We start from the raw sequence: 120,225 nt of genomic DNA, 5'->3' as shown, positions 1-120,225 counted from the left end.
AGAGAAAGAAAAAAGAAGTAGCCAACCTTTCCTCTGGAGTCTACAGACCTTCGATCTATTTAGGTTTTGGCACAGAGCCACAAGTGAATCATGGGCTATAGTAGTCGATGTTGTGAGTGCCTCCTGTTTTCGTTAATAGAAAACACCCTGTTCAGTTGTAATGCGAAAGAAAACCCCATTCAGAAAAGTCTTTCCTATAGACAAGTGTGCAGGCATGGGAGAGATTATGCAGTGTGACTGAAGGATATGGAGAAAAGTGTGGTTTGTTGCATTAGGAGTCCCTCTAAAATATGGAAATGAACATTTACCACAGACCTTTAATGTTAGATAAGCGCATATTTAATTTTGTGCACTTCTAAAGACTTACATCATGCTGACCACTTTTGTATTCTCTCTGTTATTTCCTTTTGTGCTCTACTGTAGTCACTTTTTTAGTTTTAGTACCCAAATTGCTGCTCCCTAGCAATCTTGTGTGTCTTGCTCTTTGTCCTCTATAGCTCATAGCCAACATGCTGCCCTCCAGATATTGTTCATAGAATCATAGAGTTGGATGGGACCACAAGGATTATCTAGTCCGACACCCTGCAGGGAAGGAATCTCTTTGTCCTACATGGGGCTCAAATCCATGCCCCTGGGATTAAGAGTCTCGTGCTCTACCAACTGAGCTAACTTCCATCAGCTCCAGCTAGTTGGCCACAATGATGGGAGCTGCACTCTTAACAGCATCTGGAAGGTACCACATTAGCTAGCCCTGCTTCGATCAATAGCTTTAACCGATTCTGGTGCTTGGTAACTGCTCTTTCCTTCCTCCTTCGCACTATCAAAGTGCTTGTATCCATTCAAATAAAGCAACATAAGCAAGCAAGCACAGGCTTCTGCCCTCGGGAACTCGCAGTCTGAAGCAAAGGCTTTTTGTCCTTGCTTCCCCAGCCTCATGTGAAGATCCTCATATCCCATGGCTTAGTAAAAGGTAAAAGTAAAGTATCCCTGACAGTTAAGTCCAGTTGTGAACAACTCTGGGGCATAGCTGTCAACTTTTCCCTTTTCTTGCGAGGAATCCTATTCGGAATAAGGGAATATCCCTTAAAACGGGGGGGGGGGGGAGTTGACAGCTATGCTCTGGGGTTGCAGCGCTCATCTCGCTTTACTGGCCGAGGGAGCTGACATTTGTCCGCAGACAGTTTTTCCGGGTCATGTGGCCAGCATGACTAAGCCGCTTCTGGCGCAACCAGAGCTGCACATGGAAATGCCATTTACCTTCCCGCTGGAGCAGTACCTATTTATCTACTTGCACTTTGACGTGCTTTTGAACTGCTAGGTTAGCAGGAGCTGGGACCGAGCAACAGGAGCTCACCCAGTCGTGGGGATTTGAACTGCCGAACTTCTGATCAGCAAGCCCTAGGCTCAGTGGGTTAGACCACAGCACCACCCGCGTCCCATGGCTTAGTATATGGTGTAATTTCATCCATCTTACCTAAAGATGAACCAGAGTCAAATGAGTGACAGCACTCGAATTCTGGCTCACCTCTCCACACAAGGGATATTATATAAGAAGGACAAATCCAGCCACTTTATAAGAAGGTAGGAGAACATTGGGATTCTTCAGCAGTGAACAAGACATAGAGATGGCTGTGAGTTAACTCTAAGATGCCATAGGAATAGATAAAATATTCTGGATCCAGGCCATTTGTTGGCAAGCAGACACCCGAGAATCTCATCAGATGGGACTTCACTTTGGCAGCTACTATTAAAAGACCATTGTGAATGAGTCACCAAATGTTGAAAGTGTCAAGTGACCAGTCAGGATATTGGGCGATGGCTGAAAGTGTCTATGAATAACCTGGTTGTTTGAATTCACCCACTGATTCTGTCTTAAGGATGAACTCTACTGCTTGCATTCTTCTCCACAGCCTTTTGAAACCACCCTTCACCCAGTTTTAAAGCTGACCAACCCTAGCAGTTCATCGTTATGCTAGAATTATAACACAGACTGCATTCGGATGAATTCTGTTCTACTGTGCTTTTGTACAGAATTGGTGAGCCACTTTGGAGACAATGCAAGCTTGAGAAATAGAACAACAAACTTTGGAAAGATTTATTGTTCTCTACTTGCTTAGTTCCCCCCCCCCCATCTAATTTGCCCCCAAAGCAATATATGGAGCATAATTGCATGGCATGTTGTTCCAGGATGTTAGATATCTGACTCCTCAAGTATCCAGTGTTATATTTAGACTACCCTGAAGCTGAAACCCAGCTGCAGGCTCCTTTTTTGAACCTTGTTGCATATGTCTGTTTAGTGCTCCTCTGCTTTATGAATTAACCCAGTATACGGAATGCCAGCTGGTACTGCAGTATAACAGAATAACTGCAAGTGATAATCAGCTAGCTGCTGTGCCGTATCATTTGACCTGGGCAGGAGGGATACTCATGCCTGTAGTGCATTTTCATCATTTGATGTGTGAATGTGCCATCAGTTAGAATACAATGTTATTTTGAGTCTTAGTAACTGGTAATTGGGCAGAGAGGGAGGTCTGAATGGGAGGGGTTGGGGAGGAACACCCAGATCTCCCATTCACCCTAATGTCCTATTACACTGCCTGTGCAAATATCCATGCCTGCACATAAGCAAGAAGGGAGCAAACAGGGATTTATTAAGGACCCTCCATGTATGGGTGTAACTTGCTCAGTGTTTTTCAGTTGGGTCAGTTTGCACACACGGTAGTCAATATTATCAGGGGTTGAATCAGCTGTTCTCTCAGTATGCTTGCGTAACCTAATCCTATAATAATTAATGCTTGAAGGTTGACAAAATATAGTTGAGGTGCTCAGTCTTTTGGGGCCTGGGGGTATATTTTGAAAGCTAAGGAATTCTATGGGCCACCAAAAAAATACCAATTTCACAGAAGAAACACTGGCCCCTATCTGTGCTACATTGGGCAGCCCGTATGTCCTCCCATCTTTCTTTAGACTGAGATCTGTTTTACTCAGGTTTTGCAACAATGACATCTATGGAACCACAGAGCTGGAAGGCCTTCCCTGTGATAGGGCCCACTATTTGGAATGGATTCCCATAGGAAACCCTCCTTCCATACTGTGGGCACTGGGCAAAACCCGCCTGATTTACTCTTGATTTAAGATTATTGTTTATGCTGGCATTTCTTAAGGATTTAACATCATTTTGAAAATCTTACTAATTTTTGTTGTTGTTCATGTGTTAAAATAATGTTGATAAATAGATAAACATGTTGGCACATTTTTATCTATTTTCCCATTTTATTTTAATTGCTTTAAACTTTTTTGTTGATAATTTTCATATTTATGGTAAATTGCTTGGAGGTTTTACTGCAATCAAGGGATATGCACATTTTGTTAAAGAAATTGTTTTTTTTAAATAATATTGTGATTATCATATGCCTCCTTCTGGCAACTCCTGCAGCAAAGCTGGTGCCAAACACGTTGCTCTGCTTTCCTTTGGTCCACCTAAGTGAGGCCAAGAGGGGGTCTTGTTGTCTGGGCAGCCCAGGACCACCCTACACACTGCCCAGGCTTGCACCCCAAGGAGGTCACTTCAGTGCTGCTGGTGCAGTGGTTTGACTTCACCCCCCGGAAGTCTCTCGAGACAGACAATGCCAACATTTCCCCCCTCTGAACTGCTTCGGTGGTGGAGCAGCTGTACAGAAAACAAACTACAGTTTAAAGTACAAGTTAAATGCTAGGATATCATGTTTATGTTGTGCAGGGGTGAAGTATTTTTGTTTCTTCATTTTTAATGGATGGGCCACTTTTAATGTGCTGTTCTTGATTTTAAAACTTAGCAACAAAATCCATACCGATATTAACTGCTTTGTTCTGGGGAAAGCGACCAATAAACAGCATCTTTTAGGAAAGGGATAAAACTAAAACAGAAATTATGAATGGCATTATAGAAATCTAGGCTGTGCTCCCATTCAGGTCGCATTCCAAAACAGACTCGAGCATACTTCATTCTTGTGTTGGATTCTGGCCAAATAGTGTTACATACAATTCTGATTCTGTGTGGGTGGTGGTGGTAGTGGGGAAATGAACATTTATCAAGTTAAAACTATAAAGAGAGTGGATGGAATTTTCTCAAAACCATGTCTGATCGTTTAGCGAAATTCCTTGGCAGACAAATGGAAGTACATCTGCACACAGTTGCACAGTTTGTATATATGCCATTTACCATTACAATATGTAGTGACTTTCGTTAGCTTTGATGGGACCTGAAAAAGGATTTGTCAGAGCCCTGGATAAATAGCTTTATTTGGAGCTATAACCTGTGAAGTCTATGCAGAACTGTTTATTTGAAGGCAGTATATACCCTCTGAATACCAGAGGAGGAGGAGGAGGAGGAGGAGGAGGAGGAGGAGGAGGAGGAGGAGAGCAGGAGCAACAAAGGGGATGGCTACTGCAAGATGCCTTGACCCTCTCAGAGGCACCAGTGTTTCCACAGTTGAAAATAGAATGCTGGGTGAGTAGAAAATAGGTGATCTACTGGCACATTTCTGGGTGATGTCTAGTGAATTGGCCAGGGTTTCCGATTTCCAGATACTTGATAGGAATTACAAAATTAGGCTTCTGAAACCAAGAGAGCTAACCCAGAGTGGTCTTTTTGTGTGTGTAAAAGGACTGCAAACTCTGTTTGGTGCTGGTACTGAAAACAAGTTCTTAGGTTTAGAACATGTTCAGAGGTATCCTGCTCTTTAACTCTAGCTGTATGTTGTTTGCATTTGGATCTGGCTGGTTGATCCCGGGATTTTAGTAAAAAACAAAGTTGACCCAAGAAGCCTGAAATCTGCCCATCATCGGATTACATGAACCATTGGTATGATGCTTCAGGTCAATTCATGTTAGTTTTCCATTACACTTGCTATTTAGATTGCTTTCTTTCTAAGTCTTGCCACTGTCTGCTCTTTTTGCTGTCTCAGCACACTGATCTGACACTTTAAGTAAACAGGAAATTTAGAATCTATCAGTGTATAAGTGTAGCGAGATTGTTGGTCCCAATGTCCCTTAGGTACCCTTTCCCATCTGTTGATTGTCTGGCTGTCTGATTTTCCCTTTGTACAGAATGCAGAGGCATGAGCCATTAGTTCCTTGATTCATCTATCTTTTGGAACACCTCATACGCTAAGGGGGAGTGGGGGACGAGCAATGTCTGATCCAGACTCTTAAATATGCCTGTCTAGACATTTATGATATACTCATTATAAGGCAATGAGAGCACCAGGTCATGGCAGGTCACATCTTTCAAAAACAGCACTTCGGTAATGAAATTGATATGAGAGGCAGTGTAGTACAATGGATAAAGACTTGCGGTCTTATTTTGTACTAAGGGGTAGAAGAGAGAAGTATGGGTGTGAGAGAAAAACAATGACAATAAACACTTAAATCTAACCATTCCTTGGATGCAAATCTCCATTTCCATGTACCTTCCTTCCCTTTGAGATATATAAGTGACAAATTCCACACTCAGTCCTAATGCACCTTATTTTATAAATCTGCTGCTGAAGAATTGTGCAGACATTTCCAATAAAAGATAAATGCACCATTTCTATTAATATTTCAACTAGAAAACTAATTAATAGGGAGCAAAAATGGGTTTTGCATGTAAAATTTAGTATTCCGTGTGCTACATTTTTGGAACAAACATACTAAATGCAGCCTTTGTAGTCTGGCTGATCTCCATTCCTTGCTACATCAAAGGCTACTTTGTTATGGGATCTTGAGTTATAATAATTATGGCATGTCTGAACCATCCCGTCCCATTTACAATGTTTCTCTTACAGTTTGAATGCCATATACAGCATTCTTAGACAACAGTTGAAGGGTGGGTGTGTTTGTGTGTGTAGGGGGGACTAAACGTTTTTCAAAGGAAACATGTTGACTTCTTTATTATTAAAAAAAACAAGCGCTTTGGGACTTCCCCATCTCCCTGTTTATAATGGCCTGGACCCAATGAGTGAGGCTAGGCCAAGAACATGTGCTGATCCAACAGGGGTTTTTTGTTGTTGTTTTTTGGTTCCTTTGAACAATTGATCCCTGTCATGTGGCAAACTGCATGTACCCCTCCCTTCATTGTCAATCTTTTAAATGTAGCCTGCAGAGGTGCTACTCAAGAAACACAACTCCCATTTGCCGTGCATGAAACTAGTTTCACAGATTCATGTCTTACATCTCTACAGTCTTGCAGCACTAGAAGATGAAGTCTCTCTGCAACTAAGAACAAATCATGCAGTCAAGGCGCTGATACTAAAAAGCAAGAGAAATTAACCAGTAGACTAAAATACTTGTCCACTCTTGAAAAATGAGTGCTTTGTTACGTCCCCACTTGCAAGTATGAGAAGGCAATTGTCTTGTAATGTCACCAGAAAGAAGAAAATATTTAAGGCCAGCATACTGCAGCAAACTTCTTGTTGCATGCAATAATTGCTATAATTTCCAAGTATAACAATGTTCGCAGCATATCTGGAATTACTTCAGTTTGATGACACAGCTTGTCTCTTATTTTTCTCTTCCAAGTATCCTTAAGTCTTCGCACATGAACAATGTTGCCATGACTGTGGCGTGTTTCTGATAGAGTTTGGCATTTTGTTGTCATCTGAGTATGGCTAGATGTCAGGCTGTATGAAGCGGCAGCTTTGCAGTTGAGCAATGCTGAAATACTTTCTCAAATTATTTGCATATGGAGCTTAGTGACTTGTTTCAGATTAAAGTTTCCTTGAAGTACATTTTAGAAAGCTGATGTCAGTTGTAAACTATGACCAATAATTTTATTAAGGCAAGATGTGGATAGAGTTAAGTCACAGAGAATCAACCAGACCGGCACCAAAAAAGAAGAAGCTAAAATTCCAGGTGAACTAAGATATTGTGATTCCTTTGAAAGATTTCATGAGTGTTATAACAGGTAGACATGTACACACTCCACAAGCAAACCAGGATGAATGCTCATTATGATATAACCACCTTGTAAACAAATCAGACTGAATGTTCAATAAAGACTGGGCATAGTCTAACCGCAGCCTAAGCTTTATGCAAGCAAGTAAGGATGAAGGCTGTTGTCCAGGTTCTCTAGAACACCCCTACATTTGTAATTGGATAGAAATAATCCTGTCTTCTGGGAAGTTACCAGGTCACCACAATTCTTGCTGAGAAATTACACACAGAAGCTGCAGTGGTACATCGCCATGGCCCCAAGTAAATTCCCACTTTAGCATAGCATCAAAGAATCACAGAATTGGAGTGTTGGAAGGGACCCCCCAGGGCAATCTATTTGAACCCCCTGCAATTCAGGAATCTCAACTAAGGCATCCATGTCAGATGGCCATCCAACCTCTGCTTTAAAACATCCAAGGAAGGAGAGCCCACAACCTCCCAAGGCAGTCTGTCACACTGTCAAACAGCTCTTACTGTCAGAAAGTTCTTCCTGATGTTTAGTTGGAATCTCCTTTCATGTAACTTGAATCCATTGGTTCGGGTGCTATCCTCCAGAGCAGGAGAAAACAAGCTTGCTACAGTCCCCATGTGACAGCCCTTGAGGCTAAACATACCCAAGTCCCTCAACTGTTCCTCATCAAGTGTGGTTTCCAGACCCTTGATCATCTTGGTTACCCTCCTCTGCACACAAACCAGCTTGTCAATATCCTCCTTAAATTGTGGTGCCTAGAACTGAACACAGTATTCCAGGTGTAGTTTCACCAAGGCAGAATAGAGCAGGACTATTACTTCCCCCAGAGTACGACAAGGCTGTTTATTGTCTCCCTGCTTATTTAACTTATATGCAGAATTCATCATGCGAAAGGCTGGACTAGATGAATCCCAAGCCGGAATTAAGATTGCAGGAAGAAATACCAACAACCTCAGATATGCTGATGACACAACCTTGATGGCAGAAAGTGAGGAGAGTTAAAGAACCTTTTAATGAGTGTGAAAGAGGAGAGCGCAAAATATTGTCTGAAGCTCAACATAAAAAAAAAAACTAAGATCATGGCCACTGGTCCCATCACCTCCTGGCAAATAGAAGGGGAAGAAATGGAGGCAGTGGGTTCCATGATCACTGCAGATGGCGACAGCAGTCACGAAATTAAAAGACGCCTGCTTCTTGGAAGAAAAGCAATGACAAACCTAGTCAGCATCTTAAAAAGCAGAGACATCACCTTGCCGACAAAGGTCTGTATAGTTAAAGCTATGGTTTTCCCAGTAGTAATGTATGGAAGTGAGAGCTGGACCATAAAGAAGACTGAAGAATTGATGCTTTTGAATTATGGTGCTGGAGGAGACTTTTGAGAGTCCCATGAACTGCAAGAAGATCAAACCTATCCATTCTTAAGGAAATCAGTCCTGAGTGCTCACTGGAAGGACAGATCCTGAAGCTGAGGCTCCAATACTTGGGCCACCTCATGAGAAGAGAAGACTCCCTGGAAAAGACCCTGATGCTGGGAAAGATGGAGGGCACAAGGAGAAGTGGACGACAGAGGACAAGATGGTTGGACACTGTTCTTGAAGCTACCAACATGAGTCTGACCAAACTGCGGGAGGCAGTGGAAGACAGGAGTGCCTGGCGTGCTCTGGCCCATGGGGTCATGAAGAGTCGGACACGACTAAACAACAACAACAATTACTTCCCCCAATACTTCTGTTGATGCAGGCTAGGATAATACTAGCGTTTTTTGCTGCTGCATCACACTGTTGAGTCATGCTAAGCTTGTGGTCTACTAAGACCCTGTTTCTTTTCACATGTATTACTAGCAAGCCAGGTGCCCCCCCCCCCCATCTTATATTGGTGCAGCTGGTTCTTCCTGATGTACAGCCTTACATTTGTCCCTATTGGAATTCATTTTGCTACTTCTAGGGTCAGATTTTGTTTTTGTGCCAGGGTGTACTCTGACTTCCCAAGTTGCTGGGCACAAAAATGTTGCCATGGAAACAGTAATGTCATCCGTAGTAAGCAAGTAAGCAAGCAATAATACCGGTACTACCAGATGAAAGGCTCAATGAAGCTTGTTCAACGTAGTAGGCTATATTCACTGCTCTGACTGACACATACAATCCAAAAAACGTGTTTTCATGTGCACCTATTTCTGATGCTTTATTTCCAGGATTATTTTTGAAATGTCTGTGTTGACTTCAAGGTCGACACAGAGCACATCATAAATGCAGAAATGGAGATAGGATAGAGGAACTTCCCATCTAATTGATGGGGCGGGGGCTTCTTATTCCTCTTCTCTCGCCCGGAGCAAGTTACGCTGAAAACTGCTGCAAATGACTGGAGTGTTTGCGAGGTGGAGTCAGAGGAAAGAGAAAGAAGTGTGTGTGTGTGTGTGTGTGTGTGTGTGTGTGCGCGTGTGTGTGCGGGGGGCGTTATAAAACCGGCTGCAATGCAGCGCTGACCCTCCTACCCGGAGGGGTCACGGCAGCTCCAGGCTCCCTTTCCCAACCTGGCTCTCTCCTTCAGCTGAGGTACCTCCTGCCTCTCCCCCCTCCCCTTTTCTACCTGCTGAGGATGTGATGTCAGGGCCTCATTATCCTAATGTATGCTGATCTCATGTGCGCCGCGGCCAATGGGGCCACGCGGCTCTCCCCACCTGCTAGGAAGAGAATTCCATCATTCTTGGAATTCTTCCCTGGGCCAGCGCACGGCGGCGCGGGCTTCCTCGCGCGGCTGCTGACTCTGCAAAGGCGCGCATTGTTTGGGGAGCAGCCGCTCGCTCGCTCGCTCGCCCGCCTGCCCGCTCGCCCAATCAGCAAGCAGGGAGCTCTCTCCGGCCGGAGCCCGCGCAGCCCAGCTTGGCTGCCGGGAGTAGCAAGTGGCGCTTGGAGCAGCCGCCGCCGCCGCCGCCGCCGGGAGCACGCTGGTCTCCGCCCCCCTCCCGGCCCGGCTCAGCTCGGCTCTGCACTGCAGGGGGGAAGCGACCCAGCAGCGCGGAGCTCGTGCAAACTGGTGAGTGAGGCGACGAAACTGCGGCTGCTGCAGCAGCTCGCGGAGCCCGCTTCGCCCGGCACGCTTGGTGGCGGCGCGGGGCTGCGGGGGGGGGGGGAGCTTTGCTGGAGGGAGATGCGCGGGCAGGCAGGCAAGCAAGCAAGCAAGCAGGCGAGGTACGCGAGAGCCTCTTGGCGGCCCCCTGGAGGAGGAGGCGTCGGTGTGGAGCTGGTGGCCGGAGCCACTCCATGCTTCCCTCAAGCAGGCCGGGTGCTTTTGCAGAGAGTTGTGTCTAGACTTGCCACATGCCCTGCACACTCTGTGTGCCCGCGTGACTGGCTGCTTTTTGTTTGTTTGTTTGTCTGTTTGGTGGGATAACGCGCTAGCGCTGAACCTAAACCCCGAGTAGAAGGTGCGAGGAGGCTCTCTTTAGCTCTCGTGTTTTCCTCTCAGAATGCGCCCAGAATGTTTGCAGTGTTAAAAATGCATGTGCAAAAGAGCGCGGGGGTGGGCCCGGTGGGGTGGGGGAAGTCGAGTGGGACTATCCAGATTTGCACGCTGCATTAAAAAGAAAACAAACCCCCGCTTCTTTTTGTTTCTTTTTTTAAAGCCGGCGCTAACTTGCCCCTAACAGCACTAGTCCAAATGCAGCCCAATTCTTTGCTCCACAGAAGAAACCCTGCAGGCGACTCTTCCTTTTGCCTGATCCGGGGCACCGCTCCTTGCTACGTTTGTAGAGAGGAGATCCTGCCGCGTGCGGCGAGCTCTTCCTCGCCAAGGCTCTTGCAAGATGCCTCACCCAGCTCTGTTCCTGGTGTCTCCCAGTACTTGTTTCGCGTGAGCACGTTGAACCCAACAGACGTTTTAGGACCAGCAACATGCTGGATCACAGAAGTAGGTAATCCCCAGTCAACTGACTGAGGGGTTGGTCAAAGAGTCCCAGGAAGGAGACAGAAGCAAGGAGGGGCAAGAAAAGTATGATTTGCCAAATCTTGCAGTGGCTTTGATTTTGTCCTCCTTGAGTTGTTTTGTAGGCTTGTTACCATTACCCCTGATGGCACATCGACCTGGTTGCTCTTTGTGGGCTTGTTTGGACTATCCAGCTCCATTCTGGCTTCTGTTGCTTCATGGGCTCTTTGATATGCAGTTTGGCTGCTTCCTTTTCTTATTTGTTCCATGTATATGGCCATATGCTGAGGAGAATCAGCCAAATTGCATTGCAGTAGTAGGCATATCCTAGAAGTTTCATGTCCTCTTTGCAATGCATGAAGGAAGAGGCATCTGGTTCTCGTCCCATGAGAATAGGACTGTCAGTTCTACCGGTACCTCCACCCCAGTGAGTGCCTTCTGTATTGTTGGTAAACACGCCTTCTTCTCTGACAGTTGTGATGCAACTTTGATTTGGTCTCCAGCTTGTGGCATTGGGAGCTTCTTAAAGCAAAAGATCACCTGAGTTCAGAGTCTGTGAGAGACAGCACCCAACGGTGCATATGAAGGAATGTAAGGATGGTAAAAAAAAAAAAAAACTCACGGAGCAGTTTAAAAAGAAAAGCAAGGAAATGTTATTTAATTTGTCTTATCTTCTAGAAATCTTACAGTTTGATGGGAGGAGCATGTGGTGATTCTAGTGCCATATCAAAAACTTTCTCTGTGTGTTTTCTCACACAAAGCAGGACTCCTCCAACAGGGTGAACTGGCACTATGATGGTATGCTATGTCCTAAGGAAAGAAAACCGAACTAACTGGCCTGGTTTCGAAACTGAATCGGTGTAGGATTTATTTTTTTTCCAGGGCAGTTTACAATTGCAGTTTAGTTTACAATTATGAGGTAGGAGTGGAAGAGCCTCAAGATTCTGCCTTCCAGCTCTTTGCACTGACACACATTCTGCTGTAACCAATATTTCTGGCAGGTGAGCTCATTTTAACAGAAGAATGGAAGCAGAGCAATGGCTCCCACCACAAATACAGTTCTTTTTTCCTGTGGTAGTATTGAAGAATGACAATTCTGGTCCAAAAGCATGCTTTTCATGTTGAAATAATCATAAAGCCTTAAAATCCACTTTGGTGCCCTGAAGGTAGAATCTTTCATGGTCAAACATCATTCATTTATATCCAAATTATAGTCTGGGACAGTTGGAGAGTAGGTGAGACCAAGACACAGCATTCTGGAAGCTCTTGCAAGATGAGCCTTACAGTACTTTTGTGGAGGTTTCTGTATGCATTTTGTGGAACATCTTCTGTAATATTAAATTCATGCTCCTGAATTTCTTTTATTCTTAGCATTATTATGTGTAAAGTATTTGTTGAAGTGGCTTAAACCTATCCTGTTTCTAGTTTCTAAATAACTGCCTTTCCAAGGAGTTCAAAGCAGCAGATATGGTTCTCCTGCTTCCAGTCTTATTCTCACAACAACCCTGAGAATCAGTAACCGGTCCAAGGCCACCTCTCCTCATAGCTGATTTGAATTTGAGTCTCCTTACTTCTAGTTGGATACCTTAACTCAGGCTTCCCTAATCGTGTCCCCTCCAGATGTTTTGAATTACAATTCCCATCATCTCTGACCATTTGACATTGTTGAGAATTGTAGTCCAGAGCATCTGAAGGATGCTAGGCTTGGAAGTCTGCTTCTTAATCACTGCAGCACACTGGCCTCATGTAAAATTATTTGCAAGCAGTCATGACATATGAGCAATGCTTTTTATTTTATTTTTAGCTTTTGAGCACATGTAGACTCGTGACATTTCATTTGGGATAAAGGAGTAGAATGATGTGGGGTTATGCTTTTAAAAACAGAAGGGGTATTCCCTTAATGCCTTATAGGAAATTGCAAGAGATACGTGTCAAATTGATGTGGCAGAAAGATGAAGGAGAGCCTCGTAAAATGCTCTTTCAGGCATTTTAAACTGTGTAGAATCAATATGTGGAGGAAGGATTGGTTTCACAGAGGCAGTCCTCACCCTTGACCTCAACCCAGTGATTGTCTGTGTTGTGCAGAGCTGATCAACACATCTGCATGTTGTGTGTGCATGGCACATCTGTGCTTCGAGCCTGCTGAAGCTGATCCACATGTGGAGATTGACCCTAAAGCCATGTACAGATCGGTTGAAGCAGCAGTAGTCTAGGTACTCATGGTCTATATTAGAAAGCTGTTGCTGACCACAAATGAGTCAGCTCATCGTCCATCTCTGCAGGTTGCCAGGTTTATAGGTCCGAAGGTCTGTAGCAGGGCCAACAAGACCATGAATGAGAGCCAATGTGTTGCATTTGGTTACATTTGCCTAGGTGAGGTTAAGTTGCTAGAACAGAGCCAAATCTGTTTGCTCCATGGAGCTATACTGCTGTGTACCATATTTGGTACTTCTGCCATCTTTGTTACAATAGTTGTCTTTATAATTTTGTGAAACTTTTGAGACAGGGATTTTTGTGTGTTCCTGGCAGCGCTGGGAATTCCTAGTACCAGCCTAGAAAATTGGGTTACCTGGGACATCCAGCACTATTGTTTGGATTGTTAAATGTGCTTTATTTGTTTGCTGCATACCAGCAGTGATTTGTTTGGCTACGCATGCAGTGCTTCTGGAACTGAGTTGGTTTATTAAAAGATCAAACAAAGGGTTCCCATGATCTTCTTATCCATTCCATTTAATGAAAACAATCATTAGGTGTGCACAGTAGTTCCTACAACCTGAACACTGAAGCGTCTCCTCCCCGTGCCTGTTTTAGGGAGGGGTGTAAAGACACCTGCACTGCAGTTCGGAAGCTGTGACTCCAAAATGAATTTTCCAACAGAGCCGTTTTCGGCAACCAGCAAGGCATGTGGTGGGTCAGTGGTTCAATTTCCACCCTTGAAGGTAGTTGCCAGGAAGTAATATTTCCACAGTTACATCTCTCTTTTTACAGTCTTGTTTGGGCATGTTTAAGTCTTAGGGGCCTATGGTTGCTGGCTCTGTTCTAGATCAGAACTTGGAAGTTGAAGAATTGCATTGCTCATAGCTTGTAGATGAGAATGACTCTAGATTGCACAGTTATCTCTTCAGTTACTTGGTGAGGAGGCTTAGTCATTCAAGCACAAGCCATGATAAATGGCATTGTGATCACCTGAAAGAAACTGCTACACATTGCACTATGATGTGGTTGCAGAGGACTAATTAAAAACAGAGGTTTGAAATACATGCACATATTTCGTCTTAATGAATTCTTGCTCTCGGCTTGTCAAAGAAGTCCCTGCTTTACTATTTTCTGTAGCAATGAGGTGTTTTTCTCATTTTATTTTTCATGTTTCAGAAAGTTACAAAATATATTCTCTTTTTATTCAGGATCCTGCCAGGAATGGAGACTCCACTGGATGTTTTGTCAAGAGCAGCATCCCTCGTGCATGCTGATGATGAAAAACGTAAGCCTAAAGTTCAACTTTTGTCTTCGTCTTGAGGTTTGGTACGGTAGTCATTGTGCATCCTTGCTGTTGACTTACATGGCTGTAAAGGTAAAGGACCCCTGACATTTAAGTCCAGTCACAAACGACTATGGGGTTGTGGCGCTCATCTCGCTTTACTGGCCCAAGGGAGCCGACGTTTGTCCACAGACAGCTTCTGGGTCATGTGGTCAGCATGACTAAGTCGCTTCTGGCAAAACCAGAGCAGCACATGAAATACATGACTGTAAAGGTAAAGGTAAAGGTTAAGGTAAAGGTTAGGTCCATTCGCGGACGACTCTGGGGTTGCGGTGCTCATCTCGCTTTACTGGCTGAGGAAGCCGACGTACAGCTTCTGGGTCATGTGGCTAGCATGACTAAGCCGCTTCTGGCGAACTAGAGCAGTGCATGGAAACAGCTGAGCACGGAAACTTGCTGAGCAGGGACCAAGCAACCAGAGCTCACCCCGTCATGGGGATTCGAACTGCCAACCTTCTGATCGGCAAGCCCTAGGCTCTGTAGTTTAACCCACAGTGCCACCTGCGTCCCTCTACGTGACTGTAGTTCATGTATATAATGCACAGATCGAAAGATGATGTTAAAGAAATTATTTTGGTGTGAATGAAACAAAATATCCTAGATGGTTTCTAAATTGATTATCTCTTTGCTCATTGTGTTGCCTTTCTTGTGTGTAAAACAAAACCCTTTGTGGACATTTCAATGATTAAAAAAAAGACTTGAAAGATAGAGGGGAAAATTTCCTTCTCCTAAATGTAGATTGGGGAGATAATTTTAAATGAAATAAGAGTACATGGGTTATATTGTCTGGATGAAGCAACAGGCTTTGGTCTACTCTTGCAATCCCACATTAAGACTTGCTTGGCCTGCCCATAATTGGTTAAGATTAAGTTTCATAGAGTCATGGTGTTGGAAGGGACCATGAGGGTCATCTAGTCCAACCCTCCGCAATGCAGGAATATTTTCCCTAACATGGGGCTTAAACCCACAACCCTGAGATTAGGAGTCTTGTGCTCTACCAAGTGAGCTATCAGTCAGAGTAAAACCAATTTGTTTACTAAGGAAATTCCCGAAAGATGTTATGTGATCTTACATTGAGGCAAATGCTGACTATTACATAATCTGAGTGACGCATTGAGTCACTTAAAGCAAGCAGGCAAATGGCTCACTTCCCATTGGTGGGCAGTGAGTTGCTCAGTGCGGAGATCTTAATCTGTTCTAGGAGGCATTCACCCTGAAAAACTGTATTATTACAAAATAAAAAAATCCTTCCAATAGCACCTTAGAGACCAACTAAGTTTGTTCTTGGTATGAGCTTTCGTGTGCATGCACACTTCTTCAGATACACTCTAAGGTGCTACTGGAAGGATTTTTTTATTTTTTATTTTTTATTTTGTTTTGACTATGGCAGACCAACACGGCTACCTACCTGTAACTGTATTATTACAGGTTTCCTTAAAGGTTGGTGAGAAAGAAAGTACTGTAGGTGTAAAATTCCACATTTAAATTACTGCAAACATTGCTGTTGACATTGGCCTGTGTCCGTTTGCTTCTACTGTGTTCTGAGTATTCTACAAATAGTTATCAAACAATGGAGGTTGGCAGTTTGCCTGTTACATCTGCTTGGATTAGTATTGATTTCTCCAAACCTATTTGGAAATTGTTCCATGCTTGGCTTTGCCTTGTATTCAACCTTTTTTTTAACATGGATAGTCTCTATTATTAATTTCAGAAACCATATATGTGCAGTTTGCCAATACTGTGTTTTCTCTCTTTCATTTCCATGCCCCTCCCCACCCTTTTGGGCCATTTATATATATATTATTTCTATATTGTTGTTGTTGTTGTTATTTATTTTATTTTATTTATACTCCTGCCTCATAACATAAGGCTCTCCGGGAAGCTTGCAGTGAATAAGTAAGAAAACAATTTGGATACAGATAAGACATAAAACAATGAATAAGAAGGACAACATAAATTTCACCCCACCCTACCAAAAAACCTTCTCATTAAATCACCAAAGTCAAAGCACAGATTTAAAAAACTGTGAGGCCCTGATTTATTTAATGCCAGCATGCATTGTGTGCAGGTTCATGCCAATGTTTCTTTTGGTTAATGACAGAATCTTAATTCGTTAGCTTGCATGTTTACTGTTCTGTTGTGTGTTGTTCCCCATTCCTTTAAAGATGTGGACGTTTCTTAACCCACCCCCCAAAAAGTGTATATGTCTTTTTTCCTTTCAATAAATAAATAAATAATACTGGTCTGGGAATGTTTGGGAAGGGTTTTATGCCTCGCTTAAATCCCTGCCCAACTTGCTAGCATCTGTCTGATTCCTCATTATATGTGACATTGTGGCTGCAGCCATTTTTCTTCAGGGCAAGAACATAAGAGTAGAGGCCTTAGTGTGTGGGGGGGGAATCATATATACATACTTTGTACCCCATATGAAACAAATGTAGAGTTACTGTGTAAAACGGGCTTCCTCAACCTCGGCCCTCCAGATGTTTTTTGCCTACAACTCCCATGATCCCTAGCTAGCAGGACCAGTGGTCAGGGATGATGGGAATTGTAGTCTCAAAACATCTGGAGGGCTGAGGTTGAGGAAGCCTGGTGTAAAAGGAACACCCTTGTCGCGGGCCCTTCGCCCTGTACAGCCCACCCCCGGACGTTTTACGGTCTATGGGTGCTGCACCAACGACAAACAGTCCCCAACTGCAGCCCTTCAGACTACTAGCTGGATCCTGCTTACTTCATTCACCACAGACGAGGATATTGTGAACTAAAAAGATGTTTATTGCGTACAAAGCTTGTGGTTGCTGATAAATAAAAGGTTGTTCGATAAGCTTAAAACAGTTGTCCTATACCGGCCTAATACCTCTAAATATTACCGGCCTAATACCTCTAATAGTAAACTAAATATCAATAACAACGCGTTTCACAATCTCATTATCCTCTCTGCTAACATCCACCTAAGACTCTAAACTCCCAGCTCTATCTCTTGACTCACACTGCTCAACTCCAACTCTAACTCCCCGCACTTAACTCTAACTCCTCCTGCCCATACTTCAACTCTCCGCACTTCAACTAACTAACTGACTGCCCACTGGGAGGGGTGTTTTATACCCAGGCTAAGCCCGCCCCTGAGGGTTCTAACTGTCAGAACATTTAACCCCTACCTGGCATGAGGCTAGTTCTCCACAACCCTCACATCAGGAAAGCAGATATTAGTGTATAGAACCATAACATCTGGCTTGTAGATGCTGAACAATTACTGCTGCAGCTTGATGGGGGAGAGCACATAAGCAATCCTAATGCAATAACTTCTATTTCCCATGAATTCATATAGATGTATTAAAAAGCAACAATAGTATGTTGCTATTGTTAAGACAATAAAGGGAGTGTGGGAGGGAAGGTATGAGCTAATAACAAAAATCCACATTGCTGGACTGACTGAAAGTTGAGACCAGTGGGTTTGTTTGTTTTTAAACCCTTCTTTACAAACTGCAAAAATGTTCATGTGTAGTCTTGTTTTGTGTCCAGTTGTGTATGTTTTATCACAAGCAATGTTAAAACAGTTCACAGTTTAGAGCGCAATTGTGCCACATCAAAGCAGATTAATTTCTAGGACTGTTCTTCAAGCTCCAGATTTACAGCACGATCCTAAACGTATCTGCTCAGAAGTATGTCCTGTTTAATTCAATGGGCTTTACTTCCAGGTAGTTGATACTAGGATTGCCTTGAAGAATAGAGCTGAGGTTTATTATACCCAAATTTGTACATGGATTATTATTTATTGTTGCATTTTCACACCAGTAGTAGTACATTGTGTTGTTAACCAGAATACCAACAGCGTAATACAAAGAAAATGAAATAAAGCCATTGTTTTCCATGAATTACAGTGGGAAAGGTTGCTGAATTTCTGTGGATAGGATATAACAGAAGCACTCACTACAGTCGTACCTTGGTTATGTACGCTCCGGGTTACGTACTTTTCGGGTTACAAACTCCAGTAAACTGGAAGCGCAACCCGGAGTGCGTGTGACGCGTGGATACGCAGAAGCATTCTGCGCAGTTCGCACATGCACAGACGCATTCGTGCATGCGCAAACTGCTACTTCCGGGTTTTTTGCGTGCTTGTTCAGGTTGTGTACTTTTCAGGTTACGAACTGTAACCCAGAACCAGTTACGTATGTACCACTGTATTTGAAAAGTGCAATATCTTTAGAATCAGTTGAACCTTTTATAACTGTATTTCAAAATGAATGTGAAAAATATTTCACCATTTCTCTCCCTTAGTGGGGAATTATACTCAGTGATTATGCTAATGAGCACTAAGCTACATTATATGTCTTTTTTTTTTTTAAGCTCAAGGCAGCAAAACAGACAATTGCCCCATTTTCCAGTCTATTTAACAACTTGAAAATGTAACTGTTTCTGTAATGTGTGTCTCAGCCAAATTAAGCCATACTCTCAGCATGCCAACTTCCCTCAGTTTCTGGTGAAAGACTAACAGCTGAATAAGAGTTTAGGTAACTCACCAAATTTAATGAAACTTCTGGGCAACAGTGTTAGTTTTTTGGCTTACTGTTTTTGATATAAATTATGATAGTGGAAATAATTCTTTTGTCTAATCAACAAAAATTAGATCTTGGGAGTATATATATAAAAAAGTGGTCACAATAATAATACAGTCGTACTCCCGCTTACGTAAAGTATATTTCTGGGTTTTCGTCACATGCGCAGAAGCACTCTACCACCACGTGCGCAGAAGCAGCCCCTCCGGTTGCGGAAACCTTGGGATCTGACCGGAGCTCTGGGACGGATCCTGCCAGCGACCGGAGGTACCACTGTACTAAAAACTAGTAAAACCTGCAACAAAATGTTGTAGTATGGAGTATGGAGTGCTTGCTGAGGATACATGTTCTGTTCTTCCCTCCCTAGTCAGTCAGCATTCAGTATCTGCTGAGCATGCTCATTAGGCTTCTTTTTGGGGGTAGGTGTATGTGGAAGGTTCCTCCTTTGGAAGCATGTTCCTAAATATTTTTTGTACTTTTGCAAGTCATTAGGTCCACCCCAGTTTGCTGAATCCCTTATGGGTGGGTGCTGCTGTTTTGGTTACATAAGGACCAGAGTTGAGATTTGCAGTGAGCATGCCGCCCCGTTGAGTCACCTCGTTAAAGTTGCCCCATCCTCCTTCCTACTGTCTCTGGCACGAACTGTTGTGCTATGGCCAAATCTGGGACACATGTCTTTCATCCACTTCCTACAAATGCCCCCAAGCCTATGGGATTCTTTGATTCTATGGGGTTTAATATCATTGGAGTGTGAATCTGATGAAACACCATTATCTTTGTTGATGTGGAACTGGCCTGGGAATCGGAATGTTTCTTGACTATTGAAAATCTAACCAAAACTATATATTTTCTTTATGAGTTGAAAGTAGAGTGCTGCCAGGAGTAGCTGGGAAGAGCTATAGTATTAGGAATATTGGGTAGATTCTCTTACCGTTGATTTCTCATTTCCTCCCCTGCAACTCTGTTGTTTCTGTTCCAGCTGTTCCAGCTATTTCCAGTTGCAGTAAACCGCAGGAAGGGAGAGTGTTCTTGTGCTCAGATGCTGCTTGTGGGTTTTCCACGGGCATATGGTTAACCACTATGAGATCAGGATGCTGAACTAGCTGGACCATTGACCTGGTCCGGTAGGGGTTTCCCAGTCCCCTAAAATGCTTTTGGGGTATAGCTGTTCGCTCCAAACTTATAGGATATAGTGGATTAAAAATACAAATACTGAACCTCTTCCACATACTGAAATTAAAAACAAAACATGGATTCTGTTGTAACACCCGATAGTTGCTGAAGTAGCTTCATCTGCATAGCACGTAGCACTTGGCGTTGCATTGCGCAAGATGCAAATTGTAAAACCTGTTATGGTGGAATTACTTCACAAAGACGTTACATTTTACTTCTAGTAAATGTTGAATTTGTATGTTGACCTTCTCCAGTGAGATTTTTTTTTAAAAAAAGTTAAACATCTAAAATGTAGTAGAAATGATTTTGCTGTAATGTAGTGATTAAATTCTGTTAGACATCACAAAAATACAGAACCCAGGGTCCTCCCACTGGTTTCCCCAACTGAAAACAGTCGAAACCTGTGCCAATTATTTGGCGAATATCACTGATCCCACCCTTCGGAGAGCTTTCACCATGGCCCGTTTTCAAACTATCCCTATCTGTCAGGCAGATTTGCAAAAATCCCGGTAGAGCACCGTATATGTCCTTGTCATATGAGAACCAAAGAGGATCTCACACATTACATGTTGTATTGTCCCATCTATTCGGCCTTCAGGGATGTGATGTTACAAACTATTCCCAAATCAATAGTCAACTCTGAGGACCAAGTAAAGTTTTCCGACGTGGTAGCGGTCTTTGTGGTGAAGGCTATGAAAACTAGGGTATGGTTCCTGGATGAAGTGGTGAGGTCCCTCCCATTGCTCTCCTAACCTGTTGCTGTATCTTCTTTCCTGTATGGTGGGGGGTTTTGGGTAGTCTCCTTTGCTGGGACAGCGCGGCATGAATTTTAACTTATTTTAATAATTTTATTGTTTATCTTTTTAATAATGTTTTATGGTATTTTGTGTAAAGGCATGGACCTCACAAATTTAATAAACTTTGTGATTGAGAACAAAGGCAATAATACCAGTGCACAATAAAAAACCTCATTAATAGATGAGTGTTGACCCCCCTCTCCACATAGTTGCTGCTACATTTAGAAGAGAGCTCTGCTTAGAATAGAACAGTCATTTGATTTAGCAACCAGTATCTTATTTTATTCCTTAGAAGCAATATCTACCTTAAAATAGATCCAAATTGTTAACACTTGCTTAGCACAGCCTCAGCATGATCAAATGCAGAGGTCCTGTTCAGTTCATTTTCTTACTTCATTATTGCCCTGACCTGTCTGTTAAGTAAATTTGCATGGTAGGCTCATTCGTTTTATTTTTATGCTGCCTTTCCAAAGTTAAAAACCATGCTCAAGGCAGCTTACAACATCCTAAAAATTATATAACCGCAAACGTAACAAAAAGTAGTCAGAAACAAAATAGCAAAAAGCACACAAGCAAATTGAATAATTTCCACATAAATCATAAGATCCAAGAATTTGATAGAAAAAAATTAACAGCAACAACCCCCGTACAGCAAAACCGTTAAAAAACACCACAGATTCATGTAGTGTTTTCCTTATCATAGTTTAAACTAGGAGCTGTTAAACCAACTGCCATCATATCTGATGTAATCATGAAAGGGTGTTCCTTTGTAACAGGAATACAAACAAAGCATAATGCAAACATGTCACTGCAAAGTTCAAGTTGATTAACAAAGCTTCATCTTAGATGTAGTGTTTGTGCTGGCAAATGGAAAACAACTTTGTTTAGGTAGATGAGGGATTTTAGGTAGCTTGGTCCTAAGGGTGCCTAGGACTGTGTATGTCAGTACCAGCACTTTGGACCTGACCTGGTAGCTGATGGGCAGCCAGATCTAGTTTCCTGTTCCTGATCTGGAATGTTGAAGGTTAGCTAGCTATCCCTGGTTTAAATATATAGACCAGGGTCTCCAGCTGTTTTTGGACTACAATTCCTATCATCTCTGGCCACTGCTCCTGCTAGCTAGGGATGATGGGAGTTGTAGTCTAACAGCAGCTGCAGACTCAAGTTTGGGAAACCCTGAACTAGATCTCGGCTTGTAGTCTGTTTTGCAAGGGTTATATACATTGTTTGTACCCTAGCCTTAACCTCCTTCCCATCTCAAAGAAACTATACCAAATCAATTTCTACAGTCATGAGATAAGTATGCATTAATGAAAAACGTTTTTTAGAAATTGGGAATAGATATTTTTAATGTATATTTGGTTTGGGTATAGTACTTCTGTGTTCCTCTGTCTAGGAGGAAACTGTGGCCACCAGCAATTGCTAAATTCATTTGAACGTAATTTCGGGATCCTGTGACTGCTACATTATTACCATCCTCATTAAGAAGCTTCATAAAATAAATTATCTAGGCATTGCACCAAAAAATAATACAATGCTACAATAAAAAAATCCACAGTAATCTTAAAAATCCATTCAGCATAAAAGCCAAGTACAAACAACTTTCATGGGTTTCTAGCACGGAGCAACACTTAATTTGTCAGCAGCAAGTAGATTCTTAATCAGGTCTCTATAAATGAGAAAGCCACATCCCATTAAGGAAAATCCATTGTAGGCTGTACAAGATATGCTTGTGGCAGTGGTATCTGCTGTTGTTTTGGTGCTGGAGCTGTGCTCAGACTCTAGATGCATCACTAAGTAGAAGTGTGAACCTACTTGCCTTTTTCAAGGCTGTTTTTGAAGTTCTGTGCTCTTGGAATTGTGAGCAGCTGCCTTGTTCTAGGAAGTAGTACAGTACTATTTTGAGCTTGCATGAGCTGAGTTGTCTGACAGCAACAATGAGATTTAAACATCAGATAAGCCTCCATAATTCCCTTTGTTTGTGCATTAGTCTGCATCCTGCTCAAGTTGCAAGTGGAATGGAATTTCTCTGCACTGTGTTTACCATTTTCCTCCACTAACCCTTCTCTAGTCCTGCTTCTTCCTGTCAGCTGGAAATGTAGCATTGGTGCAAAAACAAGGAAGGCATGTGACCATAAGAAAAATAAGGTATAGCTACTGTTGTAATTTAATGGATGGGATCCGAAAATCTGATACAAGAATTTTCACATGTGTACAACAACCTTTAAAAAACAACAATCTTCAAGTTGATGTGTGGCAACTAGGAAATGCCCCCAGTATTTCCCAATAGTGTTCATATTCTGACATTAAGCAAACCATCTTGCAAACTTGAGGCTTGTTCTAGCATGTACCAGTACCCAGGCCCGTCTTATCCATTGGTCCTACTGTCACGGGGAGCCAGGGCGCTGGCCTCCCCAGGGGCGCCCCAGCGAGTGCAGCCCCGCCAGTGGCCTCCCCTCTCCTTGCATGCTGCCAGATGGCCGGTGGGGTGCAACAAGCCACCAGGCCCCACAGCTCCGCTGCCACCCCTCCGCGCTGATTGGTGCACACCCCCTCCCCAACCCTCCTCAACCCGCCCCCACGGGCAGCCAGATTTGTACTGTTTATGAGTAAATAAACACTGCCGAAGCTATGGTTTTGTAGAATAATACTGATCAAGCGATATTTACACACATACAGAAGATCAGACTAAAATATGTTAATCTGGTAGGATTACTTGACAACAGACTTTTCCCCATAACCGACATATCATATTATCATGATCTGCTCTACTGACCTAAATGCAAACAGGTTGACATTTGGTCACATCTGTTGCTTTCTCACAGGCCAGATTTTAGCCTTTGTGGTCTACTTTGCTATTTGATTTTGTTGTTGTTGTTGAGGTGGGCAGCTACCATGTTCCATAGGCAACATTTTTGGTCTTGTGACCACTTTTCAAGCCAGAGATATGGCAAATCTCACTTTTTGAACTATATTAGAATGAGCTGGACCATAAAGAAGGCTGATCGCTGAAGAATTGATGCTTTTGAATTATGGTGCTGGAGGAGACTCTTGAGAGTTCCATGGACTGCAAGAAGATCAAACCTATCCATTCTTAAAGAAATCAGCCCTGAGTGCTCACTAGAAAGACAGATCCTGAAGTTGAGGCTCCAGTACTTTGGCCACCTCATAAGAAGGGAAGACTCCCTGAAAAAGACCCTGATGTTGGGAAAGATGGAGGGCACAAGGAGAAGGGGACGACAGAAGATGAGATGGTTGGACAGTGTTCTCGAAGCTACTAACATGAGTTTGGCCAAACTGCGAGAGGCAGTGAAGGATAGGCGTGCCTGGCGTGGTCTGGTCCATGGGGTCATGAAGAGTCGGACACGACTGAACAACAACAACAGAATGTTTCTTTCAGCCTAATCCCAGCAGCCTGGGGCCAATATTGTGTACCCTGCTAGAGATCCATGTTCTATAGCAACAATGAAACCATCAAAGCGATATGTGTTGTTAATACTAGTTGTACTACTTAGAATCCAGAATGCTTTAGAAGAAACCATAAGATTGTCAAATTGAACCTTTTAGCCAAAGGCAGAAGACTGCATATATCAGTCCCCTTAGAATAACCTAAATGCATTCAAACCCGATGCGTGTGTTTCAGAATGGTAGGCATTAAACATTTTGGCCCCATTTCAGGGAAAGCTGTGTCGTATCTAGGTGCTGTTTGAATTGATATAATTTTCATCATTAGGTCGTCTCAAGCATTTTAAAGAAAATTTGAATCCAGTGTTCTTGCTTGGATCAGTGTGTGTGTAAATGTGGCAGCTCTTCACATCCCAGTAAGGGGAAAGGACTTTAAGGTATTGTGTACACTGCTTATTGCTGTTAACTTTCAGGAAGAGCCTGACCATTCCTTGCAATTTGTTACTCACCAAATGTAGTTCAAAAGACCCATTAAGGGCTGTAAAAATTCCTGTGTTAACTTGGAACTTCAATAAATGAGGGTGGCCATGTAGATTTTTTTTTTGGGGGGGGGACACAAGTTTTATACGGATATGTTGAACTACTGTATCCAAATTGAAAGGTGCTTTCTGTTTACCTTACAGAGTGAAAGAGAAGGTTTCAGTGAACTGTACTATTTTCATCTGCCCAAAAGATATTTGGGTTTGTGTTCGTCAAACATTCCCCCTCCCCTCTTGCTACATGGCATATTGCCTTTTTGAAAACAAGGGGATTTCAAACACACTTTGTAATGCCACGTTCAAAGGAAATCAAGATGCCCTTGGGGAAGCCTAACTCCTTGGCCATGTCTAACAAAATCCTTTGGATCCTGGCCAAGTAATTAAATTGATATTATACTAGTATAGTGTATAAATGGTTCAGGCAAAGTAGTGTAATATTAAGCTTCTAGATAGTTTTGGGTAGCATCTGTTGGAGTTTTAAATGAGAAGAGTGAGTGTTCATTGTTTTACAGACTACAATTGCAGTAGTTAAATTATTTTTAAGGAAAGCATTCTCCATGGAAACTTGCCCTCTGACTTTGGGTTTGTCATGTTTAAATGGACCTGAGCTTGTTTCACTAGAAACCTATTGGTTGATTTAATCTGACGTAGTGACTGCATTCAGATTGATCATATTTCAGCTTCATGACCTGAACTGAAAATGAGCCCTCTGCACTCAGAAGAGGCAACTTTGCTCCTTCTTTCATGTAGGTGGGGAAATGACCCAGAAAGTTGAATTTGACATTAATTTCCAGTGTGGATGTAGAAGGAACCTATGGTTAATGGCTTCCAAGCAAGCCAGGATCAGACAACTTTAAACCATAGCTTGATATCCCGGTTTGTTTGGAAGCTATTAACCATAGTTTCCTAGTGCGGATGAAATGAGGAGCTGTGGATAAATGTGGTTTCCTTCCCTGTGTGTAAAAATGTGAGAACAAAAGTAACTGTGTGCAGGGGGTTTGTTCATATCTCTGCTTATTAAACTGAGGTATGATGATCCAAGCATGACCAGCATGTTGCTTCAGGATGAAAATCAAATGCTGATGATAATTTTTTAATGGGTTTGTGTAACACTTAAGGGATTTTTTTCTAAATTACAAGCATATACTCTTTCTAAATAATAAACTAGGTAATAGAAATGAATATCAGTGTCATTATTTTAATAATAGTAACTGTATGTATAATCCACCCCAGAATCCAAAGGTTCCCAGGGTAGTATGCAATATTTCATCAAATGTAATGCAAAGCATTAAAATGTAGTATACAACAGGTAACATAAAAACCAGGGGTGTTGTGTATGTAGTTTTCACTCAGGTCCACATCAGTTAATTTAGGCGGGAAACCCTGGCCTGTTGTCGTTACAGTGTTGTCAGCCAGCTGACTATAAAAGCAGGCTGGCTGAGCTGTTTGTGTTCAGTTCAGTTCCAGCTTACTATAAAGAACTTCTTGGCGGAATATCTGTGTTGTCTGTTATGTCCCCTCACTACTTACCGGTAATAAAATCAGTAAACAGCTGCAAAGGAATCAGTCTTTAAACCCAGCCACTTCTGTAGACCCGAACAAGGATGAATGTCATAAGTGTGTTTCCTAAAGGTAAAGGGGCCCCTGACCATTAGGTCCAGTCGTGTCCGACTCTGGGGTTGCGGCGCTCATCTCGCGTTACTGGCTGAGGGAGCCGGTGTACAGCTTCCGGGTCATGGGGCCAGCATGACTAAGCTGCTTCTGGTGAACCAGAGCAGTGCACGGAAACGCTGTTTACCTTCCCGCTGGAGCGGTACCTATTTATCTACTTGCACTTTGACGTGCTTTCAAACTGCTAGGTGGGCAGGAGCTGGGACCGAGCAACGGGAGCTCACCCCATCGCAGGGATTCGAACCGCTGACCTTCTGATCGGCAAGCCCTAGGCACCTTATGACACCAACCTGCGTTGGTGTCATAAATGTGTATCCTACAGATCTCTATTTAGATTTTAATGGGTTGTTGAAACAGAGAACTGAGGCTAAGCACTATCTCTTCTCAGTTGCTTGTTTGTAGTGACCTGCTTGCCTCTTGCCATGCACTAAGATTAAAAGAAGTTTGGATCAGAAATTGATGTTATTTATTAAATTGCATAGTTGCTTGCACTATTCCAAACAAAAAGGAACACTGTGATCTCAGAATCATAAAGAAGCCTTTCCTAGCGTCTAAATGTATACATATGCCTGTTTGCACTGCTAAAAATTCACATCCATTCTGCTTTGATACCTTAGTTATTTTAGATCCAATGCAAGTTTTTTGGTGAGAATTATAGGAACAATAAAGATACAAAAGTTATATACAGCTTCTGAATGTTGGACGCACTTTATGTACATTATAGTGGAAATGATTGCAAAAAGTACTAGCTTTATTTTCCTTTGGTTAAAATCTACTAAGTTTTACTTTCAGTAGACACAATGAAATAAATGGACAAAAGTTATTTGTTTGTTTGTTAAAGATTTGTATTCAGCAAAACGCTAAGGAGATTATTTTTTAATAATAACAATAACAATTTTTATTAGCTTTCAACAGTGTATAAACAAAACAAGAAATTTTTCCCTTTCCCATCCTCCTCCCTCAGGAAACAAAGAATAATGTATAAGATTTTGTCATAATTCCATAGGCATGGTCGGTGGTTCTACTCATCAGGATGTTCATTTCAGCATTTTGTGAAGGGGTACCAAACTTTTTTAAAATAAATAAATAAATCAGATGTGTTGTTTAAGGCATGTACCCTCTTTAGTTTTAGTTTAGTTGTTAGTTTTTTGGTTAGGGAAATTACCGGTAGCCATGCATCCTGTCTCCATTATGAGATATTCCTTTCCAATTCCGTGCTTATAAGCAGTCATGTTAAGGAGATTGTTCTGTCTTTTCTGCTTGCCCAGTAGAACAGTCTTACCTCTCCTTTCCTTGTGTGTTGTTCTGGGGATTTCTCCCAACCCTCCTGCAGATTTGGGGAGCAAATGAGGGGGAGGTCCCACTGATCTACTGGGAATCATTGTGCTGGCTTCCACTAGTAGAATATGGCACACTATATTTCTATCCTACCCTTCCTCCCAAAGGAGCCCAGGGCAGCAAACACCAAAGGAATACAGGGGAAAACACTTGCCTTTGGGAGCCCCACTGGGAGCCCTAGAGTGGATCCAGCTGCTGCTTAAAGTGGGGATTGCAGTCAGCACTGAATTTAAATTTGAGCTGTGGCTGCAAAGCAGAGGATAGGCCAGAACTGGATCTACCTCATCAGCCTGATCCAGTTCCCCACTCCTTTGGAATAAGCAGTGTGCTTTTTGTCATTTTAAATAAGCTTTAACCAGTAAGTCTGGAACCACCTTTCATTTTATATAAATACGATGCTCTCATAAATAGCCCCTTTGCTTTGTTCCTTTCCATCATGAATCACTCTTTGAAAATCAACAAGTGTAAGTGAAAATAGTCACACACCTATGTTTATTTAAGAATAAATGCCAATATAACAAATGGGGATTTGTTATCCAGTGACCTAATAGCAACCAGACCATTCATGTTTGCATAACATTCGAGCAAACGTTCGCAAATATATTCACACTTCAATACCTTTCTCTGCCCATCTTCAAATGGAAGAGAGGTGGTGATTTTCTTCCCTTGTGCAGAAGTGAAAAGTCTTTTTTTAAAAAAAATTCATGAGTTGCAGTTATGATTTCTTAATGGAGACCTCTCCATCTCCCTCTTCTCCAGCCACAAGTGCACAGAATGCACTTCAGTCCCTGACCTCAAAATGAATCTGCATCAGTCTCTTTTTTGGTGGTTCCTCCACAGTTCCCTTCTTATTGCAACATAGTGGTTTTGAGCCTCCCATAACTTGAGGCCAAATAGATAGCAAATAGATGCGTTGATGATAGCAGCATATTTTCCCCTCCTGCGTGCCTTGACCCATTCTCTTTATCATCAAATGGAGTATGGGAAGTGATGAGTGCTGAATCTTCCCTTTCTTCCTCCTGCAGCTTACCTATCCTCACTCATTTGGTTCAGGCACTTTGCTGCCTTTCCTGCTCACTTCTGGGTATTAGAGCAATGAAAGAAGACAAGTGCCCAGAACAGCTGACTAAAAGAAGATAGTATATGTGTTCATTTCAATGTTAAAGTAGCTGTGCCTTCTGCTTTGCATTGTGATGTCATGTCAGAAATTGGTACTGAGGTACTTTACCCCATCACTGTGACTCTAGGGTAAAAAGAGAAATACTAATTTACAACTCAATTGGTTTTTAAGAAAGATACATCGGTGCAATTCAAGCCAGCAGGAAGACGTGTATCTGTTAACTGCATATTATTTCTACATAACACCTATTATTAACTGTGTATTAGAACTGCCTGTTATTTCTACAAAATGTTTTTCAAATTCTTCACAAAATGTGTGATGCAATAAATAGAAGAATATTTGGCGTTCATCTGTGCCACTCTGCCTGTGCTAGAGCATTAAGCTGAAGTTGCTTCCCAGTTCTTTATTTTAAGATTGTGGTTCCTTCTTTGATCTGAAGGTACAGATATAGTTTACCGGTAAATAAGGAACTGGGATTTGAATATCTCTGCACCCTCAAATACATTCTGGGCTATTCTTAATGATACGTATCACCAATGCCCTATAAGGTTTCATAAGCCCTATAAGCTACAGCAGCATATATATTTTTGAACACGCACTATCCAACAGAAGGCATAGAACATAGATAAAGAACTGGATTCTTTTAGGTTACAGCTTGTTAATTAGATGGATGTATCGGTACAAGTGGCCCAAAGTTTTGGGGTATAGAGATGTAGGATTTGGAAGGAGGTATTTGAAATGGAGAAACTGAAGGCAGTGAGAGGGTATGGATCCCCCTCCCCTGCCACTTTGTGCTCAGAACTGCAGTCTCCTAAAGTTAATTTTCATAGTGAAAAATGTACAATGATATGTCCTAATGGGCAGGTACATAACCTATTGTTTACACTGTTGGGCTGCATAAAGCATTGGTCTGAGTCACATGTAACACTAAGCTATACTGTACTGTATTATAGCTCGCTGTCAACATGCAAGCATACTGTCGTCTAGGATGAAAACTGTTGCCACTTCACTCTTCTCCTGCTACACTACCTACAGATAAGCCTTAGCTTGACTCAGCATGATGTCCAATCCCAGAATCAAGATTTGTCTCAAGCAGCTGTGGTTTTCTTCCTGGGTGCCATCATGCATACTTGTTCATGGTAAGTCATAGTTTGACTTAGTGGCCATGTTCACATGCAACACTGTGACCCTTCTGCCAAGGAGAGACATTGTGACCATGTTTAGGCATCTCTGTTTGAAACACCATCTATGCTTCCTGTTCATACACACCACTAGTGAGAGTGGTATGGCAATAAGCAACAAATAGGTATTCAAACGTTTGCCACTACAATAGTTCGACATTTTGGTTCATCCTAATTAAATTATTGCATAACTGTGGGGTTTGAACAAATAGCTAGGTGACTTTTCTTGCTGTTTCACTGTTCATGTTGCAGTTTGTAATTACATTCTTATGAATAAATACATGTAGCTTTGTAAACTACCATTTTTAGTTCAACACAAATGTCCAATTCCGTCCATCCAAGAGGGCCACACTTGTGGAGAACTAAGATAAATAAACAAGAAAAGAGAATTGCCCTTGAACACTGCAGGTGCACACACGTTTGGTCTCATTTGTTTTGAAATGCAAATAGCAAAAAAAACCTAATATGGTAACTTAAATGTGGGAGATGTCTGAATGCTTTCTTTTTCAAAGCATACTTGAATTTTAATAATAGGGTGAGAAGTAAAATGTAAAAACATAATCTGTCATCACAAAGAAGGTCTCTTTGCTGAAATACAGATATTCTGTTCAATTCTGTTCTCCATGACTCAAAAGTTTCTACTCAGAACTTTTAATGGTAGGAGTCATGTGTGCTGCAGATGGCTTTTCTAACAATTACCCCTGTAATATGAAGTGTAATTCATGTGTTCCGCTATGCTGAAGTCACCTTGATTACTCATGAGGAAACTATGCAAAAAGTGAGCAGTAGGAGCTACTACTACTCATGAACATGACAGAAGTACAGAGGCTTACAAAGATTTGTGTAGCAATTACCCTTCCCTTTTTGAATTACTTCAGTTGACATATGGACAACAGAGAGGCAATTATGAAGCAAAGGTTAAGGGGCTGGCCTTTATCAGCCGCGTGTGCTTGCCTTATGGTAATGCTCAGCGTGGAAGATAGCCCCATTTACAACTTGTGTAAAGGCATCATAGTCCTTTTGCTACATCAGGAGAAGGACTGCAACCAAAGTAGTGTCGTCATTGCCTTGCTGTTCATAGTTTCATACAGGCCCAATGCTAGCAGTGACGGAGGGGCTCAGAAGGGCGTTCCACCATTCTGATCTGACTGTGTTGCCTAGCATAATGCATGACCCAGAGATCTGCCCTGGGTGATGGACTCACAGGAGAATTGAGACTTTGGCTCTGTTCCTAGGGAAAGAACTAGCAGGACCATAGATCTGTAGGCTCGGGGCATTGCATTTTGGATAAGTTAAGGCGGCAGGTGACTACCCATGGACATGAACCAAGCTTGGCTCTATCCAAAACTGGCACTACTGTCCACCTATGGGGCAAGGGAGAATGGTCAGTGCTGCTGCTGTGGCAGAAGAGAGGACAAAATACTCCACAACTGCATTGTGGGGGGGGGAGTGTATTTTGGGAGGGGGTGGAGGAGTTGGCAGCACCATACCAAGGGCCTCCAGAAGTCTGGGCCTGGTTTTATGTGATGCAGATAAATACACACAACATACAAAATAGATGCTTCAGTTGAGGCTTAATAGTTCAACCCTCTACATGTCTGCTCAGGAATAAATCCCAATGGGTTTGTTCGTATTTGATGGCTGCCTAAATCTCTCACTGGTATGCCTCTAAATACCAGCTCCTGGGAATCACACATGGGAAGAGTACTGTTGTGCTCATGTCCTGCTTGTGGGCTTCCCATGGGCACCTGGTTGGCCATTGTGAGAAAAGGATGCTGGACTAGATGAGCCTTTGATCTGATCCAGCAGGGCTCTTCAGTTAAGTACCGGTAGGACTTTCATTTGTGCTCTAATTTAATTAGGGTTCCTAATCCTATTTGTTTGCATGCCAGTGGAATTTACGGGAAGGAGAAGAAGGGGTCTTAATCCTAAATTCAGAAGCTTGCAGATGACCCATTACTCTGGCAAAAACATGATTTCAACAGAATCAATCCCCATAGAGTCTTCTAAAGGAGAGAGTTGTAGTTCCTTAGGCTACACTGAGTAGGGTGTGCGGTATTGTGGAACCATTGTGTTCTGAGCTCCTTGTTAAAGTATACATAGACTGGTCATAGACTGAAGTCAAGAATGTCTCTGCTCTGCTGACTTGTGAAGGCAGTGCATTCGTTTAACATTGGCTACAAACTTGTCAGAGCAGTTTTCTTTCTGTCTCTGTGTTCTAGTTAGCCCCAGGAGGAATTCTGACTCAGCTTCCTTATGGGTGCTGTTGCTGCAGTACAGCCTCTACCTACAACTGCCAAAGTGCCTTAGGCTGCAGAATCAGTAATTCACCTCCAATCTTTCATTACTGCTTTACTTGGTATTTCCCCCCCCCCCCTCCCTTGACTTTGGCAAGCTGCATTTTTAAAAGCCATGGGTGGAATTCAAAGGTGTGCTGTTATTACCAGCATTCCATCTGTGCAAGCATATCACCTTGCCCAGATATTGCCTCCCCCCCCCCTTCTGGATGTACTCTTGATACCCCAACCCTATTTCAGGGGGCATAGGGAGGAGGAGGAAAGTCGTGTTTGTTACCTGAATGTTACCTGTTTTCAAATTCTGACATATTTCGGATGCTACACTTTCTCTGAAAGTTTATGGAGTTAGTCCAGCTTTGCTTTCCAGCTGGATGCTGAAGACAGGGGTGGCACCAAAAGCTGCAGATAGTGGAAGCACTAAGCAACAACATTGGAATGAGAAGAACAAAGAAGGGGCAATGTAGGTTTTGAAAAGGTGTGAGCTGTCTTTCATTTCGTAAACTCATAGAATCTGTATGATACAGTACTAGGGAAAGGAGAGGGACTGCTCATCCCTATTGCTCTCCCTATGACTGCACAGACAGGCATGTACGAACATCACTGTAAAGAGGAGGTGCTCTGTTCAGTGTCTCTTGGCTTTCCAGTGCACTGTAGTTCCAGCAGGTCAGACAAGTTCTGCATGAAAAGACTCATGAATTACTAAACTGTTTTAAATGGAGAGGGTGTGGTATTGAGCAAAAGATAGTAGTGAGCCAGGAAATTGATTCCTTAGGCAATTCTCATCATTTATGTATTTCATTAATTATATTTCCTTACTTTGCCCTTTGCAAAATAGGTGGTGTTGCAGATGATACTGGTATGCTGGATGATTTTTTAACCCATTTTCTAAGTAGGATTCTATTTTTGCATAACAATGTTGGTTCCTTGAGAGTAGATAATCTATCACTACAAGATATGTCTTCTGTATACAGGTTTTCTTTGGTGAGACTACCGAGGGGTAAGAATCCATGGTATTCCTGAATTCCTTTCTAGTGCATGGACTATAAATCCGACACACAGTGCTCCTTTCTTATGCTTTTGGTTGCCACTTGGCTAGGAACTCCCCTTCCTGGCCTAAGCTGATCCTGGCAAACTGAATAGAACCATTAGCCCAGAGTGTTTGAGTTGTATGTAATACAAGTCCTGCTCAGAACAGAGCAATTGAAATTAATGGACAGAACTAACGGGTCCATTATTTCACTTGGTCTAGTCTGAGTAGGATTCACATTGGATAAAGCTTGTGGAATGCTCTCCCCAGGGAAGTTTGCCTGACTCCTTCATTATACACCTTTAGGCAAAAACATTCCTTTTTTAACCAGGCCTTTGGTTGATTTGATTGACATGCTATGCCCTTTTAAAATGTGTGTGTGTGGTGTTATTAAAGGTGAAGATAGAAATCAGTGTCCAGGCAATGCTGCAATATTTTGTGTTTGGGCTCTGCTTCAGCCATCAAAATGCCTTGGACCGGCACCAATACCCTGACTTCATTTAGCAAAAGCAGTGTTTCCTAATGAAGTTGAATGGAGAAAAAGACATGGCTAGAGGAGACAATCTTGAAATATACCACTGGGTTTGGAAAAAGTGTATTTGCAAAAAACAACAACTAGGAGACATGTAACAAATATTTAGTAGATGTCAACATCACTCTTATTATACTGAATTTTTGAATATTATAGGATAAAGGGTTTTTAGTTTTGCTTGTGCTTGCCGCTGCAGGCAGAATTACTCTTTTGTGAGGGTTAGCTTATTTTTAAAATAATCTTAATCTTCTTAATCTTAATGTTTGTGAGCAAGATCTAATTCCTTGCTCCCATAATGTGCTTAACAAAACTTCTTAATAAGAGTAGGGGAAAAGTTAATGAAAATACACCTAATTGCTGTAATAGGCATTGCCTTTTGCCTCAGATAACTACAATTTCTTATATATATATATACACTTTTATAGGTAATAGTTCAATTACATGTTCTGTTGACATGAAGTGTCAGGGTGTCCTTGTTTCAAATGTAACCTTAGCCATAAATCTGTTAACAACCCAGACCTTATCAGTGTGTGTATCTCTATATCTATATAACAAAATATGTATTTGCATGTGGACACACATATCAAGGATTCCTATCAAGTCAGCATGCTTAAGGTCCCAAAATGTGACTCTACTTTTTTTTTTTAGTCTCAGTGAGCTTTTGTATGTATGTGTGTGTTTAAAAACAGGATAATTTTTCTTATTTTAAAAAGAGAACAATACATATTCAGATATATTATTCAGATATTATTAATATTCAGATATATTAGGGCACAGAGAAGACTCATCTAGAAGGGCTTATGGATGAACTTTTTTAGAAATATGAGGGTACAGAGTCTGAGGCCTGTGCCTGAAGGCGCCAGTGAAGCTTTTGCAGGTGTATCATGATACCTGTGGGTGCTAGGGCTGGGCGATATCAGCTTTTCAACATGGTGATATATCTCCAGCCCAAACATCACAATATAGTGATACATCATGATGTTGAAAAGCGGAGGGAGGAACAAGCAGCATCTGCCCCGGCTCTATAAGGTGGCAGGCTGAAACCACTGCCGCTTCCACTGCCACCACCACCTAGTGCAGAGAGGAAGGAAGCTGGAGAAGATAACACACAGGTAAACACACCCTACAATATAATGCTGGGTGAAGGTGCCATCACACTCTGGTCCTCAAACCAGTCCTGGGTGATGTGTCGATATATCGCCCAGGACTAATGGATGCTGGGTTGGTGACCCCTGCTTTTGGATCAGACAGGATAGACATACTACCTGGCTTGCATGTCTTCATTGTTTGTGATATTGCTGGTTTTGCTTGTCAAGGCAATCTCTCTTGTTGCCTTCCCAGCTTAGGTTGGGTGCAGCACTGTTGGATGCCAATTATCAGGATAGCGTAGTGGCTAGTTTGAATGCTTCCACTGCAGTACATGTGGGCATGGCAACATGTGGATGTCCTACCCCAATATTGTATCACAATTTCCCCATGGAAAATCGCCTGTCAGAGGCTGACTGCAGCTGGGACTTGTCAGAGGGTTGATGCTACTTAAGCTTGTCTCCGCGGATCCTCACAGATGTTGTGGGGTTGTGCATTCTTTCCTGAGAGGGAAAAGCCATGACCTAATCCTGTTCCACACGTTCCCCACAAAACCCACATACATAACAGAGTGCTCCTGGACAAAGATTAGTTCTCAAAAACCAAGGAAGCAATTGCAGTTTTTTCCAGTTGCCTGTAGGGGACAGTGGTGTATTAAATATATATCTGGAAATTGATGTCTGTATGTGTCCTAGAATTCCCATAACAATTCCTTTGTTACAGTGAGGAGAGGCTGAAGAGTTTTCTGGAACCTCAAAGACTTGTGGCATAAGTTTTCTTATGAACTAGGCACCACTTTATGTATCTGATAATGTATAATGTTCAGGTGGCAGTTACATAGTGGTTACAGAGAGAGAGAGAGAGAGAGTAAACAAAGGACCCAAAAGGGCATAAAATGCAAGAGATAGTAGTAGGTCTGTAGTATTACTAATCAGAGCTGAAATGTATGCAAGATAAGGACAGAGTAGCCCATTCACAGCAGCAGTTACTGCTAATTATCTTTTTAGCTATGCTGGCCTTGTATAATGCCTGTAGTGGGAAAGAAACCCACATTCTTAAGTCTGAATTGAATGGAGTGTGTGTGTGTGAGAGAGAGAGAGAAAGAGAGAGAGAGATAATACATACATACATACATACATACATACATACACACATAGGCATTAGCATTCATCTCCCCCCCTTCAATGTGTCACGCACAATTGGCCAACAGTTAAAAAAAAATTAGACAAAAGAATGCAAGTCCACTGAATCTAACATATCATAGCTTTTAAGGTGCCATGAGACTTTTTGTGTTTGCTGTTGAAAATATTTATAGTATTTCTAAATGCTAGAGTAGTGCAAAGCAACAACCAACATCCTGAAATGAAAGACTTGGTGGTTTCTGGCTAACGTGAATAAGTATTATCAATAAATGTAGATTATGAAAGACGCTGGTATTTGTCTTTCTCATGTCCAGAACGCATTGCGCAATGACACGTGCTTAGTGCTGATTGTATTTCAGTCTGTGCTTCATGCATACTGGTTACATTCTTACTGAATTATTTTATAAGGCCTGTGGGAATCATTTCTTTGGAATAACAGACAAAGCACATTTTTTAAAATGTTAAAGGTGCTTTTTAGAGGGAATTTACAACTTCTTTGCAATAACGTTTATTAGCGTGTGTATGGGGATGAGTACTTTGGGTACACTGGATTTCATATAGTGTGGCTTAAGGGTAGGTAGTGAGGGAAGCAATTTTCCTGCTGCTTGCAGCCTTGCCCCTGCCCCCTGCAACATATCACTGACAATTGCTGCCCAAAGTAGGGGGAGAAATTTCCATTTATGGTCTGTAGCAACCTTATGCCAAATTTGCTCCAGAACGTTGGCAGATGAGTGATTGGATGAGGTGAATCGTACTGAGAGAATTGGCAGCATCTTGGAGGGTGACATCAATTACCTGGGTAAGGTTGTTGGGTATATGTGTCAGTCACTGTGATTCAATATCTCACTGCCCTGTCTCAGATAAATAGATGTGCAGCTCTCCCCACCCCACAGCCTATTCTGGAAGCTCATAGCCTGTTACACTGAGCTATGCCTCCAAGATGGTGCCTTTCAGGACTGCATGATAGGAATTCTTTATTCGGAGCTGGGGCGGGAAACAAAACAGGACATGTAATAGGTGTTGATAAACTGCTAATGCACCGTTTTTGTGAATGTATCTGTTGCCTCTTGCCTGTGAGACTAGACATTGTCCGCTTGCAGTGTCCCTGCATCTAGTGCTGCTCCTGGATGTCTGGGTGCTGGCAGTGCCCAAGAATGTGCCACCCCAGCCCCCCCCTAAGATTATTATGCCACCTATGCGCTGCTGTTCAAGAGTGTTCAGAAATGCAGCTGCTGGATTACTAACTGACCCTTGGAATGCATCAAGGGGTTGGAAAATGCTTCTGATTGTAACCCCCCCCCCTGTACTGCAGCCCCCTGTGCCATATCCTGTACTCCAAATCTCAGTTTGCAGTGGGTAGTGTGGATTAGTGAAAATCAGGTGCCATTTCTGTGCAAGGCCACCACTGAATCCAGTCTATAATTCCCCTCCTTAGGTGGCAGGCTGACACCAAGAGAATAACCAGAGTGAGCAATACATTTAGGTGGCTGAGTGGAATCTTAAAAGGTGCAGTGCTTCAGACCATTTAGGAGTCGACAGTGTCAACACAGCACTTTGAATTGGGCTCAGAAGCAGCCTGGAGGACAAGGACCATTATACTTTTTGGTAGTAATGCTCCCTCCTGTGAAAAGGCTCTTACTCTTGAACGTTGCTTCACTTTGGATACACTTTGAAAATGGGGCTTTCCCCCCCAAACAGCATTTGTATTGTTTTCTGTTGGTTTAGTTTTAATTTGCTTCTGTTGATCTTGTTGTTTGCTACCTTGTGGGTCCTTGAAGTGCAGAAGGGTGAGGTATGTGCCCATTGCAATGTGTTGCTTGCTTTGTGGAGTGGGGAGCCACAGTTCAAATCTTGCTGTCTCCCCCCCCATTGGAATGTATGGTAGGCATTGCCCTTGTGGGGGCCATACAGTGGTACCTCGGGTTAAGAACTTAATTCATTCTGGAGGTCTGTTCTTAACCTGAAATTGTTCTTAACCTGAGGTACCACTTTAGCTAATGGGGCCTCCCGCTGCCGTCGCGCCATCGCTGCACGATTTCTGTTCTTATCCTGAAGCAAAGTTCTTAACCCGAGGTACTATTTCTGGGTTAGCGGAGTCTGCAACCCAAGGTACCACTGTAATTAAATCTGTCAAAGATTTACATGGTTGTGTGCCAGCATCCAGCTTGCCACGCTGTCACTAGACCTGCTTTCATAGTGTGCATTCTTCCTTGTCCTATTGGCTCTCTTCCCTCTCACTTGCAAATTGCTTTTTCCTCCTGTGCAGACACCAGTTACAGCATTGTCTGTGTGGAATGCCTATACCACAGCAAGCCTTGAGCCTTTCTCTGGGGTGGGCGTAGCATTTGCTTATTGGACAAATGTCCTATATACTGGCATATGGACAGGGCTGGTTGCTGTTTCTGGAACAATTCCTGCCTTTCTTTTCTTACCCATAGGATTGTTCCTGGCAAAATGCTTGTCCGAGTGCTGTGGCTTTCTTTGTTTTTGTCATCAGGGGATTATCTGAGCACCCCAAAGAAGCTTGTGGCAACAGGTGTCAGTTTGCTGTTCCTCGAGTCATTGGAGCATGGAGGCATCATAAAGAAGGGGAGATGCTGAGGGGTGGGGTGAGGGTGTTGATCTCATTCATGTTATTATCATGGTGTGTCTGACATTGCTGGTATTTGGTGCCTTCCCAACCTGGGTACTGTAGAGATGTGTTCCATGCCTGGTGTGATGATTCTTGGGTCCCAGTTGCCAGGCATGTTGTAGAAGTAGCCATCAGTCAGTGTTGCTGCAATTGTTTGTTTCTACTGATAAGAGTTTTGCTTTCTACTTAATTGCTGAGAGTACAGAAGATGCATTTATACTGGTGGGGCACTGGTGTAGTCCCAAAGTAAATGAAAACTTAATAGGAGACCAAATGAAAACAGGCTATTATCTTTTTTATTAAAGATTTTCTTGATTTACAAAGGTATGTGCAATGTCTCTCTCGTATTTTTTCCATGTAACATTTTTACAAATCAGTTTCGTTTGTTGAGACTGTTAGGAAGAAAAGGGGGGGGGGGAAGAGGTGGGAGGGATGGGGAGATGGGTGGGGTGGGGTGACGATGTTTCTATTTTACTTAATATATGTAGGGTTTGGTGTCAGTGTTGTTTTTGCAGGTTCTCTGTTGTTCGGTTGTACCCCTTTGGTGGTGAGAGAGGCGTAGGGTGTGATTGTTCATTTGTGGTTGGCTGTGGCGGTCTTTGGTTTCCTGTGTGAGTAGGGTGGGTGAGTAAAACAGGCTATTATCAAAGTCCACAAAGAAATAGCACGAGTGCATAAAAAAGGTTAGCTAAAATTTATAGAGATACTAGTTTGGAAGATGCTCTGCAATTTTAGAAATAAAAAGAATATGAAAGAAACTTAGGATTGTTGATTTTATGAAGGTAAATTTTAAACTGAAAATGCAAATTCAGACAACCCAATAAGAGAACTATGACCGAATAACCAACCAATCAAGAGACCCTCAAAATAAATGACCTTTTTGAAAAAGTTAGTTGCCTTTATGAAGAAGTCAACCTTCTAGTGTGAACCCATGTTTCTAGAGCCTAATGATTTAGTATACCCTCATATGCTCCCAGAGCTACTTACAATATAAAATAATAATATTAATAATAATAATAATAATAATAAGAAGAAGAAGAAGAAGAAGAAGTCAGACAAGACAAATCTAATTTCTTTAGATTGGTTGGTAAGGGAGTTTGGATGAAGAACGGATTGAACAAGGTTTTTTGATACTTTTCTACAGACACAATCATAAGTAAAATGAGTGCATGAGGAACAGAAGATAGCATTGAAAGGTTGGATAGACATGTTATTTGAAAACTAGGAAGTAAGCAGTAGTCTGCAAGTTTCATTTTCTTATTATTTCTTTTTTGATACCTTAATTGCAGTCTTGTATTTTAAGGAGTGCAGAACTGAGTTTGTTCACCAGAAGCACATCCCCTTTGAAAGATTTTTAAAAAAAATCTTAAATCCTCATATTGCCATATTTTTTAAAAAAACAAGCTTTGAGAATTTTAAAAGCTACAGGGATAGGGGATTCTTGGAATACCTTCTGGTAGGAATATAAAAAAATCCATGTGCTGGTCATATTTCTGCACACCTCCTTTGGAAGACTATAAATATTGGTTGATTCTGGTTTAAGACTTTTAAATCTAGGATCAAAGCATTACAATGAATTTTAGTTTGCACTCCTAGACACAATACTGCCTGCAATAGCTTCTCATGCCATGTCCTTTAAAAAAGTTTCAAGGCCAGAAGATCTCATTTATCTAGAAACTTGTTTTATTGCTGAATTGTTTCATGCAATTAGAAAGCATTCCTTGATATCCAGACTAAATTTGTCTTGTTTCAACTTTAACATTACTACTTGTTTTTCCTTCAAGGACTCTGATAACTGGCTGTTTCTACCCCTTCCACTGCTTTTTAGCAGCCTTTTGAAAAGTGCCTTAATGTTCCTCCTTAATCTCTTTTCTAAGTCTCTGATTCTCAAATAATGGCATGGTTTGCACCACTACCCTAAAATCTGCTACATAGCACATCCAGAACTATGCAGTGCCCTCAATGTAGCTGGAGCAATGCTGCCAGGTTCTTGCAGTGAATTTCCGTCTCCAGTGCAAGCAGACATGGTCAGAGACCACATTTAGAAACTGGGAACTGAGCAAGGAAGTAAACAGCAATACCCCTTTTCCTAAGCCAATCAAAGGGTGCACACAAAATGTGGGCCAGGGAAGCACTCTCCCAGAATAGACTTCCTGCATCCTTTCTGGCTGGAGTCCTGTGACTGAAGCTTTCCATGCTTTCTGTAACGTGAAAAATAGACCATATTTAGACAATCTTCTTTATACAATAAACATCACAATGTGGTATCAAGCCTCGTGATGAAGTAGAATCCAGCACCTTCTGTGGCATTATGTTCCACTGGTGAACACTCGTATTTCCCCCTCACCCCCACCCCAGGAAGCTCTTCCTATTGTTTGGTCGAAACATTGTGTTTTAAGAAGTTTACACTTGGGAGAGGCATTTAAATTGCTTTTGGGTTACAGTGACATTCTCTTTGAACGTGTATCAAATGAAGAAATTTGACTTGTAAAATGTAGGCTTAAGCATGATAAGTGGCAGCCTCAGTAGAAGCTTGGTATTTAATTCTCTTTCACCTAAGCAATACAGTACAGTGGTACCCCGGGTAACGTCCTTAATTCGTTCCGGGTTACAGTACGTAACCCGACAAGGACATAACCCAAAGCGTACGTAACCCGAGGTACAACTGTACTTGCTTCAAAATGCCCCATTAAATCCCAGCAAATATGCTTAGGATTTCAACCTTCAGCTCCTTAAAATAATTTTAAATTGTACCTGACGAAGAAGTACATAAAATACAGAGGAAATTATTGTCAAAGCATTGGATATCTCACTGCCTGGCTCCACCCTGCCCTCCGACCCCAATTTTAGTTTTAAGGCATTGATCTGTTATGGAGGAAGCAACGGATTGAATTTTATTGGCTCAGGATTTATATAATGACTGGTTATAGATGCTCTACCTCGTGGGATGATGCACTTGCATCTGTATAAACAACTAGGAAAGTTTAGGTTCAAGGTTTGGAGTGTAGCAAAACAAACCACATCCTGAAATAAGAGCAGTGGAGAGAGAAATCCCTTTTGTTTCTTTCAAGGCAGAGAACGATCAAATAGTAAAACCCTTAGATACTAAAATATCCCCTTTATAACTATAAAAAAAACAAGTTTCTATGACTATTTCAAATGTACCAATTTACTGAATACACAATAGAAAGACAGTAAATATTTCTCTTGATGTGTTTCTTGCTCAAGTGCAGGTGGCAGCTTATCTAATGGTAACAAAGACAACATTTTTTTAAAAAAACAAACAGCGCATTGTCACAGTTGAAGGGAGATTAATTTGGAGTTGCAAAAAGCTTATAAGCACAATTAAATTGAAACAGTGAGAAAATTAAAAGAGGAATTTGGCTTCTGCTCCAGCCATTTCAAAACTCTTTTCAGGGGAAAAAAAAGTTGCGTGTGTATCTTGCTAGCGCTCTAAGCAAGAGCTGCTGTTTATTTCTTTTTCAATTGTGCAGCGGCAACTCTGCTTCCAGTAAGGGCAGAATCTGACATGGCCACTTCTGTGCAGTCTTCAGCTCCTCCTCCTTTCCTGTCTTGCCTTCAGACACTCAATACATTTAGAGACTGATCTTGTGCAGAAAATATCCCTGACATTTGAAGAGCTCCAGGGATTCACTGAGCATGCTCAGTCATCTCCGTCTGCTAGAAAGAGGAAGCTAGTTTACATAGGAGTCATACCAAGCATAGCCTGCATGTCAGTGCAGTTAACTTGCAGCGGGCTGTGAGGAGAATTAGCATGTCTTTGTCCTAGGAAGTCTTTGCCATTCCAGTTTCCCCCTCCCCCGCCCGAAATTTGGCGTCAGATCTGTAAGCAATTTTTAATTGCAATTGGACACAATACATTTCAAACTCTGTCTTCGCTTCTGAAGCCTTTGAGGGGGATTTCCCCCCTTTGCCTTCCTTTTTTTAAAAAACTCGGTTGCTTTTTTTTTTTTTTAAATATACTTTGTTTTGATTAGTCGGAGGCTGGGCCTTGAGCTTGTGGAACTCGGGAAAGAGCCAGGAGCTACTCGCAGCAGCATTTCCCCCGTGTTCTTGTCGCTGATTTTTTTGGGGGGGTTCAGGGCGGAAGCAAGCAAGCTGGTCTTCTTTGCTAGCCCACTAAATGCTATTTATGAAGATGGACCTGTTGAACTACCAGTACTTGGACAAGATGAACAACAATATTGGCATTCTCCGCCAATATGAAGGTAACGTAAGATTCAAGCCACGCTCCGGTGTTATGTCTTTGTAAGTTTGTGCTGATATGTTTTGCTTGCTTGATTTGGGCAGTGCCCTGCTTTTTCTGCGTGGAAATGCTGATTTCTCCCCCCCCCCCCCGCACCATTTTAAAGCCAGGCGTTTTGTGTTTTGTCCGGGAGACATTGATCACTTGGAAGTAGTTTGCTTGAGGGAACTATTGTTTAACGCCTGTCTCGCCGTTTTGAAAGCTTTCCTGTGTGCAGAAGTCCCCCCCCCCGCCCGAAAATAAATGTTGTTCGTGCGCTCTTTTCCTTCCACACAGGAGTATAAAGGGGGTAGTAGCGTGACAATGACTGGATGACAGGGTGGTATGTTGTGTGCGTGTTTTCTCTCTCTCTCTCTTTCTCTTTCTCTCGGGTCGCCTACTGTCTTTAGGGCACAATGGAAGAGTTTTTACTACTCTGCTCCGGGGACGGAAGGGTGCCTGTAGTACAGAATACAGAGTGCCCCTTTGTTTGACTTCTCATTTCCTGTACAGCTCTGAGAAAGCTCTGACACAGAGGGCTGCCTCCCCTTCCCTTCCCCTCCGCAATCCCACATCTCCTCCCTCAAGAACCACCTCAAGCAAGCCTGCTTGTAGCAGAAAGAAATGCACACAGCCACTAGGAAACACAACTTCATGGCCGTCATCTTCTGGGTGGATTTTCTCTCTCTCTCTCTCCCCCCCCCCACTCCCCACCCTCATGTTTCCTCGTTTCCTGACAGAGAATTGTTTGTTACCAAGTTTTGCAGTAATGTCTGCCCCCCCCCCCCCCAATATGGATCCTGGCCACAGGAGTGGTAGAATTTCGCTGCTTTTTTTTTTTTTTAACTAGCTGAGTTTTTAAACTATGTGCAGTTTGAACAGGCTGTAATGGCTTAGTTTTTAAGCGAGGAAAGAAAGGCACCACTGAGCTAATTGTACTTGGCAGGAGGGCTATTTTTCTGTTGCCACACACACAAACATTGCACAAATCACTTCCCCCCCCCTCCTACTCCTTCCAAATTTTCAGTTGGAAAAATTTCCATGCTTGTTAAAGAGAGTGGCTTTTATTATGCTGGCCAGTAAATGATACCTAAATGCAAACCTGTTAAGTTTGGGGATGGGGGGGGGGTAAACAAACAAGGCCTTGTCAGTCTGTTCATGTTGGAAGCAGGTCAGCTGAAACTGAGTTACTGAGGAGGGTAATGATTACTACAAGGGGTGTGTCTGCTACTTCATGATTTTAAATGTGAAAACATTAAATTTCAATGTTTATTATACATTTGGAATGGCTCAGTCCCTTATCTTCAGTATTTTCAGAGGTCCCTTATTTTCTCAAGTGTTTCTGAACTTCCTCCCTCCAGACTTTTTTTGCTGGTAGTTGTTGAGCTGTTTTAAAGAGGCCCTTTGTTGACATGAGTCTAATATGCTGTTATGTTTAATATTTGCTGCTTTCCTCTTTTTCATTATCTTTAACACTAAAGTTAAAACGTGTATGGGAAAAATAAAATGGAGAACAAAACTTGGAAAGATTTTATAACTGGGCATTCATATTCTTGTGTTTTAAAATTTATGAACATGATCTCATGTCAAATGTATGGTGAATATTTAAAAATCTTCCAGGTAACTACCATAATCTTGCTATTGTAGTATAAGCAGTGATGGTTGTCTTGGGCACAATCTAGGCACTTATGAATCCCACTGATTTTAGTAAATGTGTGAGTAACTATGTCTCTTTGGGGTGGAGGGGATTATTGGTTTGGACTGAGTGTATTCAATTATAACAAGCTCATTTCTGCTTACAGAGCATGCATTAGAGATAAATGCATTTCATTTTGTGTTGTTATCTCCATTTTGGATTTTTTTAGAATTCTAACAGAACTTAAACATTCCTTGAGGAAAGCACTTTGCAGCTGCAAGTTTTACATGACAATAGAATTGGGGAAATTCCTGAAGCAAATGTGTTAACTTCGGTGATGTTCTCATGGACTTTGCATGCAAACAACACCCCCCCATGCTATGTAATGCTTTTACTGTCCTTTTTGAGAGAGGTTAGTGAAGTGTAAACAAAGAGTAGCATTTTCTCTGAGGAGGAATGTAAACCCTTTCTCTTGAATTATTGTTACTATGAAAACATAAACTTATTTTCAGAATAGGGCCTTCTCTGAATCTTTCTAGGATGGTTCCTTCTCCAAGAGAGGATTGCTGTGAGATAAATTGTATCTAGAAAGGGGAGTGATGGAGATCTCAGAATATCACCACATGGCTTCACTGAACATGGTCTTCCTTTCAGGAAATAAATTTCTGTACATAAAGTGCATGAAAGTGTTATGGAAGTGAATCAAATCCATCTGCATAACCCACTTATATGACCATGATCTATAAAATTAGAAGGGGCTTTCAAAATCTGTTTTTTATGCCACAAACGTGCATTTGTTCATTTGAAGTTGTCTCTCCTGAGGTAGCACTTCCTTGTAAGGGATATTGCAGTTTCCCAGCACTTAAGGAAGAATAGATTGTCAGGGAAATGTGATTCTGTTCCCACCCATCCTCTTCATCTACCATTAAATTGCTAATGTTGTTGTTGTTGTTGTTGTTTAGTCTTCGTGACCCCATGGACCAGAGCATGCCAGGCACTCCTGTCTAATGATTGCCAAATGGAAGGTAGTTGTGCACCACTGGATAGTGGTTAAGAGGTGAATGGTGATGATCAGTGATATGAATCTCTGTCGTCCTTGTCCTTCCATTATTCTCTTTTTGGAATTGTTTGCTGGATGACTGCCCCTGTGTTTTCCATCTCAGGTGCTGATTTGCACATCCATTCCTTTGCCTTTACTATGAACTGCTTGTATTGGATAGTCACTTCAACTTCTGCCAGTTAACTGTGTGAAAATCCCTTCCCTTTCGCAGTACACAGACATATTGTTAGACTTTGAAAATGGAGAGCAAACAGCAGCCTGGTTGCCTCCTTGCTGCAAGGCTGTTGCAAGATGAATGAATGGACCACACTTGATGCCATGGGTATTACCGTACATAATAAAATGCAATCAATGGAGAAGGGGGCACACATTAATCTTCTTGGAGTACTTCAGAGCATGTGGTTATAATGTGCATGGTTGCAGGATCAACTCCATGTTTGAGAGGCACCACAACAGTGCTGCACTTGTGGCTGCCACCCTGGTGGGCCCCATGAGCTTAACACGTGGTAGGAGAATGGGTGGCAGTACACATCCAGCAGCAGTGGAGATGAGCAATGGCACACAACCCAGCACTCTGGTAGGAAGCACCTGGTGAGGTTGCTATAGCTCCTAAAATGCCTCTGGCATTTGCCGCCACGTTGCTCAGTGCATCTCTTGAAATTATGGGTCATTAGAAACATTTTTAAAGAGGCCATCTTCAGTAGTGGGCTGTGGCATTTTGCTTTTACAGTACTTTCTCCACACTGAATTTGCATCATTTGCATCTAAAATATTCAGATGACTCAAACGAGTATAATTCATTTATGCTGTTTATGAATTGGCCCCAAATGCAAATTATATTCTATAAAATGTACTGTAAAAAGCAGCGTATTTTCTTCCATATGTATGACTTTGATGTCCCTTTTGGCTTATCTGCAGAGGAATTTTACTGCACAGATTTTCTGCTTAATCATAACCTGGATTCCTCTGTCTGCAGCTTGTGTGGGAATCTGGCTTCAACAACACTGGTGACAAAATAATGCTGATAACCTGGTGGTCTTGTTGATGGGAATGTGTGCTTCCTGTGGGGGGATGTTTTTTACTTAACAGGAAGACACCGCTTCTGCATAGCTGTGATTTGAGTCGGGTGAATGTTGGCAGGTTTGTGTGAAGCAGAAGTTGGAACTGGATTAGAAAATTCATTCAGAAGTGTGCAGTGGTGTTGACAGACAGACAGGGTCACTCTTAGTCTCTTTGCCCATTGTGTCACGCTCTTGTGGCCCAGTGTAGCGAGGAAGTATGAAGCTACACAATCAAAAACAACTGGCAATTTAGAAACTGCTTTCCCATCTAATTAGGCCTCCCTTTCTGAAGATGGTTGAAGTTAAGGAAGTATTTAGATGCATTTCCAAGTTAAGGAAAATATACAAGGCACCGTTTTGTTTCATTGCATTATTGTTATAATGGAGTCCACAAGCTTCAACTGAGAGCTGACCCAGATAATATGTGGAAAAGGGAATACAATGTTTTCATTGCCTCAAAAATTTGCAGTCTGAATAGACAAGATGGACAAATAAAGAAGAGGTAAAGGTAGACAGAGAATAATTTGCCAACAGTGCAGAAGCTTGGGGCAGAGGCAAGAGGAGAATAAATATGATCACTATTATTGGTTAATGTGTGCCATTAAAAAAAAAGGTATTGAAGCTGCAGAGGGGTAAAGTTACAACACATCTTAATTTATTTGACATAGTTCAGATTAAGATAGTAAGAATGAACTCTGGTAACTTCACTGGGGTAACCAATGAGCCATGGGATTGCCCTACAGGAAGTAGAACAAATTTACTAAGTTTGGGCTTGGAGTTGAACTATCTCTGATCTTGAATTGGTGTGGATCAGTGATCAGTCAGTTTTACCTAGTTCATCTTCTGCTTTTTGTAGGTCAGCGTTATATACCAGGATAGTGGTGGAATTGGTAGGTAAATTAAATTGATGATGATAATAGTAGGTATGGATATGGAAATGTAAGGCAAGCTGTGGAGAAAAAAGTGGTGCAATCTTGTTTATGAACAGAAAATAGTATTTTTTTTCTATTCATCTGGGCATCTATAAATTTTATGCCCGATAGTCACATATACGGTATTTAAGAACCAGCAAACTTGTACAGAATTTGACTACTCACTGGGGTAAAGATGCAAATCTTGCTGTGGCATTTCCTAGACTGCATATGGAATGACAGGCACTAAGTGATGTGTTCGTAGTTTCACTCTGGATTTATGCTGCACTGGAAACTTCCTTTTAATTTCTGTGTTACAGTCCCAATAGGGAAGCTACTAGAACTACTTCTGCATGGCCATGCTTTTTGTTGGTGTCTGCCAAGAATGTCTGGTATTGGTGTGTAAATTCCGATGAGCCTGTTGCATACAATAGGGATGCTTACAAATTTTACATCCGGAGTAAGAAGGCCTACTATGAGATGAGATAGCAAGTTTTAGGAGCCTTAACATTTTGTATCAGTACTAGGGTCTCGTTCAAACAAATATAGGCCCCATGTGGGCGTTTTGGGAACATGCGGAGTGCATAGTAAATGATTATTGTGAGAACCAGATTTTCTGTGTGGACGCTGGCCACACCATTGCTGCAATTTGTGTAGTTGTTGTGACATGAAAAATATAGCTTCATGAACAATCAGGTTCTTCCTACCACTTCTTCAGACAGTACCTCAGCTTTAGCCTGGAGGTGATCTCTGCATGCTTCCTAGATTTTGTGCCATAGCCTAAGACAGCCATAGGCAAACTCGGCCCGCCAGATGTTTTGGGACTACAATTCCCATCATCCCTGACCACTGGTCCTGTTAGCTAGGGATGATGGGAGTTGTAGTCCCAAAACATCTGGAGGGCTGAGTTTGCCTATGCCTGGCCTAAGACTTCCTTTATGTGAACCTGTGGAAGAAGAATGAATGTGGTTGAAGCCTCTTCTGTGGCCTGTAGGTGAGGCAAAATTCTCAAAATGTGAGAATGTGCTATTGGGCTGCCCTCATGAAGCATGCAGATGCCTCTGTGTTGAAGGTGGATCCTCTTCCTCTTATTCTGTAATACTTTTGCTTTTTGTTGGTATTGTAGTATTTTTGGGTAAGAAATAACAAAATGCCATCAGTTGCAGAGAATAGTCTTTCTTCTACACCAGGGGTCAGCAAACATTTTCAGCAGGGGGCTGGTCCACTGTCCCTCAGACCTTGTGGGGGGCCAGACTATATTTTGAAAAAAATATATGAACAAATTCCTATGCTCCATAAATAACCCAGAGATGCATTTTAAATAAAAGCACACATTCTACTCATGTAAAAACACCAGGCAGACCCCACAAATAACCCAGAGATGAATTTTAAATAAAAGGACACATTCTAATCATGTAAAAAACACGCTGATTCCCGGACTGTCCGCGGGCTGCATTTAGAAGGTGATTGGGCCGCATCTGGCCCCCAGGCCTCAGTTTGGGGACCCCTGTTCTACATCTTATATGGACAGTAGGGAAGACTGAATGTTAAAGGAAATTAGACCCATATGTGAGGACTAGGACCACTTCTCCCCCTCCCATTTCTACATGACAGCTTACATTATTTTGTTGCATAATTACTTTGCTTACTTCCTGTAACAACAAAGCATGAATTGACTGCAAGTAATGTTGTGGGTGGCACTGTGTTCTAAACCACTGAGCCTCTTGAGCTTGCCAATCGGAAGGCTGGCGGTTAGAATCCCCGCAACGGGGTGAGCTCCTGTTGCTCAGTCCCTGCTCCTGCCAACCCAGCAGTTTGAAAGCACGTCAAAGTGCATGTAGATAAATAGGTACCGCTCCGGCGGGAAGGTAAACGGTGTTTCCGTGTGCTGCGCTGGTTTCACCAGAAGCAGCTTAGTCCTGCTGGCCACATGACCTGGAAGCTGTCTGCGACAAACACCAGCTCCCTCAGCCAGTAAAGCGAGATAAACGTCACAACCCTAGAGTTAATGGTCTTTACCTTTACCTAATGTTTAGCAGTGTGGCAGAAGGCAAACCCATTTTGTCTGTCTCTTCTCAAACTGCCTAGTGTATAGATATGGAATATCAAAAGCTGAGCCTGAGAGTTAACACTGCAAACTTCAGTTTTGCGTTAATGTACAATTTGCTTTCAGACACAATTTGCTTGTGTCCTGCTAAGTTGCAAGTCAAATTTTTTAACAGTGATTAGTTTATTTGTATGCAAATCCAGGAACTTGGGAGACCTTTGACAGAGCTTAAATTCCTCACAAGTTCAAAGGATGTGCTGTATCCTGCAGAACCTACTTTGCATAGCACCTGTAAGCTTACTACATCATATCTAATGTGGCAACTACACTATGAATGCAAAAGCAGTATTGCTTTATTTATTTTTAAGCCTCCTTTGCATGACAATGGTCTTGCGCTGATTCTGTTTTGAAAGATCAAAATAGATAGAGCTTCTTGCTTCTGACTGAGTGGGTGTCAGATGGGAATATGCTTCATGTAGAGAATGTCACAAACAAATGAGCAAACTCTTAGCCCAAACTGTCACCTACAGCCTATGCATAAATATTTACAGATAATGGTTAGGAGCTTATTTTGGGAAAATGAGTTTACAGTAATTGCATCACGTACACTGAGAAGTAAGGGAAGTTCTGTTTATTTAATTTTTAACACCTGCTAGCCTTTGTGTATTGTAATCCTGAATGTTGTTATTGCTTGATAAGAGACCCTTTGTTTTCTTTCCTCTTTCAGTAAAAGCCCAGAAGGTAATTGTTAGTGGTACATGGACATGTTTGGATGCTGTATATAGAGCATCAAGACCGTGGTTGCAGTCAAATGTACACAAAGTGTAACACAGAATGCAATTTCATTTTACTCCTTCATTGATGCTTATATTATGGATTTGATTTTTGCAGGTGAAAGCCATTGTGCATACTTTAAGTCTGGTACTGTACAGAACTCAGATTTGTTAATGCAAGTGAAAGAGAGTAACTAGTTAACTGTGTTGCCTTGAAATGAAGTCTGCTTTCTGACGACTTGTTTTATCAAGCATTCATCTTGATTGGTTTGCACAGTTTGAGGGGACATTATATGACACCCACTGCTTACTCATTCCAATTTGTTTGCAGGGAAGTTATATGATGCTGTGGCAAACAGCTGTTATCTCACACCTTTTCCGTACTGCAAAAAGTCTTACTTTGTTGCACAAAGTGCCATGTCCATTTTAATTAGGAAACGTGAACTTGATTGTATGCAAATAGCCGAAGCAGCTGTAGTTAACCAATTCACTTGGGAAGAGAGCAATGCAGTCTGCTAACCTGATAAGCAGATCCGTGATACCGGCTCCTTATTGAAGAACCTTGAACCTGTGGGCATAATTAGGCCCACCGGACCTCTGCAATTGGTCCATCTACAACATAGGGTGCGGGCCAGGTAAAGATGCAGCTGGGCCAAAGGGGGTTTGGCAGGTACCACCTATCTGCCTGTTGGCTGCATTTGGGGTGTGGATTTAAATCATACTTTGAGCGAGACATTTGTTGTAGCTGAGCAGATACTTCACCGTTATAGGTATCATTAGAATGAATTGGGAATGATTGGCTCAGTACTGTGCGACTTTTATCAAAATAGAAAATTCTTTCCAGTAGCACCTTAGAGACCAACTGAGTTTGTTCTTGGTATGAGCTTTCGTGTGCATGCACACTTCTTCAGATACCTGGTGGTGGTCTCTGAAGAAGTGTGCATGCACACGAAAGCTCATACCAAGAACAAACTCAGTTGGTCTCTAAGGTGCTACTGGAAAGAATTTTCTATTTTGTTTCGACTTTTATCTAGTTCATGTTTTTATCAAGTGTTTCAGTCAGTTGATTTACTCATTGGGCTGCAACTATCAGGGAAGTGGATTGTTGGTGGGATGGAAGCAGGAGGGAGACTCTTCCTCCCCCCCCCCCATTGTTGCTAGAGTTAGGGTAGGAGGAAGTATAGTGGGCTTCTGAAATGGTGAACAAATACTGCTTTATCATGAGGACTAGAGTGACTGGCTAAACGTGATTAATAAGCCACTACTATATTTTGCTAGGTAAATGGTAGGTTTTTGAAAAAAAGAAAATTTGGGCATTTAAATTAGATTGCCAGTGCCTTTCTTCCTTTGTAGATATGGCTTGGTTGCAAAGGAGATTTTTCCTTTGCAGCTGTGGCTTGAACTTGACCATGCCTGATGCCATAGATGATGTCATGAGCGGGAGAGGTAACTGTGGTTTGCCCCAAATGGCCTGGCTAGGGGTTGGGCTAGATGACCCTTGTAGGTTCCTTCCAGCTCTACAATTCTACGATTAGCCCCATGACCCAAAATTTCCCTACCACTGCACTATACCAAAGAGAGCACATGCAGGAAATAAATGTGATTTCTTTGGACCTTTGAAATTTCTTTGCTTGTCCCTGGCCTGGAAATTGAGTTCAGTCAAGTGGGTATAATAATATAAAGTAGGAGGAAGCAAATAATTTCTAGTTGTGCAGGAAAAAAGTCTCATTGAAAAGCAAGAACTCCCATCCAGAATACAGCATCTTGTAACAAAGGGATAAGGAAAAAGAAGTGCAGTATGATTTCTACAAACTGAGTTTAAGCACGCTTGTTTCTTGGATTAAATGCAAATATTTTTAGCATGGAAGGAAGATTCATTCTGGTATGCTAAATCTGGATAAATAATTTTAGATGTTCTGTTCTAACATCTGGTGTGCATTGCTTCTGTTCAGTCCCCCACCCCACCCCCAGCTTGCATGCTGTGGCATCTTAGAAAGCTAGCACAGTCATTCTGTGGTTGGCTTAAATTAAATCACATGGAGCCAGCTAGAAGAATGCTGACATGCACAGTTTTCATGCTGAATACACTGAAACCACAGGCTGGAGTTAGAGAGAACTTCTCACTGTGTTGAGTCTAGACACTAGGCTGCAACATAAAAAAAGAGAGAACAAAAGTGCCATCAGGCAAAGTTCTAACCACTGCTACCCTGTTTTTGAAAAATCTGAAAACTAAAAGAAAAGAAAAGAAAGAAAAATCTGAAACTTTCTGTTGAAACCTACAAACACTTAGGACTCCTGAAAGTAGCTATAACCAAATGCAGTGGTGCCTCGCAAGACGAAATTAATTCGTTCTGCGAGTCGTTTCGTATTGCGAAAAATTCATCTTGCGAAGCACGGTTTCCCATAGGAATGCATTGAAATTTAATTCCCATAGGAATGCATTGAAATTTTCGTCTTGCGAAGCACGACCATATAAAAATTCGTCTTGCGAGTCACCTAAAAAATCGCAAAACCCTTTCGTCTAGCGAGTTTTTCGTTGTGCGAGGCATTTGTCTTGCGAGGTACCACTATACATTATAGGTTTTCACCCCACACTTGTTTGCTACATATTGCCAAATGCTTATAATGGGTGGTGGGACATTCATAATTCTCTAAAAAATCACTTTAATGCAAGTGGGCCAGTCTCAAAATATGAAAAGTAAAATGTGCACAACAGCATTGTGCACCTTTGCATCTTGACCACTGGTATTCTAGTCCACTTTCATTTTTCATTTTTATTAGAAATGTCCTGACATTTTGCTTTTCAGAATGATCTGGGTTTTTTAGTGCTTTGTCTGAGAACAGGAGTTTGTTTTCCATGCTCCAGGTGCATAGTTTTGCTGGTGCAACAGGACTTCCATTTCCCGCTCCTCCCCTCTACAGCACCAAAATATGCTTGGGAGGGTCTCCCAGCCCTTGAGCTGATCTTGAGGCCACATGGGGGACAGGAGAGGAAGTGGGAGCTCTGGTGCGCTTATAGAAGCCTGTTGCTGCATTGCGGAACTGTAGCACTGGATATGGCCCTGGTAATTTGATCATTGGTTCTTCTTGCACAAATGGTAATCAATATGTATAGCACCACATTCCACCAGGGTGGGAAGGGATGTTCTCTCTCTTAGTGATCATGGGAAGTGATTGCTTGAATCCTGGCTATATTTTCTGGTGCCTTGTAACAGATTTCCCCAGTATTGGTTGATGTAAAATCCTAGTAAGAGAACAAGCTTCCTTCAAATTTCCTGTTGGGCTTTACTTTTTGCCAGTAACCATTCTAATTGCTTATGTGGACCATTTAATTCTCCAAAGAGTGCAACATTTGGTTATTAGGCTGGACCACTTTCCTATAGCTTGTTCATACTCATTTGCCGCATAGTTCAGGGGTAGTCAATGTGGTGCCCGCTGGATGTTGTTGAATTTCTACTCCAATCAGACACAGCTAATTGACCAGTGGCCAGAGGTGATTGGAGTGTGAATCCAGCAAATTCTGTAGGGCACCATGCTGGCCACCCTGGAGTAGGAAATGGGTTAAAAAAGGAGAAAAGTTAACCAAAATAGTTGACACAAAATCATTAGCTGGTTTAATGAACCTTAGCCAAAGCATAAACTATTAAAAAGTTTATTTTTTTTATCCCTGATTTTATTTACATGCGTCTTTATATAGTAAGAAGGGAGAGGCTGTATCTTATGCCAGTTCCACTTACATCTTTTCTGTTTCTCTTCTCCCCACACTCCTGTGCAACAATAGCAACACAATTTCATCAGGGATTGTTTCAGCTCGCAGCTGTATCCCTCCACTGCACCTTGAGCTTTATCATTCAATCCCATCTGCTTCACTGGGGTAGTTATGCTAAATCAGTTTTCAATAGCCACAGGAAAACAGCATCATCTGGAACATTAGAGGAGACTTTGCCTAGTTTGTACTGTGAGGCTGGGGCAGGGAAGGGTTTGTTTGCTTAAGGAAGCTTACCCTTTCCTTTCTGCGAACTGCTGCAGCTATACTCGCCCTCTGTCTGCTCCATAATTTGCAGTGGTTCTCTGTTCCAAGAAACTGCTTCCTGTTCCTTGTTCATATGGATCATATTTTGGGGGATTATCTGGTGATGAACAAAGGATGAAAGTTGTCCCATTTGATGACCAAAGCATGTGATAGGATACGGATCATTCCATTTAGTAAGTAACCTGGTGCCAGATAAATTCAGGCACATGCTGTGTAAGGAGCATTTCCAAGTGATGCCTTTGTATAGCACTGCAGATAGGACTAAGTAGTTGGCCATCAGTCAGTCTCCTGCATGAAACTTTTAGGGACTTTCAGAGTGTTTTTGTAGTTTTTCCTCTGCTCTGAGTCACTGTGCCTTTTTGAGTTTTATGTAATGCTTTAAAAAATCCCCAACCATTGTCGTATCTTTTTACCATTCATATTATCCATAGTATTTTGCTTTTTGTCATGTGACATTCTGAGTAGGTTTACCCTGTAGGAGAATCCAATAGGATGTCTTCTTGTGTCTTCAGTTCCGAAACTGAATTTCCACTTATCCTTACAAATTTATCAATTTTTTTCCTGCACCTGCCTTTGTCAGTAAAATGGTGTGATCCTGCCCTCCACATGAACAACAAATGGAACATTTGCTATGATCCACCTCCCTTCATTTTTCATATTAGTTTATTTATTTCATTTTTGTATAGCTTCCCATAAAACAGCCTGAAGCTATTTTTAACAATAATTTTTGTTAAAGGAAAGTCAGCACAGAAAGAAGAATCAGTAACTTGGTTTGAATTGAGGCCCTCAATACAGTACCTTGGTTGTTTATGCTATAACCAGCTGCTGCTTCTAGCAATGTTATTTTCCCTCAACTTTCAAAAGTACTCCCTTGCAGACCGAAAGCTAACATTTTATTTATTTATTTGGCTCTAGGTTTGCATTGTTGTCACTAAAACTAACTTTATGGTCAATAATGTTGGATGTGGCCAACTCTATAAACTCAGAGGAGGCTTTCACCCAGTTTCACACATCCAGCCACAGCTATAAGAGCTACTTGAAACGGCAACTATATGGAAGAACTCCCTATTCCATTCTAGCAACCCACCCTACTGTCTAAACCCTTTTCTTTTCTTTGCAGTTTACTGCAACTATGTGATGAGCTATTGATATCAACAAATGTTTCTCTATGCCAGGCACCCCCAAACTCGGCCCTCCAGCTGTTTTGGGACTACAATTCCCATCATCCCTGACCACTGGTCCTGTAAGCTAGGGATGATGGGAGTTGTAGTCCCCAAACAGCTGGAGGGCTGAGTTTGGGGATGCCTTCTCTATGTGGCTGCATTTCAACTGTCATGCTTTTGATTCCAAGTGTAAATGGAAACTTTCACAAGCACACACTTCTCCCTGAAAATGGTAGTACTGTATATATTTCACTTCCTCTGCAAGGGGTTTTTGAGGTTTCCCTCATTTCAAGCGATTCTTTCCCTCATAATGGAGTTCTGTAACTGAGACGTCATGTCCTGTGGGAACAGATACAACATGGAGTCCAAATCTGCTTTTTAGAAAAGGTCTCTCACACACAGCAGTTTGCCGTCTTGTTCAGAAGCATGTTGAGATGTAACACCACAGTTTGCCTCTTCCTCTGGATAGCCTGAGTGATAATTTGCTTTAGAATTTATTCTCCATTCCTCCCAATTGGCTTCTTCTTTTTTTAAAGCAGTCAGCAGTGAATGAAATGGTTAATTATGAAACCCAGGTTTTAGCATTTCATTTCCACTCTCATGGCAATTTCTTATGACTGGACTATTCCTGGAAAGGAGTAGGTTTGTACTTTCTTCCCCTGAGAGACATTATCATAACAGCACAGAAGAAAGTAAATTCAGCCTGGCCCCTTCCCATAATGCAACAGTCTGTTCTGTTTAGACCACAATCCATTCCTGGTTTCAAGGGTCTAGTCATAGTTTGGGCTTTTCTCAGATACTCTCTGTCTTAATCCAAAGTGTTAGTCTGAACAGTAGTGGTGGTGTTTGTTTGTGTGATATATATATATATATATATATATATATATATATATATATATATATATATATATATATATATATATATAATCTGCAGTGGGACTGAACTGGTTGACTTGGGCTCTAAGAGTTGGAAGAAATCTCTCCAGAGGATGATGAAACTTCTCATCGTTTGATTTGCCTATTGTTAACTATTAAATGGAGGAGACAGATACATGGGGAAAGTAGCCTGCTGTACAATACCAGGTGAAAAGCTGACATGATTATTTGGTTTGCAAGGGACACCAAATGTTAAAAGAGATATTAGTCACTCCAATTGGCAGCTAGCCTTATGAAGCCCTTAATTTTTTTTTTTTTGGACAAGTTTGGCTTAAATATGCAGGCTGTCTTGATTCCAAATTTTAGAGACAGGAATGTCAAGACTCTTGTCCGAGTCATAATTATGATAATGAGGCTAAAAGTTCTAGTGAGTTGTAGGAAAGCATGAATAACAAACGTAACTTCCTGCTCTGTGCTGCTGGGGGGGGGGCGAGGATATGGCAACATGTCTGTCTGCTGGGCTTGTGCCAATAGGGTAACGGGGCTGCTATAGAACCTATTTTCCCCTGCACCTGCTCAGTGTAGTGCAGTAGTAGCAAGCTTAGGATCTGGAAATGGGCAGAGGCAGAGCCGAGCCATAGACTTGCTGGATACAAAGCTGCTCTCCCACTTCTGTTTTGGGCCCCTCTGCTGCGGCAGTGGGAAGCTAGCACAGCCGGGGGGGGGGGATACCCCAGCTTCCATCATGTCCAGTATAATCAACCAGAGTTTGGATGTAGTGGTCCATCTGCTGCTCCACCCCAGTGCTCCCTGCCAGGGTTAGGATTGCTCTGATAACCTTGTGACCCCTTAATGACTAGAGTTCAAATCACAGGAGGGCATCACTAAATTGGTCGCTAAGAGTAGTAAAGGGAGATGGCTTTGCATCTGGTGGGCAGACATAAAGGTTTGCACAAACAACTTACTTATTCAGAATAGAGGGAGTGGGGTAGCCAGTTGTGGTGACTTAACATTTTACTGCAGCATGCCTAATGTCATGGACTTGCTAGTTGCCAAGGAGTGGTGGGAGGCACCAGCTGGGGAACCCCCAAATATAAAGGAGGAAGCAGACTCAGGAGGAGGTGCCAGAAGCTGAAGAGGCAACAGGGTTTATTGAGCAGGAAGAGGCTGGGGGCAGAGAGCAGTTTCAGACTCAGAAGCAGAAGAGGAGGGGACCCAAGAGGCAGCAATGGGGCAGGCAGGTTGCTGAAGAAGCCAGGGAAGTTTCCCCTCCTGCTGTGACCAGCTCTCCTCCCCACTGGTCTCCCAGAATATGTGTAGAAATGAAGAGGGTGGAGCAAATGGAAGCAAGATGAAGGAGCCATAGGCTGTTGGGGAAGGAACTCAGGGGAGGATCCTTAGAGAGTGGAGGGGAGGCAAGGACCTCCAGTCCTTGCAGCTGCCTCATTGGGGCAAGACATACTGGGAAGAGTTGCTGTGATCACTAAGCCTGCACTGTTCTGGTTCCTTTGAATAAAGAATTAACTTCACTGACACTGGGTGTTTTATTGCTGACCTACTCCTGACTCTGGCTCCTGACACTTAAATGCATGCATCACTGTCCATAAGTAAAACCAAGGTTTAATTTAAGCAATATTTCAACCTCTTTTTCATCTTGTTGTAAAACTGGAATTCATGTTTGGCACTAAAAACATGTCAGGATTCCACATTAAGATGTTGCTATAAGCACAAGTTCTAACTCATTTTAATGTTGCAACCATAATCTTGCACAAATTTACTTTTGAAGTGGAAGGGCAGTCATTAAGCTTTGATCATTTTCACCCAATGACAGACAGGCCTTTGATCATTTTCGCTTTCCTGTGTCTTGTGTTTCAAACAAGTTGCTTTCCTGGATAACAGAGAAAAAGAAGACAAGGATTCAGTGATGCTATGACTCTGGGAAAGCAGTAGTAATTTGAACTCCATATCTAATGTATTGCATACTTAGATGAACAGTTTTGTGTGTTCACAGATTTTAATTTTTAGGCTTCTTAAAATTTCAGGCTTTTTCTTAGAGTATTGATGTTTTGATCAGTGTTGAAGACAAAATGGAGAAATCTCATATTCAGTACATGTAATTTTCTGAATGTACTCATCTGTAGAAACTAAAATAGCTTTCCCATGCATCCAAAATACAACATTTCAATGGAATGTTTAATTAAGCATATGTTGCCCAAACCATGCAAGGGAAATCCATGGACATTCACCTAGCTCACAACCCTCACCAGCCTGGCATCTCCAGACATTTTGGACAATAGCTGGGCACCAGGTTGGTAAAGCCTGATAGAGCTAATGAGATGCACATTTGGATATGCATCCCCATCTGGATTGTGATGGATTCTATTGAACTGGCTGAAGAAATCTTTTGATGTTCATCTCCATCTGGGGCAACCAGTTGTACTCTACTAGTTATCTGAGAGGGTTGTATGAATTTTCTTTGTCCTACAGAAAAATGCATAGTCTTGTCCTTGTGTAGTTCTTCACACTGATGTGCACCTAGGCTTTCCATTTGAGCCACAAAGTAGGAAAAATAAACATAGAAAGAGCTTATTATGTTGAAGTAAATCAAAATATATTTTTCAAGCCAACTTTTTTTGAACGTCCACCTTTTCCTACATTTCAGATTTGAAATATTGGATATACTCTGAAGCAAATTCTTGTGATTGTTGTAGTGCTTTCTCCAGCTGCTGTGATTGTGGGAATTGCTGCTAATCAAAACTGAAGTGTGCTTGTGTTTAAGAGTACATACCTGGGAATGGTTGAGATTGTTGATGTGGGATGTGTCAGCTGCCTTGAGTATTGCTTGCATTTGAAGTACTTTAAAGAATTGAATATTTGAATTGTTGGATGTCAACATGCTGCTCTTTATAAGTGAAAGAAAATACAGTCATGTGGCTGTTTCTAACAGAAACTTAGTGACTCCTATGTGTATGTTTATAAGTTTATAGGGTGCACATTCTTGGAGGCTATAATTTGTTGACATCATCCTGTCTGGCAGAAATGAAGTGTAATTTGCAGTCACCTCCAGTACCTCTGCCAACAAATCGTTAAAATGGGCTGCTCAAGTTGAGGATCCATGATTAGAATGGTGATAATTCCACATAGCAAAGTGTTGGTTACCACAAACTTGTGCTGAAATAACTATCACTTACATTCTCTAGTAGCATACATTTGAAAGGAGAATAAATGGAAATATAGTTACCGGTAATTTGGGAAGCCAAGGGGGAAGGTCAAGATGAAAAAAACAACAACAAATTTTCCATTAATTTCTATGCACGATCATTTCTAGCCAAAGACTTTTGCAAAAAGTAAGATACAAGCAGTGTATTTGACCCTAAGGAAGTTATTGGAAAGACGTTTCACATCCCCTGCCTTCTGCAACTCCTGAAAAGCATCTGAGTAATGTGGGATGGGGCACAGGGGCTGCTGTTGAGAAGATGGGACAGAGAACTTTCTTTCTGTGAACTTTCTCAATTTAACTTTTTCTTCTGGGCCAAGCTAATACACCTGTGATTAAAAAACAAACAAACTTAAAATACATATTTTAAAAATTATGTCACTGTCCTTCATTATCACCCTGCTGGATAGAACAAACAGTCTTATCAACTGAAGTCTGCACAGTTAGCCGTGATTCCTGCTAAATACATTTTCATAACTTTCATGGCAGCAATGACAGAGGGCTGCACGCTAGGTCACATGTTTATCTGTCAATTAGCAAATAAAAAAAAATCATATAAATTATATTCTTAAGGATTATACAAGGGGCATCGTAAAACATAATGGATAATGACAACACTTGTTCGTGATTTAATTATGGATGAGAAAGTAAAGTAAGGACTTCTGGCAGCTGCTCCCACATGAGATGACTGTAGAACCCAATCAGCCCCTTCGTACCATAGAGAGCTGTAGATGATGAAGCAGGCCAGGCAAGTACCAGAATATAAATGGTATGAGCCTCGTTCTGAAGCAGATTGCACACTAGCTAGAGGACACAATCATGCCTAAGACTTACTTTGCTAGCTGTTATTATGTCTATAGTAACTGTTCAGCAGCGGTTTGTGGTCTGAAGGTTGATTACTCCTGCTTTGTTGGATGTACAAAGTGCCCTTGGAGATCCTCTATGACTTTGAGGAGAAACTTGCTGTACTCAGGAAGGACCTGAGTTTCTGCAGTCTCTGTTGAGGTGTCCAGTGCCACATCTAATGTGATGTGGTAGGATCAATTTCGGCATATTTGAGCCTTCGTCTTCTTGGTTAATAAAACTATCAGAGATGGTGTGACTGGTTGTGTTCAGCATTTGGTTAACACATCGTTGGGTGAGACAGTGCTCTCCACTGTCCTCAAAGAGGCAGTGATGTTGTCAATCTTCAGGAAGTCTATGATATACCCACTGTACAAAGCAACTACTGACTAGTCACACATACCCTGTTTTAAAGCAGTGTACTGGAGAAAGTTGTGGTGGAGCAGGTATAGGCATTCCTGCAGGATACCAATTATCTAGACCCTTCCCAGCCAGGCCTGGTTATGGGATTCAGTCAGTCTTGGTGACCTTTATCAAAAGGTTGAATGTAGTGCTGGGCTGGATGAGGGCCAATAAACAAGTTGAATCCTGGTAAGACGGATGTGCTGTATATGATGTGCTGGTTTAGTGTCCAGGAGCTAAGCAGATTGCCTATCTGCATGGGATTGCACACAAGGAGCAAATTCAAAGCCTGGGGGTGCCCCTAAATCCAACTTTGTCACGAAAGGGTCAAATGGCCTTTGTGGCTAGGAGTTCTATATATAAACTTTTCAGAAAGCTGTAGGTGTTCTTGGATCGGGATAGCTTTGCGAGTGTGCTTCAGGGGTTGGTGATCTCAACATTTGACTACTGCAATGTGCTCCATATGTGGCTTCCCTTGTACCAGCTGTTGATAGAGGCTTTCTATCAACAGAGCGTAAAATCTCTGCTTGAGGATCTGCATTGGCTAACCTATATGCTAGCTAGCCTTGCTGTTAGTATACAACAGCCTGGGACCAGCTTACTTGTGGGACTATTTTGTCCCATATATTCTGTTCAATCATTGCATTAAACCAGAGAAGCACTATTAAGAATTTACCTTGCTTCTGCAAGACAGGGGACATTTCGTGTGTCTTAAGCCTTGGTTGTGGAATACTTTGCCTGTTGTTGTTGTTGTTGTTGTTGTTGTTGTTGTTGTTGTTGTTAAGCAAGTAAGTACTATTGGTACTTTGTTTCAGATCCTTTCTTAAGAATCTGTTGACAGACCTTTTCTGATGTATATATCTCAATCATAGGTTTTTGTGTATCAGTAACCATATGTTGGCTAGGTATTTTTTTCAGTTTTAAAATAATATCCCAAGGTTCTGGTCAACCTCCAGAATACCTTCATATATGCAATCCTATGCATGTTTACTCAGAAGTAAAGCACAATATGTTTGTTCAAATAAATAAAATATTTAAAAAATTGTCCAGTCGTACCTTTGGAGACCAATTAAGTTTGTTCTGGGTATACCTGTATGCTTTCGTGTGCATGCACACTTCTTCAGTGGGACTTAATCCCTAGTAGGTGTGTTTTGGATTGGAGCCTGCTTTCCACCCTAGTCTTCAGTATTCAGTGTGTTCGAATGTAGCTCTATGAATTCTTATTAAAGGTTAAAATCTGTGAAATAATCTATAAGTTCAGAGTATATGGAACATATGTAGACAAATAAACTAAGTTTCAATCCTCATCCATATGATTTCAAATAATAATTTTCTGCATATCCACTGGCAAACAATTGAGCTTAGTTCATGAAAAGCCTTCCTAAGTTCTATGGTGGGCTCACAATACACTCTGTTATTAATGGGCAATACAGTGTTGAGTTCAATCAAACATTTATTTGGTAAACTGATATAATACAGTCATCATAATTTCAACCAGTGAAATAGCAATTGTTCATGAGCTTTAGTTTCAGCTCTCAATATTTCAGACTCTTAACTTGAATAGGGTAGACAGCATATATTTAGGTAAGAACAACAAAACTTTGGGATGGTTCTAAATCTTCCATCATTAAAATATCCCATACGTTTCTAAATGGATAACTCAGGAGTCTCCAAATACCTGCTTCTTCTTTTGATAGGTGTACATTCCCATTCCTTTATGGTATTTATGTCAAACTTCATAAAAATGTAAGTTGGGGAATAAATTATTTTAAAAAACAAACAAGCAGAGAAGTTCAAATTTGAGACAGTCATTTTCCACATCGGAGAGGGAGAGCAGCAGTCCTGTGAACCTCGTACCCTTTGGGAAGAAATACTATAAATTATAGTCAAAGGCAGCTGTTCTTTCCCTGTTAATTAAAATGCAACCCTGCAAAATGTTCAATAGCTGCATATATGTTTGTCTAATATAAATGCCCTTTGTAGCAGAAAAGTCTGGAGATTGGAATGCAAAACAGGGTTTGTTGCTGTTGGAGTGAGTTGCATTATTGGTGATGCATGAAAGAGCCCAGGGTCTGAATGACAGTGTGGTCAGTCTCTCAGTGAACACCATAAAGCCAACTAAGAATAGTTCACTAAGATTACACATGCACTTTAAATTTAGGTACATATTTATGTAACATGGTAAAAATGGACTCTGGAATAGCATGCACTGGAAGTATTGACTTGTGAAGTATGAAAAATAATCGATTGTCACTGGGGGTTAGCGTGGGGTGCTAAGAGACTTAGTTGAGATTTTTTAATTGTTTCTCTGTAACTTGTGTTAGTCTGGCAACTTCTTCAAGAAACTTGGTCTATGCTTTAATCCTTTTGACCACGTTTGAAGTATCCAATAGCATGTACAATGACCATCGCTTAATAGAGAAATAAAATGTCACCAGAAGTATTGTTTCTTTAAGTTCCCCAGTATCCCAGTAATTGGTGCTAAGTATTAGAAGCCTTGTTTGGGTTCACCTATGAATAAGGCTGCCAACTTCAGAAGTGGCCTCTCTAGCAGCTAGCTGATCCTTTAGCAGCAGTTTGATGTACAGCAGTTAGCAGCTGATAATGTTGAGCTTCAGCTGCTGATTTCTGTGTAATAAACCTCTGTTAAAGGGACAGGAACAGGCCAGGCTAGATTTTGATCCACCTGCATTTAAATATAGGGACATCTTGTGAAATAGCACCTATGTGAAAAAATGAAAGCAGAGGAAAACAGAGGAACTTCTGAATCACGTAAGGTGCAAACTTTTGCAATCCCACAGTCAACATGAGGTACTACGTGGAATTAATCATCTCAAAAATCCTTACGTCTGGACTGTGCTTTTAGATCCCAGATAGGAGTTTGCAAGACTGAATGCTGTTCTGTCTGTGCATGCAGAAAAGTAGCGTGTTAGGGAGCAGGGTAAGCAAGAACTCTTTTTCGTTGCATCTGATATTCTATAATAAAGGGATTAAAAAAAACACACACACCACAAGGTTATTCAAGTTTACTACCCCAGTGAAGAGTATATGTGTTTAGGCGGGTGACAATTTGCTTCTTAGGGGGTAAACCAGGCATGTTGGGAACAGCCATACTTGTTTTCATCTATACCTCCCTCATTCACAACTAAAAAGGGGAATTGGTGTGGTCTACCTTTTGCATCAGCAAGTGCTTGCAGGTGTGTGGAGATGGACCTTCCTGTGTTCTGTCAGCTGAATCACTTTCTGTCCTGCCCCGTCTACCTACTTTAGAACTGGGATGTGGAAGAGAGGTGAGATGCGACTGTTTCAAGTGATGTCATAGGGGAGAAAGTTTTGAAGGCTCTGCTTTCCTCACCAACATGCATGTTTAGTTGTAAAAACTCCCAAGTTCCATTAATATATATATATATGTCCACATCATGCCTGGTTTTGGTCCTTCATCTGGGGTCTAGTGCCCATCTCTCACATATTTAACTAATTTTTTTAAAAGCCTGACTCAGTTATGACAATATCTAAATCATTTTCAGCTATCTTCTTAGGCCATGAGAGTGCTGGCTGGATTTATTGTAAGGCAGGGTGGGAAAATACCTATAGATAACTGGAAGTTATTTAGTGTGTGAAGGAAAAAAAAAAAATCCCGACTCAGTGTATTGTTAACTTCTGGCAGGATAAATATACTTGTATGATCTCATTTCATGGTCATAAGATAGGCCTGCCAGATTTTGGGGGAGTGGGGGGAGGGGATCCCTAAATGTGCTAGTTGGAAATCGTTATACCTAGACGACAAGAGTTTTAGTTTTGTGGATGTTGTACTGTTATGGCACACAGACAATACGTCACATTGTTATCTCTGATTATATTGTTTATATTTCATCATGTTGCCTAACATTCCAGATCTTCGGGGCTGGGGGAGGGGAAGGGAAGCTAATGAATGGAGCTATAAACTGAGCTATTTGAGAGATGCAGATAGGCTGTGCCCCAGCCCAGCTGCTTGCTGAAACAAAGAGGAGCATTGGTGCAATGAATATGCATTGGCTGTGTGTGTGAGATTCTGTTGCAAGCCAGACACAGGCCTATACAATAATGAATCAGGAAGGCTGGCGCAGGCCCTGGGGATTTTTTTTTTTAAAAAAGCACATTTGTTTTATCAGTATGTTACCTTGCCAATGGGATGATGTCAGTCTGGTTACCATAGAATGTGGTCAGACAGAGGAAGACATATGCAGTGTGTGGCAGTATTTTGTTTTGATAGACCGAGCTGCGGTTTTTCTTTCCCATTTGGAAACTTTAATACTGCAGGGAAGAAAAGATTTGAAAATGTATTTGTGAGTGTGTGAGAGAATGGACTTTGGGAGCTTGCAGTGCCATTTTACAAACAAACAAACATGCATATCGACGGGCTCTTTCTTTTTCTTAATCCAGTATGTAAAGGGTACCATCACCTAGAGTGATGGGCAAATAACACATACCTGATATCCACATACATTCAGAACATCTGTTTTGTCAAAATATGCATGCAACATGCCCATTACTTTAAGCCGTAGCTTACATAACCATTAGTGTTTTTTGTGGGGAGGGATAGTGTTACACTCAAACCCGGTGCATTAGCCATGGTTTGTTTACAAAAATAAATCATGGTTTGTTCTTTGCTTACTGACATTAACTGTAACTGAGTTTTATTTGGGAATGTTTGGAATGTTTTATTTTATTTTCCTATGGCTTAGGTGTGGCATGTTTCATTGTGTTGCCCAAATTGCCCAGCGAGGCATCAGGTAAGAGCAGCTTTAAAACTAAGCTGTTCTCAGGTCCTCTTTCTGGCACTTTTTCTTGAAATTGAAGTTACTGCTAACTCACCTGTCTGTCTGGTAATAAGACCCCCCCCCCCCCAAACTCACCTTGTTTCCCCCACATCATAGCTGGAGTTGAAAACATACTGTGGTGGGAGATCTGATTTTATATTTCCTAATGTTGAAGTGCATGGACAATCCCTGTTATTGCTGCACAGTGAGGTTTGATTGATGTACTCTCCTTTCAAAAATAGTAAAGTACAGTATGTTTGAACTTTTATGTATAAATAGCAGTTCTTGAGAGGCTTAGCATGCAAGCTCTTAAAATTCAGAATCGGGTGTTTTTGGGTATATATGGTGGTAGTTGGTAAAAATAATAATTATGCAGTTAATTATTTTGTGTTCTGTGTAATAGGTAGTTGTTAAGAAAGCATTTAATCTACTGATACTTGGTGTAAAGGAATTGTAGACTTAGAAAGTTCTGTTTTCTATGACACTAAACCCTATTTCATTTCTGTTTTTAAAAACTGAAACAGTAGGTTGGATAATGGGCATTCCTACTGCATTTTGTTTTCTTCAAATTTTGGAAGACCTTGAGCACAGAAAAGGCATGATTTTTTTTTTTTAGGATGCATCAAACAGCGACAAGCGCTTGGAGATTTCAGCTTTTGATGTTGGTGCCAGCTTGTCTATCCAAGATTATAAAATGCAAGGAATCTTCTCTTTTGCAGTTTTTCAAGTTCCTGACTTGATGGCCAAAGTGAAATGATTCCTGTCAGGATGTCAACATACTGCATGTGATAAATTTTATGTTGCATGTTCTACAAATGAAGATACCATTTTATTAACCTCTGACTTCTACGTTGGTTTTTTAGTTGAGTTACTGATGGAGTTGTTCTGTTTGACTGTTTGACCTATGCGCTTTTATACAAGTTTGATCTAACAAAAGATATATTTTCCATTTTAAAAAATATTTCCATTGGATGCTAACATAGCTTCAAATGGAAAACTTTAAAGACTGAAAAGAAAAAAATATATAGCTGCAGATTCCACATTAGAATATTTCAGGCTTTTAAATATCTCCCTCCCCAAGGGATGAGATGAAGGTGGGACAGAAGCAGCAAAGTTAGTGATGATTTGTGTATTAACACAGCAGAATGTCTGCGTGGTTAACTCCAGTGCCTGGCCTGCTGTGGAGCATACACTTCTTGCTTTTAACATTCAGGTGGAAAGTTACAGTTTAATTTTGTTGCCAGAGTCTTGAAAAGAAGCCATGACTTGTGGTGTGTTTATAAGCCGCAGTATATTTGCTAGTTTACATCTTGCCTACTAAATTGGCAAAATGTTTATTTTCCCTGGTGAACATAGTGGAGATTACTCCCTAGTGGTTCCTTTCACACCAAAATAGTATTTGTTGAATATATAAAACAGGGCTCCTTTTATATGTCACCTGTGCCTTGCATGGGGTATGAAAATGTGTAGTAGTAGCAAACACATTTCCCTTTTCATATGTGATGTGTTACTGGTGTTGTTTTCTTGTAATTATGCACTTGAGAAAAATGGAACGAACATCTGTAGGGAAAAATATTTACAAGTTCCAGAAACCTTGAATAAAAATATCAGTGTATCCTAAGAGATTGTCAACTTTGTGAAATGTGATAATGTAGTTTCTGTGTGCTATGCGAAAGCCTATACAGTGGCACCTCGGGTTAAGAACTTAATTCGTTCCCGAGGTCCGTTCTTAACCTGAAACTGTTCTTAACCTGAAGCACCACTTTAGCTAAGGGGACTTCCCACTGCCGTTGCGCTGCCAGAGCACAGTTTCTGTTCTTATCCTGAAGCAAAGTTCTTAACCTGAAGCGTTATTTCTGGGTTAGCGGAGTATGTAACCTGAAGCGTATGTAACCCGAGATACTACTGTATATGGCATGCAAAGAAAGAGCATCACTGAGCAGAGCGGGAAAGCATATCGTGCTCACAGAATTGTAGAGTTGGAAGGAACCCTGAGGGTCATCTAGTCCAAGCTCCTGCAATGCAGGAATCACAACTCGGTTTGTTTTACTTAGTTGAAAACTAGCTCAGTAGTGTTACTTTCCTCATGTATGAGCTAGAAGTTGTGTTGTAACACCATTACCTGAATCTGTAGTGTGAAGAAGAACAAGAAGACTATTTCTGGTCATAGCTGTCAACTTTTCCCTTTTCTTGCGAGGAACCCTATTCGGAATAAGGGAATTTCCCTTTTTTAAAGTTGACAGCTATGTTTCTGGTTGCTGCATTTTCATCGTACGCTGCCTTATACCTTTAACTGAAATATACCATTGACCTATCTAGCTCAGTGTTGTTGACACTGACTGGCAGTGTCTGTCTGTTTTAGCTGGAGATGCTAGGAATTTAGTTTAGGACCTCCTCTTCAAAACAGTTAGGAATTAAATTGTATGAAGTTGATTGCTTAAGTTGTAATCTCAAGTGCATGAAACTCAGTGTTGGATTGTTCCGTCTTACAAAAAAAAGGTATGTCTGCCAATAAAAACGCTATAAATATTATGTGTCAGTTTAGACCTTAAGTGCACCTGAGATGAGTCAACTGTATTTCCCCACCTCTCTTCCTCTGCTGTTTTATTCCAATGTTTATGTTTCAGAAACTGAATTTTAACAAGTATTTTGTTTGTAGAAGTCATGTTTTATTTTAAGAAAATGAATATTTAGCTTCTGACCACAGTTTAAAATCTTAAACAAGCCTGACAAGGCAAGCACCCTATTGATTTATCAAACACTTTGCTTTAAGGAGGTACAGACTTTAAAGGATACCCTACCTAATGTTTTTTGTTTCTTTTTATGACATTTTTTTTAAAAAAACCATGGTTTCTTTCCCTGTAGGTGAAGCTGCTCTAAGAGGAGAACCCAGAATGCAGTCCCTCCCAGTATCAGCGGCTGTAACCAACCATAGGACAGGGCCACCCCCGATCAGTCCTTGCAAGAGGAGGTTCAGCATGGACCAAGGAGATGATGACCTAGACTGTGAAAATGAACACGTCTCTAAAATGAGTCGAATGTTCAGTCCCCACCTGTAAGTTTGCTTTACCTTTTCCTTTCTGTGGTCTTTTCTTTAGTCTAAACTAATAAATACTGTTGCTATTCATACGGCTTCCAATGTGTTTTCACCCAGATTTTAATTTTGTTTTGACAAATGACAATCCATATGCAGTGTTAGAAACTCAGATACAAAATGTAATTGTCAAATGGCGCCTTAAACCTAGGTTACAGTTGCCACAATTGAAAGTCTAGGTTCCATTTTCTCTCCCCACCCCCCCAGTGGGATATCATCATCATTCATTTCATTTCCATCCTGTTTTATATTTTATATATCCTGTGCTTTAAGACGCTCTACCCTGGTGTGAGAATAGATGCTTTGCATTTTTAGTGTTCCCCTCCTCCTTCTTCTAAAGGCCAGGAACTTTTGCAACAGCTGCTCAGCAGACTGCACACAGCAACAGCTGCTCAAGCTGCAGTTGTTGCTAAACACTAGTTAACGTGCTTCCATTTTCACATGCCAGCAGCGTATTTCACTGTGCAGGTAAAATGTGGGTTACTGGAAAGGAAGAAAACGGTTTTTCCATCCATTTAGTTTTCTCATTCCTAGGGAAGCAGCTGTAGCTGGCATGAAGTGTAGGCGCTGAGAGAATTCCTTTCATTCCTCACTAGAGGAAGTGATTGGAGTATTCCAGCCAGAGCCAACTTGATAACTGTGTACTGTTCCCTGCTGCCTCAGCTCAAGAAGCGCTCTGCATTCCACACATTCCACTCAGCTTTGGATTGTTGCATTCAGTCATAAGATGTGGACTGAGGCATTTTATCCTCAAATAAATCACAGCAGTGTTAGTCAGAGGCCTGCAGATTGCAGGCTTGGAATTTCTTACAAATAAGAGCTTGAGTACCAAAGCAATAAAAACTCTCACAAACAGTTCTCCAACTCTTTCTTTCTTTCTTTCTTTCTTTCTTTCTTTCTCTCTCTCTCTCTCTTTCTTTCTTGCAGTGATTACTCCCAGTTAAACTACTTAAAATCACTCCTTAAGAGTGAAATTTGTAATCACTGGGAGAAACACCAAGAAATGAGTTACTCTCTTTCAACTGCCACACAACTTTAGATAGGAAAAATGAGGCTATGTTTGAATTATTACATAATTTGGGAGAAGAAGGGAGGGGAACCATGTGACTTCCAAATTCACAAAAATAAAGGAAATGAAATACAACTAGCAGTTGGGTAGATGGTTCCACTTCAGCATTTCAAACTCCAGTCTATCTGCAGAGTCATGCAACACATTTAGAATCACTTTTCTCAAAGCTATAAAGCACAATTTTCATGGTGTTTTCACTCACTATAATCATTTAGATTTTACAGAAATTCACTTTTTAACACTTGACAATCATCAGATCCTGAAAGGGCTTTTATTAGCAGTACTGTAAATGTGAGAAACAAAATATTGTTCAAATATAGAGTTTGGCTTTTACTTTCTTATGTAATCAGGAAAAGCTGCCAACTTGCTGGCAACATTTAATGGCGTTACAAATAAGTTGGAGAACTTAAATTATATTAGGCCCTACTAGGAAAAAAACCCAATGTAAAATATTTTGGCCATAAATTAAAAAATAAATTATTTAAAACTACATGTTAAGGGTTGTTATTGTTTTTTCTTCATTGGTGCCCCACTTATTGGCAATTACAAAAGTCACTGCAGGATTAAATGAATATGTAGTCATCAGAAAGCTGAACTACCCTTTTGTAGCATGTATTGGTTTGTTTACAGCGGGAAATAGGAATTTGCATCCTGTCTGGTATAATAGGTGATAAATCATAAATACATTGGATAAAGAGTTTTTGGCTATCAGCATTTTCACTTAAATTCATTTTTTGTTAGTTCACAAAAGAGACCCCTTGTTTTTGGTTATGGCCGTCCACATCCTGGGTGTATGGCTTTAAACTAAATTCATATTGCATATGTGCATTGCAGTAGGCCTGCATTGTGTTAAATCATGCGTACAACCACAATTATATACTTAAGTGGTATGATACACCTTCTAAGTTGTTGAATGCAGCTTTTAATGAGTTATGTTTACTCATCTTCCCGATAGTCTAGTCTACTGTAGGACTTCTGTCATTGAACATTACATGATAATAAAGCCAGTTTGCAACTCCTTAAAAAGCAAATGGAATAAAAAACATGTTGAAACTTTAAATGTGTGTTTAATATTACTTATTTCCACAAAAAGCACTCTTCCATCAGCTTCAGATGCACATTTTACTATGTACAGAGTTGTGTCTTAGTAAGAAAAATGGAAATTACCTGACAAAGGTGCAAGCCTTGCTTTGGTGCCATGTCCCACGTCAAGATAGGGGCCCAGAAAACTGGTAATATCTCATTCAGCCCAAAGCTGTAGAGCAGGCTTCCGCAGCATGGAGACCGTCTATGTGTTTTAGACTGTAACCCCATCAGCCCAACCCAGGGTGCCATCTATTCCAAAAACCTTTCTGCCTCAGAAAAAGGCAAGTTGGGAAAACTTACACAGCTTCACTAACATATCAGAGCTATTCAACTAAGGAGGAATAATAACACCAGCCTAAAAATAAAATTATATCTTGACTTCTGATTTCCACTAAAAATCATTTAGATTTCTTGGTGCAAGTTCCTATGTATGTGGTTTCAGTGAAGATGCAAAGAGATCTTTTGGTGAGGAGTGGAAGAGAACTCATGCCAACTGTCACCTTTAACCTGTGGGGCCTTTCATAACCTTTAAAGATGCACCTGGTTTATTTTGGAGCAGCTTCTGTTTAGTGTTGAAAGTGTCTGGATGTTGCAGTGCAAGTGTAACGCTAATGCAGTGTTGTCCCTTTAAACAAAGGTCTCAGGCCTGACCTATGTTGTGTGGGTTTCTTGTTTGTCAGGCTGGAGGTATTTTCTCATTTTCACAGTTCAGCTGAAAACAAAGGCCTCCTTATCCTTGCAGGGAGCTCTTAAGAGCTGACATCAGCCTTTTTCCCAGCAGGCATCATTTCTGCCTTAAGAGTCCTTGCACAGAGGCAGAAAGCTTGATAATCTCTCCTTAGGTCATTTCTTTGCTGTGTAACAAATAAAATGAGCAAATTCTGAAAGTATAAAAGAGTTAAGAAAGGAGCGGGGGGGGGGGGGGAGCCACAGCTGTGTGTGCTTTTAAAACTTATCTTAGAGCCTGTAAAAGGAGGCTTTAACCTGTCATTGCAGCAGGAAGAGTGTTGCATAGGAAGCCTTGATGGAATATTGTTAATTAACATTACATTTTTTTCTTACACAACACAACGGTGTCAACGTTGAATATGCTTACGGTTTGGATTCAACCTTAAGTGATTTCAGCATCTCTTTATTGCCAATATTGAAGGTACAGTTTAGTGTATTGAAAATTAAGTGGTGAGCTGCAGAATTTCCCGGAATTCCATTGGTGGTTCATTAGGGAGAGGATTTCTAGTGGTCCAACTTTGATTGGACTCCTGTGCTGTGCCTCTGACTGTGTGGTGCATATGATTGATGTAGCCTTTAGCTTCATGCTGTTCTGCAAAGAACTAATGCAAGTTTGGAAGTAGATATGCTCTAAATGGGCCATGCACTGCACTGTTGTTAGCATGATAAGGACCAAGCCATTGTTTTTAATAAGGTGCCAAAATCTTATTCTTTGTTGTTCACTCCTTGAGCAGCTGCTTTTTAAAATTGGAGATGTGTGTGTGTGTGTGTGTGTGTGTACGGCTGTTCTATGACTTGTCATTTCGGTTTAGTGAGTATTTTTACCAATGTTACCATGTGAGTGAAATGCAAACCTTCAGAAACAGCACTTATGGTTGAATAGCTTGGGTGATGATGGAATGAATGAATCAGTTATTCTTTCCTCATGGACAACCTAAAGAGTGTAAGCTTCTTGGCATAAGGTCATTTCTGTTCTTCCTTTGCCTTCTTATTGCAAATAGTGTTTTCTCTCTGCATATTGAAAGCCATATCATTCTTGTTTCTGTTTAGGTTATATCTAAGTTGCTGCTCGTAGGGTTGCAATTTTTGATATACTGGACTGCATATATTTTGTTAAGAACTTGATCTCATGAGAATGTAATGTAAATTATTTGTTGTTAAATAATAACAAATTATTATTACATGCCTGGTCTTTTGGTTCCAGACAATTTTTTTGGGAAATAGGCATGTAGTATAATTATAAAGAGCAAGATCACCTCCATGTGTGACATTGTTCTTATGCAGAGACTATCTTCACATAGATGTGTGCACATCTCATGAATGAACTGTAGTGCAGGAGTTTTGCTAGTACACAGCTTTGGACAGCATATGAATTCTACTTAGTGAATCTCCCAATCTTTTCCATAGCCCATGGCTTCAAAATAAAGGACCAACTGGGGAAATGCAGGTGGGATGGCACAGAGACTATGGCAGTTAAGTAAGTTTCTGTGCCCCTTACTCTTACTATAAACCAATTGTAAATGATTTGCTCAAACCAAATTGTGCAGTGGTTTGGTTGCTTCAGTCCTAGATGCTGACTTATTTTGTTGCTTTAAAATGAAGGCAATAGTTTTTACCTGTTTATCCATGCATTGTTGCAGCATTTTGCTACTATTGCCTTGTTGTTTGTTTTTGGAGGTAGGTGGTGTAATTTATTTGTTTGTTGTGATATTTTAAAACTTTGTTTTCTGGGCAAGTTTGTCCAAAGCAACTCATGGTATTTGAACCATCTATGAACGATTAATAAACAGGCCTGTTAAAAACAAAACAAAAGAGCACCTGGACAATGCATCAACAAAACCTGCTTGGAAGACGTAATATTTTTATAATACAGTATACGTTTTTAGAGCCTCCCTGCAGTGTATTAACATAACACATATTTGAAGGGAGATAATTCCACAACCATGCTGGGACTACCCACCTCACTGACCCAGGAGAGAAAATGGACACTGAAATAGAGTCTCTGATGCTGATCTCAGTGTGTGGGCAGCAAAGAGCTTGAGCCCAAACCATTTTAACACTTAAAACCTGGACTTTAAATTGGGCCTGGAAACACACTGGCAGTCAGTGAAGCTGGTATTGCAATGATGTCATTGATGCCGGCTGCCTCACCCCTCCTGACCTCCTAGGAGAAGCGATATAAATGTATTAAATGGTTATACAGTGTTTACCACCAGATAGGGACGCGGGTGGCACTGTGGTCTAAACCACTAAGCCTAGGGCTTGCCAATCAGAAGGTACGCGGTTTGAATCCCCTTGATGGGGTGAGCTCCTGTTGCTCGGTCCCAGCTCCTGCCAATCTAGCAGTTTGAAAGCACGTCAAAGTGCAAGTAGATAAATAGGTACCGCTTCGGCAGGAAGGTAAACGGCGTTTCGGTGTGCTGTTATGGTTTCGCCAGAAGTGGCTTAGTCATGCTGGCCACATGACCCGGAAGCTGTCTGTGGACAAATGTCAGCTCCCTCTGCCAGTAGAGTGAGATGAGTGCCGCAACCCCAGAGTCGTTCGTGACTGGACTTAACTATCAGGGGTCCTTAACCATCACATATCTTGTGGTACAAAAAAATGTAAAGTGGAAAAAGCATATGGCATGTGAAATGTGATATTTTTTTAAAAAAAGAATAAAGATGGCCACAGTATGATTATTGCACCTATGCTACTATAATATAGTATACACCATTCTATGAAAAAGTAGTGCACATGTCTCTCTTATTACATTTAATCTTACAAGAACCAAAGTAGGCATACAATAACTTTATAAGTACAGTACCTTCTACATACCATGTTGTATATGGGTGCGAGCAGCTTCCCCTCACACCACTGTAGAGAAAATATCATTAAAACAGTGTGAATGTTTCTTTACACGGGACAACGGTGCCTGCCGTCCTTAAGGAGGCAGTGGTGCAACCCTATGGTTTTAGATAGCTTACATCTACAGTACTTGCTAACATTCCCTTTTTGAGCAAGGTGGCTGAGCATTGTGGTTGCACAACGGCACACATTCATGGAGGGTACTGGTTTAAATAGAATGCTTCCAGTCTGGTTTTCGCTTGGCTTTGGGATTGAATCAACCTTGGTTGCCCTGATGGATGACCCTTGTTGAGAGCAGCATAAGAAAAGTTTAGCAGCCTTGGAAGTAATTGACCAGGTATCTTCCTGGACTTGCTCTGCGTGATAATAATTGGAGGAATTGGGGGCCAGTTTCCTAGAACAGCATTAGGATATTTGCCTGTCACCCCTGTGGCAACTACACTTGGAGCCCATGCTGTTTAACAACTACAGGAAGTTATTGGGACCATCATAAGGAGTATGCTGATTAGACCCAGCTCTGTTTCTCTGTGATATCTGGGTACAGTGGTGGTATAGATGAGAGCCTATAAACTGAAACATGATAAAATTGGCTGGAATATAGGTCATTTTACTGTTCTGGATGGGGTTGCACTCCCTTTGATGGAAGAGATACATAGTCTAGGAGTCTTCCTTGATCCATCTTAGTGACTGGGGGCTTAGTACGCATGGAAGCTTGGATTGCTTTCTACCAGTTTTGGCTGATGCACCAGCTATGGTCATTCCTTAACAGGGACACCTTATTACACTGTGTCATGCATTGGTAACCTCGTGTTGGATTATTGCAATATGTTGTGTGTGGGGTTCCTCTTAAAATAGATTAGGAAGCTGCAACTGTGGCAGCAGAATGGGGCAGCATGACTTTGTGGCTGGGGTTACCTAAACAACTTGGGACAACGATATTTGAGGGATTGCTTTATACCTGTCTGCTCACGGTCATCTACAGAGGACCCTTGTGGTGCTACATGTGCTGGAGGTTCATTCCATGGCAGCTTGGACTAGGTTCTTCAGCACAGTAGCACTTGCCTTGTGGAATATTCTACCCATTGTAGTTATGCAGTTTCTGAAATTTTATAAATTTCATTGGGTGCTGTAAACTTACTATTTTTACAAGCTTTCGCAAAAGGATAAGATTACTTGTAGGCAGTATTGTTTTTTTGTTTTTTTTTAGAACTTGCTTCGGTTTTATTACTGAGTTGCATACTACAATGGTGTTATTGTGATACTGAGCAAACAAATACTCAATGCAAACAAATAAAGGGGGACAATATACTACAGATCTAACAAAACACCGCTGGTTTCCATTTTGTATACATGCTGGTCCCATTCATTGCAGCTGAGTCTATATGCATGCTAACTTCACAGGGTTGCTCTAGATTGTGTGCTGTAAGCTTATAAAGCACAAATTTTAAACTTGCTCCTTTTCGTTCAATCATTTTCCCAGATGTTTCCTGCAGTTTGACAGATGTACCGTTTACTAGAAAGTTGCACTCCTGAGAGTTTGAATGTTATGGACACTGTTGCTATAGACAATGACTGTAAAGTCAGGATTTGGAATAAAACCTTATGTTTTCTTTCAGTTGAATAAGATTTTTTTCCCCCTAGACAAAAAGTGATGGACTTGAGAATATTCTTTTGTTTGGTCTTATACTGCAATCTGCTGCAATATCCCCACCTCCAAACTGGCATTAATTCTGCCTAAAACTGCCAAGTGTTAACACTCACCAAGGAGCAGGATTCTGGAGTGCTAAAAGGTTACACAAGTTGCTTTGGCTCTAATTTTGAATCTTTTAGCCAGTTAAGGTACTTCGGTTCAATATTTGGCAATGATTAAACATTTTATCATTACTACCTCTTTATTACCCCATCTTGAATTAGGGTAACTTGCGGGGGGGGGGGGTTTCCACATACTGTTTGTTCGCTGAGATCATAGTTGAGGCCCTCTTGATAGTGATGCAGCTATCAGAAATCCATCTTGTGGCTACCTGCACGAGGGCCTTGCTGTTGGTGGCACCAACCATGTGGAATAACTTCCTCCCTGGAAATATGGCAAGTGCCAACTTCGTTCTGCTTTTAATGTACGTTTAAAACTCACTTGTTTCCCTCAAGGATTTTTGGGCATTAATACTGAGCTGTTGCAGAAAGCCTGCAGCTGGATGATGTTCTACAGTGGTTATTGGACTACATTAGACTTTGCATTGTTTTGCATTGCTGTATTTTGTTTTTTTTGTATATAAATCAGTGTATAAGTGTTTTAAAAAATAAACAAACATATTTGAAGACCAGAAGCCTGCAGATGTGCTGAAACATTAACAGAATAGCAATTTGTGGGATATCAAAGTGACTCCCCCCCCCCAGTCTATAAAAATAGTTTCTTTAACATATCAAATATAAGGGGCTCCCATTTAATGTACCTTCATGATTTATTTCACCCTGGGCAGTGTTAGAAGATTTTCCTCTATTCTGTTGTTTAATGTGCATATTTAAGAGTGCAATCCTAAATGAGCTGAGTGTGTGTGAAGTGGCCCTTCCACAACTCATTACTGGTTAGGGTGAGAGTTGTGGGATGGGTGTAGGATCCTGTTTTACTTACCGGTAATTTCCTTTTTTAATTCTAATGAGGCAATAATTATGCCAGTTTCACGCTGGCAAAAACGAAATGAACTTGAATTGAATGGAAAAAAGGTTACCCCGCCTGACTGCCAGTGGTAGTTCTGTGCCCCTGGAACCGAGCAGGCAGCTCCACAGAAAGGCGTCTCCATTTCTTCCTAACTTCCTCCAGCTAATGGATCTGCGGGTTAGGACTACACTATTTGGATATTTCCCCCTCGTTTGTGATTTAGTTTTATTATTTGACATTGCCTGGCTCAGAAATCACTATAGGCTCTATCAACATTATTCCCCTGTTTGTGATGCATTAGAAGACTCTAGCTTAATACAAACCAGCATCCTCATTCGGTGGAAGGAGGAAAAAAGGGAAGCAGGAGTGATCAGCCCTGGTGTTTGTTCTGATTAAAGTCCATCAATAAATGCAGTCAGCACTGAGCACTCTTTCACTCAGGGCAGCCTGATTGACAAATCTGCACGTCTGATTTATGGATTGATTCACTGGTTAATTAGAATGATTAGGTTAGCTCTCTCATTTTGCTTTTAGTATTGTGAATATAAATATATTGCCGTGGTCCAGGTTCTTATCTCAGCTTTTGAGATTTGACTGCTTCAGGGGTAGCCAAAGTGGTGCCTTTGGACTCAAGTTCCCACCCACTCTGACCCATTGGCTGTGATCGCAGGGACTGATGGGAACTGACACCACATTGGCTACCCCTGGACTCTTAGCCATCTTGAAAATGTGTGTGGGGACTTGAGTTAGGTTTTTTCTTGAAAGGAATCTCAAGGTGCACACTAACTTCCCTGCTTCAATGGAGATAGTTTACTGCCTTGCATTTTGCAGTTTTCCTTTGAAAATGTGGTGGTCAAGCAAGTATTTGAACTTGAAATAATAATCCATGAAGTGTCAAGTTGTGCCTTTTAACATGCATACCAAAATTTATTCCACTGCACAAATGTTCAAATAGACTAATTGCATTGCATAAGAACATAATAAAAGCCTATTGGATCAGGCCAATGGTCCATTTAGTCCAGCATGCAGATGCAGGTTTTCCACAGGCAAGCAGGATTTGAGCACAAGAACACTCTGCCCTCCTGTGATTCCTAGCAACATGTATTCAGAAGAGTTACTGCTGCCAACTGTAGAGGCAGAGCACACATCCCATGGCTTTTTAAAGCCATCCAAGTTGGTGGCCATCACTGCCTCTTGTGGGAGCGAGTTCCATAGTTTGACTGGGCACTGCTTGAAGAAGTACTTTCTTTTATCTGTCCCGAATCTTCCAACATTCAGCTTCTTCCTTGGGTGAAGGCAGCCAAATGTACCTATGGAGCGCTGAATAGGCCAATGGTTCGATCAAGGGCTGCATTTGGGATGCTTAAACTGTCTTGGCAAGCAACGGAAGCGAACATTTACAAAGCCAAACCTGCCTGGGTTGACCCCCAAAAGGGCCACGTGGAGGTTGTTGTAGGCAGAGTGCCAGCTTGCTGCTTTCGTTGCTGTGCCACGTTGTCTTCCTTCTTTGGCGATCACTTGTAGCTGAGTAAGATTGTCTTCCATAAACACTGTTTTAACAGTGTGTCCGTAAATGACTGTGGAGGCCAATTATGGATCCGCACCTCCTACAATGAGGACATAGGTTTCCGGGTGGCATCTGAATGACCAAGTTGATGTTGAAGAATCATTGCTTCGACACTTTTGAACTTTGCTTCTTCCAGTACACTGACATATGTTCGCCTCCCCCTTCCCAAGTGATATGTACAATTTTCCGGAGGCACCAAGTAAAGTCCTCTAGTTGCACTGATGACTGATGCAGTGGGGAAGTACTAGCTTTATTACATATTTTGTGTCTTTTGTATTTTTATGTTGTGAACTAATAAATGAATGAATGAATGAATGAGGCTTATTCTTCCCAGGTGTTGGTGTTTAGGGGACTTTAAGCCTACTTTGGTTCCCTATGGTTTTGCTTTCTTCTCTCCTCTTCCATCCCCCCCCCTTTTCTTTTGATCTCTTAGCCACCAGCTAACCTGTCTCCATGGGGGAGACCCAAAGCACAGTTTCCCTTTTTGATGAAGACAAGGGGGAGACACTCACTTCTGCAAGCATGACAACCTTGCTCGAGAAGAGAAGAGAAGAGAAGAGAGGTTTCCCCAGAGATGGTGTTCAACAAGTGCAGCAGAAATCCATCCTTGTTGCTTTTGAGTACAGCTTATCCTGGAGGGAAAAGCTCTTATTTTGAAATGACTTCTGCCTGCTGAGCTTTTTGTGCAGGGAAGGGCCTGCCAAGTTTGTGAGGCCCAAGGCTTTCTTGTGGGAGGACGCAGGGCTGTCTTCATGCTCTTTGGCAATGATTAAAGTGAGGTTAGTACAAAAAGGAGGGGGGGGGAGGGAGAGCTTTCATTTTATTCCCTGATCCTTGCTTTTTTCATACCAGATGGCAGTGCCATATTTTCAGCTGTAATTAATTTAAACTAAGTGCTGAACAGAGAAGTAGAAGAGTGGATTAGTAGCTCTCTTTTGGAGAGGGAGCAGTGATTTTCTTCCCAATTATACATCAGATTCATGTTGCTAACACCTATAGTCACCCTCCTTAGCTCTTGAAGAAAAGAGGAGCTCAGTGACTGTAACCATTGCTAAACAGTGAACCTCATGCTGCTAGACTTCAGTGTACGGAAAGGTGTTATTTTTTCTAATTGGGACAAGGCAGGCTCTGGTGGCAATGAAATGTTATTGTCATGTGACAGCCTGCAAAATGGAATTGTGCATTTTTGAAGCCAGGGTGCGAGGAGTTGTGTGGTCTTCTCTTGAGCCATTCACCTTTTCCTACGCACAGGTTAATCTTTATTATGTTTTAAGTGTGGTGGCAAATGTTTTCCTATCCCCTGTTGTGAATATGGATTAAGCATCTATTGCACGCGGTCGTCCAATGCAACATTTCTCTCTTTCCCCCATCCCTGCTCCCAAACCACACATCAAATATTAATGTGCACATGGTTTCCTACATTTGGAGAGGGGATACTGGGGTCAGTTCCTTCAGTGCATGATACAGATTGACAGGATTTCATCCTGTGGCAGGTAGGTTGGTGCAAAGGCAGGTGTAAGCATGTTTTAGTTTAATGTTTTTCATTGAAGAAAATTGCAAGAGATTAAAAAAGTAAGTGAAGTTTCTGGTTTAACCTCTTCCTTTAGTGGGATTTTTGCAGGACAATTCTATTATTAGTCACTTAAGTGCATAAAAAAATACCACAAAACAGATATATAAAGAGCAGCAGAAACAGCTGTCTTTTCAGATTTTCTGCTTTGCTGTCACACTATATGAGTTTTATGTAGCAGAATGTAAAAGAATTAAAGTATAAGCTGCTTTGTAAACAAAAAACGAATGTATGCTTTAAACTTTACATGGTTAGTTATGCTATATATATATTCAAGCATTGCATGCCTCCAGTTACTTTGCCTGTGTGGCTGCGCACCAAATTCTATACAGAGCTGAATTCTATTTACCGTTTTCTTCATCAGTTCAGCAGGCAGCTGACTGATACGGGGAGTTATATGTGATTAATTATAACCTCGGGGAGGTAGGCAACATGTGACCTGAGTTTGACTTTTATGTAGCTTGTGAGCTCTTGCTCAAACTCCTGAGAACTCCAACTTTTTTTTCTTTAAAAAAAAATACAGATTCAGATTGGAATAGAGACCCGTAAATCACAAGTGATTATTGTGGATGGTTCCCAGTGCTTGTTTGTCTCTGTATTTGGGTGGGGAATGGAGAACCACTCACCCAGGTTGCAAACACTTCCAGGGGTGCCACTTGAATAAAATATGGGGGGGGGGAGTTAAGCCCTACCCCACATAATTGATCACAAGACGTCTCTCTCACATGCACCATTTGAATGGCAATACTACTCAACTTTGGGGGCGCCCCCCAAATGTTTTAGGGATGGCAAAGGGACCTTGACCTCTCCAAGTTGGCTCCTGTGAACACTTCACGGAACATCATAGCATCTAGAAGATCTTCCATTTTGTAGCCTTCTGAATTCAAAGTTGACACTTCTTAATTTTTTAAGGGAAGTAAATACTGTGAAACAGCTAACCCAACTATTGGAACCCAACAGAAGTGTCTTAGTCCTGTCTGTGGCTTTTGGTTCCAAATCACCTGGAGTTCAGTTGTTTGTTTATATAGTATCATAAATTGTGCATTATTGATTTTGCTGACTGGCAGCAGCTCTCCAGAGTACTGAGCTGGGTCCCCTCCCAGCCCTACCTGGATGTGCTGAGGTTTGAACCTGGGACCTTTCAGCAATGCAACACATAGGCTCTTCCACTGAGCTGTAGCCCTGTCTCAATCAAGTGATTACTTTTATGCTATAATCTCATTAAGCCCAGTGTGGGAACATTATACTGTTCTGAGAGAGAGCTGCCTTTATTGCATACGGAAATTTACCTCTCAGCTTGCGTATATCTATGTGGATTAGTAGTAGCATTCTCTGGAAAACTGTACGTAATAAAACAATGGAAATCCATGGATATCCTACATGTGTTCTGGGGTTTAGCCTTGACTCAAATAATTTAGCCCTGAATTTGCAAGTATGTCTTTGGCAACTGCTATGAGATAGATTATATTTATTAGATAGATAGATAGATAGATAGACAGATTTGGCTATAGGTTGTATATAGGTGTGTAAGTGACCAAATCACAATTTCACCCTAAATTTGGGTATATGCAAACAGCAAGAGCTTTTCTGCCCTTTGCTAATAAAAGGTGCCTCTTGCTGATATCATTCCCTTCTAATTACCTAGGGCAGAGGTTTTCAACCTTTTTGAGTCCACGGCTCCCTTGACCAACTACATTCTTTCTGTGGCTCCACTGTGGGGCTCAGGAGCCCAGTTAGGTCACCCCTTGCCTGCAGAGCTGGCAGCCTCTCACCGTTTTTTACATACCCTCCCCTCAGCCTCCTCTGCTCTCCCCTCTCCTTGGGAGTTCTCCAGGTAGCCGCTGCACCCACCTCTGGTGTAGTGGTTAAGAGCAGTAGATTCGTAATCTGGTGAACCGGGTTTGCGTCTCCGCTCCTCCAGCTGCTGGGTGACCTTGGGCTAGTCACATTTCTTTGAAGTCTCTCAGCCCCACTCACCTCACAGAGTGTTTGTTGTAGGGGAGGAAGGGAAAGGAGAATGTTAGCTGCTTTGAGACTCCTTAGGGTAGTGATAAAGAGGGATATCAAATTCAAACTCTTCTTCTCTTCTTGTGAGCTGCCTCAGCTCTTGACAACCAGCACCTCATGACCAACCCCAGAAGAACCATTTGCCTGGGGAGTTGTAGACAGGGCTGCTGCAACAAACATCTGTGCAAACCTTTGGGAGGCAGAGACACGGAGAGGGCATAAGAGGAGGGAGGGAAGGAAAGAGGGACAGAGGCCAGTGTTGTCCACGGCACCTCTGATTATCATTCAAGGCACCCCAGTCTGCCACAGCACACTGGTTCAAAACCACTGACCTAGGGATCTATTCTTTACTAATCTATATTGATTTTTCACATCTTTTAGCTCCCTCTGATAAAGATGCAGTGTTGTTGAGGAATGTGTCTTGTGCTACCTTACAGACTAACAATTGTGGCATAATCTTTCGTGGACCAGAGTCCATTTCATAAGGAGCCGAAGATCTCTAGGGAAAGGCACTTTTAGTGAAAACTGGTTTTGTTTTACTACATACATTAATATTTATTGCATTTTCTGCTGCATACATATTTGACATTATGATGAGGAATTACAACCTGAATGGAATACGGCATCAAAGGTAAAGGGACCCCTGACCGTTAGGTCCAGTTGCGGACAACTCTGGGGTTGTGGCACTCATCTCGCTTTATTGGCCAAGGGAGCCAGCGTACAGCTTCCGGGTCATGTGGCCAGCATGACTAAGCCGCTTCTGGCGAACCAGAACAGCGCACGGAAACGCCGTTTACCTTCCTGCCAGAACAGTACCTATTTATCTACTTGCACTTTGACATGCTTTCGAACTGCTAGGTTGGCAGGAGCAGGGACCGAGCAACAGGAGCTCACCCCATTGCGTGGATTCGAACTGCTGACCTGATCGGCAAGCCCTAGGCTCTGTGGTTTAGACCACAGCGCCACCCGCGTTAGAATGGAGTTAATATTTCTTAATGTCACTTTGTTGTACAGTTCTCTGGGGAGGGGAAAGTGGCAACTGTTTTGTTTTGGATCTGTATATTTAAAAAAAGATACAACATATAGAGAAAGAAAGAAAATAAATAGCTCTAGCTAGCTCCATGTTTATATTGTAAGGAAGAAATTGGAACGGTGAAGGGGTGGAACTTCCTAATTTTCATTCACTCATTTTTGCAAAAGGGAAGGGCTTGCTATCTCTTGTTTGTTGTTCTCTTCTTACCGGTACCTTCTGGTATTGAGGTAAAACAGTGATATGTGTATATTTACTAACTTACACATAGCAATTTTCTATTACCTGGATGTGTTCATTATCAGAGTGTTAATTCTTTGGTGTTCTGTTAATATTGATTGTTTATAAATTAATATTTTCAGTCACTATGACACCAAATAATTGTACATGATCCAGTGTGCTGGAAGAATGAGGCAGAAAATACTAACTGAAAGTGGTGCTTGGCATTTCATTTGGATGCAACTTTCCAGAACAACATCTGAAGGACCACTGTTTCTCCAGCCTAGCATATATAGGTCCTTTTTACGTTTATATAGTTTGCAAAAAGGGTTGTTTGTCTTCAATGTAATCTCACATTCAGTGCAATTCGCCACTGTATTGCACGCAGAGTAGTGCCTTAGGCATGAAGAAAACTCCCAAAGCTTTCAATATTTGAGTTCCCTGGTTATTCTAAGCAATTAAAGATGCCCTTTAACCTGTGCAAATAACGCCACAAAAGTGCGTAGCCTGCATGAGTGTCCTGAAAGGGAAGGGGAACCCAGCCAAGTCTCTTAATTTACAAATGCGTATTTTCCTCCTCATTCTTTTTCAGGATAGGATACCAGAAGAGTGGCTATTTACAAGGTGGATTTTAAGCCTTACAGAACATGTTGCTCAACAGGGTGTGTTTTCATTTTACATCAGCTGAACATCAACTGTCAGGATGTGAAGTTAAAGAAACTAAAAAGCAAATACGCATAATATGGTTCCTTATTTCTGGAGATTTTTGGACCTTCATCAATCAATACACACATTAAGTTATGTTTCAAACTGCTAACTGGGTGGCCACTTTCAGATTAATTATGCTTGTACATAAATAATTTATTTCTTTTTTGTTGTTGGTTTGAACTGCATTAAGAATACACAGAAAAAGTTAATATTAATATTTGAGCTTTTGGGATGACAAAATAAATAAACAAATCTCCATCTACACAGGAATGCTCTCTCTCTTCCTCTCCTCCCCCCCCCCCCCAATACTGGGCATTGCTTATTAGTCTGAACTAATAAATGTGTGTATGAGACACAGATATGACTGATTTATGCAAAAAAGAATAATAATGGGCTTTTGTTTACCAAGTTGGTGTGTGTGTGTGTGTGTGTGTGTGTGTGTGCGTGCAGAAAATGTAAATTCATATGTGCTATTTTTGTTGTCACAGTAGTTATTTTTAATTCCATTTTATTTATCTTTGGGCGGTATCTAGCAAAGGTTACCTGTTAGTACAAATACTTCCATCTGTGCAATGGGACTCTTTGCCTGCTAAATCTGCTCTGAAGGGTTGGGGAACACCCAGAACAGATTTAGCAGAGGGATCAAAGAGATTCAAACTTGGTTGCACAGGTGGAAATTCTTCCACTAATGTCTTTATTGGATGCACCACTATTTTTTATTGCATAAGTATGACAAATTAAAAAGGGAACAAAATAACTTAGAGATTTTTAAATAGGCTATTTAGCAGCTTCAGCGCTGAGGGCCTGCTGGCGGTTCGCTCACTGCGAGAAGCCAAGTTACAGGGAACCAGGCAGAGGGCCTTCTCGGTGGTGGCCCCCACCCTGGGAAAGGCCCTCCCATCAGATGTCAAGGACATAAACAACTATCTGACTTTTAGAAGACATCTGAAGGCAGCCCTGTTTAGGGAAGCTTTTAATGTTGGATGTTTTATTGTATTTTTAATATTTTGTTGGAAGCCGCCCAGAGTAGCTGGGGAAACCCAGCCAGGTGGGCGAGGTATAAATAATAGATGATGATGATGATGATTAGTAAAATAGTAAGCAGTTTATAAATGCTTTTAAATTAAACAAACAAATAAAATAGTTTTGCAAGTGGGATACGTTGAGCCCGGATTATCATTGTAAAAATAGTTTAAGACATATAGTGGTTACATATGGAGTTAAATTATCATTGCATTAATTGGTAACAAGATTATTCATTTCCTCATCCAGTGTAGTAGTATAAAAATGGCTGCTTTTGAAACTGTTTAGGGTTCTGGACAAGGTCAGCTAGGAGGTCTTCCGGTTGGCTTTTAAGTGGACAAATGCAACTATTTCTGGCTCCTTTTCTGTATTTTACATATTGATGCTAGTTGGCTTCACTCCTGACTGTTTAAGAATTTTGACCATTAAACTTACACTGGACTGAAACTCAAGCTAGAAAAGCTCATTTTGTCTGGCAGGCTAGGATGTTCAACACTTGACCCTGGGAAACTATCATTTAATTGACTGCTGAATTTAAGTTTCTGGCTGGCATGTGAAAATTCTGGGTGCCTTTATTGAGCAGTATAGTCACCCTGAGGCCAAATATGAAAGCTATCCACCTGCTTCTCTCTTCATAAACATGACTAAACGGGCAAAGAAGCAGACCTTTTCCCAGCCAAAGTACTTGCCAAAAGTTCTTTTTGGCAATGCTTTAAACACATAGTACACTCCTGAAATGGCACATCTTTGTGTGCAAAGTTGGGCGAGAAAGGACAAATAGGATGTATTGTTTTTAATATTGTATGTGGAACAGTTTGGCCTGGTTGGAACAGAATAAAGGTGACTTTCCTTACTAACCCCCCCCCCCCGTCTCAATTTATTAGTTTCCAGAAAACTAAATGACTTGTACAAAGTGCATTGACAATGTATCTTGCAGAGATAGCTGAAAAGAACGATTGGTTTACTTAACAAACCTTTTAAAATTGTTAGCTACTGAATATGAGGAAACAGCGAAGTTGGGATCTGAGGCACAGGGTCTGAAGAATAAGGAAATAGTTGTTGGAAATTTTAAAAGTAAGGGTAATAGATATTTTTAGAGAGTATCTGAAGTGTAAGTCACATGAGCATTTTGAAATTAAGTCTTGACATGCAATGTCAATGACATGGTATACTCCTGAGGGTTGGTAGAATGGACTGCACCACTTTGAGCAGCAACATTTCATACAAAGTCACATGTAACTTGCGCTGGATTGGGCCACGGTTTAACCAGCTTTTATCAGAAAGCACCAGAAATAAGTGCAGATTTGCTGATAGCTGCTCACCTAGGCATGCCTGACGAAGTATTTTTTTTATTCGTTCAAGGGGTTTATATCATGCATGTATCAGAAATAATGCATAACAAACAATGGTAAAACATCAAATTCAAGCAGTATGGAATAGTTGAGATCTACTTTAAAATGTCTGTGAGAATAAAAACATCTCTGCCTGGCACTGAAGGGGTAATGAAGGTGCCAGGTGATTTTCCTGGGAAATAAGTCCAAAGGTGTCTCCACTTGTCACCCTCATCATTTCAAAGGTAGCGAGGACCCTTGGAGGAGAGATTCTGCAGCAGACCTCATTGGGTGGGCGGGTGGTTACGACGCTACCAGACAGTCAGATTTTTTTTTTTTTAAAAAAAGTTCTTTCTTTCTTTCTTTTTGATTCCGGCTATTGGATGGAATTTCGGCTAATCAGCATATACCCTAGGCATGTTTCGTCAGAAGTAAATCCTGCTGCGTTCAGTTAGGCTTTCTCTAGTAAGTGTGTTTAGGAATTTATCCCAAGTCACATAAACACTTCGGAAGAATGAGAAATTATTTTGTCGTTGTTGTTGTCCCCCTCAATATTTGGCAGCCAGTATTGCCAAGTGTAAAATGGCATCGGTTAACCTTCATGAGGTGCATATCTTAAAATCAGGCCAACTTGAACGGACACTTTCTGCTAAAAAGACTCTGTACGATTTTAGATTTTTGTCAGCAATGCTTTTGGCTTCTCCTCTGTTAAGAGCTGTGCACTGGAAATGAGCGTAAGGGAACAGTCCCCCCTTTCTGGGCCTCTCTCTTGCTCTTTCTCCCTTTTTCCTTTAACAGTTGGCAAAGTTAGTCATTTCTCCAGGATGGGTGTGAATTACCCATTTGCACTGTTATAGTAAACTGAGCGAGGGCAGCATTAGCAGTTCTACAACACAAGAATCTTTAAGGACAATATGTGTCACCCATTCCTATAACCCTTTTTTTAATGCATGGACTCCAAACATTGCTTTGAATTAGCAAAGATTAAAAAAAAAAGTGCAGCAGTTTGGTTCTAGCAATCAGGATGTGTGTGGTTTTGGTATGTTGTCCATCTGAGCACATGATGCTTGGGTAAGCGCTAGGAGCCTGGGTTATGATTCACCGGGGGGGGGGGGATCATGGAAAACAATGTCTGCTTTAAAGATAAAAGGGAAGATAAAAGGGGAGAGGAGGGTGTTGTATAGTAACCAAGCACTTCAACATGATCTGTCCATACGTGGAAAACAAACTTAAAGGTATAATTGCTATAGAAAGACTCAAATCAAGTACTATGTTCATACCTCGTTACAGAACTCATACGGTCAATAAAGTTGCATTTTATTAGTAGTAGATGAGCCGAAAAGGTAAATAAATGCATGTATCCAAAGTCAACAGCAACAAAATAAAGTTCAGTATATACTATCTTTATTTGATCAACTAATGGTCACAATTCATTGTGCACTTTTAAGTTACACAGGAACTGTCCTTTAGCTATTTTTTTTTAGATAGATAGATAGATAGATCAGTGTTTTTCAACCTTTTTTGGGCAAAGGCACACTTGTTTCATGAAAAAAATCACGAGGCACACCACCATTAGAAAATGTTAAAAAAATTAACTCTGTGCCTATATTGACTATATATAAAGTAATTTTCCCACGGCACACCAGGCAACATCTCGCGGCACACTAGTGTGCCGCGGAACAGTGGTTGAAAAACACTGAGATAGATAGATAGTGTAACGACGTTCAGTGGCTGTTCATGAGTGAAGCCAAGACACAGGAACTTCTAAGCTAAGTTCTTTATTGTGCTCAAAAAATGTACAGTGAGAGCAAAAGAAACACGTCCATTCCTGACTAGACAGATCCCAGGAATAACTACTTCCTGTTCCTTGCCCAGCAAAACCAGCGTGGGATCCGATGTGGACCCCTCCCTTCCCTGCTTCTGGGCGTGGGAATCTGATCCTCCCCCCAGCCTTCCCCCCGGCCATAAGGCTGCTTCATCGTCTCGCCTCTACCCCTCCTTCCTGCTTCTGCTGGCGTCTCACCACTTGAGGAATGCAGGGGGGAGGAGGAGGAGGAGGAATCTTCGCCTTGAGAACTCTCCCCGCTGGAATATAATTTAGGAGGATCTCGGTAATTATAATGCTCTTTCGCTTTCTCCAGCAGCCCTGGGGGGGGGTTCCTGACATCCACCCCCCCCTCAAAGCCCCCCTCCTCCCCCGAGGCTCTGGGCTTCACCTGCTGTACTCCCCCCTCGTTTCCCTCTGTTAGTTCGCCTCCCTCCCCCCTGAGGGGCGATACCGGAAAACCCCTAAAATCTTCCTCCTCGTCTTCCGTGGAGGCGAAGATGTCTTGGAAACCCATGGGTAACCCGACCTCCACCTCATTACCCTCCGGGACCTCCTCTTCCCACTCTGACTCCCTTTCTGTGTCGTCCCGCTCCCCACCAGACCGGAAACCCCAAAACTCTTCCTCACTGTCATCCGTGGGAGCAAAGACCTCCTCCCACGAGCCCCTCGCCGGCTTGGGCTTATGTGGAAACAAGGCATGGAACTCATGCACTAGATATTCCTCCGAGATGGTGCCTGCTGGTACCCATGTGTTCTCGGACTCTGGCTCCCCTTCCCATGCCACCAGATACTCCAGTTCACTTCCCCTCCACCTGGAATCCAGGATCTCCGTAACCTCATTGTAGGAATCCTCCTTTTCTAACACCGGTGTTGGTACCTCCTCCCTGGCCTCCCTATGAAACCGGCTCCCTTCCCTATACTTGGACAAGAGGGCACGATGAAACACGGGATGAATCCGCATACTTTCCGGCAGCCTCAAGCGAAAGGTGACTGGATTAACCTGTTGGGTTACCTCAAACGGCCCCAACCTTCGGTGCACCAACTTCTTACACCCCCTCCTGATGGGCAATCCCTGTGACGAGAGCCACACCTTGTCTCCTACCTGAATGCTTTCCCCTTCCCTCCTGTGCCTATCCGCATCCCTCTTGTAGGTCTCCTTGGCCCTCTCCAGCGTTTCAACTAGCTGCTGATGCACCCTCACCATTTCCCCAGCCAGCTCCTGCGCCGCCGGTACCTCCAGGACCTCCTCGTCCCTGCCCGGAAAAGCTCGAGGATGCCGCCCGTAGTTGGCCATAAAAGGGCTCATCCCTGTGGTGACATGCTCTGCGTTGTTGTACGCAAACTCTGCTAGTGGCAACTTGTCCACCCAATCGTTCTGTCTCTGGTTCACGTAACAACGCAGATACTGCTGCAACACCCCATTGGCCCTCTCCGCCTGGCCATTGGTCTGAGGATGCCTGGCCGTGGACAGAGCCACCTCCACCTGCAGCAAGTCCATGAGCTTGCGCCAAAACCTAGAGGTGAATTGCCGTCCACGGTCCGAAACAATCCTCGACGGCAGGCCGTGCAGTCGGAACACGTGCTTGAGAAACAGCTTGGCCGTTTCTTCTGCTGACACTGCCCTCGGGCAAGCTATGAAGTGACACATTTTGGTGAACAAGTCCACCACTACCAACACCGCCGTCTGCCCCTGGGACCTTGGCAAGTCGGTGATGAAATCCACCGAAACTACCTCCCAAGGCCCCCTGGGCGTGGGCAGTGGTTCCAACAGCCCCGCTGGTGCAACTCTCTCCCCCTTGGCCCGTTGACACATTTCACACCCCTGCACATACTCCTTTACATCCTCCCTCACCCCTGGCCACCAAAAGTCCCTGGTTACCAGGTCCATCGTCTTTCGCTGACCAAAGTGACCTGCTGTGGGGGTGTCGTGCAGCTGCTTGAGTACCTTGGCCCGCAACCCCCCATCTGGAACGTACACTGCCCCCTTGCGGAAAAGCAGCCCCTCCCCTTCAGCAAAGTCTCCCTCTGGGCTGCCCTCCTTAAGCTCCTGCAGCTGCTTGCGGGCGAACTCATCGTCCTTGGTCAATCTGGCAATTTCCCCCCTAAGGTCCAAGGTCCCCCCGCAGGCCCACTGCTGCTGACTGAAGACATGTCTCGGTTCCGGGGCTCCTTCGTCTGCCAAGTACTCGGGCTTCCTGGACAGGGCATCCGCCCTGACATTCTGCTCTCCCCGGACGTACTGGATCTTAAAATGGAAACCGGCAAAAAACTCTGCCCATCTGATCTGCCGCTGGTTGAGCACCCTAGCCGTGCGCCAGTACTCCAAGTTCTTGTGGTCTGTGCAGACCTGTATCTGGTGCGTGGCCCCTACCAGAAAGTGCCTCCACTGTTTGAAGGCCGCATAAATGGCAAGCAGCTCCTTGTCCCACACTGTGTAATTGCGCTCAGACTTGTTCAACTTTCTCGAGAAGAAAGCGCACGGTCTCCAATCACCGGCCTTGTCTTGCTGCAAAAGCACGGCACCAATTGCGCGGTCAGAGGCATCTGTCTCCACCCTGAGTGGAGCGTGCGTGTTCACGTGCACCAGCTGCTCCTCCGACGCAAACACCCTCTTCAAACGCTCAAACGCCTTTTGGGCCGCCTCCGACCAGACGAACTTCTTCTTGCCACTCAAACAGTCCGTTATGGGCCCCGCCACCTTGGCAAAGTTGGGAATGAACTTGCGGTAGAAATTGCTGAACCCAAGGAACCGCTGCACATCCTTCTTGTTCCTAGGGCTCTTCCACTCCAGCACCGCCTTCACCTTCTCGCCGTCCATGGCCAACCCCTTGTCGGTTAAACGATAACCCAGGAAGTCCACTTCTCTGGTGTGAAACTGGCATTTCTCGAGCTTGACGTACAGCCTATGCTCCCGCAGCTTCTCCAACACCGCCCTGACGTGACGCACGTGCTCCTCCTCGTTCCTCGAGTAGATCAGGACGTCGTCCAAATAGCAAACACAGTTCCTGTAGAGGAGAGGACCCAGCACGTGATGCATGAAGGCCTGGAAGCAGGGGCTTCCCGCTTGCAAACCGAAGGGCATAACTAAATACTCATAGCTGCCCAGGGGGGTAAACATGGTAGTCTTCCACTCGTCCCCCTCTCGCACTCGTATCAGATTATACGCTCCGCGTAAGTCCAACTTAGTGAAAATCTTGCCCTCGCGCACTCTCGTCAACAAGTCGTCGATGCGGGGCATTGGGAATGTGAGGGGTTGCGTCAAGGAATTCAAAAATCTATAATCCACCACCAGTCTCTTATGGGTGGTGTCTTTCTTGTCCACGAAGAACACAGGACTTCCTCCTACTGCCCGGGACTCCCGTATGAACCCTCGTCTCAGGTTCTTGTCAATGAACTCCTTGAGCTCATCCATCTCCTGATCCGACATGGCATAGAGCTTCCCCGTGGGCAACCTTGCTCCCGGCACCAGGTTGATCTGGCAGTCGTAGGGCCTGTGGGGTGGTAGCCGATCGGCCTCCTTCTCACTGAACACCTCCGCGAATTCTGCGTAGATTTCAGGCAGTACTCCACCCCCACACATCTGGACCGCTGCTGCCAACACCTTGCCATTGTAGTCACTCCTTCCACCCAGACAATGCCCCATGCAATGTGCTGATCCGAAAGTTAGTGACCTCTGGTGCCAGGCCACCACCGGGTCATGCTGGTTGAGCCAGCTCATGCCCAGTACAATGGGCGGCCCTGCTAAGGTGGTGACATTAAAAGCGATTACTTCCTCATGCCTCCCTATTTTCATGCGCATTGGAGGGGTTTGATGGGCAATTTCCCCTCCCAACAACTTCCTTCCATCGATGGTCGTCACCTGCAACGGAAAGTCTAATGGAAGCAGATGCAACTGATGCTCCAAGGCAAAGTCTCTGCTGAAAAAATCTGCACTGGCACCTGAGTCAATTAAGGCTTCCACCTCCACGGGGTGACCGTTGGGAAGCTCTAGCGTCACCTTAACCACAATGCTGGGCTTGGGCGCTTCTGGCCGGGGCACCTTCACTTCCGTTCCGCCTGGCTGCTGGCCCCTCCTTTCTCCAGCCAGGCTGCCTCGTTTCCCTGTGGTTCCACCTTCTCCCCCTCAGGCTGAACGGTTCCTGCCATGCCCTGCCACCCCCTCCTCTGCGGGCATGATCTCGCAAAATGCCCCGTTTGGGAGCAGACATAGCATTTGAGACCCGTCCGAGGCGCCTTGCCTTCAGCCTTGCGCCCCGCTCCAGGCCCCTGGGAAGGCTTCACAGGCGCCCCCCCCAATCTCCATCGGCTCTGGCTGCTGTACTCTGGGCGCATGGCCGGAACTGCCTGGAATACGGTTGCTTAAGAAACGCTCCGCCCTGTGCGATCCCTTCAAACGCGCCCTCTCCTCCAGCCTCACGCCCACGGAGAGAGCGCTCCGCATCAGTTCATTCATGTCCTTCGGCTTAGGACAACGTGCCAACTCGTCCTTCACTTCCTCATTGAGCCCCGCTTCAAATAAGGCTTGGCTCTGTTCGGATGATAAGTCCCAATGCAAGGTATGGCAGAGCATTGAGAATTTTGACCAATAAGCTCTCACGGTCATGGCTCCCTGCTTGAGCGCTAGCAGCTCCTGCCTGGCCACATCTTTCTCGACCGAGGATGTGAACATCGCATCCATAGCATCAAAAAACTGTGTAAGGTCCTGCAGAGCAGCATCCTCTGATGCAATTAAAGGCCTGATCCACGCCCTGGCCTCCGCCTCCAGGTGAGAAATCACAAATGCAACTTTCTCCCCGTCATTGGTGAACTCCGCCTCCTGCAGCTTCAGGGCATACTTTATCTCAGTCTTAAAATTCAAGTAATTCCCGGGGTCCCCACCAAACTTGCTCACCAGCGCCCCCAACTTACGGCCAACCGGTGCCTTCTGCCCCCCCTGGCTCAGCTGCCTGTGTTCCTCCAGACGCGCGCTGAGCCTATCGGCATGGGTCTGTAGCTCACCATTCCTCTGCTGGAGCGCTGCCAGCTGGTTCTCCCTCTCTTCCAGTCGGGCGTTAACCTTCACTGCATAGGCTTCCAAATCCCCCACTCGTTTCTGCAATGCTGCAATCTGCTGGGCCGCCTCTGCCATCCCCTGCTCGTCCGTGCTCATCGTCTGCCGGTAGCAGCCAAAAGATAAGAGGCAAAGGGGAAAAGAAAATAAAACCTCTCACAAACAGCCAGCAGGGATTCCTGGGATGCTGTAACGACGTTCAGTGGCTGTTCATGAGTGAAGCCAAGACACAGGAACTTCTAAGCTAAGTTCTTTATTGTGCTCAAAAAATGTACAGTGAGAGCAAAAGAAACACGTCCATTCCTGACTAGACAGATCCCAGGAATAACTACTTCCTGTTCCTTGCCCAGCAAAACCAGCGTGGGATCCGATGTGGACCCCTCCCTTCCCTGCTTCTGGGCGTGGGAATCTGATCCTCCCCCCAGCCTTCCCCCCGGCCATAAGGCTGCTTCATCGTCTCGCCTCTACCCCTCCTTCCTGCTTCTGCTGGCGTCTCACCACTTGAGGAATGCAGGGGGGAGGAGGAGGAGGAGGAATCTTCGCCTTGAGAACTCTCCCCGCTGGAATATAATTTAGGAGGATCTCGGTAATTATAATGCTCTTTCGCTTTCTCCAGCAGCCCTGGGGGGGGGTTCCTGACAGATAGATAGATAGATAGATAGATAGATAGATAGATAGAGTTAGGGAAGAACGGTTTTAAGTTGCTGGCAGTTTTATCTCATTCTTGGTGTGGTAGTGGAAGAAGTTTTTTAATAATTTAATTCAGCACAAACTATGATATTGTGTAAAGATATTAGGTTATGCAGAATGCTGCTGTTGCCAACTAGCAGTGCATGGCAGCAAAATGTTTCTGCTTGGGCTGCTGTACATACAACATGTTCACATTTTCCAATAGGATGCATACAGCTCATTATAAAATCACATACATCCCTAGACTTAAGGAAGGTTGCAAGATATATCTTCCTTTCTTTAAACAAATTACCTCTGGTGGCATAATTGCCTTTGCTTCTTTAACTGCTTTCATTGCAACATCCTGTAGTTGGGGTTTTTGTTTTTACTTCTAATGTACCACGGAATTTAGAGTTGGAAGGGACTCCAAGGGTCATTTTTTAATCCAACCCACTGCAGAACAGGAATCACAGGTAGAGAACAGTTGGGAACAGCTCTGGAGGTGGCAGCCAGTGAGCTGATTGTGCAGGCCTGCATGTACTGGTAAGTCTCCATGCAAAATGCAAGACATCAGTAAGTTAGCCCAAAATGCCCTCACAAAGGACAAAGCTGCCATTTATAAAGGGAATATCTCAAGTGGTGAAGGCTGCTCCAAACCCCTCCACATGATGCACACTCACAATCTCATGGAGATACTTGTTTTCTTTGTACATTTCAGAGAAGAGCAGGAATGAAAGCATGATTTGACATTTTAAATCCTTAACAACAACAACACACAGTAATTTTGATAACTGTTAATTATCGGTCTGTTTTACTCTGTTGAAGTCAGCAAATTATAAGGGACCCTTTTTTGTATAGCTAGCATTTATTTCAAGGAATTGCCTGTGTTTACAAAGATTGTGTGCCAACTGCACTAATATTTTGTAAACAAACCTTTTTTATTTAAGAGCAGTTACAACATGCAATTAGTATCTCACTGAAAAGCTATATATATATATATATATATATATATATATATATATATATATATATATAGTTTGAGCAGAACTGCTGAAATAAATTAACTGCAAAATGACTTCGTAAGACTGGAGAAATAAACACAGTGTGTCCTTCTGTGGAAGTAGCTTTACTATATCCAGGTTTGGCAGCAGTAATATTCCATCATTGTTTTGTGACTGGGGAGTGAAATCCACTGTTCACAGCCCCATGCTGTGTTCTTTAGTTGCACGTTCAATATTTTGCAAGTGTACACCTAAAAGTATGAAAAGCAGGCATTTGAAAATGTGTCTGTTCTCTCTACCTGCATTTGTTGCTGTGGGATGCAGTTCTGTGATGAGTGCTTTTCCCACAAGCACCCCTTTTTGTGCAGCATAATTTGGGCCCCAGAATGGTAACTAGGAATAATCTACTGGATGACAGATTTAGAAGGGAAAATGACAGAATACCATTCATTGTCCCCTGTAGTTCCCAGCCAAGCTACTCAAATATATTATCAGTGAACAACAGCCCATCTTGGACAATAATATTTCTATTCCATAGGACTTCAGTTGTAGGTATCTACTTGCTTTTTGTGGGGTTGCTAAAATGAGTTGCCACCAGTATTCATATTTTGATAACAGTGCTGTGGGTGTCAGCACAAAATGGCTGCCCCGGGCCAATGAGTACCGTCACAAAAAGGCTTTGCCAGCAACAACAGACTACATAACAAAGACACAAACATAGGGACCAAATCCTGCAAAAAAAATAAAAATGAGATGCTAACTTTGTCCCCATATTATAGGACCTCTACAGCATCAGTGGTTCATTCACCTGCTCACCTTTCACTGTGATATAGGACATCATCTGCCAAACAACAACTCTTTGGCATTCTGCAGGACAAACAGGGCAATCTCTATGCAAAACAACAAATATAACATCAGAAATGGCAGTATCCAGAAAGCAGTAGTAAAACATTTCAACTTACCAAGGCACTCTGGAACTGATCTTAAGGTGGATGTTGAACAAATGAACTTCAAAGGGAAACTCTGACATGACCCTACTAAATTGCAGTTTATCAGGCCATTCAATTCTGGATATTTTTATCACACCATATATTAACTAGTTTACCACTGCCCAGATGTCTTTGTTGTCACCACTGTTGGCTTGTTAATTGATCACTGTATTTTTTTTTGCTTTTAAGTAACTGTTGTGAATCATTCTTTTGGCATTTCATTTCCTTTACCTCACTTCCATACATTTAACACCTGCCCCCCCCCCCAAGAAACCACCTTCACCTTCCAGTTTAGGATTACACTTCACTTCATGCATCTGAGGAAGTGGACTGTGATCCATGCAAACTTATGCTAGAATTAATTTGTTAGTCTTTAAGGAGCAACAGGACTATAACACTGTTACTCCCAAGAAATGCACCCAGATCAGCCTGTACTCTGTATTGACACAGACACTGGGACACCAGGGATGGGGCCTGGGAAAGCTGGATCTCCTTTTGCTGGTGGCTGGAAAATGTTGGAGAAGGAAGCCGCTACAGCTCTATTGTGTAGCAATTCCTTGACTTCATTTCCAGCCCTATCTACTGCTCTCTCTGTGTGTGCACACCCATACTTTCTCACTTGCTTTGCTTGCCAGTGTGCATGCTGGATCAGGCTGCCAAGGATTCCAATACTCAGTGAAAAATGCCACTGCTTTTAAGGGGCGATGGAAAACAGTAGGTTTTAACAAAATGTTCTTTGTTATTAACAAAAACGTGAGTGACTAGAATCAAATGAAGCTTGACATTTAATGCGTTTTGATCGCTATTTATCAATAGTAAAACAGAACGTCTGTTCATAAAATGGGGGTGTAAAATGTATGTTATGATGAGGACGTTGACTGAGCAAGGTCAATTGATTATTATTTTTCTCTGCAGCTTGTCCAAACAGCTAACAGTGGTTAACAAGTGATCACCCCCCCTTTTTTTAAAAAGAAACAACAAACAGAAACTATTGTTCATGCCAAGTGTCAGTTCAGCTGTTGAATTGTGTGTGTGTGCTTGCTCACGTGCTTGAGTAAAGACAATGGATAAACAATAGCATGCTAAAAAAATTCTTCTTCTTCTTCATGAGTGAATTAAATGTGTCAGGCTTGAATAATGGCCTTGTCTGTTTTTCTCTTAGAATGAAGGCTGCCAATGGGGATTATCGAAAAGAGCACAGAGACAGGAGTCGCAGTCCAATAGAACGGGCTGCTGCACCAACAATGAGCCTTCATACCAACCACATATATGCCTCAATCCCAAGCTTACCCATGGATCAACCTCTAGCACTGACCAAAAACAGCATGGATGCTACCCGGTCTGTTAGCATCACTCCTACAATGACGTCAGTGGAACGGCAGCAGGTACTTATGCTGTTCTCCATGATTTCTCTCTCTCTCTCTCTCTCTGTGTGTGTGTGTGTGTGTGTGACTGTGTCTATGTATTTAACAACTACTTTTTTTCTCAACTTGGTTGTGTTCTTTTGTCTTTGCCAACATCATTGCCTAGTTCCTCTTCCTGTGAGCACATAAATGCAGATTAAAATGTCACAAATGTTTTAATGATTGTAAGTCACCCTGACCATAAGGTGATTCAAGGGCGATTGAAACAACATCAACATATCAATAAATTTCTGAGCAATCTGATCCAGCATGTCCCAATAAGTAATATAGCTTGAGAGCAAGTAGAAAATCATTCATACATATTTCCTCCTGTCCAACTCTGTTGAAGTCAGAGGGCTGCCTTTGGACAGCCGAAGAGGCTCCCTGTTGCATTCCCTTCAGTCTTGGAGATCAAAAAAGGACCAGGCTAAGTTGTAGCCGCTGCTGCCTCCGGAATCAGCCAGTTCTCAGGAGCTGGCTGAAAGCAACAGATCCTCATTTGCAGGAGATTTGTATCTTTCAAAAGTGATAAGGAGATAAAAACAGATTCTGGATTGCACCACTGCAAGTTTAAGGTGCGGAAATTCCATTATAGAAAGACCTCACATTCAAAAAAGTAAGAAACAACGACTTTCAAACCTCACACGTGTGTGCCTTTCAGCTCATAGAAAAGTCCCAGCATATTTTACTTCAATGAGTTGGAAGATGTGTTTATTGGAAGGAACCCTTTCCTCACATAATTTCAAACAACTTAAGAGCTCCCATCTATGTACAGTATTTGAATTAAAGTTTGCCAGTATTAGTTTCTCATGGATTATTAGGGGGGGGGGGGACTTCAAAGGCTCTTAGATACTTATCTTCTATAGCAAGTTTTTTAAGATCTGGCTATAACGTGAGCCTTGGAAAATATCCATTGTTCTCTGGGAATAAACTGTGAGAGGGATGTGATATGACCTTTTGGGGCAAAAGGTCTGGTGTGACTTGCTGCTCTTTAATATGGAGAGACAGAGATAACTGGAAACCTGACCTTGACCCAGAGCAAAAAGCTTTTGAACAGTGAGCAGTCTCTAGCCTATGTATCAGATGTGTAGAGAGCCCCAGACACTATTTTTCCTTCCTTCTGCTGACTGAGAACTCAGCTTTCCCAGCCTCTACCTGGAGGTTATGATGACTTCCCTCTCTTGGACTTCCTGTGTTAGTGTCAAGTAAGCAGGATATGTGGGGCAAGCACCAGTATTTTCCTCTGAAGGCCTGGACGGCTGTTTGTGCTTTAAAATATATATTTTATATTTTTAAATTTTTAAATTCCTTTAGGAAAATTCCTACCGAATAAAGATAAAACAGTCTTCCTTGTTTATACTTCCTTTCTGTCAACTTAGTTTTGTGCCAAGCTGTTCTTCCCACACTGCTCCCCTCCTGTTTTACTCTTAGATACATGGGAAGAAGCATGATAGTTTATATTTTTTTTATAGAGAATTTATTGGTATTTTCCATAACAAATAATACCATCACCCACCCACATTTATACAAAACAAAAACAGACATAACCACGATTCTTCTTCTTTTTTACACACATACAGAAAAAATTCTAGTTTCGAATCTTTACAGTTGACTTCCCCTGCCTTCTCTCCTTCGGTTCCCAAACCAAATTCTACTTTAATAACTTCATCTCTCAAAAAATTGAATTCATTTCAAAAAGAAATTCAAATCTAAACAATCATCTTAAATGAATAAATCATCTTAATCCATAATACTTAATAACATAACTTTATATCTTAACAAATTATTCTTATATCAGATCTAAGCTATTCTTCTTTCCCTTAAACTGCTGCTAATTACAAAAAAGTTCAAAATATCCCTTTTCTTGTTAAAAATTAAAATAAAACTTAATGTCTTAACCCTCCGATTTCAGATTACCATAACAAAGCATTAATATTCTGCACTTAACACACTTCACCCTATCCCCCCTCTATCCAATGTCCTTCTCCATCTTTCACCGGAACCACTCCTCGAATTGTCCTCTTTTCTTGTAAGTCCACAGAACCAGACACAGTCCCCAACAGTCCTTGCATCGAGCATCCGGATACACTGTTCATCTTCTTTCGGCTTCTCCCATTCAATGCTGCATTCTTCTTCTATTTGTAAATATCTTAATTTCTTGCCCTTCGCTCCCGAGCTCTCACCTCGGGGGCTGGATATAACATTCCTCGCCGTCCCCGGGCTGCCACCACCGAAGGACGTTTCTTTTTCCGGGAGTCGCCATGCCGTCTCTCTCAGTTTTTCAATCATCTCCTTCAGCTCTTTGCCAAGGCTCTCTTCCATAGTATCGAATATCTGAAAGGTCTCCTCTGTGGGAAGTAGATTTTTCTTCATATCCCCACTCAAAACCTTCAATTTCTGATTAAGCAGTTCCAGTTTCAATGTAATAATCCTTTCTTCATCAGTTAGTCCAGAGTTCAAAACAATTTCAAAAACAAAGGCCAACATGGTGAGGACGGGCATAGGTATCAAATTTCAGTTTCTATTTCAATGTTATCCATCTTATAGCAGTAATTTTCCACTTCGGTTCAGAGTTTTCGCAGCCATTTTCTCTGAAACTGGGGCGCAAAGACCAAAACTTTCAAAAGGAATATTCTCCATCCTCTTCCTCCCCAAAGGGAGATCTATAAAGTCTCACTTATGAAAAAAAATCTTGACAATGTAGCCATCCAGTAGCAACAGTATCACAAACCGTTATTTTCTTGCCACCGAAGGGAGGGATGCAGACTTCCTTTATCTAAAGCCTCCCGGATCGTTAAGTCTTTAAGCTCAGCAGTTAATCCAATCAAGTACTCACGACCTCCGGGCTTCTTTTCCTTTCATCTCTCAGGGAGAACGTCGTCGCTCATCACGGCCAGTACTCGCCGCTTTTCCGCCCGGTTGGGGCATTTCCCCTAATGGCCCGGCTCCGCGCTCCCTTCACCCCCACTCCCCCTTTACAGGGGGAACGAGGGAAGGGTGCGTAGCCTAGCGGGCCCGCCGGGGAGCCCGAGGCGCGGGACGCTCTTCCCGCGCCTCACCGGAGCCCCGCGTAGCGGTGGCGGGGCTCCAACCCCCGGGCTGGATGGGTCGCCTCGCTGCCGAGGCAACCCACGACCGCCCGTGATGGCGACCTCGCCGGAAGTCCAGAAGCATGATAGTTTATAAAGCAAATGGCATATTGGCAATTGCAACCTATGTGAACTAGGATGATAGCGCAGACATGCTTGCTAATGTATTCAGCTGATTTACTACAAGCATAATCACACAAGCATTCCTCTTGGAAGTTCGGGAATTAAAAAAAAAAGTTTGGAGAACTTCTCACTCAGCATTCTTAAGTGTTTCTTTAACACTTTTATTTGGCACTTCATAGTTGCTCTGAAATCCTTATATACTGTATGTATATATCTGGGATGTGATCTGTACTCTGCCCTGCGTTGCGTTTTCATTTGGTGTATTATTTTGTATAATCCATTGTACGAGCCCAGCTCTTGCTGTTCTGCATACACCACTGCCTCTCTGTAGCTGGTTCTGATGACAGACAAGGAAGGGAGAGGCTCCCATTGACGACATTACGGCTCTTTGATAAGTCTTACTATTGTTTCTCAGCTTGGCAGCCAGCTCTGTCACTCTAAAAGTACATTGGGAACTGTTTTTACTGGATTATACTTGGGAGGTTATGGCCAGATGGTTAGACGTTTTGTTGTATTTGGAACGTGATTGAACTCTTGTCTGAAATTGGATGCTGCTTGCCGATATTATGTTAATCATGTTTTTTTTAATAGAGAGAAAAAGGTTGGCAAGCAGCTCTTTTGCATTGCTTCCATTCATTTCAATGGTGTTGTCTGTACATGGTGAAAGGAGGGTGTCCACAAGTGTAATCATACGTTACCAAAGCTACCATGCCAATGCCCTCTCCTCTTTACTGGAGTCATGGAGAAGTGCTTTTCATACCAGCAAGATCCACAACCCTGCAGAGGAAGCAGCCAGGTCAACTCAATCCACGTAGTTCCTATTACAAATGTAATTGGGCTGTTTTCTATTCATTCGCCTATATATAGGGTACACTGTACCTAGTCATTGTGAAGAATAAAAAGGATTAAATCAGTGGGACTAAATATTCCTCACTGTTCCTCTCTTTCCTTTGGTAATAAGTATCCTAGGCATGTTTGAATTTGCTATTGGTTCAGGAAGATGCAAATGGCTTTGTTCTCCATAGAAGCAGAACAAACAGCAGCAACCTGTCGCTTTTGTTTTTAGATTGCTGAAGCCTGACTATCTTTGATCTTGCAGTCAAATATAATCTCTTCTTAGGGTGCTTTGACTGAACTTTTGTTAAACAATGAAATCTCTCTGCTGGTTCCTATGTCATGTGAGTTTTTTGCGGCTAAAGCACATAAAGGATGAAAGGCTTGGCCCCTTTTGAGCAGGCTTCTAAACTAATCTCAGCGAACCAGGACTCTCCAGGTGATAGTCTTGAATTTGGTCCTGGGTTCAAGTTCCATGTCAGCTCATTGCTCTTTGGAGTGTCTCGAGCTCTGTTTGCCATAGGGTTGTAAAATAAACCCATAAAATACATATGATCTGCTTTGAAAAGGTGTGGTTAACTCCAGTTGATGATGAATTAATGTTCTTAATCTACCTAAGCGTTCTGTCTACCGAAGCGTTCTACTTTTCCTGCGTCACTGGTTGAGTTGACAGCTCTGGGTCAACACATGTAGCAACTAATGAGAGCTGTGCTACTGACCATCCCTTGCAGGTTCCAAGTGTCAGTTCCCAAACCTACTATGTGCAAGGGTGTAGGGCTGGGCGTTAATCTGGTTTTCAACATCACAATATATAATCAGTTAAATATTGTGATATTTCAGTATATCACAATATCTAACATAAGGCTGGAGCTATGTACAGTGGTAGCTCAGGTTGCGCACTGAATTCGTTCCGGGGTGCCGTCTGCACCCCGAACAGTGCGCAACCCGGACGGCGCTTTCATGCTTCTGTGCATTCACGAACTGTGCAGAACGCTTCTGCGCATGCGTGGACCGCACGGACATGTGCAGAAGTGTCTGTGCTCTGTGTTGCACTTCTGGGTTAGCGGAGTACACAATCTGAATGTGTGCAACACGGAGCGTGCCCAACCCGGGGTATGACTGTAGAGGTGAATGTGGTAATGTCCTGGCAACTGCTACTACTTATGGGACTAAGTCTAAAACTGTTAATTTTTTTACTTACCTTTAACATATTGTTACAACTGTTATTTTATAGTACTACTTTACCAATGATTTTTAAATTAGCACATTTTCTCTAAAATTAAACTTGTAGAAGTAATTAGTAGCATAGATACCAAAGGTTCCCTAAAAAATTGATTACATTACTAAAGAAGAAAAAAGCAAATTCAGTGTCACACTTTTAGATATTCAAATATAATTCACTATTGAGTCTTAGTTGAATGTATAACATCAGTTATTTGATTGTTAGTTAATTTTCTTTTCTAAACCTGGCCAAAATAGAAAGAATGGATAATTTTTAACATAACAAAATATAAGCAAAATTTATATTTTTATTGCCAGGAAAATTTGCATTTCTTTTATAAACCTGGCCAAACTAGAAAGAATGGATAAAATTTTACAGAACAAAAATTACTAAATGAAATTTATATTTTTTTGCAATGAAAGTTTGCATTTTGGCGTTCTTTGGCCATAGAGATGCTCTTTGTATTTGAAGAACATTGCCAGCCTTGCTGAACCCACTAATACTAATTTGTGCCACCCCCTATCTCCTCACTTAATGGTGCCAGGTGAAGCAGATCATTCCACGTTGGTAGATGGCAAGGCTACCCCTGCTTATGATCAGGGGAGGAAGTACACCATACGGAGAATACGTGGCTGTCACCAAAAACAGCAATGCATGTTCCTACTTACAGGTGTCCAGACATCCTTTACTGTGCTTGCTTGTACTTGCCAGCCAAAGTAGAACTAGATCCCAAAAAGGGGGAATAGACTGACATGGGGTTGCTAGTATTAGCAGCAGCCAAGTTCTTTTGTCTCCTTCTGTTTTGACCTTAGGCAGCATAGTTCTTAAGTTATGGCTTTGGACTAGCTACAGTTTGTGCCACTAGGGCAGTTGTCTGGTTTGAGCGTTCATCTCTGCTTGTGGTGAGGATGGCAGGCAAGAGAAAGGGAGGGGTGGACCTTGGGGAAGGTCTTTGAGAAGACCTCCTTCTTCTCTCTCTCTGTCTCATGTAGGACCAGTTCATACATCGAATCCCCCCCCCCCTTCCATAGAGTGGCAGAATAAATTGCAAGAGTTTGCCAAAATGGCTCAGTTGACTAATACAGTGGTACCTCGGGTTACATACGCTTCAGGTTACATACTCCGCTAATCCAGAAATAACGCTTCAGGTTAAGAACTTTGCTTCAGGATAAGAACAGAAATCGTGCTCTGGCGGCGCAGCAGCAGCGGGAGGCCCCATTAGCTAAAGTGGTGCTTCAGGTTAAGAACAGTTTCAGGTTAAGAACGGACCTCCGGAACGAATTAAGTACATAACCAGAGGTACCACTGTAGTCTGAGAGGTGATTCCAAACAAAAATTTCAGGGAAAATGGGATAGATATAAATTATATGTCCAGAAATATAGTAAAGATACATTAGCTATGCCAGCATTTGAGTAACCTTGGAGGCAGAAAGAGCATGATAAATTGTAGTATAGGTACTTGTTGATATTAGAATGTATTAGAGATATATAAAGAAAAAATATAGTAAGTTGAAGTACATTCATTTGTATGGCTGCAATATACAGTTGGGTTTGATAGGAAGTCCATTATGTTTAGGTTATTTATGTGATTGAAGAAAATTTGTTGTTTTGTTTTAGTTTTTGTCTTTTTAAGTTGGGTGGTTATTGTTCTTGGTGGTTTTTTGTGTTTTTTTAATTCTTTTTATATTTTGAGATGTAAAAGTGTACAGAATAATGTATGTATAATGAGAAATATGAAACAATGTACGGTAATATATTTTTGTTTAATATTGTAACATAAGAAGATTGATTAAGAAAGCTTATTTAAAAAAAAGAATTCCCCCCCCCTTTCAGTGAGTGGTCTTGCAACCTTCTTTGGGGTATACAGATGTTGTGCGTAGGTTTATTGTGTGAACTGGCTGATCATGGTTGTGCCCAGTACCAGTTCTGCATTAGCAGCAGCAGCTGAAGTCACAGCAATTACTGCCAGCCATCTTTGTGATAAGCCCATTTCACACTTAGTGACATGCACTATCTACAGCCCCAAAACAACATGCAGATTCTTCATGCTTTATATCCGAACATGGTTGCATAATTTCCCCCCCATCCTCTTTCTTTCACCTTCCTGGTGGATATATAGAAGTTTTAAATTGTTTTTATTGCAAATTTATTAAAAAAAACAGAGAAAAGAATCAGGAAAAGCAGGAAACCTCCCCAGTTTAGCTCACAATACAACAACCATCAATACATCCATCTTAGTCTACACATATGGCTTGGTATATGCCCTCCCAATGTCCAAGCAGGTAGCCAAAATAAGTTGATGCTTATAAAGTGTTCAAATGTGGCAAGCGTGTTAAGGTCTTTAGAGCATTGCGTAATAGATAGTGGGTGCTTATCTTTCAGGGCTTGAAATAGAAGGACGAGATTCAACTAAGTTGTTGCATGCACGGAATGAGGTCCACTTGTGATACAAGGTTTTCCCTATCCCCTAAATCTGCTCTGGGGGGCTGGGGGAAATGGAAGAACAGGTTAGGGGGAATTCCTGTTGTGTGAATGCACCCTGTTGCTGTGTGCATACTCTTGGCACTACACTGAATTCCATCCTAAATCCCTTGGTGAACATAAAGGCTTGCAAAATCCATTTCTGTTGTCCTGCCATTAATCCCCATACTACAGGAGTATTTTGAATTTGCAGATCTTCTTCTGCTAATTGAGTGCTTTCCAAATTTAGTGTGCTTGAACTTTGTGTGTTGTACTAAATAGAAAGCTGTTTATTGATACCAGATATTTTTGGCTTTCTCATTTTGCTGCTTATACTCACTAGCAGCTACCATTTTATTTTGTGTGTGTGCCTTGTTCTGCTGGAAAAATGAACAACTCTTCATTTTACTTAGAGGCATAACTGTGCTTATTGATTGTGTTTTACTCTGCCCCTCAGAACCGTCCATCTGTAATCACATGTGCCTCTGCAATCAATCGTAACTGTAATCTATCTCATTGTCCGATCGCACACAGTGGATGTGGAACTGCCATGCCAGCCAGTTACCGGAGACCATCTAGCAGTAAGTAATGTTGCTGGATCTCTAGTTTTCCTTCTGAGGACTTGAAAGCTTCATATGGCCATCAAATAACTCTTTAACATGTGCAACAAATTAAGAGTAGAGCGGGTATAAAAGGGAGAGGGTATACTAGGGTCAAATTAAATCTGTAATTGTGTGCTGGAATAGAAATTTTATTGGGATCTTCCTCCCTGTCTTTTGGCAGCAGAAAGCTTGATTCATGCCAGAATTTACGAGCAAATGTAACGGATGGAGAAAAATCAAGGTTCCCCCCAGCTACATTTTTTGTACTTTTGTGCTTGGAAAATGTAGACCTGGTGTTGCTTCAACATTGTTTTGAGCATATTTTCTTAAATCCAATTGTGGGTCTTACTGTTGCTATCTTCTGTAGCATTAAATATGGAACTGTAGTGCTAGCTCAACTAATTAAGAGTGTATTCTTGCATAAAACACACAAGTAGGGAAGCATCCTTGTCTCCTCTTGGGTTGCATCCAGAGCAGGTTAGTCATGCACAGTCATGTACTGCTGAAATGAGAGACCTAAGTTACCCAACTGATTTCAACTGGACCTAAACGTGACTCATTTGCTCTGGTACCCTTGAATTTGAGATTATATGACAGTATCAGTTTTATATAGGGGCCAGATACAAATTATATATTAGAGACAACATGCAAATAATGACTTTTTCTAGAAGAAAGTGAACAACAGGGAACAGAAACCTGAGGACAAGGACTGGGTTTAGTAAATGTCATTCTCCTATTTTTTAAACCCACATAATTTTCTGGTTTCATTTTTTTTTTCTCTGACATTAGCAACATTGTGTTCATACGACAATTTTACAGGAGGGCATTTCAGCAAGTGTGCAAACAAAGGTATTGCATAGCTGCAAAATGTAGCTGGCCATGTTGCACTGTAACTCGCGTATTGAAATAGAACCGTTTTCATGTACACCTTTTCAAAAACCGCTTCAAATATAAATGCATCTCTTTTGTTTTGCTCTTTCTTGCGAATGAGAATTTATATCTCCACTGCATGTACCCAAATGAGTTTTAAAGGAAGCAAACATATTAGAAAGCTTGTTGTATTGGGGATCCACTTCCAACTGGCGCAAAAGAAATGATGGGCAGTATTCAGCAGCATAATAGTTTTTGTTTGCACAATGGGACTTCCCATGCCCTTCCCACATTTTCTCCAGAGGGTTGGTGGAACACCTAGAACAAAGGGTGTGGGAGGATGTTCCATTGCATAAGCAGAAATCCTTGTGCTGATGGAATGTTCACTTTGTGCTAGGGTATATACAGCTCTATGGGATTAACCTTTTTCCTTTTCAAATATCCAGTCTCTTGTTTTAGAAGCCTCTTTTCTGTGTGATACTTATCTGTAAAGAACAGGTGCATTAAGTATTACAAATATATTAACTTGAAATGGTAGGTTAGGACTTTATTTGAAAGGGATGTCATTTCCTGCATTTTTAAAGGTCACTACATGAAAAAACTGCCAAGTATTTTTGCTCGCATGGGTTATTTACTCGTCTTTCTCTCCCCACCACTTCATTTCCCCCTTTAGCTACCACTGCCTGTGATCCAGTGGTGGAAGAGCACTTCCGCAGGAGCCTTGGCAAAAATTACAAGGAGCCAGAGCCAGTGACAAACTCTGTATCCATCACTGGATCAGTCGATGACCACTTTACCAAAGCACTTGGAGAAACGTGGCTTCAGATCAAAGCTGCAAAGGATGGCGTGTCCAGTAGTCCCGAATCTGCCTCTAGAAGGGGGCAGTCGTCTTCTCCTCCTTCCTCCCACATGGTCAATCATAATCATTCCCCTTCTGTAGTCTCATGAAGAGAGGACCACAGTTTCTTCATCTGAAACATCAGTTTGCATGGTTTGACTGAGCTTGGAGCAGTGCTCAAATTGAAATAGTGTTTGGGAGGGAGGATATGAGAGATTAGTTTCAAACACATTTTGTGTTTATTTGCTTGGTTTTTTTTTATACGTGTGCCCTTATAAGATGATAGCAGGAACTATTTGACTAAGAAATAAATTTTATGATGTAGCACTCTTTTTTTTTCCTGCCTCAGTTACCAAAGAAACCTCTGATGCAAATCTGCTGCCCCCCTTAAAAACAAACAAACAGACAAACCACAGAAGGAAGTTAATGGGCAAAAATAAAATAAAGTAATAACTTTTTTAAAAGCCATTCTGTACAGTTGGTTGACCCAAATGCTGTGTGCTTTGGTTAGCTTCTTGAGAGTAGAATTTTGTCTGGGTTTTGCTTCCATTGCTTTTGTTTCCCTTGTGAAGTAACTTTGTATGTATATACTTGAAAAGAACTGTCATGTATGATTTGCACTATTGGAGGAGGTCTAGAGTTGCATAGCAACTTCGTGCACGATGCTTATATTCTGAGGGCAAACTGCTTTGAAAAAAAAGTCTAAAGATGATGTTTCTGTCTCTCTTTAAAGCAAGAAAGCAAAATTTGCTTAGGAAGGGGAAGTCTCATACAGGTTATAGGTCTTTCTCTCTATTAGATTTCAGATGCTTAATGCTTGCAACTGGACTGCATAATTGACCGATTCATGGGCATTTTAAATGTTTCTTAACACTGCAGTTTGTAAGAATAGAGCTGAGGTCAGAGGGTTCAATAGTGCTTAAAGATGCATGTTTTATGAAAAAAATAGCTGGTATCTATTAATGTATAGACAGTAAGAAATATAATACTTATTAGCCTTCGTTGAGAACTAGTTTTATTTTTATTTTTCAGTAACAGTCCTAGATAGACTTACTGCTGGTACAGTTGTACTCTGATATTTGTATTTGATATTCACTTTAGTAGCAGCCAGCAACCATGGACAGCCTCAGGTCAGGCCTCAAATTAAGCAGTTTATAGTATATATACAATGCTGTGGGGTACATGAATTCTATAGTTTCATTCATTACTGAACGATTTTATATCTGCATCACCATCTGCTTCATACATAGTTACAAAAATCTAAAGAATATCTATGAAAGCTACCAGTTGGAGAAAACTGCTATCTTGCTAAATATTTTTTACCAGGACAAGATTGCCTTTCACAATCTTATTTTTGAGGCTGCTTATAAACCTAGGCCAAGGCACCAGTACATTCCTCCATTTAAAAAGAAAAAGAAAACACGGTTATAAATGTGTTACTTGCATTTATTTCATTTGCTATATTAATAGCCACTAACTAGGTAATAGAGGCAGGCATAAAGAACAGGCTTGTGTTAGTAGTAATGAGCTTCTCAGCTTTTTGTTAAATATTGTGGCCCACCCCACTCCTTAGCCACACCCACACATTCCACCAATCCCCAGTACAGTCACAACGAGGGCTTTTTATATTGGGTTACCTGACAAGACTGGCTGTATTGAGAATTTATGAATAGGTGAAAGACAGAACTGCATGTGATGTATTCTGGGCTGTGTTACAGTATTGGGTCCATACTGGCTTTTACATTTGTTTAAAATAGTAAAGCTATTCAATATGAAAAATGCATAGGTGGCCAAGACCCATAAGATAACCTGTTTTGTTTCTGTTGTTCCATATTAAGTGTGGCTGCCTATTTTTATTTTTTTATTTTTTTTGAAAAAGCAGGAAAAGGACCCTTGCCACCCATTTCACTATCTTCATACTGGGTATCCAGTGCTCTGTGTCTGCTTTGGCATTTGGTACCCTACTCCCCGTAAGGAAATTGGAGAAAAAAGAACACACTTTTTTATATAGGTAACTTTAAGACCATCATTACGCTGTGCGTAAAGAATGTACAGAGAAATTTGTAGGTATTTTTTGAGGAACAATTAATTTGTTAATGATATGTAGCTATTTAATTTTTCCCTTTTCTTTACTGTAATCATTCTCTCTCTTTTTGTCTGTTTGGAGAAAAAAGTTGATCTTTTTTTGTTTGTAGATGTCTGTAATACAGTAAAAGTGCAGGAACACAGTTATTCTATGAGAACACTGCATTAGCAATTAATAGCCACTAGTGTGTTATTGCTACAGGCTACTGAGCGGTCTAACAGGAAAGTACTAATGACTGTAGATGGACTCTGGGATATGTAACTCCTTTGACATTTCGTTTAAGCACAATTTTACAGTATCAAGTTTACCTATCTGTGATAGGTAAATGGATTTGTGGTGGGGCAAAGATTGGTGCCTCATCTTAAATACACAATACTTGGAAGTAAACTCTGCTGATTTTGGTGGAACATACTTCCAAGTAACTGTGTTTAGGATTACAGGCTCAGTGAGATGTGTTGTCTTCTGTATAATCATTTGGAAATAAAGACTCTATGGGAAACATAATTACTCTGAGAAAGCCAAAGGGGTTGGGGTGGAAAGAGGCAGAGGGAGAGTAACCTCACTGTTACATGAAGTTTTTTTCACAGAGCCACATTATCTACAGTTCAGCTTGAACAATGCTCTCCGTGTTTGTAAATCTGTAATATATCATTCTTTTGTGGCCTTGTTTCACCTGGAGATTTTTAAAAAAGGTTTGGCAGGCCATCTTTTTTGTACTTAAAAGTAGCCTTAATGAACAATAAAGTGCTCTTAAATCTCACATATTTGTAAGCATGTGTTTTTTTAAATAAATATAAAAACTCACAAGAGATTTCACATGTCCACCACCACTCTGTGCTAAAAAGTCATAATCCCTAAGCAAGCGAAGATGGACACAGTGTACCTCTGCTTGCACAGTACTGGTTTGTGTTAGTTCACTGGTTGTGAACATTTAGGGGGCCTTCATTTAAACATTCCACAGAATACTGGACACAATGGGGGGAGAACCCTTTCTTAACAATGGTGCAGATTAGCTTTCCCCAGCTGTTTTGGATTACAATTCCCACCAACCTAAACTAGCATGGCCAATGGTCAGGGATGATGGGAATTGTGGTCCCCCATATCTGGAGCCCACCAGGCTGGGGAGGCCTGATCTAGCTTCTTAACAGTATCCAGCTGTTGTGCTTGCAATAGAGATTTACAGTTACTATTACAGTATTGTGTTAGCAATGAGGAAAGCTTCATCAGATGTTTGTTCAATGTAAGCAACAAAAAAGATCATTTTATCTTATGCTTTCTCATATTAGCAAAAGATGCACAACTGCTAGTGATAGCCACCTGTGACCCCCTCTATTTTTATTTGAACACCTTTTGAAACTGCTGTGATAGCTGTGGCTTTGTATATGTGCTTCACAGAACGCATTCTCCAGCCAGACAATCCCATGTAACAGAACCGTTTCAAATACTGAAATGGCTTTCTCTTAATCACTCCATAGCCAATTCTTCCCCTCAACCCTCATTCACAGACTATACTTTCTTTGCTCTTGCAGCTTCTGCCAAATGGGAAGCTTCAGGGATCCAGGTGACAAAAGGTTTCCTGCTACACTTTTTCCTCTTCACAACAACCTTACCCCAATCCTTAAATCCAAGCCACAAAGATGCAGGCCACAAGTGAAACCCACAAAAGGAAGCCAGTCTACCTGTTGGAAACTATTTATTTACAAACTAATGTTCCTTGTGACACAAGGGTTTGTTTCCCTTGAAATTTAGGAAATTTCCTAAAGAAGGCAATTAGAATATAATTTTCTTTTCAAATTCTAATTATTTAGAAAGATACGCAATAAGCTGAGGCTTATTGAAGTGAAAAACCATACATGCATGCACATGTATTTTACCAGTATATAAACTGGCACAGAAGTACTGGGGAAATGGTCTAACACATAGGACCTTTCAGGGAACAGGCTTAAGTGTATCTTGCTAGTCCACCACTCCCTGCTGCATTTCTTCAGAGGCCTAGTTTCTCAGGTAGCATAAGCATGTGTCTGGATTCCACTACTTCCATTATAGGTACAAACTTATCAGACAGAATGATCTGCCATAGGGTAGAATAAACAACATGTTACGAGAAAGATCAGATGCAAAGGAGAGTGTCGCGTTTTCCATGCACAGGAAACACTTTGCATGTCTCACTCCCTCACCGCCAGTTTGAAGTGGTACAATCCAGGTACACAACTTCATCTACCATTTGTGAGAACTAGGGACTGAGTTTTGCAAGAGACAAAATGGCAAAACTGCACTCTTCTGTCTTATCTTTTCCTACCCCCTTCACCTTTTTGGTGCAAATATAAGAAACAGTAAGGAACAAAAGGGGAATATGAAGGATCTATTTCCTCGAACACTCATTTTCTACTCCGAATGCCTGACAAAGAATTATTTTTGCTTTATCCCTCTGGCAAAATATGCCCCTTTCTTCCCCTGACTCAAATTGGCCGACTTGTATGATTGGTTGCCAGTCAGGGCCTTGATGCCTTGACCTTCCGTAATTCTGTTCTGAACTTTTGGTTATCTGCTTTGAATGCATACTATAAAAAAGATGAAGCATAAGGGAATAACAGCACCTCTACCCCTCAGACTCAAAAGCATAAACAACAGTATTGCAGATGACCCAAAGAACATGAAGATGAGAGTACAAATCAATACAGAATCATTTCATTTTGTTTTGAGACTCCTTAGACCTGTTGCAAGCTATCAAGGATCCATTTCTCACAGAACATGATCTTCCAACTTTTCACCAACACAATCAGGAGGCCACTTCATAACATAATACTTCATAATTCACTGACTGTTGTATCACTTTGATTGAGTATTCATATCCAGCTAACATATTTCTCTGTTAGCTGCACAGGCGTGGGAGGAATTCTAAACAGAGATTCTGGATGCTCACATAGAACTGAGGTAGAAAAATAGCATTTCTCCTACAATAGGCTACTTTTAATTTATGACAAAGCTGTTACTCAGTTCAAGAAAGAGCACACTGCATCCGATTAACACAAGATCATTTCAGCCCCTCGCGTGATGGATGATGGGCTAAACTCACTGTACATTGTTGGTCTGTTACTAAAACTGTCACATTGATTTTGATATAAAGCACCCTTCATAAAGGACATTTGTCATCTCATTTTCATGCTTCCTACATTTCTTATTTTAAAAAGCCGTTGCCTCTGCACTCCCTGTTGTTTTTACATTCCCTTACTCTGGTTCTACAGACATGTGATGCAGAACGTAGCTACTGACCTTTCCTCTCATGTGATCGTAATTTTGATACAAAAGCAACTATATCGCATACCCAGTATACAAGGAAGAATGCGGAGGACTCGAAGCAGGCTGATGTTATTAAGAGGTAAGGTTGCCATGGTAACAACATACTTGGAACAGAGCTCTACTCCAGACATAAGGAACCTTTGGCCCTCAAAATACTGAACTACAACTCCCATCAGCCCTGCCCTGCATGGCCCATGGTCAAGCCTGATGGGAGTTTCATTTTTATTTATTTTATACAATATACCACTTGTCTGAGGTTGTTGGTTTTTTTAAACCAAGTTGCATTCCAGTAACATCAGGAGGACCAGCAGTTCCCTACTCCTGCTCTCTATTCAGGCTCATAGTGGTAGTGGCCAAACACTCACCAGACATATAAATATGCATTCTTGATACTCTACATTTGCAGTGGTGACTGCTGTTATAATGGAATACAAGAATGCTAAAAATGTGCCCTCTTTTCAATGATCCTTCCAAAACAAACAAAAAACCCCAAAACTTAGCAAACCAAGACAATTAAGACTGAAACCTCATAATCTGGTGAACCGGGTTCGTGTCTCCGCTCCTCCACATGCAGCTGCTGGGTGACCTTGGGCTAGTCACACTTCTCTGAAGTCTCTCAGCCCCACTCACCTCACAGAGTGTTTGTTGTTGGGGGAGAAAGGGAAAGGAGAATGTTAGCCGCTTTGAGACTCCTTCAGGTAGTGATAAAGCGGGATAACAAATCCAAACTGCTCCTCCTCCTCCTCTTCTTCGTCTCTCTCTCTCTCACACACACACACCCCTGAAGTTTTGCTTCAGGACTCTGGACCTTTATTCTTAAAAAGGTAAGCAGCAGCTGTTGAATGAATGATTACAATAGTAATGGAGCACACAGAAGCCAAAGTAGTACAAAAAAAGCAAAGAAAAAGAAGCAAGATAAAAGTAACATAAACAGAATACACCACCCAATGCTGACTTGTGTGAACGAAGCAACATCAAAATGGAAGCAGCTCACATTCAGGTGAGTCACCAGGAAGTATACCTGCATATCTTAATATTTCAATTAATACATGAATTATATGAATCAACAGCTCTGGCTCAATGGCTGAACATTTATTTGACCATCTTACTAGGTCATGTTCCAGAACTCTGTGATACGCTACCATGCTGGTCAAAGATAGCCCTAGATTATTTTAACACTTCACTGTGTCTGCAGCATAGCAGCCCTCTGAAGATGTACATTGAGTAGTCCTACTCAAAAGTATTTCAATCTACCCTGCAGTGAAAACCAGGAGGAAAAAGACACGGGGGGGGGGGGGGTTAGATGGAAAGTCATATGGAAGGACAATGCACATAATGATAAAACATACAGATATACCTCCGTTTCCAAAATTAAGTTGCATTAGCATAACCTGGAGTTGTTAGGGGGAGGCTGGTATTAATTTATTACATTTTGATGACTTTTTAACAATTTTGTATGTCTAAATTTCACTGCAAGTCACCTAGTTGCCTAACACAGGCAGCTAATAGGCATCTTCTAACAGTAGTTTTCAACCAGTGTGCCGCAGCACCCTAGGGTATCTTGAATGATAGTCAGGGGTGCCACAGGCAGCACTGGCCTCTGTCCCTCTTTCCTTCCCTCCCTCCTCTGATGCCCTCTTGCATTTCTGCCTCCCAAAGGCTTGCACAGCTGTTTGTTGCAGCAGCCTTGGCTACAAGCTCCCCTGCTGAATGGTGCCTCTGGGGCTGGCCCCTGTGGGGAAGTGTGAAGAGGCACCTCTGTTTGAGGCAAGGGGGGCAGCTCAGTGACCAGGGGCAGCAGCTTCAGCTGCCCAGAGGACTCCCAAGGAGAGGGGAGAGGAGGCTGAGGGAAGACTCCATAAGTGAGGGTATTTGAAAAGGGGTGAGGGGCTGCCAGCTCTGCAGGCAAGTGATGATATAACTGGGCTCCTGAGCCCCACAGGGGAGCCACAGAAAGAATGTAGTAGTTCAAGGGAGCCGCGGACCCCAAAACGTTGAAAAACCTCTGCTCTAACAAATCACCACGACTACCAACAAACAGAACTGGAATGATGATGAATTGGCCAAAGTGCAAAGAAGCATGTTCAGGTTGTTGGGGCAGACAGCGGCCTTCGTCTGCATCCAACTGATGTTTCCTAAGTGCCCAACTTTACTTTCTTATTAAAAACTGGTTGACATTCACTCCTACAGGGGAGAATAAAAGGGTCACTCTTACTTGAGGTGGGAGGAAAGTACATTTCTTGCTGCATCCTCACCCTTGTCCTGCCTGTCCTAAGTGGCAGGTATTTTTATTTATTGTGCTTGAACAGCAGCATATCACTTGCTTTGAAGTCCAGGCATAGTTACTGACATTTTTCATCTAGCCATTTGTGCTATTTTTCATCGTAGTCTTAATCATAAGAGAGCCAACTGCTGTCATTCTGTGAGGCAGCTAAATTAAGCCACAGCTATCAATTCTTGGCACCGGTGCTGGAACTTCAGAGGCAACAAAGACAATCTGCCCTTGTACACAGTATTTTATCGCATGATGCTGTTTGTTCCACTCCTCTCTCGCTCCCACCCCCCACCCCACCCCCATTGCCAGCAAGCCAGTGGTTAAAGTCTCTTGAGTACAATCACAATTGGAATTTATTGTTGCAAATGTATTCCCAGTCAGCAAAGAACAGTAAAGTCTGAAGCTGTTAATGGCCTTTCTCTCTAAAACGAAGTCACAGACATGATCTTCCCTTGAATTTTAAGCCAAACTATTTCACCCAGGGTGCTATCATCTTATGCTAAATGATTGCATTATCAAAGGGAACAGAGCCTACCTAAACCTTGTCACACAGGACCCATAAGGCAAGCTGTCAGGTATCTTCCTCCTGATCTCTTCAAATGCAAAAAGAGTACTTGAGATGCCCACATGAAGAACCTGACCACATTGGTCAGAGGTCACTCCTGCAAAAGAGAGGGGAAGGGCTAGGTTTTGGAGTCATCGGGCTGTGTTTTGTTTTAGTATTTCTGTTAGACCTTCTTGCCCTCTTCCTAATATATTCTTAATACAGTCTCATCATTGGATTAGTGGAGCTTCTGTGTGTTTGCCAGTCTCAGGATTTGGGAATCCCCACGTGCCTAAATAGCTATGGGTTCCATGTTATTGGAAGCCCAAAACCAGAGTCAGTAAAGGCAGGAATATGCTCTATTGTCAGGGAGAATCAGAGGCCTAAATTGCAAGGCTGAAGCCGCAAGGGGTGTTAAGTCTGGGATACCAGGATTTAACAATCATGCCTGCCCATTCCCCACCCCCCTTGTTTCTGGGGCTGTAGGTCACAAAAAGCGTGGTGGTGGCAGTAACCACCAGATAGTAAGACTCACTGGCAACACCGCAGGGCTGTCGTGTTGCAGTTGGACAAGGAAAGTGGTGCGAGTGTCTTCCTCTTCGCCACAAACACGAGGCCTCTTAAAACATTTGTACTTTTCTGCACTGTGTCTACAACATACTGTTGTGCAACTGTGAAGAACAGGCATTCTTGCCTCTATATGCCACTCTTAAGTCAAGCACTGGTAAGAAACCCAGGCCTGCACACAATTTACCCGATGGCTCAAAAATGTAAGGGGAAATAGTCTAGTTTTCTTTTAAATCCGCTTTGTCTGGTTGGCACTGACCCAATGACGGGGGCTTCTTGGTGCTGGTGCCTCCTTTTATGGAAAGGCCTTCCTACTGAGGTGTGCCTCCCTCTCATTAACATTCAGGAGGAATCTAAAAACATTTCTTTGTGCAGATGGTTAAGGTACTGTTCCCACAATCTTTAAAATATTAGCATTGAGGGTATGTGACCATTTCAAAATATTTTTAAAGTTTTTAATTACCGGTATGTGTGTGTATGGTCATGTATACAGATTAACTACGCACTGTGTGAAGTACTTTTGAGCAGCAACCAGCTTCCTGCCCTTGTGTCCTCATTCTTGACATAACGGCACCACTTCGCTTTTCAGCTCCTCATTCACCAGGGCTTGAAGTCATTGGCCTTGTTTAATAGTATCTACTATCTGATAGCACAAGGATTTGCTGCTCTTCTCACACCCCACTGCAGCCTTTGATCATTACCGTATTTTTCGCTCCATAAAGCGCATCCCCCCTAAAAAGGAAGGGGAAATATCTGTGCGTCTTATGGAGTGAATGGTGGTCCCTGGAGCTGAATTTCCCAGGGGCCAAAAGAGGATCATGCCTTTTATTTTACAAAGAGAAAATGGGGTATTGAAAGGACCCCACTCAGCAGCTGATCAGCAAGAGATCGGGAGAGAGATAAGAGTCCCCGGCTCCCTTTCAGCCCCGCCCTCCATTGTTGAATGTGCTGCAGAGGGAGGTTGTTTGTTTCCCCAGCAACATGTGACTGGCTGATTAGATTATCTGTCTGGAAACTGTAGGAAAGGCTCCCTTTCCTTTAGAAGCTGCAGAAATGTGAGTTGAACCCCATAAAAACGGGGCTTTTCCTCTTTGCTTTTCCCCCTTTGCAAAAAAAGCTGCAAAACTTTTAGCTGATCCTCAAAAAAACCCAGGGCTTTTCCCTTTGCAAAAAAGCTGCAAAACTTTTAGCTGATCCTCAAAAAACCAGGGCTTTTCCCTTTGCAAAAAAAGCTGCAAAACTTTTAGCTGATCCTCAAAACACCAGGGCTTTTCCCTTTGCAAAAAAAGCTGCAAAACTTTTAGCTGATCCTCAAAAAAACCCAGGGCTTTTCCCTTTGCAAAAACAACAACAACTGCAAAACGTTTAGCTGATCCTCAAAAAACAGGGCTTTTAGAGGAGGAAAACCAGAAAAAATATTTTTTATCTTGTTTCCTCTAAAAACGAGGTGCGCCCTATGGTTCAGTGCACCCTATGTTGTGAAAAATACGGTAGATATGGCTTTGAGCAAGCGAAGCAGGCCCAAGCACAGCTTCCCTATGGCAAGAATTCAGGTGCTTCATCTGACTGATCGGCAACAGAAATTCTGAAAGTGAGCTGCTCTAGTCTGTCGCAACTATTATTTTCTGCTCCTCTGCATATCCAAAATTCCCCAACCCCTTATTAGCCATTATCTCAAATACCTTGCAATTTGAGTTGCTTTCCTCACCAAGTCCTTTCCCAACTTTGGCAAGCAAAAAGCATTTGAAAAATACTTACCTGCCAATGAATGGGCATCTGCCTCTTATATATCAGTATCATGCACACGCGCACGCACACACACACACACTGCTAGTCACATATTTATTTCACAAATTACTAAAATAATTGCATTAGAAATATAACTTGGGCACCGAAGTGCAAGTTGGCAAACAATGAGCCCAAGGTTGATTTCCAGAGAGAGTGAGCTGGCTTTAGAACTACGTTTGCCATATATTAAGCATGTTTCCACTAGCAGTTCTTAATTTGCTGCTCCACACCCATAGCTAGACCATACTGGTTTGATTTCAAAACTAGAGTCATTCTAGCAGTGAGATGCCCTCCCTGTCCTCAGGTTATGCCAAGTAGAATCTTGTGGCCCTGTCTGCTGGTGCCAGGAAAGCACATGTTCTGTGCCTGGGTATGCTTCTCCAATGAAGAATTATTAGCACCTTTGTGGCAAGTTACAGGAGTTGACCTGCTTTCAAAGTAGTTTACATTTGCATCGTAGGCATGGGTCGTCTTTTGAAAAGGACAAAAACAGCTTTCAAAACAGTTTTGCAATATTTACAGCTATGGTTGACGTTTTATGGGGAAGCATGCAATCAAAACGTGACTCTCATCTAATGGTGAAAGCTGAAAGATAAATGACCATTAACTTTCTATAGACCTTAAAGTACAAGATACATGAACTGAATATGGGCAGAGGTGTGGATCACTGCTGACTTCAATTTGCATTTAAAGGATATAGTGGCCATGCAACACCATGGTCAGAGTGGGACAAAGGCACAAACCATGGTTAGTTGTGGACCTAGGTGATGTGGGGGTGCCCACACAATGATACATTAAGACGTAGGACAACAATTCTGAGATTAAATCAGGTCCGACTTTATTATAGGCTACAGAAGGTTTTGGGGTGTACTGAGATATCAACCAGCCCAACTGCTGACTGGTGGTTGGTAGGGGTTGACCAAGGTTAAGGATCACCCTACGATTTGCATCATATCTGCACAACCCTTATGATCACGGACCCATCAGGCCTGAGCTGGCCGCCTGGACATGCAGCACCCCCTCAGGCTCCTTTACAGGGATGCCCCATAACAACCGAGCAAGAAACTGCACTGGCCAAGATTTGGCCATGTGGTGCCACAGTCCAATGTTAACTCTTAAATATTATTTACTGGAATGTATTTATTCGTTTGCTCTGCCTGGACCTCCTTCCAAGGAGTTCAGAGTGGCTTGCATACAATTCAAAGCTACGGTAGGCATCTCTTAAGCCTGAGTCATTTATCAGGAGAACTGCTGCATATGCTTTGAGACTGGAGTGGCTTACATGCAGCCCTCCAGATAGAAATAACACAAGCTCCCACCAGCCTCTTTATGCATGGCCAGTGGCCAAGTATGAGGGGAGCTGTAGGTTCAGCAACAGAGGGGGGCAGGTGTTGCTGGACTACTGTGTTATACCATTCTTGTGCCCTAGTACAAACTGAGTCAAACTAGATGGCAAGCGATTTGAGCTGTAGTTCAGCTGCTCTGCTCTCCTTTCAAGTTAGGTTTTAGTTTGTCCCTGAAATTATATTTATGGATGCCCTCCTTCCCATCGCTTGAACTAATGAGAGCTAGAGGCCATTTTGGAGAAATTGTATACTGTAAGTCATGCAGAAAGATTCCTCAGCATCTACTACCTTCAGAAACAATGGAAAAAGGATATTGGAAAGGAGGGGTGTGTGCATGTGTGCATGCCTGTATGTACTTGAATGTAGTGAGATCCTAATAGCAAATTGGATATCTGCCTTCTACCCTACCACTCATTTTATGGCCAAACTGTTTATTTTGGAAGAGGAGAGGAAGAGG

General features: G+C 42.0%; 1 protein-coding gene across 4 annotated transcripts; it reads left to right on the top strand.

Moving 5' to 3' along the window:
* Window positions 1–9,826: 9,826 nt before the first annotated feature.
* On the top strand, window positions 9,827–110,708 carry VGLL4 (vestigial like family member 4). 4 transcript variants are annotated; one of them, XM_033140779.1, is made up of 6 exons: window positions 9,827–9,958; window positions 14,251–14,327; window positions 68,813–69,002; window positions 97,584–97,806; window positions 106,010–106,133; window positions 107,698–110,708. In XM_033140779.1, the coding sequence occupies exons 2-6, from the start codon at window positions 14,264–14,266 to the stop codon at window positions 107,970–107,972; spliced, it is 876 nt and encodes a 291-aa protein (XP_032996670.1). In that variant the 5' UTR covers window positions 9,827–9,958; window positions 14,251–14,263; the 3' UTR covers window positions 107,973–110,708. The 4 variants fall into 4 exon arrangements, with proteins under 4 accessions (XP_032996670.1, XP_032996669.1, XP_032996672.1 ...); XM_033140778.1 differs by lacking the exons at window positions 9,827–9,958; window positions 14,251–14,327 and adding an exon at window positions 42,504–43,109; XM_033140781.1 differs by lacking the exons at window positions 9,827–9,958; window positions 14,251–14,327; window positions 68,813–69,002 and adding an exon at window positions 42,504–43,109.
* The last annotated feature ends 9,517 nt before the right edge of the window (window positions 110,709–120,225 follow it).

Source organism: Lacerta agilis, chromosome 2 (assembly GCF_009819535.1).
Source record: "Lacerta agilis isolate rLacAgi1 chromosome 2, rLacAgi1.pri, whole genome shotgun sequence".
NCBI lineage: Eukaryota > Metazoa > Chordata > Lepidosauria > Squamata > Lacertidae > Lacerta > Lacerta agilis.
This window is presented reverse-complemented; position numbering and strand designations above follow the sequence as displayed.

Coding starts and splice junctions, on each gene's coding strand:
- VGLL4 (XM_033140778.1), top strand. CDS start 43,025: ATGCTATTTATGAAGATGGACCTGTTGAACTACCAGTACTTGGACAAG. Junction 69,003..97,583: donor CGAATGTTCAGTCCCCACCT/GTAAGTTTGCTT, acceptor TTTTTCTCTTAG/AATGAAGGCTGCCAATGGGG. Junction 97,807..106,009: donor CGTCAGTGGAACGGCAGCAG/GTACTTATGCTG, acceptor TCTGCCCCTCAG/AACCGTCCATCTGTAATCAC.